General features: G+C 39.0%; 2 protein-coding genes and 1 pseudogene across 5 annotated transcripts; 1 reads left to right on the top strand and 2 right to left on the bottom strand.

The window, feature by feature from the left end:
• Positions 1-1,536: 1,536 nt before the first annotated feature.
• LOC127411645 (synaptotagmin-16-like) lies at positions 1,537-39,210 on the bottom strand (annotated as a pseudogene).
• Positions 39,211-40,571: 1,361 nt separating this feature from the next.
• On the bottom strand, positions 40,572-57,572 carry LOC127411660 (snRNA-activating protein complex subunit 1-like). The gene is made up of 10 exons (XM_051647374.1): positions 57,325-57,572; positions 57,035-57,194; positions 47,722-47,862; positions 47,441-47,548; positions 46,544-46,693; positions 46,367-46,411; positions 46,124-46,186; positions 45,765-45,900; positions 44,418-44,492; positions 40,572-43,855 (listed from the first exon to the last, which is right to left on the bottom strand). The coding sequence occupies exons 1-10, from the start codon at positions 57,453-57,455 to the stop codon at positions 43,800-43,802; spliced, it is 1,065 nt and encodes a 354-aa protein (XP_051503334.1). The 5' UTR covers positions 57,456-57,572; the 3' UTR covers positions 40,572-43,799.
• Positions 57,573-77,804: 20,232 nt separating this feature from the next.
• LOC127411630 (PHD finger protein 3-like) lies at positions 77,805-100,747 on the top strand. Of its 4 annotated transcripts, none has more exons than XR_007892324.1 (17): positions 77,805-77,964; positions 78,801-79,066; positions 79,160-79,276; positions 80,085-81,360; positions 81,643-81,886; positions 83,857-83,902; positions 84,011-84,131; positions 84,239-84,395; positions 84,545-84,661; positions 84,854-84,982; positions 85,082-85,220; positions 85,337-85,520; positions 86,471-86,618; positions 86,707-86,796; positions 86,887-87,082; positions 92,019-100,021; positions 100,190-100,747. XR_007892324.1 is itself a non-coding variant. In XM_051647326.1 (17 exons), exons 2-16 carry the CDS (start codon positions 78,826-78,828, stop codon positions 92,150-92,152), a joined length of 3,339 nt encoding a protein of 1,112 aa, XP_051503286.1. In that variant the 5' UTR covers positions 77,805-77,964; positions 78,801-78,825; the 3' UTR covers positions 92,153-92,195; positions 95,637-100,747. The 4 variants fall into 4 exon arrangements, 3 of the variants coding, with proteins under 3 accessions (XP_051503286.1, XP_051503285.1, XP_051503284.1); XM_051647326.1 differs by having other exon boundaries at positions 92,019-92,195; positions 95,637-100,747; XM_051647325.1 differs by having other exon boundaries at positions 92,019-100,747.
• Positions 100,748-121,896: the final 21,149 nt, after the last annotated feature.

Raw genomic sequence — 121,896 nt, 5'->3', positions numbered from 1 at the left:
CAACATGAAAATAACGGTGAGGTACGGTGGAGGGAGCATCATGATTTGGGACAGCTTTGCTGTTTCGGGGCCTGGATCGCTTGCCATTATCAAGGGAAAAATTAATTCCCAAGTTTATCAAGATATTCTACAGGATAATGTCAGAGTCGCTGTGCACCAGCTGAAGCTCAGTAGAAGTTGAATGATGCAGCAGGACAATGACCCTAAACATCTAACTTAATCCTCTACAGAATGGCTTAAAAAAAAAATCTACCTTTTGGAGTGGCCCAGTCAGAACCCAGACAGTAACCCAATAGAGATGCTGTGGAATGACCTCAAGAGAGCCATTCACACCAAACATCTTAAGAATATGGCCGAGCTGAAGCAATTCTGTAAGGAAGAATGATTCAAAATTCCTTCTGAACGTTGTGCAGGTCTAATCTGCAGCTTGGTTGGAAACACTTGGTTGAGGTTATTGCTGACAAAGGAGAATCAACCAGTTATTAAATCCAAGGGTTCACTTACTTTTTCCACAGCACTGTAAATGTTTAATGGGATGTGTTCAATAAAGACATGGATGAGGAATAATGTATTCCTCTTTTGTAAGTCACTTTGGATAAAAGTGTCTGCCAAATGAATAAATGTAAATGGCAGATTATAATTGTGTGCTGTTTGCTTAAGCACATTGTGCTTTGTCTATACTTGTGACTTTGATGAAGATGAGATCACATTTTATAACCAATTAATGCAGAAAGCAGCTAATTCCAAAGGGAGTACATACTTTTTCTTGCCACTATATATATATATATATATATATATATATATATATATATATATATATAAATATATATACAAAAATTAGAATTTCAACAGTGATTTTATATATATAAAATCACTGTTGAAATTCTAATTTTTGTAAGATTTCTTTAATTTTTCATTACTTTTCCAGGCTTGGATATCACCATTTTAAAATTCCCTAATATTTCCAGGTTTTCCATGACCGTAGTGACCATGTTATGATAATTATTTTCACTTCAGAATGGTTTCATAGGTCTCATGCACCTAAAGTACAACTCCTACAATCAGTGCCTCTCTCTGCCAAAACGTTGACATTTGTGGGTAAACCTTGTGTAGTCTTTACTCTCATAACTAAAGTATTTTATAATTATGACAAATATTGAAAATATTTGATGCATTGAAAGCTCTTAAATTTGAGTATCCCTGTCAAATGGTCTTTTAACGTCACATCTCCAAGCTTAACTATCTCCATGGAGCATAAGCGATTCTTCAGCTCTCATAAGCAAATGGTGCAGGGTGGGAAAAATTACACAGACACATGCTGTTCTGGCAAAGTTTTCAGACAACCTGTCACTTTGATCCAAACAGCCTGATCACTAGATGAGATCAAATGGTTGGTTACAGTATACTGTAAATTTTCTCTGCCAGAATATCATTTACCGTATACACATTTTGATTCACTAAGAGCAACGTATAATCTGAGTTACACAAATAATAAATATCAGACATAAAACAAGGCATTGCAACAGCAGTGTCTTAGAGATGTTTTTAATGACAGACAAAAATATATGCATTTATCTTCAAAAACCACTCTGTATTTGAAAGCATGCAGAACAAGCACTATTGATTTTAGAACACTGAGGATGCATCTGTAATGTTGTCCATGCTATAATCTCCAAAACCACTGGCTATAAATAAAAAAACCATATAGATTTGAGTGGGCTCTTTAAATGCATAGAGCATTACAAGCATGCATTAAAAAAAAAGAGTTTGGATTTAATGTCATGTGGACAGTGTTATGATTTTCAGAATAAGTTTTCTGGACTTGGCAATGTCTTAGACATGCATAAGTGTCTGTGTTGTGTGTACAGAAAATCAGTGGTTAGTGTAACTATCTGTGTGATACTCATCAAAGCATAACTGTTGGTAAAAAGGGTACTGACATTTTATAATTTCTAAAAATTAAGCTTTGTTAAGTCATTTGCAGAGTGAGAGTCCTCTTCTAACCAGCAAAACAAAAGTTAAGGGGATGGATCTTATCCAGGGAGAAAATACTTTTATTTACTCACTACTACCCATTATGACTATAAATTACAGCATGTTTTGAACATAGATAAAAATGTTATAAAAAGAAACAGCTTTAGTGCCATTAGTAAGAGAGCATGTACAGAATGAAAGTGCATGTGTTCAACTATCAGTTCTCTGCTCATTAAACGTTTGATCTCTTAGAAACTCACCAATTTTCACATACTATTCCTGATGTGAGTATAAACTTGAGGCTTAAAATCAGCTGAAGAAAGGCATTTAATTATTCCACATCAAACCTCCATTCATGAAATCGCTAGGCGACAATCACTGTGACTCTGTCAATAATTTGTTTTGATTGGCTGCTGCATGGATTGAAGAGAGTAGTCTGCATTACACTGAGGTCATATCCTGGAGATCAGATAAGAGGCTGTATTAAGTTATCTTAGGGGGAAAAAGTGGTGTGTGGGTGTTTTCTTTGTGATTGTAGGTACTTGCAAGATTTTCACAACTGCATGTCTTATCTTCATAACCAGTCTTTGTATGATATTGTTAAAAAGTTGCTTGTTCATTTCCTTTCATTCATGGGTATATTTGACCTTGCTTTCTATTGTCTGGCTCTTTCTCCCAAAAGGAATATCCTGAACACATTTTAGGTAGTGCGATTATATTTCCATAAAATGGAATCATACATTTCTCCCTCTCTCTCTCCTCTAAGCCTCCAGTAGGGTGTGCCAGCGGCAGACCTGTTGGTTTCCGCTCTCCTTCATGTCCTGCCAGTGAAGAAGTTCCTCTTCTCCGCTGCTGTTCTGGCCCAGAGCCACCCAGCCAATCATCTCCTTGCGTTTCATGTTCCGGCGGTTGTACATGGAGACCATTAATGTGACATCAGAGAGTTGGAACAGCGCCACCTGGAAGACGAACGTCTCCTTGAAGACAGGATTTGGCTGACTGCGGCGGATGGATGTCTTACAGCGGGAGATCTCTTGTCCCATGGTGTTCAACAAAGTAAGCTTACCAAATGTATCTGAGAGAGGGAGTGAAAAGTTAGGTGTTTGTGAAACAATCTACAGTATGTTGTTAAACATAACCTCATGAAAATTACACAATGCCAGTATGTGACAAATCAACAAAAGTTGCATTCTTCTGCCCTTATTATCACCTACCAACTCAACACAGCACTGTAACACAACACTATAACACAAAATTATAAAATGGATAATTTCAGTCCTGGATGTTGTGTCATGGTCCTGTCTCTCTGTCAGTCTGGGTTTTGGTCTGACAGGACCGTGGCATTATCTGCCCATGTCTGTCTTTGTGTGAGTGCGCAGTCTCTGTTTTATTCCCTGCAACACACTCTTCTGTCTGTTGTGTTTCATGTCTGGAGTATGGTGTCTGGGTCCTGACTTCCTGTTTGTTCGGTTCCGGTCTGTGTTGGGACCCAGACATTCATACACCTTGTCTGTCTGTTATTGTTGTGGGTGCATCGTGCTTGTGCCATCTTGGCTACATGCACTCGTGTCAATAATCTATGTTGGTCTTTGTGACTGTTTCTCGCAGACGCGCGTTGCATTCGCTTTGCGCCACGCACCCGGGTCGCAAGCTGTCTTCATGTTTGTGCTGAGGTTCGGTCACTTCGGTAAGGTGTCGGGTGTGTGTGTGGCTGAACTCTCACACAAGTGTCTTCTCTCATCTTGTTTGTCGATTGGCATGAGTGTATATGCCTCAATGTCTTGGCGATGTGCGCTTATGCCAGTCGGATGTTTTGCCTTCTTGTGAGAATACGCGGCTTTGTTATTGTTTCTGTATCGCCGCGTGCTTCTTTGTCTTACATCACACCCTGCCACCTTGTTTGCTCATTATTGTTTCATTAGTAACACCTGCCCTTTATTAACCCGCTTGATTTCTCTCCCTATTTTAGTCTCCTCGTGTGTGCTGTCCAGTGCCAGTCTTGTTCTCCAGTCAGTCCTGTATGTTTTTCCTAATGCTCCTTTTGTTCCTGATCCCTGTTCCCGTTCTCGGTCCAGTCGGTCCTAATTCCTTGTTCCCTTCTGCCCCAGCCTGAATTACCCTTTTGTCCCCTTCGGGGTTGTTTATGTTTGACCCTCGTGGGAGTTTGTTTGGTATATAAAGTATTTTGGTTTTTATCTCTGCATTTGGGTCCTCATCTCTGCAACACACGTGACATGTTGATTGGTCGATACAGCATTCCAACTGTGATAAAACACATAGCACAGTAACAGCTATGATGTGAAATACATGTTAACTTAGCTATTGTGTTCCATTCTGTTATTGTTTACAACACATTCTTCTACTGTTTACATGCTAACTATACTGTATCCTCTACTGGAAAGATGTCACTTAAAGGGGAAGTTAACCAAAAAGGAAAATATTTGCATCATTTACTCATCTTCATGCCATCATAGATGTGTTTGACTTTCTTCCTTCCACTGAACACAAACGAAGATTTTTAGAGGAATATCTCAGCTCTGTAGGTCCATACAATGCAAGTCAATGGGTACCAAAATTATGAAGCTCCAAAATGCACATAAAGGCAGCATAAAAGTAATCCATACGACTCCAGTGGTTAAATCCATATCTTCAGAAGCAATATGATAGGTGTAGGTGAAAAAAATATAAATATTTAAGTCTTTTTGTACTATTAATTCTCCTCCCTGCCTAATATGTGGATATATGCACTAACAATGTGAATCACCGAAAACAAAAGAAGACTGATAGTAAAAAAGGACTTAAATATTGGTCTGTTTCTCAACCACACTTATCATATTGCTTCTGAAGACATGGATTTAACCACTGGAATCATATGGATTACTTTTATGCTGCCTTTATGTCCTTTTGGAGCTTAAAAAATTTGGTACCCATACATTTGCATTGTATGGACCTACAGAGGTGAAATATTCTTTTAAAAAATAGTTTGTGTTCAGCAAAAGAAAAGAGTAAATGATGAGAGCATTTTCATTTTTGGGTGAACTATCCCTTTAACCCTCTATTGCACCCATTATGAAATCACTGTTTTAAACAATGGTTGATTCACTTTTCTCACATAAAATGAACCTCATTCCTAAAATAAAAAGCAAAATTAGAAAAATAATAATTGAATTTAATAATTTTAGGTATGTTGCTTGGAGGCAACTTTGTACGAATAAAAAAAATATATAATCAAAGACTAAATTAATCAATATTTATTTAAATATTTGAAGTGAAAATGAGTGACTATACATTTTGTGGCTGTCAGAATTCTAAAAATGTAAAAAAAATAAAGCAATAAACAATGCTGTTAAACAATTTTATAAGACTAAATGTTAGCATTAAAGACTATGTGCTGTCTCCTAGGCAAACTTTAATTTAACTTAAATGTAAAGTAAATATTTTAAAAAGCAGATAGTTTAATAATAGATAATACAAGAAAAATCTAAATTAAAAACAGAACATATAACAACCTCAATATTTGCTATAGTGGCTGCATGTGTGTAATCACCACACAGGTGAGCTATATCCATTCAACTGTCCCACAATGTTGCTTCTAAGCAACGAACACATTTAAGCAAGTCCTCATTACATACAAATAATAAATATTCAATAAATATGATGTAAATGTTTATATAAAATGAAAGTTTACTCACTAACAACTTTTAATTATATTTAATTAAATATTTTTTGATTGAAAAATTGCTTTTCTAAGGGCAGTTCTCCAGAGCAAAAATGTGCAACCACCACACAGTATACCAGAAAAAGATAAAAGAATTAGGAATGGGGATTTCTAGTCATTTTTGTCGTTGAGTACTCTAACACACAAAAACGAGTAATCGAGTCTTGAATTTAGGCTAGTAATAAAGAGTATGACACTCGTGAAATGTATTGAGATATTCAAGTAGTGTTTTTACTAGTCAAATGTTTAAAGCATTATTCGCCTTTATTCACAATGGTGATTCTCAGTAGAATCTCTTTAATGTAATATAGTATTTTTTTGTGAGACTATGGCACAGCACTGTAATTCAAAACTGTAACACAGCAACACAGCATGTGCCCTTTCTTCTCCACCATTTAACACACTCCTTGTTAGTATTGATCTGTATGTTTGTGTGTGTGTGTGTGTGTGTGTGTGTGTGTGTGTGGTTTTGCTCCAGTAGTGACTCATCGACTTGAGGTGAGAGGAGTGTGAAAGACAATCTGGGTCTCTGTGATCGATTAAGTGCCCTGTAAATGCCAGTTACTGTCAGAATTATTGTGAGATGTGACTCTGTGACAGATTAAGACTCCTACAGACAGCATGAACTCTAATAGACAGACGCTTGATCCACAATGTGTGAGGATGAGACACTCAGAAAGACTATTAAAAGTGTATGGGTGTGTGTGTCCATGCACTTCATTCTTGTAGAAGAGATTTATTGCAGCATATTCACTCTGAATCAATATCAAAGAGTTCTACAAATGGTTATTTGCTCAAGAGTCATTCCTGATGGTCTAATGATGCCTACAAAAGTGTTTCTGAGCCCAATGTCCAATTGGTGTGTGTGACTGGATGCATGCATGTGAGTTTGTTTACCTGGAGGTCTGTTGAGTGCAAAGTTACGGAAGTGACTGCCTTTAATGATCTCCACTGACAATCGTCCTGTGGTGGCATTATATGATAAACCCAGCAGCAGTTCTGGATTTCCACCGTGAGACACAGACTGACTAGAGGAAGCACTGTCACTCTGTGCACTGAAAGACAACTGAGAGTCTACTGTCTGCAAAGAGGCCGGAAGATAGAGAATAGACAGTAATGTACATTTTTTGTACTTTTTGTCTCACTTCTGATGCAAACATAATCAAATGCCAATGTGATCTAATTAGTTATCAGTATTTTATTTTTTTTTACATTTGGATGGACACTGATGAGTACAATATCAAAGTGACAACTTCAAAATATCCCTACTGTACTGTATGTACAACTTTAGAGACCATTATTTACAAATATCCTTTGTACTGTAAGTTCATAGAATACTGAATTTATAGATTGTATATATATATATAGTATTATTAGTATATTTAGTATTTTTTAATAAATGAGTAGTCAAATATGTTTAAAAGAATATTTCAGGTTCAATACAAGTTAAAGGGATAGTTCACCCAAAAATGAAAATTCTCTCATCATTTACTCACTTTCATGCCATCCCACATGTGTGACTTTCTATCTTCTGCTGAACACAAACGAAGATTTTAAGAAAATATCTCAGCTCTGTAGGTCCATAAAATGCAAGTGAATGAAGGCCAGAAATCAAATAAAGGCATCATAAAATGAATCCATATGGCACCAGTGGTTAAATCCATGTCTTCAGAAGTTATATGATAGGTGTGGGTGAGAAACAGATCAATATTTAAGTCCTTTTTTACTATAAATCTCCACTTTCACATTCTTCTTATTTTGTTTTTGGCAATTTGCATACTTTGTGTATATCGCCACTTACTGGGCAGGGTGCAGAATTTATAGTAAAAAAGGACTTAAATATTGATCTGTTTCTCACCCACACCAATCATATCACTTCTGAAGACATGGATTTAACCACTGAAGATGTGTGGATTACTTTTATGCTGCCTTTATGTGCTTTTTAAACCTTAAAAGTTCTGGCCACCATTCACTTGCATTGTATGGACCTACAAAGCTGAGATATTCTTATAAAAATCTTTGTGTGTTCAGCAGAAGAAAGAAAGTCATATACATCTGGGATGGCATTTAGGTGAGTATGTAAGACAATTTTCATTTTGGGGTGAACTATTCCTTTAAGCTCAATCAATAGTATTTGTGGCATAATGTTGATAACCACAAAACTTTACTTCAAATTGTCCCTCCTTTTCTTTAAAAAAACACATTAAATTTAGGTTATTGTGAGGCAGTTAAAATAGAAGTGATACACACACCTTGAGGTTACTGCGTGGCTCGAGCACCAGTGTGATCTCGAGTTGTTCCATGTGTCTGAGTCTGTTAAGCCTGTACATGGCCTCTCCCATCCTCCTCTCTCTGTTCATCTTCCCCAGTGCGTACAGGCGGAACCGCAGTGCCGAGGAACCCAGATCCCCTGGTTCTAGATGTGAGAACCGGAAGGTCTCCTCAAACCGCGGCATGGAACCTTTCTGTACTGCCGTCTTGTGCCGCTGACGTTTCCCTGGTAACAGCACCACGTGAACCTGCCAGGAGTCCATGCCACTCCGTGCCTTGTCTGGAATGCCTTGGGCCATCACCACGGTGACCAGGAGCCTGTGGGTTTCAGCCCGGTAGTCAAGGGCAATTATGAGGTCACCACATTTTGATATGTGCCCGCGAGAGGAAGAGCTCAGAGAGTGGGATGGAGGTTGCTCAAGCTGTTGGAGAGAGACACATATGGGTATGCATAGCCTTACTGTCACATAGATGAAAAAAATACATACACGCAAATATGAAAAATGTTTAAAGTGGGGTCCATAAGTCTGAAACCACTTTGAGAGTCTGTGATTCCAAATCTAATTTAAATGTGGAAATCAACAAAGTTTTAGGATTTTGAAAATTTGAAAACAAAGTAACATTTGGACATAAAATGAATAAGAAATATTTAAGATTCTACACTATTTATAGGTCACTAGTAATCAAATAAGCAAATTTGTGACATTAACCATGTTAACTCCCCTTGTACAAAAGGTCAGATTTACTTGCGTTCACTAAAACACACAAGATGCTCTTTGGAACATTTTCAAATCATGTTGGGATAACATGGATTATCAGGTTTTGCACAAATTTGTCCATGTCAGCTCGAGTGCATGTTTTCATTAAAGTAAAAGGCAAAAAGACATGCCAAATACTAATAAATTCAAAAATTCATGTTCATTTTTCAATTCAGCTTTTTTAACCCAAATTTTTAAACTGATAATAAAAGTTGTAATTTAATAAATTGTATTAAATTAGAAAAATGCAAAACAGAATTTTCCCTAGTGGTCTCAGGATTTTGGACCCCACTATATGTAAACACAAAGATCACGCACACACTTCCCACTCTCTCACACCTCTCCAACTGGATGAAGATTTTACTGTGGCAAACTAATACAGATAGAGCGCAAGCAATCCTTGAATATTCATTATAATTTAGTTGTCACAGTAGAATGAAGAGTTTCAGAAGAGAACGAGAGATAAGGAGAGAGAAAGAGACTTAGAGAGAGCCAGAGGATCTAATTACGAATGGAAAAGTTTAAATATACAGCAAAAAAAAAAAAAAAAAAAAAAATACCAGTGTATAACAATAACAAATATTATTGCTTGCAAGGCAGCAAAAAATTCTGTTAAATTTTAGATAGGTTTATAATTGGCCTTTAGCTCAATGTATATTAAATGCATCATCAAAGTCACTTTGCAGGTGTCAAAGGCAGCTATAAATGGTTTAATATATGCAAGCAAGACATGACCAATCGCAATTTAGTGCAAGAAACGTTATCACTGACAATCAGTGCTGTGTAGTAATGGTTTACATGTAATCAGATTACAAAAATCAAGTATTGTAATTGGATTCAATTTCATTTTAAAATACTCATAATCGGACTACGGTTACTTTATTATAGATTACATGATTACATATTAACAAGGCAATGGCAGTAAATTGTTAATAATTTATTGATCATTTTCATATAAATATCATCATATTCTTACCCGGAAGCGCAATAGTCTCACAGATGAACATTTTGAGCATGTGCTCCTTTTATGTTACAACAGTAAGATTCTATTCTTTTAGATTATTCTTGCTGTACAAAAGATAATATCAGCTTTGGAATAGGCGATGGACTATCAGTAAGCAATAAGGATTAAAAGTGTTTCCGTGTTTTTAGATGAAAGCTCTGACCTAGGCAACATCATTGCTGTTGATTTCATAGTCATTAATTTTCGTTCATTTTATGATTGTTTTATGTTGACTTTATGGTTATTAATGTTCGTAATGCTGCTTTTGTTTTATGCACTTAAAATTAACTTAATGTCTCAGTGTTTTAAATTATAAACTTTGGCCATGCACAGTCATTGCTTTTAGATTTAATGTTTATTTAATTTATGTATTGTTTCATGCACTTTTTAAAAATGTCATAAGGAGCTCTTTTTTTGAGGCTCTTTTTTTTTAGTAATAAAGAATGGAAAACATTTTCTTCCTCTTTGTACTTTTATGTTAAAATGATTATCCTACTCAAATGCATGTGACATAAAATAAAACAGAATTAGGTTGAAAGTAATCCAAAAGTAATCGGATTAGATTACCCCAAAAATGTAATCTACGAAATTACGTTACAGATTGCATTTTTTGTCATGCAATTTGTAACCAGTACCTGATTACAATTCACAAGTAATCTGCCCAGCACTGCTGACAGTGATATTTTGCATGCTGTTGATTCTATCAATGTAAATCAATGGGAGATTATAAGAGACAGACTTTATTCTTTTATTTCTGTAGCATATATTATGAAGTTTAAAGTTCTCGAAATCTCTAAAAAGTTTGAATGGAGTCAGTCCAGGCTGAATTAATAAATAGCAGAAGTTTTATGTTTAGGGTTAGGGGTTTATAACACAATCCTAACCAAAATTTTAGGATTTTTGCAAAGAAAAAAAAAAAGAAAATAACTTTGTAAGAGATTGTAAGAAATTATTAGCTTCCTGAGACAAGAGTGTGACTGCTGCATTATTGTTTTTTTTTTTCTACAGCAAATAGTTTTCCTAAAAATTCATGTTCACATATGTGGACAGCGAGACTACATTGTAAAACTTTAAATAACACTAAGCTATAGAAAGTCTGATTTTTTTTATATGTTTCCAGGAGTGTTGGTTATTCATGTTTTTGAGGCATTACAGACATTACAGCTGATTTTCTGTGAAGCTGAATAAATAATTCTTATTTAAAGTAATGAATCATATTGCACAGAGATAACAAAATTAAACATAACAAGATGTATATTAAAATGAAGCTAAATGACCCACAGATGTGTTAGAGTTGAAAGTTATTCAAAATAACTAACATGTTTTTTCTTCTTTTGAGGAAATGCGGTGCCAGTGTCCACATACACTATATTGCCAAAAGTATTCGCTCACCCATCCAAATAATTGAATTCAGGTGTTCCAATCACTTCCATGGCCACAGGTGTATAAAATGAAGCACCTAGGCATGCAGACTGCTTCTACAAACATCTGTTGAGCTCTCAGGAGCTCAGTGAATTCCAGCGTGGTACTGTGATAGGATGCTACCTGTGCAACGAGTCCAGTTGTGAAATTTCCTCGCTACTAAATATTCCACAGTCAACTGTCAGTGGTATTATAACAAAGTGGAAGCGATTGGGAATGACAGCAACTCAGCCACGAAGTGGTAGGCCATGCAAAATGACAGAGCGGGGTCAGCGGATGCTGAGGCGCATAGTGCGCAGAGGTCGCCAACTTTCTGCAGAGTCAATCGCTACAGACCTCCAAAGTTCATGTGGCCTTCAGATTAGCTCAAGAACAGTGCGTAGAGAGCTTCATGGAATGGGTTTCCATGGCCGAGCAGCTGCATCCAAGCCATACATCACCAAGTGCAATGCAAAGCGTCAGATGCAGTGGTGTAAAGCACGCCGCCACTGGACTCTAGAGCAGTGGAGACGCGTTCTCTGGAGTGACGAATCACACTTCTCCATCTGGCAATCTGATGGACTAGTCTGGGTTTGACGGTTGCCAGGAGAACGGTACTTGTCTGACTGCATTGTGCCAACTGTGAAGTTTGGTGGAGGGGGGATTATGGTGTGGGCTTGTTTTTCAGGAGCTGGGCTTGGCCCCTTAGTTCCAGTGAAAGGAAATCTGAATGCTTCAGCATACCAAGAGATTTTGGACAATTCCATGCTCTCAACTTTGTGGGAACAGTTTGGGGATGGCCCCTTCCAGTTCCAACATGACTGCGCACCAGTGCACAAAGCAAGGTCCATAAAGACATGGATGAGCGAGTTTGGTGTGGAAGAACTTGACTGGCCTGCACAGAGTCCTGACCTCAACCCGATAGAGCACCTTTGGGATGAATTAGAGCAAGGACTGTGAGCCAGGCCTTCTCGTCCAACATCAGTGTCTGACCTCACAAATGCGCTTCTGGAAGAATGGTCAAAAATTCCCATAAACACACTCCTAAACCTTGTGGAAAGCCTTCCCAGAAGAGTTGAAGCTGTTATAGCTGCAAAGGGTGGGCCGACGTCATATTAAACCCCATGGATTAAGAATGGGATGTCACTTAAGTTCATATGCGTCTAAAGGCAGATGAGCGAATACTTTTGGCAATATAGTGTATGTAGACATTATGATTATCAGCGTGCTGACGCGCAAAACATTTTCAGATTTTTTAAAGCACATCAAACGAAACTAGAGACACTACTCTATACAACAAAACAGGTTTCAATGAAAAAACTTCTTACCAGAGGCACTTTTGTTGCCACAAAAAAAAAAAAAAATCGACGGCATGCTGTTGTGTCACCTGACTTGTTGTGCGGCAGAAGTTGACCCTTTACATGACAGTCTAGAGTCTTGTAAACAGTATTCAGTCAGTTTTTATTAATTTAAATTATGCGTTGTGTATAGCGAAGCAAAAAAATACAACATCCATGTGGACATGGGGTCGCATGAGGTTACGCTCTGACTAACAGAAATGCACAAACGTGCACTCACACACACCTCAGGGCTCCATGTGGAGTAATCTGTAGCCTCGCTGTTGTCATAACCGTGATTGTCCACTGCCAGACTCCTTTGTGGTGTTGGTGCCCCACGCAGCCCAGCCGACTGCCCTCCCTGGGTAGGGCCTGCAGAATGTCCCCTGTGTCCTGGGACCCCACAGAAATCTGCTCCACCATCATAGAGAGGGGGTCTGTAAAGGTTCGGCCCTCAGGAAGAGGACCCTCTGATAGGGTGTCTCTCAGCTCTGAACCTTTACGTCGCCTGGACGAGAGGGGATCTTGGAAACCCTGTAGACTGATTCTCTCAGTTTCTAAACAGAAAGAGAGAGAGAGAGAGAGAGAGGAGAACAGGACAGAATAAAAATGTGTTCGAGTGAATGAAGGGCATGCAGCACTGAGGAAAAAATGTATTGCTCAAAAGTTGGTCGGAAGCAGGGGCGGACTGCCCATAGGGTGAACCGGGACTTTTCCCCATGTGATGGCTGCGAAACAGGGCCGAACGGGTGGCAATAAGCTGAAACGGGAAGCCGCGTTATTCCGAACGGGCTGCGACTGGCTGAAGAGGGCCGCAAAATGGCGCTGCGATATATCGAAGGAGGCCACGATATGCAGAAAAGGACAGCGACAACCTTATCCCCCGCACTCCCCCTCAACAACTTTAGGGCCAGGTTCTATGTAAAATACAGGGCCAATTTCTCTTCCTAGTCCACCCCTGCTCGGACTTAATGGACCCTCATCATGTAGAGGTTTGTAACCCGACCAGGGCCTGATGGGACCTGAGAACTCGACGGGCTTCGGGCTGGGTTCGGTCAGTTTTTCAAGTAGGACTTCGGGTTCAGGTCGGGTTTGTATGAATGAAAAAATAAACAGGCTTACCGAACTTGTTTCGCGCACACGCTCTCACTCACAGACACGAGCGAACAGACGAGTTAGGGGCCGTTCACACTGAACTTGTTTTTGCATGCATCTGTTCTGTTTTCCCATCGTTTTCCTATGTAAACACATGCTGGACGAATGTCTTTGACATTTACACCGCGTCCTTCTTTTTCTTGCGTCTCGTGTAGGACCGGCACATTTTAAACACCATGACAATTTAAAAAGAACTTCAAACTGTCAAAAACGCATGTTGAGACACATGCACCTTTCATTCTTTGCGCTGCGTACAGATTGTTTTCAGAGAAGCTGTCACAAAAGTCAACAATCTGAACAAGTTCAGGCTGCATAGAAGGGACTATAGGCAGTGTTTCATATTATTCCAGATTGTTCTGCACCAAGAGGGTACTGTTGCAATGTTTCTTTTATTCTACATTGTTCTGCATGTTTCAGCGCATAAACTGTAAGGCAATGCTTTTTTCCCCTTCTGCTCTAGTGTACTAAGGGGCTCCTGTGCCTGGTTAAAACTGTGTATGTTCACTGTTTCAGCACTGTTACGAATGTTGCCTATATGCTTACATAAAATACAGCCTATTGCAACAGTACTTGCTGGGAGAAGAAATTAGATAGTAAGTGATTTCAGGTTCGGACTTAAAATCTGACGGTATCATTTGGGCTGGGTAGGGTCGGTCCACTCGGTCTCGGGTATGGGTCGGGTTTCATTTTAAGGCCCGTGCAGACCTCTATTTCCATGTAGAATAAAACAGCTTTTATAAGATTACTGATATGACTGGAGTCTTCATTTTAATGTAAGTTGTCATGATTTCCAACATATATTGCAAAATTACAATTCATGTCTTTAGGAGTTAAACTTTTTGAATGAGGAAAAAATTACTGAGTTCAACTTTAAAAGAAATAAAACTAAAACTAAATGAGACCATTTTTGACATAAAGTAGGAGTGTATAGTGATAATATGTGGATTGCATAGCCCAGATAATTTGATGAGAAATATTTGAGTTAATATTGAAATCTTTTGACTTATGATTAAATGAACGAATAGACACATAGACACACACATACAGAAAGGTCTTGCTTAAAAGACACACTTTCCCTGACACACACTGTGGTGAAAATAAACACACTGAACATTTAGCAAGTGCAATTTTATTGACATCTCTGAAGGATATCATAATTGTAGGACAATCTCCTTTGGCTAATCAGACTTCCCGAAGCTGATATTCCACAGATGATAATGATAGTAATTTAAGGCCTTAAGTGCTTGTCTTGTGTGACTCCATGAATTTCATTGAATGGAATCTCATTCAAGGAACAAACTGTTCTAATCCTCAGCAGCAGCCAATTACCTGCAGACAGGTCCAGTCACTCTATAATCAAGGCAACCAGAGAGATGCTTTTGCACAACAACTGATGTTGTGATTTACATTCTGAAAAATGTAGCTCCATAGAACAAGAATTGAATGGATGTAGTTGAAAAATGGCTTTGTCGTCACTTCACAGTACAGCTTACAGTCAGTAAGAGATCAGGGTTGTTGACTTATTGTTAGGGGAATAAAGCGTTACATGGCATGCATTGTAATTTGCAAATATTTATAAAAGGCGTCTGGGTTTGTATTACACCTTCTGAAATATAGGTCTTTGGTGAGGTGATACATCAGCACTCAAATATTCAAATAGTAAGAAATAATTTTTTACAGATTTACAGTAAGTGTAGTTCACACACAAATTGTAGTTTACAGTATCATGCGATATCAGTTTAAAATCTTGGCCTTGAGACCTCTCATGAACATATAAATGTGGCCTTAGCCTAAGTCTGGATCTCAAAACTTCATCTTAATTTGAACGTTGGCTTATGGTCTCAGACAAGACCACAGTCAATTTTCAATTGTACTAAAGGTGTTAATTATCTCCTTAACCCTTTAACCTTGGATCAGCCCCCGCTGGTGGGCCCGTGAGAAAAACGTTATTATCAAAATATTAATAACTACAGTCTTGACCAACACAAAATAGGTACAGTTTGAAAGCTTAGAAGCTGTTCTTTACAATGCATGTAGGCATTATGACAAAAACTGAACAAGTGCTTTGAAATTTGCAGACAAATAATTTTGCACTGTACAAATGATTGTAATCAGTAAAAACATCAAACTGATCAGACAGCCAAGTGTCATATGTCGTTGGACAAAATATAGTGAGTAATAGATAAGTACAAGTCTTTGACATACATGTTACATGTAAACAGGTGTTGCTTATAAGCCGCGTTTTAACAACAATAAACAGAACAACAAAATATCACATACCATTACTTAGAGGAGGGGATTCCTGTTAAAACAAGCCCCACACAACGTAATTGGATGCACAGACCATTAGATAATCCACACAAAGCACAATGTGCACACAGCGCATAATGTGATATCTGGCTGAAAACACGATAGCTTTCCTGGATCAGATGACTTCATCGGAAATGATGTAGAACGTTATCCAGCGCCATGGAACACTAAAGCAATATTATCAGAATTCAGAATGCTGCAACAAGAGGTGGAAGTCATCCAAATATGGGCAGAGAGGATCGTTCACTCTAATTACATATGCCCACCAGGAGATGGCGCCAAGTGCATGACAAAAACACAATGATGGCTCAAATGACACAGAAAAGAACTGAATGAGATCTCGTTACTCATGTCTGCATGCTTTGGAGAGAGCATACCTTTAGTCATTGTTTTGTAATTAGTTATGTAAAATATGACGTTTTATTTGTTTGGAGAGGCTTTTGGACACTTGGAGACATTTTTGCACACTAGGATAAATTATATTTGTAATGCTATAACTTTTGATTGCTTTGTCGTATCAACACAAACTTTTACTTAGTTACAGTTGACATGATTGGGAACAAAACAAAATCAGTTTTTGGAGCTACCGTACCTTTGTCACACCCAGTGTGTGATCATGTCAAATTAGAAAAATAAGAAAAAAAAATTTTGGCTCAAGTTTTTATGTGATTTTTCAGCAGTTTCTTAGGCTGAAAGCCTCATAATTTATCATAATCCATATTATTAAAATTTTTTGAAAAGTTTTGGCAGAGGCTGTTTGCACTAAGTTCAAATAGCGATAGATGCTATTTGCACTCTAGTGCAAATAGTGGCAGATACTCTTACACCCTTGTTTAACTACTAACATACAGTACAGTGGCATCACTGCAGCATATTTTATTGTGTTTATTTGGAGTCCCACATACACCCTACACCAACCCCTACCCCTAACCCTACAAAAATTAACCATGGTTTTACTACAGTAACCACAGTATCACCATTGTATTTTTTCTAGTAAAATAATAGTAACCACAACATTAAACTTGGCTACTATTAACTACTATTAACAACATACATAGTTAGTACATCAGAACTATATAGTTTCCACCAAAATACATGGTTACTACAATATTACTACAGTAAAACCATCCGGAACAAATCCTTCTCTCAACCAAATCTATGACCAAATCACTGCGAGGAACTTCTTTTATATATTACTATAAGTAGTATTATAGAAAATATATAGAGTAGAGACATGGGAAAAAGTATGTCAAGGATTTGAATCTTGGATCTCCAGCATGAAAACACATACACATACCGTCGTTACACCCAGAGCTACTACAGCTGCACATAGGGGCGCAGTTTGTCGTAAAATCCTGTATTTCCACCAGACTACTGAAGCGCAAATAGTCACTTAGTAATCTAATCTCTTAATCCACTAAATGTCTAACCCGTTAACCAGTTTAATGTCTCTGCCCCACTGCAAAAAATTCAAATATGCCCGCCTTCATTTGATCAGCAGTTGACCCCAAATAAACCTGTTGTGGCTGTCTTGAGTTTGGTCTGAGTGGTGGGTGGAGTTAGTGTAAATAGCCTCTGCCAACATGATGGGCTATTTGCACTTAGTGTAAAGAGACACTCCGAAAAGTTTTCTTTAAAATTATACCAAACAAATGAGCCTCTTTGTTTTTTGGTAGTGTTATAAGCCTTTAATTTTGGGCATGCCACTGAAACAGGAAATCTTTACATATAAATATTTGAGCAAAGAGGACGATGTGGAAACAGTCTCTGTGAGTGTGTGTGTGTGTGTGTGTGTACCTTCACAGTCAGATGGCTCTGTGCTTCCCTCCTCCTGGTCAGAAAGCAAACGTTCAAATTTGTGCTGATGTCCCGGTGGACTCTGTGTGTTGAGATCAATGACCCCTGAACGGAAGCTTTGCGAGCGGGACACAGAGATCTCAAACTGCTTTGCTAACTCATCCTCGCTGTCTGAAGAGCTGGAAATCTCCTCGTCATCGCCGTAACTATTCACTGGACACACACAGATAGGAACAGAAAACAACAGGTTATACAAAACATGCCACCAAAATGCTAGGGTGCTGTGGATTGTTGCCAGTGAGTTGCTAAGGTGTTCTGAGTGGTTTGTAGAGTGTTGCTATGCTATGCAGTTCCAAAGACCCTTTCAAGAAAAGTCAGTCCACTCTAACGAAATCATAAATAAGATCAACAGTTCATTTTGAAACTGAATGACAGCAGTCCAGTTTTTGTGTTTAAATATTATTACATTCAGAATATATGGGACATAGGAGGCATTTTGACAGATAAAAAAATGGGGGTTCAGGGGTGTCCCCTGAATTTTATTTTTAATAAAAATGTAAAAGTCTTAAAGGACCATTTTTATATTTTCCTTAAAGAGCACCTATTATGGTTTTTCCAAATATTACCTTTCATGTAATGTTATATAGCTGTTTGTGAATGTAAAAAAAGTCTCAAAAATCAAAGTGCACGACAAATGGAGTTACTGACTCCCAAAAGAAAGAACCGATTCTGAACACCTGAAATGAGTCGTAAGTAATTCCAGACTTACTTCCTGTAATAACCTATGTAATTTGGTCACAAAAAACCTGCCTCTGGTCTTCATTGGCTGCTCGCGAACAGCTTTGACCTGCCCACAAACACTACACTAAGCGGTAGACCAATCACAACAGACTGGGACATCTGACCAATCAGAGCAGAGTAGGCTCTCTGAAAGGAGTTTAGAATGAATCCTTTAGAACGGATCATTGAACGAGTCGTTTTTGACACTGGGAAAAAAAAGGTAATGCTGCAATTTAAATTATGAGCAAATTAAAGTGTTTTTTGACCTTGGATGCATGTAAAACCAAATTTGGCATGTTTAAAAACCATAATAGGTGCTATTTAAAGTGAGAATCTACTAACAAACAAACAAACAATTTACATAACAACAGTGAAACATTAAAATACTGTTTGCTTAATTTAAAGGTGCAATATGTAACAATTTTCATTCACTTTTTTTTTTAGCCAATGTGTGAATGGCTTGTAAAGCAACTTAAAAAATGAGCCCTTCCTAGACTTCCTAGATTGCCTATTAAGGCCTGTAGACTGATTTTCATGCGAAGGGAGCGGGTCGCTTTTGCCAGAAAAATCCAAAGGATGTGACGTTTATGCACGCTCCCGAGAGCCTTGCCTCAGTAATCGCTTCTCTTCCGCTATTCAACAGCCACAACAAACTGCGACACTACGTAACGTTATCTTAGTGATGGAATCCAGCAAACGTCCGGCTCCCAGCACAACACCGACTCCTACGCAAACTCAGAGTAAGACAAAAAAAAAAAAAAAAAAAAAATGTATCTACTGAATCCTGTCTGGATAAGCGGGAACGTGATCGTAGTCGAGCGAAAACTAGAGTGAACATCGGCATTCGTTCGGTTTTGGGGATCAAAACCGACCCTGAATTGGCGTTCTTCTTATTGGACAGGTAAGCTTACATAACTGCAAAGCATGTGAAATATAGTGCCATAAGGATTGATCTGTGTAATTTTAGCTAACTTGATCTTGCCTGCTAACGCTGACGAATTGCAAGCTACCTTGCTTCGTAACTTTCAAATAATTTCAACGATCTTCTCTTTATACTAAAAGTCAGGTATACAGGATAAATTTAAGCAAATATGCTGGTTTCTTGATCGTTGTACAACTTATGACATACAAAACATACAATAGTGCAACATAACTGCAGTGCAACAGTAAACTTTCTGGTATAGTTCGGTAGTATGTAGCTGTATGTGTGTATCAGTATGCTATGTTAGCTGATAAGTAGTTTCAGTTTGGTTTCAAAGTTTGTAGTAAAACAATCATAACTGTGTAATTTTAATTATGCTACCTCATCTGTCAGCATGATGCCGGTGAATCACGTTCAGCCTCTTTGTACGTTACGTCATTGTTTTGGTCGATGCTCGCTGGCTCGGGTCCCTATGGAGTGTATGCACGAGCACGAGCAACAGGTAGCTGGCTGCAGTTCACTTAACAGCCACAGGTGTCATTAATATCAGGGTTTCTGAATCTTACATACTGCACCTTTAAGTGTAAATAGGCATTCCTTGCCACCCGTGCCATGATGACATCTGATTAATTTTCACAAAATTAGAACAAAAGTCTATTTATTATGAAAGACTCTTAACATGCTGATTAATAAAGCTAAATTTAGACGTTATTGTCTAAAGGCGCCATGTTAACTTGTCCTGACACAGACCTGGCTTAGCTGAACCATCTGAATCACATATCAGATAGATGAAGATAGTTTCACTTTGCTTCATTTTGGTTTTCTGCAGTGTGTTTAAGTGAAATATGCCAGTATCTGTAGTGTTGTCTCCGATAATGTTGTTAAAATAACCACGCCTGCAACTATGTACAGTAAATTAGGCTTTATGCTGCACCTCTTCAGCGGGGAAAGAGGCAACGTATAGAGAGCAGGAATAAAAGTGCGTTCAGCACTAGGGAATTATTGCGTAGCGCTGGCCACGCTATTTTCCTGCTCTAGAGAGAAATAGAGAGAAGCTGAGCACGCTTCATTCCCATGCAAGAATACACGTATGCTTACACAGTCACTTGGCCAGGTGTCAGATAACTAACACAAAGATTTAGATCTCGGTCCGGATTGAAATGTCCTTCGGTCCGGATACAGAGACTCCACAATCAAAACTACACTTACTAACACAAACTACACACTCAGTCATATTGTGAATTTGCACACACAATAGACACTGTAAGCTACACACTTATGGCACTTTTCCACTGCATGTTATAGTTCGACTCGACTCGAATCTGCTCGCTTTACTTTTCTGAGCTTGCTTTTCCACTGCAGCCTCAACGTGGGTGGGAATATAGGCTGATCGTCATAGTTGCGCTGCCTCTACTGCCGTGACATCATCTTAAACGTGACACAAACACACAACAAAGGAGCAATGGGGGATATCAAACTAATGGTGTTCTTGATTCTCGGTATGTGGCTGTTTTTCACAGCAAGACGACAAACTTTGTTTCAAAAGAGGCTGACGGCAGCAAGACAAAAATACCGCTAAAAAAAACAGGAGAGTTTGGGAAATCATACACCAAAGCGCAGACGAGTACATCACTGTGTTAGCTCGACGACGCACGTAGGTAAGATAACCTGCCATCTAGCTTATAGATTCTCTCTGACCAATCAGTGATCTTCAGGGATTTGACGTCACATTTAGTATTGGCTCGGCTCGCTTGGAACCTCGACCGAGGTGGTACTAAAAAAAAGTACCAGATACCAGGTACTATCCACAGTGGATAACCCCCAAAAAGCGAGCAGAGTCGAGTCGAGTTGAGCTCTACCGTGCAGTGGAAAAGCCCCATTAGACCCCGACATGGCTGCTTCTTATTCTGTATACACTGTTACCCAAAGGAATTCTTATTTGTGCTTCTATAAAACAACTGTATATCAGTGTAACTCATTATGGACACTCTTTATAAAGCCATCAACCATGAGACCAATTCATGGTAAAAGTGGCATGAACAAGTTTAAACGTGTATGCAGAATAAGTAATTAAATAGAGTTCTGTCTGTCAAGGTGTGTGTGTGTGTGTGTGTGCCAGAGAACATCAGATGATCTAGGTGTAAGACAGTGTGTATAGCAGACAATGTATATTTGCTGCGTGTGTACATGGAGTGAAAAAAGGTGTGTGTATTTTAAATGTGTGTTTGCGTACAGTGTATTTGTGTGTACATTTAATGACTGTCGTGTTTGCTTTGGGAGGGTGTGTTCTCAGTTTACTGATTATATTAAATATCCAAAAAGACAAACACACACACACACACACACACACACACACACACACACACACACGTGAGTCAGCAAAGCTCAACACGATTAAAAGTCATTAAACAGAAATTCACTGATTCGGTCAGTCACAATCCAGATGAAGAATGTAAAGCTTCAAAGAATAATTACCTATTTTCCTTAAAAACTTAAAGCTAAATTGTGTAACTTTTTTGGAGTTAAAAATCTTTTTCTTATCCCAGAATAATATTCAGTCAACTATCAGTAAACCATTTGTTGGTTAATTTTCTCTAAAACTGTAAACACTGTGTCTCTGTGGCACTATAAAAATTGCTATGTTGGTTTGAGCGACCTGTCCAGCCCGACATAACAACACTGACTTAACCAATGGTGTGAGTGGGGGGCGGGACTATCTATTTACTTGGACCAATAACAGATGGGGGCGTATTCATAAAGCTGTTTGAAAACAATGTTCGGTAGCCCTAGTGTCGCAGAAATTACACACTTCAGCTTTAATAAATATACAGTATTATATGCATTACACGCTATATATTCCAAATCTCATATTTTAATTTATTAAGTCAACATTAAATGTTGCTCACAACCTACTTTACTTCCATAATGTGATGTATTTCTGAGAGAAACAGGTTATTTGATTACAATTTTTTATTAAAATATTAATCTACAAATTTTATAAACTAGTATTCAGGTAACCAGTTTGTGACAAGAACAAAAACACCAAAAATGTCTAAACTGTGGCCACATCCACATCCATTTTCAAACAAAAATAGATTACTAAATGAACGGACAGCAGTCAGTAACTCAAATACCGATCTTAACAAACATGGACTAAGAATACGGACTAAAAACTGCCAACCGACATCTTACCAGTGCTAGAGTAGCGTGAAGCCAGCCGACTCCTCCTGCTTTCCAGCTCATCTGTCTCTTCACTGATGGGAGTGAGACGTGTGGCAGAGGGGACGGAATCGAACCTGCTGCCCAGATTGCGCATTGTCAGCTGGGCTTGAAGGGCTTCCAGCCTCTCTTGTGGATCCATGGAGGATACATCCACTCCAGCACCAATCAAGTTCTGTTTCAAATCCACATCGGAGTCCTGAGGGTTAAAGGAGTCGGACTTCGACTCAACAGCTCCATTTTGGCCAAGGCCCCGGAAGCTACTGGAGATGGCGTCTGACACCTGAGCGAGCCATGAAGAGAAAGCTGGGATACCTGACTTGGGGACGTCTGCCATTCCATAAGATTTCAAAACTTTTTTCTTCGGTAAAGATTCTTTGCAAAATGTTCTGAACACTTTTGGTGACAACAAAAAACAGATCTGTTTTCAGATGGTCAGAAGACCCAGTGAAGTCCCACATATTGTTATTGTGGTAGAAACAAAAACAATCTCTTAAAAAAAAAAAAACTCTTTGTATTCACTTCATTAGTGCAACTAACAACCATTTGTCCACAAACAGAATTTGTATTAAGGTTAACTGGCTTTGGCTACCTGACAAAAACTGCACGTCCAAACACTTACCAGCAGTGGAAAGAACAATCAATTACTCCTCCATTTAGAGCTCCTGCAGAATCTTACCAATAATCTACATACAATAAACCTTCAGTCACACCAGTTCAGCAGCACCTGAATGCAAAACATTTGTCTCGAGGACCTCTCATAGCACAGACTGACTGAATGTTTGCTCAGGGAGCTGCTTTTTAAATGCCACAGCAAAACATTTCCTCCAACACCCAGCTTACATATGGATTGTTAATATGTACAATGTGTGTGTCTGTGTTTGAGTCACACATTGTGTAGTCTAACCGAAAAGTGCAGAGTTTATTCATATGTAAGTGTGTGATTTAAATGTGATTTCCAAGAATGAACAGATCAAGGTATAACCCATTGAGCACATTGAGTATGTGTGTGTGTGGTTCAGTGCATGTAATACCAATGCTAGAGGACTATTTGTTGTTACACAGCTCTCTGGAACACTTGATTCTGATTGGTCAATCACAGCATTCTTTGTGCTTGTCACTGATTATGTGAGCGCACTAAGTTCCTGGTTTTAATGCAGAATCCGAACTCGGGACTGCTGATTCAATGCGCTTCCAGTCGCACCACAAGGGAAGGTAAACACACTTGAGCTGAACCAAAAATGCCCTTGTTGTCTCCTTAAGAATCACTTACTCTATGTTGTATCCTTCCTCATGTTGTAAGTCACTTTGGATAAAAGCACCTGCCAAATGAATAAATGTAAATGTCTGATGGGAGATGCTGCTAGTCAGTGAGTCAGCATATGTCTGATCCTATAGGGTACTGGAACTCTCAGAAACAACATGCCAACTTCACGTGTGATCATGTTGCTGTCGTATCATACTGTGGTCTCTTTCTTCTCACATAATAAAAAAAAATCTCAAATACTGAGTAATATATATGCTGTATATATAAAATATATTTTCTTTATTACATGGCTCTCTGGAATACTCAATCCAGAATGATCAATTGTGCTATCCAGTGGTCTGCTATTTCTAAATAATGACCACACATGACAGGGTCATCTTTCCTATTTTTCGTATCAGTCTGCGATGTCTACAAATAAGCTAATACAATTATTTCAACTCAAACCAATATTTTTTGTCCATTTACTTATTTGGCAATTAGTTGTGTAATAAGCTGGATAATGAGCAGTCAGTCTGTCATTTTCGCAATATAAACATAAACAGAACTCTGACGCACCCTGAAGCATACGTCGAAAGTGCTGTTTGTGCAAGAACAATTGTTTTTACATGGATACAGGAATCACACACAAAATCATTGTAAGGAGCAAAGGTCACCCGGTCCCTGGAAATAAATACCTGATTGGTTGATTTGAGTAGCACAAAGAAAATACTCATTATTAATTGCTGTTAAAGGTAACAAAAAATGATTGTAGATCACAGCCAAAAGACTCATTTTAAGACCACCTGAATTGTTTACCTTTATATTTGATTTTATATTTGAAGGTACATTTATAAGTCAGAAAGTCCTGCCAAAACAGCAAATGGATCCGACTTCACATAAGTAAGAAGCTTTGACAACAAATTACTGCATTTACAGAAGGGAGCAAAGGAGTCAGGAAAGAATAATTGTTCCACCCCACAACCACAGACACTTACCCAGTCCTTGGTGTATCCCAGCACGGTCTCTTCGTTTGCGGCGGCTATACTGTTCGAAGCAGGGAAGCCCTCCCACACGAGCGAAACAAAGCTTCTTATTGATAAAGAGGAAGAGTATGGCCAGCAACACGACAAAGATGCCCACAGCTGACAGGAAGCCAACCGCCTCGGGAGTGACTGGTGAGGGAGTAGAAACATACAGAAACACTTATCAGTCCAAGCAAACACAACCCGAACACCTGTATAACATAAACGCATACAAAGGTGATGTCAGCCACCATAATTAAAGAGTATTTAACCTGTGTACATGTTTGTTTGTTTCTTTCTTTCATTTTGTACGCCATGCCAGCTTCTATGGCTACATTCATGGCGGGAACCAGGTTTAGTTATTTAAAATAGTTAAATAAGTTAAATGAGGTGTTTAAGATTCATTTTTCCTAAAAACCTTAAAACTAAATTTGGATTCACTTGATTAAAAACCTTTTCAAATGAATCAACTGAATAATACAGGTTCCTCAGATATGTAGAGGTATGACAGTCCAGTAAAATATGTTTAATGGATATTGGGTTCTGACAAGATGAGCACTTTGGTGAATTTTCTCCTGATAGTAAAAATTAGTGTGTGAGTCTTGTATGTCCTATCCAGCATCGTGTATAAATGACTTGATCCCAGCGATTATAAAAAGGGAACACATATCTTGTTCCAACAACAAGATTTATTTCTCATAATTTGTTGTTTAAACATTGATCCCACTCCGACTGCCACCTGTTTTTGATATATACATTCAGAGTTGGTTTCAGATCTGTGGAAGGTATAGGGCATTTTACTGGTTCAGTAGATAGTGCTTCTCTGCAGCTCTGTCCGCTTGTTCATTACTGGAGATTCCTGAGTGTCCAGGTACCCAGCAGAAAATAATATTAAAACTCTTTGCTTCAAGTGATGACAGTTTGAATAAAATCTTCACGATTGTTGGGTGTTCAGTTTTAGTAGCTTCAAGACATGATTTTGAATCAGTTATTATAAAAAAAAAAAATGTTGTGGCGCAGTCTCAATAAACTTCAGTGCCAGTATTAGAGCATTTGCCTCTGCAGTGAAAACTGAACTTTGGTCAGGGATGCGGATACCCTGACACAGTTGGTTTGTTGCAAAAGCTGCTGCCACTTTATTTCCAGATTTAGATCCATCTGTGTATATTGGGATATGTTGTGTGTATACTGCTCTTATGTCCAGAAACTGTTGATGGAAATCATTCGGATGCGTTTTGGATTTTTGGCTCCTTGTTAAATCCAAATGGATTTTAGGCTTTTTGCGATCCCATGGAGGAATTTTGTAGAAATGTGTCTGTTCCACACTGTTTAGATCCACTTTCAGATTCTGCAGATAGGTTTCTATATGTAGGCCAAATGGATGAATGAAACTTGTTTTTATATATATATAATGTTGAATGCTGAAGTGGGGAAAACCTGTGTACATATTCTGGAATAAAACAGCTAATCACACCAATGACCCAGAGGGACTTGCAATTTCACAATTCCCAGAATAAACAGAGGTTAACAATGTCAAAAAAGCTTTGGACATACATCAAACAAAGCCCATAATGTCAGCTATTAGTTTTTTCCATCTTTCACTGTGCTCATCCATAGAAACATGATCCACATTTTTCCTTGATTACTTATATACCTTAAGGATATGTATATTATATCAATTTATTGCCATTGTGTATTACTGTATAGATATACTGTACATATAGTCGGGTCCAACAGTCTGAGATCACATTGAAAATATTTTTTCATTTAAACCTGGAAATTTAATTGTATAAAAGGCGACAAAACAAAGAACAAAAATTTAAGATACTGAACTTTGTTGATCACTAATACTTTATTTTACATTGGCCTTGTTAAGTCCTTTGTACAAAAGGTCAGATTTTCATGCAACCACTGAAGCACACAAGATGCTCTTTGGAACATTCGCAAATTATGCTTGGATAACATGGACAGATTTTCAGGAAGAACTTATTTGTGTGACAATTTATAAATCTACACATTAAATCCATCTTAGGCTCACAGTTTTTACAGATTTGTCATTTCAGAGAAGGTTTCATTTGTACAAGACTGATTTTTACCCCCGCCAGTTCACTGCACAATCTCTGCTTGGAGAGACCAGACCTACGCAAACACATTCTATGCTCATAAAAGAAGCCTTGGACCCATTTTTCTCAAAGGAGCTTTGAAGTAGTGAACACTTCAAGTGTAAAATGGCCCATTAAGTTGCATAAGAGTGAATATTTCACCTAGTCTGAGAAGCCTGGCTCTCCTCAATGTGTGTTTGAGAGTGTTTACATGTGTGTTTTTGAATAAAAGGCTGGAGCTGCACACTATTATAATGAACCATCTAATCTGCAGCAAAAGTAGGTTGCACACACAAAAACACTCTCAGCTCCCAGCTCAGCCTGTATGCCTTTCTTTCTTCCACAGAACACAAAAAAGAGATGTTAAGATGTATGACAGCCTCAGTCACCATTCACTTTGGTAAAAAGATGCAATTAAAGTGAATGGTGACTCAGGCTGTCAGTCCCTTAAATTCTGCCTAACTTCTCCTTTTGTGTTCCACGGAAGAAAAAAAGTCATACGGGTTTGGAACAACATAAGAGTGAGTAAATTATGACAGTTTTATTTTTGGATGACGTATCATTTTAAATTTCAGAAAATATTGCATACACTGATGCATACAAATGTAATTTCCAAACACTTACTTGCTAGCTATGCTCTCTGCACTATTTGGAACACACTGACCTTGTAAATACAGAAACACTCACCCACAAGGACCTCTATGATGTATGAGATGGAGTTTCCTTGGAAACAGCTCAAGCATTCTGTAAGGCCTGATTTGAGTATGGCTTTGTTCACATAGACGCATACACAAGGATTCATGTTGCCATGGATTTGCTGTTCTTGAGTGCACAGGGGGCTCTGAGTTCATATGTGCTCTAAATATGATGGTTATTAAGAATATTAACTATATATACAATTGCAATTTAAACTTTATGAGGAATGAATCAAAATGAGCTGGTGTCGGTAATAAGGACAGGGAGAAAAAGAGAAGCGCAGACAAACACTTACAAGGAGAGAATAAATGTTAATTGTTTTTAAATAGTTTGGATTGAATGATACTAAATTCTGAGTATACATTTTATTTTATTTTTTACAGAAATAAATATATAGGCAATAATAGTGCTCTGGAAAGTCTCATGAGAAGATAATCTGACCGCTGAGACCTCGCAACCAACCATGAATTTCTTGTCATGTTTAAAAAAAATAGAAAAGCATCTCTACCTACTGGTCATTTGTCTAAATTGCACTCTGCTGTTTGACTACACTAATTAACCACGCTACACAATTACTGGTAAATTCATATATTTAAGCTTTTTTTATGCTATTTTTTTATATATTTATATTTTATATAAATAATGGATTTCTTGCTTCCACACTGTAAGTTTATTATAAAGTCCATAATGATAAAATGAGATAGACAGACAGATGATAGATAGACAGACAGACAAGACAGATAGATAGTTGATACACAGATGATAGAAAGACAGACAAACAGATAGATAGATAGTTGATAGCCAGACAGACAGATGATAGATACTGTAGATAGATAGACAGACAGATTGTTGATAGACAGATGATAGACAGACAGACATATGATATGGATGGATGGATGGATGGATTGATTTCTAGCACTGGCAACATGAATTTTCTTAAATTTTCCAAACCCTTTCCCTTAGCGCAAGAAAAAAAAATCCCTACTCTGTTCTAGGATCTCTACAGCCATCTCACAATTATCACTAAGGGTAGGATAGGGGATTAGAGTCCATCATCAAAACCCGCCCCATCTAACAATATCTCCACCAATCTCCAAAGGATCCCTTTTAGACTCTTGTTTATGATTAGTGTGATAGGGTTATTGTCAAATATGTATATCTAAATTATTGTTAAAACAACTCCAACTCACTACTTCCCCCAATTTCTAACACCCCCCTCAGAAAATTTAGTTCGAAGGTGTTCTATCCACCACCTCTCAACAGACTTATGTTGTAACGCCATCCACCTAAAACTAGAATGAAGACTTGCAACGTATAGGTCCTGATTCCCATGTTCAATAAAATATCATGGAATGGCTTTTCTTTCTTATATTATAGATATGTTTGATCCTAACTTGAAGTTGCTTCCCTGTTTCACCCACATACAGCATACCACATTTCCCTACAATTAAGAACATTCACTATATGCCTGTCCTCAACTGTAAAATATTGTCTATTCGGATAACCTATTTTAGAATATCGATTAAAAATATAATCGAACGTCCTAAAATATTTCTCAATAGGAGAAATAGTACTCTTAAACGTCGAATAGACCAGAAAATCTTTGAGATTTCTATTTCTCCTAAAAGCTGATATTACTCTAAATTCTTTAGAATTTTCATTTTTCTGTTGTAACTTCTCAAAGTTGTCTTTTATATATTTTTTTGTAATCTATATAAGTTTTGAAAATAAGTAGACACAAATGGAACTCAATTCTTAATAGTTTCCTTTTTCCTATTCAGATCTAAGGGAGCAATATGCATCACCTCTGATTTTATTGTTCTCAAAAACCTCTTACTATAACCTCTCGGTTGAAGTGCCCTAAAAAAAATTCCAATTGCTTCTAACATATGTTACTCCTTCGAGCATATTCTTTTAAATCTAATTAATTGTGATTTAATTATACCTCTAAAAGTGTGCCTTTCTCCAGTAAAGCATGAGCATCAGTTGATTTAAAAAATACTTTAGTAGCCAAAGTTTTATTCCCCTCATCCTCGATTATATATATATATATATATATAAATAAAACAAAAACGCTGTATCCAAAAACTGCAATCTCTCCTCTTGTAACTCATATTTAATTTTAATTGAAGGATGATGACTATTCAAAATAGATATAAATGTATGGAATTCTTCTATGGGGTGATGCCATATACCAAAAATATCATAAAGATATCTAAGGTATATTAATGGTAAATACTGGCACTTCTGAAAAGCTTTTTCATTCCACCTCCACATATAAATATTCACATACGCCAGGGCAAGTTTTTTCCCCATCGCTCTACTGCATATTTGTAAATAATATTTCCCATTAAATTCGAAATCATTACGAGTAAGACTAAGATATAGTAGGGTCAAAAGGGCCTCCCCCGGACATTTATAATCTGGATATATTGCAAAAGCCTCCCTAACTGCATTTAATCCTAGTGTAGTATGTCGATATTTGTGTATAGACTATCTATATCAACAGAGAAAAGGAGAGAGTTCTTAGGTACTTCAATGGTTTTTAACTTGTTTACAAACTCATAAGTATCTTAGATGTAGCTACAATGTTTTTGAGACAAAGGGTTAATAAATGTATCTATAAATTCTGCCAATCACTTAAAATCAGTCGTGCACATGGGATCATATAAGGAACTGTCTACGACTCCGGTGGCTTATGCATTTAGGGAAGAAGATATAGAATTTACGTGACCTTGGCTGTTCATGGCCAGAGAGGTACAGAAACTGTTTATATGTAATATATTTTTGTTTTTATAAATCAAACATTATTTCATAAATCATTCTAGCAATTTCTAATTGTATAGAATATGTAAGTGGTAAGTAATGCTTGGTGTTTTTTAATTGCCTGCTGGCCTCCTGTAAATATTGTGCCTTATCCATTATTACTATTTTTGATCCTTTCTCTGACGGTTTTATAATTATTTCTGTATTTCCTCTTAAATCATGTAATGCTTTATACTGTTCTTTGGTTAAATTTGATCTGACTCTTTGATTTACTTTATATTTCCTAAAAAAGACTCTGTATTTCCCTGAATCAATTCTCAAATCTCTGAAGGAACATGTCCCAATTCTGGTTCCCACTGACTTCCCTCCGTAAACTGTAAAATTTCTGTATTTAATTGAAAATAAAAATAACCTACAATTTTGAGTCTCCTATGATACAGATGAAGATCTCGCCTACATGACATGCAATTAACCTCATTTGGTGTAGGAACACCACAGACAGACAGACAGACAGATAGACAGTTAGTTAATTAGTTAATTAGTTGATAGATAGATAGATAGAGATAGATGATAGACAGACAGAAGATAGATAGATCAGATAGATGACAGACAGACGATAGATACTGTAGATAGACAGAATTTATGTTTTGTGCATAAATTGTTAGAGTTCTAATAACTCTGTGTCCAGCCATTAGTAATACTCTTTTCACCGTCTCTCTCTTTTTCTGTTTAACTTTCTCAGTCATTAGTTAAATGGCACAGGATGTTGGCTCTCTCCATTTCTCAGGAAATTTCCTGTTGGGCTCTAACACCCTTCCTGACTGTGCAGCTCCCAAACAAAGAGCAGAAAATGTAAGGTTTTTCTCTCAAAATTCACTGCACTCTGGGCACCAGAGCAATTTGTCTTTTTTTTCGACCTTGTGAGATTTTAGGGGGGAAAAAAAGTGTCTACCTCTTATTTTTCCCCCTCAACACACATGAAAGCACTGAAATGTCTTTCAGTTTCTCTTACAAAATGTTTTAGATGGTTTATAGTGCTTATCTGTCTCCTCCTCCAAACTAAACACCACCTGGGATCATAAAATCAATCTCTCTCTTTCATAGATGGATTGGTCATGCCCTAAGAAAGGCAGAGGTGAGGAACTGAAATGCAGGTAAAGATGAATGGGGTAATTTGTAAATAAAGGAGGTTTGGACTGACACACCAGCACATTCTTTCTGCTCTGCTGGGCAAATTAAAAACAGAGGATTGTCATTGAACATTTTCCTTTAGAAAACTATTCCTGTGACTGACCAAATACAATAAAGATATCCTGAATTGTTTAAAGCAAGCACATCCCAAACATAGAACAGATGCTGTATGAATTTAGGGAATTCCTGCTGAAAAATCTTTTTGGAAGTGATATGAGGACTTGCATTAAAACCTGCCTATAGACTAGAAATTCTCTGCACTCATGATCAAAGTTGTTTTAATGTACATTCTGTGGCTGACTGTAGATTCAAGATTAGACTGTGGCTGGGTTTCAAATAACATTGCAACTTCAGCTTTAACGATCATCTTAACTTACGTCACTCATTATTTTATGATGGAGTAACGCCTGTTTCCCAAACCAGCACGTAGATCGCTCGTTATAAAGTAGAACTTAAGTGCTTCGTTACGGGAGCTGTCCAGTCCAAAGGTGCTGATCACTTTGGCCAGTATGTCCAGGTCTTTGTCTTCTCAAAATGAAAATAATGTGGGAAATGCTAACAAACATGGAAGTTGTTTGTAATCTTGTCGAGGAGACGAAATGTATTACCTAACTATTAACGATTTTAATTAAAGAAATAATGATGGCTTTAGTAAGATGGTGTTTCAGAAGCATTGATGCTCAATCATAGAGATTAATAAAAGTGATGCAATAAATGCATGTAACGTAAATGTATGCAATGTGAATAATAAGTGGCTCTCACGTAGCCTTACGTTATTTGGCTGGAAACTGAACAAATGCACACAAAACAGCGTTAAAATGATGGGCATCAGTACTGAACTACACATAGACCTGTCTAAATATTAATAAATCATCTGGTTAGAGTTCAAGGTTCGGTGTACTTGTAGCCTTACTGCCATTATGCATCATGCAATTTGTTACTCCCTTGTAAAAAGACTATAGGCGAGCTGATCTGAACCAGCCGTTGGAGGAAGAAAGAAGAGGAGGAGGATGAAGAGAGAGAGAGAGAATCTCTCATTGCACACTCTCGCTCTAATCTCCTCTGTTAACCATATTTAAATTATTTATTAAGGCATATTTATTTAAGATTTAAACTGCATGGTCACATTACATTACTCATGTCTTCTTAAATAATCTGTTTAAAAGGAACATATCGCCTTTCTATTGCCATTACAATTATGCTTATCAAAGAAGGCTAATATAAGGTTATACCAGGGGCGAGGCCAGAAATATCCAACTGAGAAGACCTTGGTGAAACAGGGTGGACCTCTATTCTGTGCCTTATTTCATCGTGAATATAACAAAGTGTGGACCTTTCCTCAGCTGTTATGAGTGAATATTTGCTCATTTACAGTTAGCTTAATACTTAGAGTTGCATAATTACAGGTACAATAACAATAATTATGCCTATTTGTTTCTGAACAATTATTAAGTTAATTATTAGTAATTTACCTTAATAGGTCATATTGATGCAATGAAAAATGAAATGGCCATAGAAATAAATATAATAAATTAAAATAAGAGATTTGATGCAATAAACATTATTATTAGACACTTTTCAGTCATCCTGCTTTGCACAGGTGTTAGCTCTTTCCCCAAAGATCGAGTCTTTAAAATCTGACAGCTCTCTGGGCTTCATGGAGCTGCTGCAATGTTGCAAAATATATATCTTAGTTAGTAGTCTATGTAAAATAAGAGGTCTGGTGAAAAACACGAGTGAATCAGATGTTCTATTTAACAGCTGTCCTATAGAGTTGGGAAATGTTACATTCAAATGGAGGCTTAAGAGCAGACAAGCACATAAGAGAAACTTCTTGTTCAAGAACCATTTCTGAGGTTGTAGATACTGAATTATGACCAGGGTTGGGGAGTAATGTAATACATGTAACGGGATTACGTATTTAAAATACAAAATATAAGTAACTGTATTCCACTACAGTTACAATTTAAATAATTAGTAATTAGAATACAGTTACATTCAAAAAGTATTTTGATTACTGAAGAGATTACTTTGCATTTTATTGTCATTTGTTTCATTTAATATTAATTCCTTTCAGATGGAAAACATTTATAAATATAAATGATGCGACCCAAAGTGCATTTGAACAGCGGTGAAACACTTATGATGTGTTACATTCATACGAGCAGACAGAGAATAAGTTTGAAGTAAGTTTGGAGCAGAAGAAATAGAAATAAACCTTGTGTAAATTGTCAGCTTTACGCTAAGCTAAAATGCTATTTCTAGCCATTTTACGTTACCAGGCACGTTCATATTTTTTATCAAGAAAATTCAGGTTAGATCATAATTTCTTTTCTAGTAAGACCTTTGATATTAGGGCAAAAATCGTATTCTTGATCATTTTTGTATTGTTTCCCTGTAAAAATATCAAAAAATCCTTAAAACAAGATCAATTTGATTTATCTTGTTTTAAAATCAACATTGCATAAGATATTTAGGTTTTTCAGAGAATGTATTTTTAACGTGTATTCTAGCAGAGTTTTTATAGTCAAAACAAGTGAAAAAAATCTACCAGTGCTGAAGTAGTAATCCAAAGTATTTAGAATATGTTTGTGACCTTGAGTAATCTAACAGAATACATTACAAATTACATTTTACAGCATGTATTCTGTAATCTGTATTGGAATGTGTCTCAAAAGTAACCCTCCCAACCCTGATTATGACACATATGACAATTCACCTGTCGTCCCAATGTCATTGCATCCTAAGATGGTCTGAGACAGGGGTGGAATGGCCATGGAGAGAACCAGGACTTTTCCCGGTGGGCCGGCTGCAAAACGGGGCCGAACGGGCTGCAATAAACTGAAACGGGCTGCCGCATTATGCTGAACATGCCATGACTGGCTGAAGAGGGCCGCAAAACGGCACCGTGATATGCAGAAAAGGACAGCGACCTGGCCCTTATGTAGCCTCGCACCTGTGTTATACTGTATGACGTGTCTTGTAATTTAGACCTATCACGTCGCATGTGCAGACTGCCTGTTGATTTCAATGTGATTGTAACGAGGAGGAGGGCATGGCCGGGCCGCGAGGACGCACGCCTAGCGCTGAATCGTCCTAATCAGCCAGGAGGGGTATGAGGAGGAGCCGAGGACGCCAGTGAGAGAGAGAGAAATGCACGAAGTTGTGTGTGCGCATCTTTGTCTGTTTTGCAGTTTATGTTTTGTTTGAGTTCAGTTTGTTATTAAAGTTTTACATTGACTGTTCAGCTGGTTCCGGCCTCCTCCTTGTCCATCTTAAAAACCTCGTTACACTGGTGCCGAAACCCAGGAAGGAGGAGGGATGCGCTGTCATGGAGTCCTCACCGCTGCTGTCCGCCAGGGGACAGAGGACTTGCTGCTTTTCGCCAGGGGAGTACGGGGAAGACCTGCCGGCAGAAGGACCGCCAGAAGGGCAACACCTCACCTCCAGGAAGGCAGGGGAGGGGAGTACGTCAAGCCGGATGTTTCCCCAGCCTGAATCGAGTGGTGGAGTGTGATGAGGAGGGCATGGCCGGGCCGTAAGGACGCATGCCTGGCACTAAATCATCCTAATCAGCCGGGAACCGGGGACACCAGTGAGAGAGAGAGACACGCATGAAGCTGTGTGCGCGCGTCTTTGTTTGTTTTGCAGTTTGTTATGTTTGAGTTCAGTTTGTTACTAAAGTTTTACATTGACTGTTCAGCTGGTTCCCGCCGCCTCCTTGCCCATCTAAAAGGACCTCGTTACAGCGTAAACAATAAAATTTTTTTATCCTCTGAAATAGTTTACAATGGCTTTCCAATGATCAAAATATGTCAGAAAGATATGTTTAAGTTACACTTAACGGACTTGAGAGTGGTTCAAAGCTCCCGTTAATTTATGAATGTTTTTACAAACTAGTTAGGTAACGATGCATTTGGGAAATGCGCCTTAGAGATTAAGCACTACTTAAGTGCTGCTAACGTTCTACTTGGTGCTTCGGGAAACCCAGCCTGTAACTATCTGTCATTGGAGGGACAGAGAGCCAGAGATTATCGGACAGAATATGTGACAGATGAGATCCTCAATTAAGGCCTGCTACTATATTGAAAAAAATAAAAATAAAAAATACTGCGAATCACATATTCAGAGAGGAGATGACACTTGTAGAAAACAGAGACACCATTGTAAATGGTTCACTTCGCCAGGAACCTAGTATCTCACCCAAGTGCACAATGGCAATAAAGCAGAATTCTGCTCCCAGTGTCTCTCCTGGGTCCTGGGACTCCCTCACCTGGGATTGTCCCTGCAACCTTTGCATAAGCGCCCATCCGCTTTAGCCAGGCCACCAACAACTCATTAACTGGTGCTGACTTTCAACTTTTCATCTGAGGCATCTAGAGAACACTACACTTGCGTAGCACATAGCTGAATAGACTATTAGCTATAACAACAAACTAGTGCAAAAATCTTTAAAATAAAAAAATAATTATAAAATTAATAATATGTAACGAGTTTCACAGCATGGGCAAGGAGGCGGCGGGAACCGGCTGAACAGCAACGTATACTTAAATGACAGAACATAACTCAAACATAACATAAAAGTGCTTTGCAGCAAACAAAACAAGGACGCACACACACAACACGTGCATCTCTCTCTCTCTCTCTCTCTCTCTCTCTCTGTCGAACTGGTGTCCCGGCCCCTCCTTATCTCTCTCCTGCTGATTAGACAAATCAGCGGCAGGTGTGCGTCATCATGGCCCGGCCACGCCCTCCTCCTCATCACACTCCTCCACCTCCAGATTCAGGCCAGGGAAACCTATGGCCTGACCTACTCCCCCCCTCCCTTCCTGGAGAGGTGTTGCCCTTTTGGCCGTCCTTCCTCCGGCCGGCCTTCCCCGCCTCCTGGGAAACTAAGAGAGACAAGGGGAGGGAGAGGTGAGAGAGAAAGAGCGAGCGGGAGAGACAGAATGAGAAAGAGAGAGAGAGAGAGAGAGAGAGAGAGAGAGAGAAAAAAAAGTAGCTCGCCGGTCCCCGGACACACTGTCGCCTGGTCCTCGGCCAGCTGGGCAGCAGTCCTTCAAGACGCCGGGCGAAGGCACTGGACATCGCCTCCTGGCTGACGGCAGCAGGCTCCTCCGCCTCCCGGCAGACGTCAGCGGCTCCTCCGCCTCCTGGCGACTGGCAGCGAGCTCCTCCGCCTCCTGGCGACTGGCAGCGAGCTCCTCCACCCCCTGGCGGACGGCAGCAGCTTTTCCATCTCCTGGTGATCGGCAGTGGGCCCCTTCGCCTCCTGGCGAACTGCTCCAGTACTGCCGTACCATATCTCCACGCCGTTGCGACCCTCCAACAGCGGCGAGGGCTCTCCGACAGCACATCCCTCCTCCCTCCCGGGTTTCGGCACCAGTGTAACGAGTTTCACAGCATGGGCAAGGAGGAGGTGTGAATCGGCTGAACAGCAACGCAAACTTTAATGACAGAACATAAATCAAACATAACATAAAAGTGCTTTGCAGCAAACAAAACAAGGGCGCACATACAACACGTGCATCTCTCTCTCGAACTGGCATCTTGGCCCCTCCTTATCTCTCTCTCCCGCTGATTAGACAACTCAGCGCCAAGCGGGCGTCATCACACACCCCGGCCACGCCCTCCTCCTCACCACATAATCAAAATAATAATAATTAATCATTATAATAAATCCTTGAAATAAAAAAAAGTGTTAACAGTAGGGTTAATAATTATATTTATTATACCTTCCACTGAGGAGAACTGAACTACTTAAAATATTGTAATAAATCAATAGGTGAACCAATTTATCAAAAGCTCTTTCAGTAAATCAGGGAAAATTATGTATTTCCAAGCTTGGAAATACATCATTCATATAACTGTCACTGCAAAAATGAAGCTTATATTTATAATAAACACATTTAAAGAAAATCACATTTAATATATATATATATATATATATATATATATATATATATATATATATTTTTTTTTTTTTTAAATGCTGTTTTAGTTTTGCTAGAGTGGATATAATGAGAGGTTTAAAGGAATAGTTCACCCAAAATTGAAAATTCTCTCATCATTTACTCACCCTCATGTCATCCCAGATGTGTATGACTTTCTTCCTTCAGCAGAACTTTTAGATATTCTTCAAAGATTTTTATAAGAATATTTCAGCTCTGTTGGTCCATATAATGCAAGTGAATGGTGATCAGACCTTTGTAGCTCCAAAAAGTTATCCATTAGACTCCAGTGGTTAAATCCATATCTTCTGAAGCAATATAATAGGTGTGGGTGAGAAACAGATCAGTATTTAAGTCCTTTTTTACTCTAAATCTCCACTTTCAGTTTAACATCTGAGAGTAAAAAAAGGACTTAAATATTGATCTGTTTCTCACCCACACCTATTATATTGCTTCTGAAGATATGGCTTTGACCACTGAAGTCTAATTGATAACTTTTATGTTTCCTTTATGTGATTTTTGGAGCTACAAAGGTCTGATCACCATTCACTTGCATTGTGTGGACCTACAGAGCTTAAATATTCTTCTAAAAATCTCTGTTCTGCAGAAGAAAGGAAGTCACACACATCTGGAATGACATGAGGGTGAATAAATGAGAGAATTTTCATTTTTGGGTGAACGATCCCTTTTAAACAATAATTCTGGTGGTTTTATGGATTAGGAGAGACCAAAGGTATTAATATCAAACAATGTTTTGGCCAAAAGAAACTGCAATAATGAATTGTGTAAAATGTATAAAACACACGCCTCAGCGCTTAAAACTAAGCTCATGACCCGGTCTCCCCTACTACAAAATACATAGGAAGAATTAATTATTGGTGCTTTTAATGATTTATTGATTGAAAAGGCTAATTTCATTTTAAGTAGTTAGGTCCTTCATGTCCCATTGAAGATCTAGTGTAGCATTTTTACTCATGTGAAAAGCAATGAAAACCAGCAGGAGATGAAATAAACAGCCACACACGTCCGTGGATGGATGCGAAAAGTAGTTATTATACAAAACACTGCATGATTTTCAGATGCCATGTTTCCAATTGTCTGGCTGAAATGTCAGTTCTAATAATTTCATGTACAGCAGAAGAGATGAACCCTGAATGATGTGATATAAATGATAATGCTGGCAATGGCGTCACATCATCTCTCAGCCCTGCGCAAAACCAGCCACCGAGCTTTAATACAGAAGCTGATACTGTCCATAATTATATTTGCTCGGAAATCAATACAAGCCTTTCTAACGGGTATGAATATCGCTTTCTAATGTCGTTTAAACACAAGCGATACTTACTATCTGATGCCATGATCGCGTGGCGTCAATCACACACACCCGATTGACCAGTATCAATCGATGTCTTCATACGTCTCTAAAGCACCTGGGAATGAACACAGATCTGGCGAAGATAAACGGTCCGACTGCACTTCTCACCCTGTCCCTCTCAAACCGGCAGGTGACGATGGAAAAGCCCACGGTGGGACTCTGTTCTGCTGCTGGCGAGAACACACACGAGAACGCGCTGCGCTCTCTCGAGCTCGTTTTGCCAGCTGCGCCAGTGAACTCAAGAGCCCTCAAATGATCACCTTGTAATTTGGGTCAATTAAGTGACGCTTAATGTTTTTATGTACGGATTTACGCAGAAATACATTAATAATGCAAAATCGTAAACAATTACAATTAGTTTTACATTTTTGCTGGGGCTAATAAGTCGAAAATGGTGGTTTACCGCCCAGAGACAGTCAAAAAATTATAAGCATACGCAGTTCGGAATAATTTATATTTTTTCTGTAAATATATATATATATATATATATATATATATATATATATATATATATATATATATATATATATATTAGCAGTGACAATTTTGTTTTAAAAATTCTTCATATTTGAGAAATGTTGTCCACCAAAGTCAGGTGGTGTTACCAACATACTCATTCTGCAGTCACATTATAAAAACATGAGAACATTAGACTCTCGTGACTGTGTAAAGTTTTAGAAAAAGGCCTATTCTTCTAGAAAAATCTATTTTAAAATTTTTATGAAATGGCAAATAAGGTCACGTGGAGTAACCCTAAAAAAACCTCTAGATATTGGTGAATCGTGAGTCAATTAATATGTAAAAAAAATATATATATATATTTTGTGCTTTCAAAAATACATTTGAATTTGTTCCTAGTGTACAATCACGGGTATTCAAGGAGCAAGTATTTTAAATACCTTTCACATGGACTCAAAGATTACATTTCTACAAACTTGACACGTTTTAAACTATTTTTATCACCTGACCTCCACAAACTTATTTGTCAATAACCCAACTGCACTGTCATCATTTTCCACAAATCTAAAAATATATATATATGATGAGAAAATTAAATGGCACACATCCAGCAAACTAAAAATTAGCATGGAGACACTACTCTCCACCGCATCTTTTGCCCTCAGCTCTGCACATAAATCTCATTTTTGTGTGTAATCAACCCACTTTGATTTATATCCATTCAGCTCTGCTTAAAAGCTACAGTCTATTAGGTGTGAACTATACCAATCCAGACTGATTTGCAGCTCTAAATTATCAGACGACCCCACATTTCTGTTCATGGCACCAATGAGCGAGAGAGAAAGAGAGATGTTGAGAGTGGAAGCAATAAAGGATATTGATTAAATCAGGCAGCCGAATGAGTGCATCATTAAAACCTTTAGGTTACAACAAACTGGACCACAGGCATATAAAACACCATCTCTCTCTTTCTGTATGTTGCATTAGCTGGCACAAATGCAACAAAGTGGATTGCACTGTTGGAGAAAAAAAAAAAAAAAAGAAGACAGGCCAAAGAGACATTTTCAATTATCATATAATCATAACAATTTTCAACAATTTGGAACATTTTACAAAAAGTAATCTTTAAACAAGCTATTAAAAAAAAAAAAAAAAAAAAAATACATCAAGATATAAAAAAAAAACAAAAAAAAAAAAAAAAAAACTGTACAATAAAAAAACAAAAAAGAAAATTGGCCAGGAAAACCCTTACACAGGGATGCTGTGTGTGTGTAAATACATATACACATACACACACACACACCTGTACATCTACTTATTCATGTGATGTAATGTATAAAATAATGCATATATGGGTCAGGAGCTTCAGTTAATGTTCAACCATCAAAATACGGAGGTAAAAAAAAATAAAAAAAATAAATAAAATACAAAATCTCAGTGATTTAGACCGTGACATGATTTTTGGTTCCAGACAGGCTGGCTTGAGTATTTCTGTAACTGCTGATCTCCTGGGAGTGTTTGTTTAATGGTGCGGAAAACAAAAAACAACCAGTGAGCAGCAGTTCTGTGGACAAAAACACCTTGTTAATGAGAGAGATCAACGGAGAATGGCCAGATTGGTTCGAGCTGACAAAGGCTACAGTAATTCAGATAACCGCTCTGTACAATTGTAGTGAGCAGAATATCATCTCAGAAATGCACAACATGTCGGACCTTGAAGCAGATGGACTACAACAGCAGAAGACCACATTGGGTTCCACTTCTGTCAGCCAAGAACATCAAAACTGAGGCTGCAGTGGGCCTACCATTTGTGTACCTCAACAGAAATCCAGATTTGTCAGACCAGGTGACGCATTTCCAATCGTCTACTGTCCAGTTTTGGTGAGCCTGTGCCCACTGTAGCCTCAGTTTCCTGCTCTAAGCTGACAGTAGCCGGAAGGGATCTTCGGCTGCTGTAGCCTATCCACCTCAATGTACGACGTGTTGTACGTTCAGAAATGCTTTTCTGCATAGCACTGTTATAACTCGTGTTTATTTGGGTTTTTGTTTTTCGCACCATTCTTTTTACACTCTAGAGACTGTTGTGCGTGAAAATCTCAAGAGATCAGCAATTACAGAAATACACAAAACAAGTCTGTCTAGAACCAACAATCATACCACAGAGATCACATTTTTCCCCCATTTTGAAAAGCTCCTGACCCATATCTGCTTGATTTTATACATTACACTGCTACCACATGATTGGCTGATTAGATAATCGCATGAATAAGCAGATATACAGGTGTACCTAATAAAGTGGCCGGTGATTGTATGTGTGTAATAGATATTACAGTTATTACACTTAAATTCACAATTGTAAAATTTGCTGATATTTCCAGGTTTTCCATAACTGTGGGAATCCAATATTACCATTTTATGTATTATGCAGCTTACAAAGACTGCAATTTTTTTTATTGGTTACAAATGTGAAAAATCTAAAATTAAAAAAGTTAAATAGCATTAACTATCTTGCAGATGTACAGCTGAAGTCAGAAGTTATACACCTTTGCCAAATACATTTAAACTAAATTCCTGGCATTTAATCGTAGAAAACATTCCCCGTCTTAGGTCAGTTAGGATCACTACTTCATTTTAAGAATGTGAAATGTCAGAATAATGAGAGAATTATTATTTCAGCTTTTATTCCTTTCATCACATTCCCTGTTGGTCAGAAGTTTACATACACTTTATTAGTATTTGGTAGCATTGCCTTTAAATTGTTTAACTTGGGTCAAACGTTTTGGGTAGCCTTCCACAAGCTTCTCACAATAAGTTGCTGGAATGTTGGCCCATTCCTCCAGACAGAACTAGTGTAATTGAGTCAGGTTTATAGGCCTCCTTGCTTGCACACTTTTTCAGTTCTGCCTACAAATTTTCTATCGGACTGAGGTCAGGGCTTTGTGATGGCCACTCCAATACCTTGACTTTGTTGTCCTTAATCCATTTTGCCACAAATTTGGAGGTATGCTTGGGGTCATTGTCCATTTTGGAAGATCCATTTGCGATCGAGCTTTAACTTCCTGGCTAATGTCTTGAGATTTTGCTTCAATATATCCACATCATTTTCCTTCCTCATGATGCCTTCTATTTTGTGAATTGCACCAGTCCCTCCTGCAGCAAAGCACCTCCACAACATGATGCTGCCACCCTCATGCTTGCAAGCCACACCCTTTTTCCTCCAAACATAATGATGGTAATTATGACTAAACGATTCACTATTTGTTTTGTTAGACCAGAGGACATTTCTCCAAAAATAAGATCTTTGTCCCCATTTTTTATAGCGGTTTTGGAGTAGTGGCTTCCTTGCTGAACACCCTCTCAGGTTATGTTGATTTAGGACTTGTTTTACTGTGGATATAGATACTTGTCTACCTGTTTCCTCCAGCATCTTCACAAGGTCCTTTGCTGTTGTTCTGGGATTGATTTGCACTTTTCACACCAAACTATGTTCATCTCTAGGAGACAGAATGTGTCTCCTTCCTGAGCAGTATGATGGCCGCGTGGTCCCATGGTGTTTATACTTGTGTACTATTGTTTGTACAGATGAACGTGGTACCTTCAGGCATTTGGAAATTGCTCCAAAGGATGAACCAGACTTGTGGAAGTCCACAATTTTTTTTTTCCTGAGGTCTTGGCTGATTTCTTTTGATTTTCCCATGATGTCAAGCAAAGAGGCACTGAGTTGAAGGTTGGCGTTAAAATACATCCACAGGTACACCCCCAATTCAGCACACCTCCTATCAGAAACTAATTTGCTAATTGTCTAAAGGCTTGACATCATTTTCTGGAATTTTCCCAAGCTGCTTAAAGGCACAGTTAACTTAGTGTATGTAAACTTCTGACCCACTGGAATTGTGATATAGTCAATTAATAGTGAAACAATCTGTCTTTAAACAATTGTTGGAAACATTACTCATTTCATGCACAAAGTAGATGTCCTAAATGACTTGCCAAAATTATAGTTTGCTAATATTAAATCTGTGGAGTGGTTAAAAAGTTAATAACTTCAACCCAAGTCTATTTAAACTTCTGACTTCAACTGTATAATGTTTTAATGCAAAATATTCATTAAAATATTAGAAACAGCAACCTTAATAACATGTAAAAATGTGCAGTAACAGCTTAATGAACTGATAACAAGTACTCACATTCACTCAAGAGTAGCAAACCTGAGGTTATGCATTCAATTACAAAAAACAAATTAAATAAATGCCTGAAACTGTAGATCCAGGCAAAAATCACACCAACATCTCAGAAGTGATTGGCAGCCCACCAGTCATGGCCTGCCCAGTGTGTGATGTTTTATGCTACGTGGCGTCACTCTCTTTCTTAGCGTTCCAGTTGAATTTTTTCTTCTTTCTCCCTGAGAAATTCAAATGGAGAGTCATTTCAACTTTGTAGAGCACTAACTAGGGATATTTAGAGTACACTGACACCAAGTCAATACCCTTTAATACAAAGTTAAAATGCCTTACCTTGGCGAGATATTAAAGCAATATTTCAGTCAAAATCTTAGATAAGTAAATTAGGACAAAACACAACTATAATGCCATTAATATTAATGCTGTCAATATTATTTGATCTACTGCCTGCAATCTATTTTATTACTGACTGTTTAGTTGCATAATTACTTGAGAAACTTGAAAATATGTTTACTTGTTTGAGAAATACTTTTTTTTAAATGTTAATTTGTAATGTTAATATTAATATTGATATTTAACTTTTTTTAAATAACGGAGTATGTTCAATAGCACATTTGTTTTTGCTGTGTTATTGTGAATCGTGACATTTACCTAGTATTGGTTTCCACTTCTAAAATGTTGGTACTGTGACAACCCAGGTTCTTCCCTCACTCTGATTGGTTAGCATGATCTAATGATCCACTCCGATTTGTCAGAATGACCTAGTCGCATCTTTTTGCTTACCTGCGGCACTCTCTTCTTTCACTGCACTCAAACACCACAGCCGTGTCGCATTCGTCAACCCCACACTCTTGTTTTCTACCAAACAGAAAAGGTGGCAATCAATGGTAACAAACTCTAAAGGCCTTTGCACCCCAAACGCGAATGTTCAGCGCGATTTCTCACCACAATCCACATTGTACCAGCAGTGAAAAAAAACAAACTCAAATGGGTTCTCTTAACATGTAAATTATATTGCTGCATCACTGCCTTGCATCCCCTTTAAAAATGATCTGATCTTAATTTATTCCATATTGCTGCACAGTTTGGCCTTTGCTTTTAATCTTGTGAGTTTTCTTATATCTCTAAAACACACATATACACATACATATAACATCTTTCCCTTTGTATACATTTTTTTTAATAAACAACTTTACGGACCTGAAGTGTTTTTCTTCGACAAATATTAATAATATTAATAACTATTGCTGTGACTCACAGTGCGTTCTGTGTGCCTTTGACTACCAAAAACGAAATCATTTTTGCTGTGCTATTTTCAATAGTCGTTAGCAATATTAAAGTATCTAATAATGGGTCGGACTGAAGATGGGTTTTGTTGGGTGAGATCGGTGTTTTACAGCTTACACTCTTTGAGTGTTTAAATTTCATCAGTTTTAATTAGTAACACGCAAGGTTTTTAGCAAATATAAGACAAGCAGATGTACATGGCGATAAGATAGTCAAACATTTGTTTTAAACATTTGTTTGAACAGTCATTATGAGTGTGCATTACGCAGTGATTTTAAACAAATGCACAAGTATATACAGTATATGTGACAGTAGCTTATAATATTATTCAAGATAACATGTTTTAACCATTAGTATTATTTTATACACTTGATTTTTCTTATCACCTCTCAGACTGTGTATACATGATAATACTGTCAGTAAACTTGTCCAGCAGGTGAACTGAAATAGTTTGTGAAGTGTCTCGAAAGTTTCTCGTTGAGCAAATTAACACACTCGTCATTGCTGCTTCAGCTCATAAAGAAATGTTTTATTTTTCCGATCTGCTCACTAGAGAATCGTCTGCTTTTTACTTGTTTTGCAAACTTGTCAAATGGTTATTTCTTCTCACCCAGTGATGGGTGGAGGGCGGAGCAGCTCAAAGGCGAGTTGATCCACCTACCGTACCAGGGTAAAGTTGCTTGTCGATTAGCGTCACCAATTGTAAAGGCGTGAATGCGCTCGGACATTCGCTTCGCTTTCTATGGGAAAGGGCCATTCGTCTGTGATTTGCCTCATAATCGTGTTTGGTGTGAAAAGGCCTCAACTCAATTTAACTAATTTATTTGGGTGGGCGGGACTTACCTTGAATCTTCAAGCGTATTTGGGTACGCTTTTTAAGTGATTGGATTTTACTATTTTTTGGTGATGTTTTTTGTGTATGGTCTGCATCAGCTGCTGTGACCAACTGTGCTTGTCTGTGACGTCGGGACTTGGAGGCCTAAACAGAAATGGAAAATAATATCAGAGCAACTGAAATTAAAGCAGTCAAAAACTGAGATAATAGGTCTGCATATCTAGATGTGTTTGTTTGTTTTATCTTTGAATAAAAGGTGTCGGGTAAATTTTCTTTTTATTACTAAGGTCTTGCTTTCTTAATTTAATGCAAATATAAAAAAATAAAAAATAAAAAAATTACTTGTGTATTTACAAGCTTTATTTACCTCCATAACCTGTCCATATGATTTGGATTTGATTGACGCTAACAGCTGGGCTCTGCGGGAACTCTTCGGGAGGGGGAAAAAAAAAAATAGAGTTAGCGAGCAACACACCCCTCTGGTAAAACAAGGGTACTGCAGCAACAAAAGACTACTGCACTGCTGCAGTAGAGAAAGAAAACAGATATAAATGTGTATTAAAAAAAACAAGTAAAAAAAATAAAATAATAAATAAATAAAAAAACACACTTCTTGATTTGAAGGTCCCTCTCCAGCATCCTCCTGCTCAAATTCCTAAAAAAATAAAAAATAAAATGCAGCATCATAAACACATATTCTAGAAATATGCACAAAACTTGAGCACAGTCATTAACATAGTTTTATAGCATACACAAACATCATAAACACAAACATAAATACACTTACTGCATGATTCTTCTGCCAGTTGGATTGGGTGAGAAGGGCACATTTTAGTTTGGGAACCAGGTTTTGTTGGACAAGGTTGAGATTTGGGTCTGGTTCTGTGAAAACAGCTTTCTTCAGATTTTCATAATGGTCGTGGACATTGGCAAGTTCCTGAGAATCACAAAAACATGCCTGTCAATAAAAAAAAAATTCTTCTCATTTACGAGTAATAAAACACCGATATATCGTCCAGGCTGATTAAGCAGGGAATATTTGGCCATTTTGAGAGTTTCGGCACTGGCCAATAATCATGTTCCCTTGGCCATTTAACAGAAGTGTTACCTCTCCCTTATGTCAGATCCTAAAATCTACTGACACCTTTGACAATAGATAATAAAAACAGTAAAAAAAATAAAAATAAAAATAAACAAATTGTGAATTGAGAAAATATTGTTTAAAATAGGTTTACTTTCGCAAAATTGCGTACATCTTGTTAGTGATCATGCAATGGTTTATACATGTGTAATAAAGCCACCCTACTCTTTAGACATTAGTATCGTCCACTGAAAACTCCAAATCAGTTAACCACTATTTACAAGCAACTCTTGGTTGATGGTTTTATTCATGGTCAGAAAACCTGCAAATCTGCATTTTAAAACACTCTCAATCACAAAATAGATGTTGTTTCTGTGACTGATCCATTAATAACAATTATGTTTATGTTCTTGGCAAAACTCAATAAGATAAATATGTCAATCATGTCTCTGACTGTTTAGCATCTCAGTTATAGAAGAGTTAGCAAAAGCTTTCAAAACATCTGAACAAAAATACTGGGGAAGATGCATTTGGGAGTAACTTGCCTGAGGAGAGCAAAAAACATGTAGCTTTCGACTCTGTTATGCTACCATGGTGACTCACCTCTATCACGTCTGTGGTGACGAGATCCTGAGTTCGTGATGGTGGATCAAAAAACTCTTCACAGAATTTCCTTCCCCTTCCATCTTCCTTCTTCATCCTAAAAAAGAGCTGTGAACACACAGAATTATGAGTAATGTGGGCCAGAGTTTGGAGTGCAGTAGCTTATGAAACCATAGTTAACCTGTCTAGTCTGGTTGGCTGTACTGGATTTGATTGTCTTAGTTGGCTCATTGTGGCATGCTGGCAGTTTAAATTAATAAATATCTGGCTGATTGACCTACCGGTGTTGGCATGGCCGTGAAGTGGAAAGCTTTATCTGACAGGAGGTTTTTGAGGATATAAACCACATCATAATGTTGAGCATTCACTGCATCCTGCTGGAGCTGCATAACATCCTGCCAATCCTTTAGAGCAATGCGGATCTACACAACACACAGACAAAAATTACTCTCAACCAGCCTCACCAATTTACATTACATTACAAACAGAAACTAAAGTTGTTATTCACTGATAATCTTCACTTCCACCAAAGTTCTGAAATCTTTTGGTTCTCATATGTCTTGCTACCAGCACGGGTGTGCCCATTTGAATATGCTGAATAGAGAATTTCATCTACTGGGAAGATTTTCAGTGTATAATGATTACAATTTCGCTCTGTTCCTGTACAAAGCAATTATAAGGCTTCAAAAGATTTGGAATCTCTCGCATGAGTAATTTTTTTTCTTCTGACATAGTTTTGCGTTCCCTCACAATAGTTTGCATTCCCTCGCAATAAGTTTTGCGTTCCTTTGCAATAAATTTACCATGGTTTAACTATAGGAACCATATTTTAACCTTGACATTAATAGTAAAATCATAGTAATAATACAAGAAAATGAAAACTATGGTAATAAAAAAACAATTTTGTTATTATGGTCTTACTAAAAATATTTGTAAAACCATATAGTAACCACAAGAATTACCATGGTTAATCTAGAGTAAACTAGTACTATATGAATACAGCATACTGTATTAAAACCATTGTTTCTGCCCCCCAAAAAAACCATGGTTACTTAACTTTTCATAGTTACTCAAATATTACTATAGTAAAGCCATGGTTTTCGCAAAAAACAAAACATGGTTAGCCTACAACAGTCATGATTACTACAATATTGCTATAGAAAAATGATTTTCCAAAAACTATGGTTACTACAGACTACAATACTATAGTAAAACCATAGTTACGGTTACCTTACCTTATAAGCAAGGTAAGCAATGCTTACCTAACAGAAGGGTGAAAAGAAAAATGACCCTATGAAATATTTAAATATAATTGTTAATATAAACTACTGTTTGTTCAAATTTGTCATCTTTCATTTCAGTTGAGCAGCACAGACAGTTATTCATTTATTCGCTTTAGCGCCACCCTAGATACTAGGTCATTGTTTCTGGTTAGTCTGAGGCTATGAAGTGGTGGTCTGGCAATTACGTCCTTTTTGTGTTATGCCCTGTCTGTTTTATAGTTCTAACTCTAACGTTAGGGTGCAGTGTCTGTTTAAAAAATTAAGGGATGTAGACTGCCGTGTCTACGTTACATCTGCCTTGTGCATTCAGGTTAAGATTGTTGTCTTTGGTTGTTAGATTAGTTAACTGCAGCTGCCCATTCCAGTGCTTCTGAACTGTGGGAAGAGTGGCATGTGAGGCCTATGATGTTGAAACATATTCTGCGAGTAACTTGCAATGTTTTCTTTTTGTTGTATGTCAAAACAAGCTCTTCTGGCACTATGGTTCATTGTATGAGTTAAATGGACATAAACATGCTCTGCTCAATATATGACAATCTTTAATTTGTGTGATACGAGCAATATTACCATCCTGAATTTGAAACAATTTGGTCATGAAGTTCACCACTGTGATATTTGTTTCCATTGACTGGTGGGCAACAATTTACGTCAATAAAGTTTTTCGCAACATTACATTCACCTGTATAATGTGTTTTGGGTACAGCATTTAATAATGTGTATTAAAAATCTTTGACGCTTGCCCAGTCTCGAAAGCTATTTCAAAAGGTATTTATATAGTAAAACCATAACCACAAAATTATGTTTTTTTATAACAAGAGTTTTCGTTTTCCTGTATTACCACTATGGTTTCACTTAACCATATCATGGTATGGTTAATGCAGTAAAACCATGGTAAATTCATTGCGAGGGAACACAATTGCGAGGGAATGCAAAACGTCTCGGTTACGTATGTAACCTCGGTTCCCTGTGACTGTGACAATTGTCACAGAAGCGAACGTCATGACCAAATTGTTTCAAATTCAGGACAGTAATATTGCTCATATCACACAAATTAAAGATTGTCATATATTGAGCAGAGCATGTTTATGTCCATTAACTCATACAATGAACGCATGTGGGGAGTTGTCCTTCCACACAACCTAGCTGAAACAATAACGGCAATATTCTAAAATTGGCTATGGTGTTTGAGCCCCGCCCTTTTAGACGCAAAGCTGTCCGCTATAAAAGCGGGTGCACAAACACCATTCCTTAGAATTTTCTGACTGAGGGACAAAGAGTTCTTCTGAGGTGCGAGCGATGCACTCCGAGTCTTGTAGTGCGGCCAGCGTAACCGAGACGTTCCCTTATGACTCGGTATACTTGACATTGCTTGCTAAGGCATATGGGGAACAGAATCCAATCACGCCGCCCTACATGACGTAACCTTCCAGAGAGGAAACATGATGCCACAGTCCTGCGGGATGACGACCGACATGAGTATGCCGCAAGTGAGTGATCCTCATGTTGGGCCAGGAGGGGAGCACTCAGAATGAATATATGAACTATAGTCATACAGTATGAATGAACCCCTTCATGAACCCAGTCGGGAAGGGAGCCATTTATAATGAAAGTGCTTGTGACTGGTAAATTACAATGGCCTGATGCAGGTGGTTGTGTAAAATGATGGGGAGCCCATACTTAAGGGGAGGGGCATAAGTATATGTTTGGCAAACGAACAGCAAGTGCTCTAAACAGAGAGTGGACTTGTGAAAAGAGAGACGTTACATCTAGGGTGTTAAACCTTGCAAATGTGTTTTAAGACCAACCTGCTGCAAAACATATGTCTTGTAAAGACACATCATTCATCCATGCCCATGAGGAGGCCATGCCTCTAGCTGAGTGTGCTTTAACACCAATTCAGACCTTACAGCTGATCAGACATTCTGAACTGGCGGGTTCGCTTAACGTAGGCATGTAGCACCCACACAGGGCATAACAAATGCAAGGACTGTTCCTCATCCGAAATAAATGGAGGAAGGAAGAAAGCTTGAAGGTGAACCACCTGCGCTCTGAAGGGCATGGTTAGAACCTTAGGCACATAGCCTTTTCTGGGTTTGACAGTAGCTTTTGAAAGACAAATTGTCAATTAATAGAGCATGCAAGTTACCAATCCATTTTACTGAGGCCAGAGCCAGCAGTAGTGCGGTCTTAATGGAGAGCATAAACAAATCAAAAGGGGGGCCCTGAAGTTGGGTCCCAAGTCGGGACTGTAGCGGCCAAGATGGATATAATCGTCTTGCTCCTCTAAGGTACTTTGATTAAATCAAGCTTGCCTATAGTGGCGCTGGCTTCAGGTGTGTGATACGAAGATAGTCGCCACATAAACTTTGAGCGTTGACAAAGTGGGTCCTGCGTCTAATTGCTCTTGAAGAAATATGAGAATTTCATGTATGGGGCAGTTTACTGGGTCTTTACCATGTTAAAAGACACCAATCAGTGAACACTCCATTTTAGCGCATAGAGGCGTCTCGTGGACGGCGCCCTGGCCTATAAAATGGTGTTCATGACTGAATGCGTCAGTTCTGACATGTTTTGTGTGCTCCATTCAGGGGCCACACATGCAGGTTCCACAGCTTAAGCTAGGGAACCTTTATTGATGCCTTGTGCCCGAGAGAAGTGATCCTTGCTCAGCCGTATTTCCCATGGCCAGCTGTATAACACCTCTACCATTTCCGGAAACCATGGCTGATTGGGTCATTTCGGTGCAATTAACAGAACAGTTTCCATGTCCACCCAGACTTTGCTGATGACAGAATGAAGGAGGTGTACCGGGGGAAGCGCATACTTGCATATCGGAATAAAAAGCTCTCAAAGCTAGAAAGACAGCCAGTAGCTCTAGGTGGTTGACATGTTACGGCCGTTTTGCACCGGTTTCCAGGTGTCGAAAGTTGGGCGTCTATTGCACACTGCGCCCCAACCTGTGTTGGATGCATTTGCGGTCAGCACTTTCTTTCTGAAAACTTGACCCAGCATAACACCTTGTTGGTAAAAGGCAAAGCAGTAAGTCTCTGTGCTCGCTCAGAAGTTATTACTAGCCAATCACTGAGGTAATTCAAAACACACACACACACACACACACACAGTTAATTTTCAATGGGGCGAGCGCCGCATCGATACATTCCGTGAACATGCAGGGGAGCCAGAGACAGACTGAAATAAAAGGACTTTAAATTGATACGCAGTTCCCTCGAATGCAAATCTAAAAAGCCGCCTGTAACGAGGTGCAATTGGTACAGGAAGTACACGTTCTTCAGATCTATTGACGCAAATCAGTCCCGAGAACGGATGTGTGATAAGATCCGTTTCTGAGTTAACATTATGAATGGGTGCTTCGCGAGTGATTCGAACATCTCAGAACTAGAATGGGCCGAAGCCCACTGTCCTTCTCCAGAATGAGGAATTAACGGCTGTAAATCCCGCTGTGTCGCAGTCTGTGCACACAACACTGGCATATCGTGTGGTCAGACCACAGATTGTGCTTGATTGTTGTAAACACCAGCTCTGACACGTCCGTGAGGACTTGCCATGCTTCAGGGACAGCAGGCTTACTACTTCATCTGAAACGACCTCTATCGCGTTCTTTGAGAGAAGATAGTGTATTTCGGCTCGTAACACCGGCGCGTCTTTGGACGGAACCGTGGAAGACAGAACGCCATTGAAACGGGGCGACCGACGTGCAAATGGATCGTATAACCATGTTCGATCGTTTTTAGCACCAAATCGGAAATGCCCGTAAGGGCTCGCCACGCATCCGCAAACAGGACAGAGGGCGATTTGTTTTAAAAATATTATATAAATGCGGCGCTCGCCATTGGGAAATGGTTGTGCATAATGTGTGAACTTTGAAGTGGAAAAGAGCTCTTTATTGAAAAAGTGTGAGCATCTCGAGCATGTGCAACAAGCGCTGTACTCTTCTTTTTTTTTTTTTTTCCCATTCTTTATTGCATGTGTTTGAATGTGAGAAACAAAAACAACATTTTGAACAATAATATTCCTTTCCCGACAAACAGCAGTGGGGATGAGGGGAACAGCATTGTGTGTCTTCAATCAAGCCTTCTTCAGGATGGGTCCGGAAGGAATGGCGAGCTCTGCATTCCGCTTCATGGAGCTGTGCTAGCGAGGCATGCTTTGCTGTGCCACGGGGGTTTTTCTCCTTGGCCCGGGGCTCACACTGATGCGGCTGCCTTAGTTTGGGCAACGGTTTGCATGGCTTTACCGGCGGCTTGGCAGCGACTTTCTGTGGCTCTGAGGCAACAGGCATGGGGTTTTTAGCCAGGCGCTGGCCCGAGATAGAGCGGGAGCGAGCCAGTTGTGATTAAATATTGCTCTGTTTCGGTATAAAATGTCTCATAGCCTGCGAGTTTTGCCGAGTTGTGACGTAGCACTCAGCAAATTTGTCCACAGAGCCGTTGAATATGTCGGCTGGAGACACCGGAACATCAAAGACAGCAGCTTTTCCCACGTCATTTCCATGAGGGTCAGCCAGATGTGACGATCCACAACCACTAGGTTGCCCATTGACTTGCCAATGGCCTGTGCAGTGACTTTCGTGGCTCGCATTGCTAAGTCTATAGCTGTGCGGAGCTCTTTGGACGTCTCTGGATCGTAACCTTGCTCATCCATTTGCTTGAGGAGCTTAGCTTGGAAAACTTGGAGCACCACCATCGTGTGGATTACTGAACCAGCTTAGCCCGCCGCAGAGTATGCTTTTCCAGCCAGTGCAGATGTCAGTCAACACGGCTAGGAAGGATGAACGGGGCGCGATTTCCACGCCCTGCAACTCGATGGGCAGAGATGTGCCGCTACCGCCTCCTCCACAGGGGGTAGTTGGGCATAGCGTTTCTCTTCCTCATGGTCCACTTTGAGGAAAGTGAAATCCCTGTGCGATCAAGCTGAATAGGGCGCGTGACAGGATTTTGTCCGTTTTTTTTTTTTTTTTTTTTTTAAGAACTTCCGGGAAGAACAGGGGAGATCTGTGGAACGTGGTCGCTTGACGTCCGGACTGCAGGAACCATTCATCAAGGCGAGATTTTTCAGGTTCCTCTGGAGGAGACCACTCGAGACAGAGCTCTTCAACTGTCCTTGAAAGGACGCAAAGCATCTCCTTGTCAGTGGCGCATGCATGCTCCTCGCTGGGGGAAGGGGCGCAACGTCATTCACTGACCACTCGCCAGAGACATATCATCCCCAGCGTCAGAACCGCCGTACGTGACGAGGCCGTGCTCTTCTACAAAGGGGCCGAAGCTAGTCACGTACGTACTGTATCAGCATAGATGCAGTATATGGGGAATGAGGGGCTCGCGGGGTGTGTGCCGGAACATGATCCACCTCAAATTCATCCTGCTTGACCACTGTGCCTCCTTGTGTGATCCCTCGGGAGTCAAAGAAGAGGCAGGTGGGAGGGCGAATCATTGCTCAGAACAAGGTCGATTTGCTAGCGAAGCGTCTTGACACTCATGCCCTCACAGTGAGGGCAGTCTGTCTCCATGTGAGCTGCCTCTGCGTAGGCACGACCCAGACAGCGAACGCAGCTCATGCTGATCTGATGGCGGGATGAGTCACTTACGGAACGACATCTTTAAAAAGACGCGAACATGTAAGCGGCTCATTATATATATTTATCACACACACACACACACACACACACACACAAACCCCCCACCCCCAGAAAAAATAAATTAAGAGGCCACTGCAAAATTATCAGTTTCCCTGGATTTACTATTTATAGGTTTGTGTTTGAATAAAATTAACATTTTTGTTTTATACTATAAAGTACTGACAAAATTTCTCCCAAATTGCAAAATATGTTTTTTTGGATTTTTCCCCCTTTTCACATAATTTGGAATGCCCAATTCCTAATGCGCTTTAAGTCCTCGTGGTCGCGTAGTGATTCGCCTCAATCCGTGTGGACAAGTTCATATTCATTTTTAAACACAAATGTTTTAATTTAAGAGTTCAGAAATTAATATTTGGTGGAATAACCCTGATTTTCAAATCACAGCTTTCATGCGTCTTGGCATGCTCTCTACCAGTCTTTTACATTGCTCTTGGGTGACTTTGTTACTCCTGGTGCAAAAATTCAAGCAGCGATCCTCCACCGAATTTCACAGTGGGTGCGGGACACTGTGGCTTGTAGGCCTCTCCAGGTCTCCGTCTAACCATTAGACGACCAGGTGGAGAATTGGTGAAGACCTGGGGGTGCTTCAGCAAGGCTGGAAATCAGGTAGATTCGTATTTGTGAAGGATGCATGAATCAAGCCACGTACAAGGTTATCCTGGAAGAAAACTTGCTTTCGTCTGCTCTGACAATGTTCCCCAACTCTGAGGATTGGTTTTTCTAGCAGGACAATGCTCCATGCCAAACAAACAGGTCAATCAAGGTGTGGATGGAGGACCACCGGATAAAGAACCTGTCATGGCCGGGGGGTGCTGGCTATCACCCCTGGAGCTCGCTAGTTGGAATCCCAGGGCGTGCTGAGTGACTCCAGCCAGGTCTCCTAAGCAACCAAATTGGCCCAGGTGCTAGGGAGGGTAGAGTCACATGGGGTAACCTCCTCGTGGTCGCAATAATGTGGTTCGTTCACGGTGGGGCGCGTGGCGAGTTGAGCGTGGTTGCCGCGGTGGATGGCATGAAGCCTCCACATGCGCTGTCTCCGTGGCAACGCGCTCAAGCCATGTGATAAAATGCGTGGGTTGACGGTCTCAGACGCGTAGGCAGCTGGGATTCGTCCTCCGCCACCCGGATTGAGGCGAATCACTAGGCAACCACAAGGACTTAAAGCACATTGGGAATTGGGCATTCCAAATTGGGAGAAAAAAAAAAAAGAACCGGTCATGGCCAGCCCAATCTCCAGACCTGAACCCCATTGGAAAACTCTGGAATAAGATCAGGAGCAAGATGTCAAACAAAGCCGAGTTGCTTGAATTTTTGCACCAGGAGTGGCATAAAGTCACCTAACAGCAATGTGAAAGTCTGGTAGAGAGCATGCCAAGACACATGAAAACTGTGATTGAAAATCAGGGTTTTTCCACCAAATATTGATTTCTGAACTCTTCCTAAGTCCTAAGACTTTATAGATATTAAAGCTTCATTTTCTGTTAATGCGTGATTTTCTGTAAAGCTGCTTCGAAACTATGCGTGTTGTGAAAGGTGCTATACAAATAAAAATGACTTGACTAAGTTAAAACATTAGTATTGTGTTGTTTAAAAATGAATATGAACTTGTTACCTTTGCATTATTCGAGGTATGAAAACACGGTATCTTTTTTGTTATTTTGACCAGTTGACATTTTCTGCAAATAAATGCTCTAAATGGCAATATTTTTATGTAGAATTTGGGAGAAATGTTGTCAGTAGTTCATAGAATAAAACAAAAATGTTAAATTTTCCTCAAAACACATACCTATAAATAGTAAATCCAGAGAAACTGATAATTTTTGCAGTGGTCTCTTAATTCTTTCCAGAGCTGTATGTATAAACACAATATCAACAACAGCTTCTAAGGATACAAAACTCCTGCCGAAGCGCTGCGGGGAATTAGGATGCTGAAGTGGCCCATTCACCAGTGAAGCGTCAAGCGGCGAGGCAGATTAATGATTGCCGGAACACTGCACGGGAGTGGAGAATCTTCTCGTTGCCGTGAAAATTCCACCCGCTGACTCGTGAGTCGTGTATGTCGACGGCAAAGTAGAAGAGGGCTTCTAGATGAATCGCTGTCTTGAAGAAAATTCTGAGGAATGATGTTTGTGCGCCCACTTTTATTCTGGTCGGCTTCACGCCTATAAGGGCGGGGCTCAAAAACCATAGCCAATATTAGAATTGCCGTTATTGTAAAAGGGTTTCAACTAGGTTGTTTAGAAGGACACTCCCCATATGCATCAGCAGGACGCAATGTCAAGTGCACTGAATCGTGAGGGAAATGTCATTATACAGAAAAGAGTGCAGTGAAGACTCATCACAATTTTCCCTTTGTTTTCCACAGAAAAATAACAGCATTCAGGTTTGGAATGACATGAAGTTCAGTAAATAATGACAGAACATCATTTTTGGGTGAACTATTCCTTTAAGTGTCATGCTCAGGGAGTATGTAGTATTAGTGACAGTTCATGGGTCAACTCTTGTGGGGTTTAAACCCAAAACCTCTGGGTTACAACGCCAGATCTTTAACAACTAAAATAAACCCAATTACAGAGTCATTAAACAAAATCCCTGATCTGAACAGAAACACTAAAACAAGAGCAGCAGTATGTTGGATGTTGAGTGACAGCACACCTTTTCTTTAGGAGTGCAGAGCTGTGTGTTAAAGAGCCCGTAGAGCAGATAAAGGCCCCCCACTCTGATCTGGAAGGTGTACGGAGGAAAGAGGTATGGAGACACCACAGACAGCACCAAACGTGCGAAGTCCCTTCTCTCTTTCGGTTCTTGGTTGCCGCTGCAGAGACAGAGAAATGATAATGGGTAAAATCCCATTCGGAAAGTGCAATTTAGAAGATTACATTTTTTTTTTTAAATAAATTAACAAAAATCAGCGCTTCAAAAGTTCAAATCCTTCTTAAACTTACTGGAAGATGCTACTGAAATCAATGTCTTTCCAGATCGCTAAAAACTGCTCGAACCGAACAGACTCTGTCGCCTGAAAACGTCCAAGTAGCTCTTCGCAGTCTGTTATTACCGGTTCCTTGTATTTATCCATCCTTAACCTTAAGACCACAGAGAGTTCATTTCATTTAATGTTAATGTTAATCATAAAATCACTTTAAAAGCTAAATAACCACGATGTTGTGACGACAGCGCCCCATGTGGATCTCCTGTTTGTGCTTCTTTTACGGTCTCACTCAGATCCTGGTTGGTGAGAGAATTAAACTACCGCCACCTAGTGGTTGGGCTGTATAAGGACTGTCATGGTGTCCCACTATAAACACACGACTGGAAAATTCTAGTCAAAATGTGTGGTAACCCTGTTTGACACATTAACACTTACGTTAAATTACAAGTTAAAAGCCTAAGTAACGACATCAATATTTGGCCTTTTTCTGATTCTTATGATTTTCGCCCTTTAAGTTGTCTGATGTGTTTTGTTATAAATCGGAGGGCTAGTTGCTGTATCTAGTGGGGTCGAGATAAAATAAGTAGAAAAAAAACAGCACACAGACAGTGTCTTCAATTTTTATATATATATATATATAATTTATTCATTGAGGTTTAAGTTTGAAACAGTTTGATTTGTCGAGGTAAGGTCAAAGTTAGAGATAGTTCACCCAAAAATGAAAAATCTCATCATTTATTCACCCTCAGGCCATCCCAGATGTGTATGACTTTCTTTCTGCCTCTGAACACAAAGATTTTTAGAAGAATATTTTAGCTCTGTAGTTCCTCACAACCAGCATATAAAGGCAGCATAAAAGTAATCCATACAAGCCCAGTGATTTATTCCATATGCACCTGAATATCCATAATTCTCTACTATAAAGTACAGTAAAAACAGTATGCCAATGGAGTAGTATGTCTGAATCCACAGCATTCATGACTCAGTAAGTGTGAAATACCCGGATGACCCACACTTGTCCAGCGAGATTTTGAAGTTCGGATCCCATAATCCCTCAGGAGCTGAGGCGATGTCACGCTCAAAACACTGGATTTAAAGGAATGGGGTGAACAGCGAGGCAGATGCCTCTTCTCAACTGTAAGTGCTATATATGCCAAGATAATTGTTTCTTGTGCTTGAATGGTGCTCGTTTAATAAAGCCAAAGCAGAAGTTTTCGTGGTTATTACGTCAAATATTCGGGTTACAAGACGACGCCAACATCCCCGAATTCTATTCATACTACTGGCATGCCAGTCCATCTGTTTTGCCGGCAGATAAGTGCGTCCTTCATCAAATACAGTACATACTGTGACAGTACGTGGTTTCGGATGCAGCACATGTCTTCAGAAGTGGTATGATAGGTGTGGGTGAGGAACAGATCAATATTTAAAGGTGCACTCAGTAACTTTTGTCTTTGTGTCATCTTGGACTTACACTGACACCTAGTGGCTTGAATGCAGCATCATTTAAAATCTTTAGTTTTCACTTTCAGATGCAACAGTAGAAATGCAGTATTCACATTCAGCCATGATTACTTTAATCCATGAGTGAAAGTGTCATATAACAGGACGGTTACGGAGATGGAGTAGTATTTGGCTGGTCACATGATACTAAAATGGCAACCCCCATGTGCGAACCCTCTCCATGTTGAATAAAACAGCTTCCAGAAAGGTAACTGAAACTTCGAGAGGGAAAAAAAAAACAGAAGGGAGATTTAAAGTTAAAGGACTTTAATATTGGTCTGTTTCTCTTCCACACCACTTCTGAAGACATCGATTTAACCACTGGAGCCTAATGGTTTACTTTTATGCTGCCTTTGTGTGCTTTTTGGAGCTCCAAAATTTGGATACCAATTCACTTGCATTATGAGGACCAACAGAGCCAATATATTCTTCTAAAAATCTGTTTGTGTTCTGTCATACCCATCTGGCATGAGGGTGAGTAAATGATGATATTTTCGTTTTTGGGTGAACTATTCCTTTGTCCTCAAAGTTGCCATGAAAATAATGTTACAATGCAAAAACTCTGAGTCCTTAAAATAGGACACGTTTTTGACAGGGTTTGTGTGACTCACCAGGGAAGTTCAAGCAAGTCACACAGAGTGTTTGCTGAAAGCCTTAAATTAATATAAGTCTTAAACATACAGTATATAGAAATGTAGAACAGTTTGTTTTTTTCAACATAAAATACATAAACAACTATGAGCTGTACTTTAGGTCCCTCCCCTTTTCTTTGTGGCTTCAATGTTCAAATGAACTACAGACAAGCCTTGAGTAAGTTTTAAATCTTCCACATACTTCAGAAAGAGTGAAGCATCGCATCGACTCCGACATCCGAGGCACAGGCTGTGATGAACTCATCCCATTTCATGGCCAGCCTGGTAGTCTTGAGAAGACCTCATCCTCACCCCGATCTGGGGCGCTAGATTTAACGGGCTCGGTCAGATCTGCCCTAAAAAGATCAATAAGGCAGGTCTGATTGTATACCAGACCGAGGATAATGCCAAAAACTCTAAGGCATACCCCCACACGGACTTGTCCTTTTGCCGTACCCCGTGCAACTTCTTCACATACTCTACACACTGGCGAGTAGAAGAACCAGGCTTTACAAAAAAATACATCTCTGCTGGGTCCGTCTGTGGCTCGATTGTTATGTCACAGTAGTTCCAGAGACGGAACAAAAAGGCTTTAAGCAAACTACAAAAAGCAACATAAAACTCTCACAGTGAAGGGGAAAAGGCAAAACAGAACAGGAATATAACTAGAACACAAGTAAAAAAAATAAAACTGACCAAAGACTAGAAGATAACACCGACTGACTAACATTGAAAACAATCAAGCTAAGAACAAAACATTAAGGAAGCTAATATAGGGAGAGGTAATGAGAGACAGGTGACAGGGCTGATAGGAGTAATTGGCGATGTCATGGCAATGGGGCTAGCATACAGCACGTGGCACCATGCAGACAAAAGAAGAAGAGAAACAAACAGGGAAACAAGCAGACATTACAAACTAATAGAGGGAGGAGGCACAGTCACAGTCAAACTGTGACAGCCCTGATATACTTCAGATGAAATTGAAGAACAATGGGTGTGATGTCATTTAGAACAAAATCTGGCCAAAACAGGTGTTTTTGCATTCGTTTCGGTGGTCCGTAATAGCTCTTCTGGGCAAACTTTTAGGAAAACTTCTAACCAGCTGCCCATCGTCTTACTGCCATTGGTCCACGTCATCGGTAGGTGTGACCTGGAGCTCCACCTACCTTGAGGCCGACAGCTATTTGTATTTACGTTGTTCAGTCAGTCAAGATCTGTCAACATTAACACACCAGCATACAGTTACAGTATTAGCAAGCTGTTGCAGATTTACCTACATCTGTACGATCGCTTGCTTAGAGACCTTTTCCAAGACCTTGTTTTTTCTTTTTTTGTTTTTGTTTTGTTTAATTAGTATACAAAAGGAATCAAATCTACTCTAATGCTCTCAAGTGATTTACTTGTGGCATCTGCAACTAAAGCCATTAACACATCTGCCCAAAGTAAGATATGCCTCTCTTATCATCATTCTTTTGTCTGTATTCTGCAAATTAACACTCTTTTATACATCCATCTTTGCAGTAGAATCTTTGTCATCATAAATTACAATAACAGTGTAATCAGTGCATATTATGGCCACATATAGTGCATTAGCATCATGAATTCAGAATGTAAACAAGACAAATTAAAAAATTTCCATTGCATATTTATTACTTTAAATCATTATAGAGTGGTTAAAACAACTTATTTTGCTGATCTAAGGTGAATTCTACTCATAGAATAAGGCATAAAATCATTGATAACACATTTTAATGTCACATTATTTAAGGTTTACATTTAGCGTCCTCATATTTAGATGTACTTCTAAACACCCCCCTACAGTGGTAATAGTACAACGTTGCAAATAGTGTTTAGAACTTTTTACCCCTGAACTAAGTCATTACACCATTAAGAATAATAAAATATTGAAGCTAAACTACAACCATCAGTGTTTGCATACTGGGAGGCTATTCAATTGGTCATTAAGTTAGTTAAGACTGAATCTGACTCCATTAATAATTTAATCTGACCAGTTATATTAGACCTTGAATTTAGTTTGAGATTGCAGTTATTATTGATCCTCAATTGAGATCTTATCTGGATTTGGACACTTGATTATTCTAGTTAATACAATACTTTTACATTGCACTTGTTCATTTGGATTCCTGTTAGTAGAGTCTATGCCCCGGCTGGGTTATACGTGATCATTATACCAACTGGTCAGTTGTGGATCATTATCCAGAGGTAATTGACTAATACTATTCAGACAAGTTGCTCCCTGCGTACTTTTATCTGAATAATAGTTTTGCTTAATCCCCCTATATCTACTTACACTTAATTAAAATAACACTACTCTCAGCCCGAAGGAGTGACTAATACTATCTGGATAGGCCGACCAACGCTACCGTATCCAGATAGTACTTTTAATTAGTCTCCATAGTTTCCTATCAGAATCAGAATCAACTTTATTGCCAAGTATGCTTACACATACAAGGAATTTGTCTTGGTGACAGGAGCTTCCAGTGTACAACAATACAAAAACAGCAGCAAGACATAGATAATAATAAAAAATAAAAAATAAAACTAATTATACACATACGTACAGACACACACATACATACATACATACACATGGGTAGTGCAACTCTAATACAACCTGTTATGTACAGTGCAAATACAAATCTGTTATGTACAGTGCAAATGTTTTTTTTTTGTTTTTTTTTTTTGAATGAAATGGCAGAAGAGGTTGGATGTGTTGGATAAATATAAAAAAGACTAAACTGTGTATTGCACATAGTTATTGCTCAATGGGGCAATTTAACTATTCATGAGATGGATAGCCTGAGGGAAAAAACTGTTTCTGTGCTTCTGAGCTTCGGCCAGAACGCAACAGTTCAGAAAGGTAGTGGGCAGGGTGAGTGGGGTCCAGAGTGATTTCCAGCCTTTTTCCTCAATTTGGAACTGTTTAGTTCTTGAAGGGGGGGGGGGGGGGGGGCAACCAATAATCGTCTCAGCAGTCCAAACTGTCCTTTGTAGTCTTCTGATGTCTGATTTCGTAGCTGAACCAAACCAGACAGTTATTGAAGTGCAGAGGACAGACTCAATGACTGCTGAGTAAAACTGTATCAGCAGCTCCTGTGGCAGGTTGAATTTCCTCAGCTGGCGAAGGAAGTACAACCTCTGCTGGTCCTTTTTCACAATGGAGTCAATGTGGGTCTCCCACTTCAGGTCCTGTGAGATGGTAATGCCCAGGAACCTGAATGACTCCACTGCTGCTACAGTGCTGTTTAGAATGGTGAGGGGGTCAGTGTTGGGGTGTACCTCCTAAAGTTCACAATGATCTCCACCGTTTTGAGTGTGTTCAGCTCAAGGTTGTTTTGACTGCACCAGACAGCCAGCTGTTCAGCCTCCCTTCTGTATGCAGACTCATCATCATCTTGGATGAGGCCGATGACAGTGGTGTCATCTGCAAACTTCAGGAGCTTGACAGATGGGTCCTTGGCGATGCAGTCATTGGTATAGAGGGAGAAGAGTAGTTGGGAGAGCACACATCCCTGGGGGGCACCAGTGCTGATTGTACAGGTCCTAGAAGTGAGTTTCCCGTCTCACAAGCTACTGCCTGTCCGTCAGAAAGCTGGTAATCCACTGACAGATAGACATGGGAACAGAGAGTTGGTGTAATTTATTCTGGAGTATAGCTGGGATGATGGTGTTGAAAGCTGAACTGAAGTCCACAAAAAGGATCCTTGCATATGTCCCTGGTCTGTCCAGATGTTGCAGGATATGATGCAATCCTATGTTGACTGCATCATCCACAGACCTGTTTGCTCGATAAGCAAATTGAAGGGGATCTAGAAAGGGTCCAGTGATGTACTTCAGGTGGGCCAACACCAGTCTCTCAAATGATTTCATGACCACAGACATCAGGGCGTCAGGTCTGTAGTCATTAAGTCCTGTGATTTTTGGTTTCTTTGGGACAGGAATAATGATTGAGCATTTGAAGCAGCATGGGACTTCACACTGCTCCAGTGATCTACTGAAGATCTGTGTGAAGATGGGGGCCAGCTGGTCAGCACAGGATCGAAGACACACTGGTGAGACGCCATCTGGGCCTGAAGCCTTCCTCGTCTTTTGTTTCTGAAAGACGCGGCTCACATCAACTTCACATATCTTAAGTGCAGGTTGAGTAGCAGGAGGGGGAGGAGGGGGGTTGCAGGAGGTGTTGGTGTTTGTGTGAAGTGAAGGTCAGAGTGGGTGTGGGGTGTGAGATTGGGCCTTTCAAATCTGCAGTAGAACACATTCAGATCGTCAGCCAGTTGTTGGTTCCCTACAGGGTTGGGGGTAGGAGTCCTGTAATTTGTGAGTTGTTTCATGCCACTCTACACTGATGCAGGGTTGTTAGCTGAAAACTTGTTTTTCAGCTTCTCAGAGTATCTCCTTTTAGCCACTCTTGATTTCCCTGTTCAGTGTGTTCCTGGCCTGATTGTACAAGACTTTATCCCCACCCCTGTAAGCATCCTCTTTGGCCTGATGAAGCTGCCTGAGCTCTGCTGTAAACCACGGTTTGTCATTATTGAACTTTAAATAAGTCCTAGTAGGAATGCACATATCCTCACAGAAACTGATATATGATGTTACAGTATCTGTGAGCACGTCCAGGTCTGTGGCTGCAGCCTCAAAAACACTCCAATCAGTGCAGTCAAAGCAGGCTTGTAGTTCCAGCTCTGCTTCATTGGTCCATCTCTTTACAGTCCTTACTACTGGCTTGGTTGATTTAAATTTCTGCCTGTAGGTTGGAAGAAGATGAACCAGACAGTGATCAGAGAGTCTCAAAGCTGCTCTAGGGACAGAGCGATATGCATCCTTTATTGTTGTATAACAATGATCCAGTATGTTTCTGTCTCTGGAGGGGCATGTGATGTGCTGTTTGTATTTGGGCAGTTCACGTGTGAGATTTGCGTTGTTAAAATCCCCAAGAAAAATAATAACTGTGTCTGGGTATTGTTGTTCCATGTCTGTGATTTGATCAGCCAGCTGTTGCAGCGCTGTGTTCAAACACGCGTTTGGCGCGATATACACACTCACCAGAATAAACGAGGAAAACTCCCACGGCGAGTAGAAAGGCTTACAGTTAATAAAGAACTCTTCCAAATTAGGACAGCACATCCTCTTTAACATTGTTATATCTGTACACCAACTTTCATTGATATAAAAGCATGTTCCACTGCCTCTCGTTTTCCCCGTTAACTCCATGATGTGATCCGCTCTGAACAGCTGGAAGCCTGGCAGATGTAACGCGCTGTCCGGAATGGCTTCACTCAGCCAGGTTTCTGTGAAGCACAAGGCAGCAGAGGTTGAAAAGTCCTTGTTTGTGCGGGTGAGGAGATGTAGTTCGTCTGTTTTGTTAGGAAGAGAGCGGAGATTCGCTAAGTGTATACTCGGCAGCGCTGTTCGAAATCCGCGCCGACGGAGTTTGACCAGCGCACCACCTGCGTCTCCTGAACAACAAAGTCGCGCCTCCAACTAAAATGTTTAGCAAAACGTCTGAATATTCAAAAACCGGGAAAAGATTGTCTGGTACATGCTGTCGAATGTTCAGCAGTTTCAGTTCAGTCTCTGTTAAAACTGACTGGAAAAAGATTACTAAACACAGGACAAACAAACAAAAACAACAAAAGAACTGAGGAGCTCCACACTGAGGCAGCCATCCGCGGCGCCATCATGATTATGCTATGTACCCTTGGTTGAAATACTGTTAACAGTAATCAAAGGTAATGACTAACATTATTTAGGCGTGTCGACAAACATTTTGTTGTTCTAAATAATGATTATATTTAGTCTCTACAATCTAGATACAATTAGTTGATGCCGAAAAGTTAGCAAGAAAGCTAAGGTCTCAGAAGACATGCGATGCTCTATCAACGCTGTGCTGTTAGTTTGTACTAACACTAATCTTAGATTTGTGTCAACAAGGACTTAACATAATAAAACATATAGAACAGATGTAGAAAGACAACGAGGAAATTCTTGCTCAGTTGTATGTGAGATGGTATCTTTGTGAGAAAGTTTCTATGCTGATTTTTTTAGAGATCATACATTTGCTCTTTGCCTCCCTGTGGAGTTTTGCTCTTAATGTTATCTTACAGATTCTGCAAGGGTAGGTAAACTTATGAGCAGAATTGTATTATGTATCTTCCTCTACCTCAATTTCTACAACTCAGAAGAACGTTCAAAGCACTTACCCCATTATACATTATAAAATCTAAACCACAATGTTGTAAAAATACTGCCATTGAATTCTCTAGTATGGCCAATACTAGAGACAGTACATAGTAATGTCTAACTAAACTGTAAAACTGAACACCTGCTGCTGTTAAATCCCTAAATATATTTATACAGGGGGGACCGGGTCTAGTTGTAAGTCACACTTACTTCTCCAGTGATCCTTCTTGGGGTAGGTTTATTTTTGAAAGTCAATTTATGTGTAGGTATGAACTTTAAATTCTTGGCTGTAAAGAAGCAAATGAACCACCGATTATGCCCAGAAGAAAATAAAAAATTATACGTTCATTAAATTGACCTTTTGTGACAGCAGTGGGGCATGTCATCACTCTATAAGGATGTCACAATAGAATCTGACATTTAACAGCACAAAATTGAAAGTAAAACAATTATGAAAAAAATTACATTCACATACTAATACACTCACTGAACACTTTAGGAACACCTGTGCACCTACTTATTCATGCGATTATCTAATCAGCCAATCGTGTAGCAGCAGTGCAATGCATTAAATCATGCAGATACAGGTCAGGAGCTTCAGTTAATATTCACATCAACCATCAGTATAGGGGGAAAAAAAAATAGATTTTCAGTGATTTCGACCGTGGCATGATTGTTGGTGCCAGATGGGCTGGTTTGAGATTTCTGTAACTGCTAATCACCTGGGATTTTCACACACAACAGTCTCTAGAGTTTACTCAGAATGGTGCCAAAAACAAAAAAACCATCCAAAACCATCCTATTGGAATCTTAACAACTCTCTATTTAAATTTGAAGCTGTTAAGACAGAGATTACTTATTTGATTAATACATTTTTTAAGAAGGCTAACAGAGAAAAATTATATTGCGCTAATTGGGAACTTTTCAAATTTGAAGTTTCAAAGTATTTTAGAAATGTTGGCAGTTGCCTTGCTAGCAGTCAGAAAGAACAAGGAAACAAAGTCATATTTGGAATTACTTCACTTCTTAATAAAGTGTCAAATAACTTTACAGATGAAGATAAATGAAATATGGTTGATTTACAAAACAAGTTAGATGACATCTATAAAAGAAAGGCTGAAGACACCTTTGTGAGATCAAGGAAAAGATGGCTGGAGGAAGGAGAACAGAATTCTTCCTATTTTTTTAAGTTAAAAAAGTTTCAAGCTACATTAAATACCATCCAACAATTAAATATTAATGGGAACATCACAAATTACCCAAAAGAGATTTTGAAATATTGCTCCACTCTTTACAGTAACTTCTATACATCTCATTTAAATAAAATGCATGTATTGATTTTTTTAATTCATTAAGAGAGGTTAGGAAGATAAGAAACTTAGAAAAAGTCATTTGTGATCAACCCATTAATCTAGAAGAAATTACTATTTAAAAAATAAGTCCCCTGGAACTGATGGCCTAACATCTGAATTCTATAAGTTATTTGCTGATCAACTAGCCCTTTCTTCCTTCAAGTTTTTTATGAGAGTATATCGAATACTAGCCTCCCATCATCTATGACTCAAGGATTAATTATCTTGATTCCCAAGCCTAAAAAATATGTACTTTTTATTGATAATTATCGTCCTATAAGTCTTTTGAATAATGATTATAAATTGATTGCTTCTATTTTTTCTAAAATAATTAAAATTGTTCTAGATTCTATTATTGATGAAACCCAATCAGGCTTTATGAAAAATAGACATACGTATTTCCAACAACATAAGATTAGTCTTAGATATATTAAATTACTCTCATTTAATTAACGCAAATAGTTGTATTTTATTCTTAGATTTCCACAAAGCTTTCGACACTATTGAACATGGGTTTCTTTTGTCCTCTCTAAAGGTTCTTGGTTTTGGTGACTTGTTTATACAGCAATTCAATCTTTATATAATAATGCAAACTGCTCAATCAAACTTAAACACAGAACCACTTCTAGATTTGATTTAAAAAGAGGAATTAGACAGGGCTGTCCTATCTCCCCCTATCATTTTCTACTTGCATCTCAATTATTATCTGTTCATATCAAAATGAATAATCTTAAAGATAGTTCAACTGCGGACAAAAAAAAAAACTATTTTCTTAAATGATAGTAATCAAATTCCAGTTGCAATTAATATTATTAAATTTTTTTCTAGTGTATCTGGTCTATATCTTAATATTAATAAATGTGAGCTTAAATGCTGGCTGTCAAAGACTGTGATTTACCTAGTATTCATAATATACCAGTAAAAGACAATGTTACATATTTAGGAATTATTATTGTTAAAGATCAGTTGAAAAGATGCTCTCTTAATTTTAACCCCATAATTGATTAAACAAAAAGGAATCTGAATCTCTGGCTCCAAAGAGATCTTTCGTTAAAAGGTAGAGCTCTGCTTCCAAAGGTAGAGGGTATAGCCAGATTATCATATACTGCGTTATCTTTGTTTCTTGACAAAGAAACTAGCAAAGTGATTGATCAGATGCTCTTTATTTTTTTATGGAAAAATCAAACACATATCAGAAAATCCGTAGTTATGAATACATATGAAAAAGGTGGCCTTAACTTTTTAGACTTTACCACTGTGAATCACACATTAAAAAAAAAAAAAAACATCTATCTGGAACTTCATTCCTCATGTTTAAAACAAGCACTTAATTTTGTTCTATTATGCAACTACAATATAAATAAAATTCCTGCAAAATTATCAGCTTTTCACAAACAAGCACTTTTGTCTTGGTCTTTAATTTACAAGCATAATTTTTCTCCTCACCTTTACTTTATTTGGAATAAAGATATTTTATATAAACACAAATCTCTCTTTTATAAGACCTGGTTTGAAAACTATGTTAAACTTGTTAGTCAATTATATAATGCGGAGTGTTTTCTGTTGTCTTATCAAGAATTTATTTTACATTTTCAAATACCAGTGACTCAGAATACTCAATTGTTATTGGTTCAATCCCCTCTGGTACTCAACTCTTGTTTAAAAGTGTTTGCAAATACCATTTCATAAAAGTGACCTCGTTTGATGTTTTTGAAACCTTAGTTCGTAAAATGTGTTTATCAATGACTTCTAAAAAATAATAACAGGGCAATTCTCATTTTTTGTTCAAAGAGAAATTATCTCTATGCCTTATGTAGTCATATTGGAACTCTTTGTTAAATGGAAAAGTAATATGCCGGAAAAAAAGTATGGTTACTGCCTCAGAAGTATCAGAACAAGGTGAAAGAGTTTCATTTATACCTTTACACAGATTCTATCCAACAAATCATTATTTGCTGAAATAATAATAAATAATAATAAAAAAAAAAGATAAATGCAAACTGTGTGTTTTGCAATGACCACGAAGAAACTGTTTTACATTTATTTTGGCATTGTAAACTCAGCAAAAAAGAAACATCCTCTCACTTTCAACTGCTTTTATTTTCAGCAAACTTAAAATGTGTAAATATTTGTATGAACATAAAAAGATTCAACAACTAAGACATAAACTAAACAAGTTTCACAGACATGTGACTAACAGAAATGGGGGGGCATCAAAATCAAAAGTAACAGTCAGTATCTGGTGTGGCCACCAGCTGCATTGAGTACTGCAGTGCATCTCCTCCACATGGACTGCACCAGATTTGCCAGTTCTTGCTGTGAGATGTTACCCCACTCTTCCACCAAGGCACTTGCAAGTTCCCGGACATTTCTGGGGGGAATGGCCCTAGCCCTCACCCTCCGATCCAACAGGTCCCAGACGTGCTCAATGGGATTGAGATCCGGGCTCTTCGCTGGCCATGGCAGAACACTGACATACCTGTCTTGCAGGAAATCACACACAGAACGAGCAGTATGGCTGGTGGCATTGTTATGCTGGAGGGTCATGTTGGGATGATTAATTGCCTACCATCTGTAAGCTGTTAGTGTCTTAATGACCGTTCCACAGGTGCTTGTTCATTAATTCTTTATGGTTCATTGAACAAGCATGGAAAACATTGTTTAAACCCTTTACAGTAAAGATCTGTAAAGTTATTTGGATTTTTATAAAATTATCTTTAAAATACAGTGTCCTGAAAAAGGGGCGTTTCTTTTTTTGCTGAGTTTTATTACTACGATTACTCTGTGCAAAATGTAAAGAAATGTATTATTGACAATATTCAGAGTCCAAGTCCTTGTTCACTATTGTGGGAAAATGTACATTTTGGCTTCACCAATTATCCAAAAGAAGAACAACACTGCTTTTATCTCCTTAATTTAATTATAATTCTGACAAAAGTTTACATTCATAAATGCCAGTTTACTCATAAATAAAAACGTAGTTTTATTAAGTGAAGAAAGCTATACATTAACAATATTAGAGACTCTCTGAAACAAAAAGCTATAAAGACTCTTAATATTTGTTTTATAAAGTTTTATACGTTTTATAAAAGATTTATTTGAAACAGTATGTTCCTACCTCCCACTGGCACTTTTATTTATTTTCTCTTTTGTCATGCTGTATAAGTGGTTTTGTACACTCCTTGTTGTATGTTTAATGTGTGTAATTATACAAAGTGTATAATGTTGGTTCATAAAAAAAAAAAAATCTCTTCAGGAGATTTCCTTCAGACTCGAGTTATACAAATGCAAGTATCTCCTGACCTCCCCCCACACACATGCATATCTCCTGTTATTTACCGGCAATTATGTCTTCTTCTAGCATTCATTCCCCACTCTCCTATGGACTAAATTAACCCAACTCTCTGGGATGTGTGATCTCCCCACTACTCTTCTCCCTGTATACCAATGACTGCACCACCATAGACCCCTCTGTCAAGGGCCTGAAGTTTGCAGACGACACTACTGTCATCGGCCTCATCTAAGATGCCAATGAGTCTGCATACCGAAGGGAGTTTGAACAGCTGGCTGTCTGGTGCAGTCAAAACAACCTGGAGCTGGACATGCTCAAAACAGTGGAGATGATAGTGGCCATTTTATGAAGAACATCCCAACATTGACCCTGCTCACCATTCTGAACAGCACTGTGGCTGTCATGGTGTCATTCAGGATCCTGGGCACTACCATCTCACAGGACCTGAAGTGGGAGACCCACATAGACTCAATTTTGAAAAAGGCTCAGCAGAGGTTGTACATTTGCCAGTTGAGGAAGTTCAACCTGCCACAGGTGCTGCTGATACAGTTCTACTCAGCAGTCATTGAGTCTGTCCTCTGCACTTCTATAATTGTCTGATTTGGTTCAGCTACTAAGTCAGACATCAAAAGACTTCAAAGGATAGTTCGGACTGCGGAGAGGATTATTGGCGCTCCCCTACCCACCCTGCTAGAACTGTACACATCCAGAGTAATGAAAAGGGCTGGTAAAATCACTCTTGACCCCATTCACCCAGCACACTTCCTTTTTGAAGTGTTGCCTTCTGGCTGGCGCTACAGCGCACCAGAACAGCCAGGCACAGGAACAGTTTTTTCCCTCAGGCCATCCATCTCATGAACAGTTAAAACTGCCCCCAATACTTTCCATTTTGTCAACATAACCATGTGCAATATTTGATCCATCCATTCCCACTTATATTTTTAACATACCCTACCTCTTCAATACATTACATCACCTGCACATACCTGTATATAAAATATTCAAACAACATTGTGACGAGACAGGAGAGGATCTAAATGCAGCCTTTAATAAAACAAAGTAAACCAGGTAACTCAGAACATAATGAAACAAAACACAGGGAACAAAAGCACAGCATAATACAGATGTAAAGACTGACAAAGAAACCAGGGGAAAACAAGCGCTTAAATACACCTGGGCAAACAAAGGAACAAGGAACACCTGGGGAAAACAATCAGGGGAAAACCAATCATAAAATGAAACTACAAAAGGACTACAAACTAACAGGAAACAGGAACTAAACAAGAATTTCAACATAAGTCAATACAAAAACAGGGAATGTGACAGAGCCCCCCTTTTAAGGAGTGGATTCCAGATGCTCCCAAAAACAAAAACAAATTGTCCATGGAGTGTTGGGGAAGACAGGTAGTTCAGGGGGGCACAAGGGGTAAACAGGCAGTTCAAGGGGGCACAAGGGGAGCAAAGGAACAAGGCAAAGTCAGGGAGGCTTGAAACCAAGGCAGAGCCAGAGGGATGGAGAGCCAGAGCGACGCTGCAGGCTTGGAGGACCAAGTAGACCAGAGCAGATCAGGCAGGCGGCCAGGGAGACCAGGCAGATGGCCAGGGAGACCAAGGAGATGAACTCAAGGTGGGGACTGGGTCAGGAGTCCGGGGAGGTGGCTGCAGGACTGTGACAAGGTCAGGAGGCCTGGGAGGCGGCCGCAGGGCCGAGACAGGGTCAGGAGGCCTGGGAGGTGGCCGCAGGGCCGAGAAAGGGTCAGGAGGCTTGGGAGGCACTGTAGGAGGAGTCTCTGGGGGAGTGGGCGGTGCCACTGGAGGAGAAGACTCTGGGGCGGAGCCGTGGAAGGCTCAAGACAAAGAGTCCTGGATGAATGGGAAACGACCTCCGTGGTCGCGAACATGAGAAGAGACTCGGAAATTACCTCTGTGGTCGTGTACATGGGATGAGACTTGGGAACGACCTCTGTAGTCGTGGGCATGGGCGGAGACTCGGGAAGGACCTCCGTGGTTGTATACATGGGCAAAGACTTGGAAACGAAAGCCTTCCTCCTCTTCCTCCTCCTCCTTCGGTAGGCCGAAGTTGGCGAGGCAGGCTCTGGGACGGACGAGGCTGGCAACGCAGGCTCTGGGACAGACAAGGCTTCTAGCTCGTTGGCCGTGGCAGGTGTGGGTGTTGGGTCATTGGCCGTGGCAGGTGTGAGTACTGACAAGCTGTGAGGAAGGGTCTTCGTGACCCTACGCACCGACATATGTGGTGGATAATTTAACTTTGAAACAAGGGCCGTGGGAGGCTGGGCTGTGGTATGGCATGGAGTAGACTTAAACTTGATGGTGACAAGGCATGGAGCAGACTCCGGCATAGCTGTGGCATGGTGTAGAGCAGGCTGAGGTTTGACCGTGACATGGTGTGACATGGCATGGAGCAGGCTGAGGTTTGGCTGTGACATGGCATGGAGCAGGCTGAGGTTTGGCTGTGACATGGCATGGAGCAGGCTGAGGTTTGGCTGTGACATGGTATGGAGCAGGCTGAGGCGTTGCTGTGACATGACATGGTGCAGGCTGAGGCGTTGCTGTGACATGACATGGAGCAGGCTGAGGCGTTGCTGTGACATGACATGGAGCAGGCTGAGGCGTCGAAGACTCGGAAACCGGAACCGGGTTTGAGAGAAGAGGTTCCTCTGAAGCAATGTCTCTAAAATTAACTCCACATATTCCTTCCATGTGTAACAGGAAACAGGAACTAAACAAGAATTTCAACATAAAAGTCAATACAAAAACAGGGAATATGTGACAATTATAGCTCTATTGTATATTTCTCTTTTTATTTATCTGTTATATCTTATTTTTTTATTTTTATGTCACTATGTATGTATTTAAATATATAGTCTACGCTTGTATGTATGTATATATGGATGCACTCTCTTTGCACTGGAAGCTTCTGTCACCATGACAAATTCCTTGTGTAAGCATACTTGGCAATAAAGCTCATTCTGATTCTGATTCTGATTCTTCATGACAGCAACTGCTCAAATAGATTAAATTACTCTGACGTTACACCACAGGACACCCCGCTTCCGGGTTCTTTCCAGCAGCAGATTTCAATGGCGGAAATAGGCAGCGCTGCAGTTTTAATAATCTTTTAAGCTTTATAGAATGTATAATACATTTTAATGTTATTAAAAGTTATTATAAAGGAATATCTATGGTTTACAGTGAAGAAAGTATATGGGTTCTTTCCTGAAATATCAGCAAAACAAGTTTAAACTTGGTTCAATGAGCCTGTATGATTATGTCGAACATATAACAGGTTGATGAATACACATCCTCACACATTTAACACACTTCTAAAAACTAAGAATTTGGGTACTTATAAATGAAAACTACCATCAGACATACGATATGTGTCTTAACTGCTTAAATTATTAACCCATATACAATAAATAATAATATTTTACTTCAATATGATAATATACCATATCAAAACTTAATAACGGCTGTTTTCGATTGAACTATATTATTTACTCCATTCAAAATAAATGCAAATACATAATTTTAGCAAAATGACATTATTTTTATTCACTTATTCTTTCACAAACAGTAGTCCATGCACTGCGGTGGTGCAGATGGGTCCCATTCCTCCTGTTATATCATCTATTGGTGGTTATTGTGAGCCACTCACATCCCGGGCGACCTCGACAGCGCGGCAGACTCACTGTCGTGACAGGTCACGCTCAGGGGAGAGTGGAGACTCAACCCCCAGGTGGTCCAGCTGGTTTGGAGTCGATTCGGTCAAGCACAGGTAAGCCTGTTCGCTTCCCGGGAATCCTCCCACTGCCTGCTCTAGTACACCCTGACCAAGGCTTCCCTCGGCACAGATGCGCTGGCACACAGCTGGCCCCAGGGGCCGCGCTAGTATGCATTCCCCCTAGTGAGCCTACTTGCACAGGTCCTGTGCAAGGTCAGGGAGGACGAGGAGCAGGTCATCCTAGTGGCACCCTACTGGCCCACCAAGACTTGGGTCTCGGACCTCATACTCAGAATTCTCTTAATCATCAATCACAGTGGGTTAGACTAAAGAATGTAGTTCTGATGTGTGGCGAAAGGTTGTTGAGCTTCACAAAATGGGAAGTGGCTATAGGAAAATAGCCAAAGCATTGAAAATACCCATTTCCACCATCAGGGCAATAATTAAGAAGTTCCAATCAACTGGAGATGTTAAGAATTGGCCTGGAAAAGGATGTGTGTCTATATTGTCTCCACGCACAATGAGGAGGATGGTTCAAGTGGCCAGAGAATCTCCAAAAATCACAGCTGGAGAATTGCAGAAATTAGTTGGGTCTTGGGGTCAGAAAGTAAAAAAATATATATATACAGGTGCATCTCAATAAATTAGAATGTCGTGGAAAAGTTCATTTATTTCAGTAATTCAGCTCAAATTGTGAAACTCGTGTATTAAATAAATTCAATGCACACAGACTGAAGTAGTTTAAGTCTTTGGTTCTTTTAATTGTGATGATTTTGGCTCACATTTAACAAAAACCCACCAATTCACTATCTCAAAAAATTAGAATATGGTGACATGCCAATCAGCTAATCAACTCAAAACACCTGCAAAGGTTTCCTGAGCCTTCAAAATGGTCTCTCAGTTTGGTTCACTAGGCTACACAATCATGGGGAAGACTGCTGATCTGACAGTTGTCCAGAAGACAATCATCGACACCCTTCACAAGGAGGGTAAGCCACAAACATTCATTGCCAAAGAAGCTGGCTGTTCACAGAGTGCTGTATCCAAGCATGTTAACAGAAAGTTGAGTGGAAGGAAAAAGTGTGGAAGAAAAAGATGCACAACCAACCGAGAGAACCGCAGCCTTATGAGGATTGTCAAGCAAAATTGATTCAAGAATTTGGGTGAACTTCACAAGGAATGGACTGAGGCTGGGGTCAAGGCATCAAGAGCCACCACACACAGACATGTCAAGGAATTTGGCTACAGTTGTCGTATTCCTCTTGTTAAGCCACTCCTGAACCACAGACAACGTCAGAGGCGTCTTACCTGGGCTAAGGAGAAGAAGAACTGGACTGTTGCCCAGTGGTCCAAAGTCCTCTTTTCAGATGAGAGCAAGTTTTGTATTTCATTTGGAAACCAAGGTCCTAGAGTCTGGAGGAAGGGTGGAGAAGCTCAAAGCCCAAGTTGCTTGAGGTCCAGTGTTAAGTTTCCACAGTCTGTGATGATTTGGGGTGCAATGTCATCTGCTGGTGTTGGTCCATTGTGTTTTTTGAAAAGCAAAGTCACTGCACCCATTTACCAAGAAATTTTGGAGCACTTCATGCTTCCTTCTGCTGACCAGCTTTTTAAAGATGCTGATTTCATTTTCCAGCAGGATTTGGCACCTGCCCACACTGCCAAAAGCACCAAAAGTTGGTTAAATGACCATGGTGTTGGTGTGCTTGACTGGCCAGCAAACTCACCAGACCTGAACCCCATAGAGAATCTATGGGGTATTGTCAAGAGGAAAATGAGAAACAAGAGACCAAAAAATGCAGATGAGCTGAAGGCCACTGTCAAAGAAACCTGGGCTTCCATACCACCTCAGCAGTGCCACAAACTGATCACCTCCATGCCATGCTGAATTGAGGCAGTAATTAAAGCAAAAGGAGCCCCTACCAAGTATTGAGTACATATACAGTAAATGAACATACTTTCCAGAAGGCCAACAATTCACTAAAAATGTTTTTTTTATTGGTCTTATGATGTATTCTAATTTTTTGAGATAGTGAATTGGTGGGTTTTTGTTAAATGTGAGCCAAAATCATCACAATTAAAAGAACCAAAGACTTAAACTACTTCAGTCTGTGTGCACTGAATTTATTTAATACACGAGTTTCACAATTTGAGTTGAATTACTGAAATAAATGAACTTTTCCTCGACATTCTAATTTATTGAGATGCATCTGTATATATAATTGTTTGGGAGGGTTTCAAGAAAAAAAGCCTCTGCTCTCATCCAACAACAAACTCAAGCATCTTCAGTTTGCCAGACACCACTGGAACTTAAAATGCGACCAGGCTCTATGGTCAGATATAACAAAAAAAGAGCTTTTTGGCAGCAAACACCAGAGATGGGTTTGGCTTACACAGAGATGAAGTACCCAATGCCCATGTTTAAATGTGGTGCTGCATCTTGAATGTTGTGGGGCTGTTTTTCTGCCAGAGGTCCTGGACATCTTGTTCGGATACATGGCATCATGGACTCTATCAAATACCAACAGATAAAAAATCAAAACCTGACTGCCTCTGCCAGAAAGATGGGCCCTGGTTGTATCTTCCAGCAGCACAATGATCCAAAACAAACATCAAAATCAACACAAAAATTGTTCACTGACCACAAGATCAAGGTTCTGCCATGGCCATCCCAGTCCCTGACCTGAACCCTATAGAAAATTTGTGGGGTGAACTGAAGAGGAGAGTCCACCAACATAGACCTCTGAATTTTAAGGATCTGTAGAGATTCTGTATGGCTGAATGGTCTCAGATCCCTTGCCAGGTGTTCTCCAACCTCATTAAGCATTATAAGAGAAGACTCTGAACTGTTATATTGGCAAAGGGAGATTGCAAAAAGTATTGAGTAAAAGGGTGCCAATAATTATGGCCAGTGCGTTTTTGGAGAAAAATATTTATTTAATAATGAGATATTTCTCCTGTTTCAATTGTTTTATTTCAGTTAAAGGTTAGATTTTTGTGAATTTTTTGAATGAAAGATCAAAATGTTAAACAATGCAGATTTGTTTTCACAGCCTTCTTTGCGCATATTCACCAAGGGTGCCATTATTTTTGGCCACTACTGTATATATCAGTGGGCTAAGCTTGTAGGCTCAACATTGTAGAAGGGTTCTGGCTAAATGTTCCCTGTGAGACAAACAGAAGGCTTCTCCTAGGGGGCGCTTGGAAGCAAATTGTGTAATATACAATGAATTAATTTAATTAATGGAATTCATTTAATTGTCATTTTGGCAAAACTACATTTTCATAAACACAAATTTACCAACAGAAAAATTCAACTTTCTGGTTTCAGTTGGAACAACCCAACGTACCATTTTTGGTTCACAGAACATTTCCAGAACAGAGGTTTAAGTTTTTTTCTCTCTCTCTTTTCAAAAAAAAAAAAAAAAAAAAAAAAATGGTATAATGGTTCCCCAACCAATCACTTAACATCTAAATTCTGGCAGCTTTTCTAAAATAAAAATTGCACAAAAAAGCATATTTTGTAACACTGCTCGTAAAACACTGAAACTCTGAATTGATCCATGAACTTGTAAGAACTATAAACTTCTAAAGCTTTTCAAATTAATGTAATGTAATGTCATGTCATGCTTATTTAATTTACCATGAATATTTTTTGGTTTAATAAATTATGGCTGTCATGCAAAAGCAAATGAAGTTGGGGGAAAAGAATAAACAACACTGCCCCCTGCTGATTGATGTAGCGCATTACGGATTGTTTGCTGGTTCAGATGGTCAACAGGAAGTACTACTTGTGTGTGTCCCACCGCAGATCCAGAGCGGAAAAGGCTGTGAACTTAACGACGGTACTCCGTATGGCGTCCTACCACCGTAACCGATAATATAACCCGTTCTCCCACTATGTGCAGGCTCTTCGATCACAGTGACACACACGGTGAGTGTTTTATCTTGCAGCTCGGGTGGAGTGGGCGTGCACGATCTCTGTCCGTTGAGCGCGAGGCCTTCCTGCGGTGCACGCGACGCAGGTCCAGACATAAGTTTGAGCAAAAAAAACCTGGGTCGAATGTGCCTGTAACTTTATTTATGCAGAGGGAACGGTTTCGGTGGGAATGCAAACTTCCGTTTTTGATCAGATTAGTTGTATATGCCCCGGTGAGCGCGCAAGATTCACGCAGGCAAATATAGGCCCCCCAGTGCTCGCAGAAGCGTTTGGGTTTGTTTGTGTGGAGCTATCTTAACCCCGCGTGTTGCTTTAGCGACAAATGCATACTTTACAAAAGCTGGAACTGCTTGTAGTCTCAGTCCAGAGTGGGTTAAAGTAGGTGTGTGTTGTCGTTACGAGCTGTACAGGCCCGCACGCGCTATGTGTCTGTGCATCTGTAGTCAAAATAAAAACATTCATTCACAGCAGTCTTCTCTGCATGCATATTAATACGGCTTTATGAATGCTTCATTTAAAACAGTGCATGAATGCAAGATTGTCCTGCGTTACCCTGACAGTAAGTTAAAGTGCTTTTACTCAACAGTGCATTTTGCTTTTAGGGCACCGAGGTAACGGACGTACAGTTTGACATTTAATTCCGATGTCTTAATATGTTGTTAAAATGTTCTAATTCATTTGAAATCCCTATTCTTTTGTTATCAGTTATTTCAGACAATTATTTAGTGTTGCATTGTTTATGACAAGCAGTTGTGTGGTTGATTGCTATTCCTGATATTCTTAGTTAATGCAATGTTAAGGATGTATGTACATTTTACGTGTTCTTTCAGAGCAAACAGTACTGTGCATGCATTCATGGATATAGTTGGTGGTCCATTCAACCATCTGGTTCCCAGTGACCAGTTGGACGATTCCTTGCTGCTCGGACAAAATCTGGAATGTGAAGCAAGTGATGAGTTTGATCCGGGTCGCAATCAACCAGAAGATTCACTGAAGAACATGCTCAGTGATAAAGATCCCATGTTTGGATCTGCCAGCGACCAGTTTCATCTTTTAGAAAATGAAGATGTCAATTTCAAGCTTGGAGACTCAGCAGGTATAGTAGTTAAAATGTACTCATGTTTTGACTCCTTTAAACATAAGCAACAAACAAAGCTTTTAATTAATGATCTTTGCCGATGTTTTACAGATGCCGACCATGACATAACAACAGGTGTTAGTCAGAGTCCATCTGATGAAGAAAACGGTCAGCCCAGTTTCTCACAGGGAAGAAGACATGCAAGTCATCCACAGAGGAGACAAACAGGTGCACATAACATGAAATCAGGGGAAGTGAAGGGGGACGGCTAGGTGAATTCATCTGGATTGCTTTGAATCTGCTGAAGTGGCTTGCAGTCCAAAAAAAAATCTTGTTTGTCAAGTAAATAAAATGTTGGTTATAAAATGAGTTACTTGCCAGTAAATTTAATAGGAACGGCAACATAATGTGTGGATTACATTGCAAGAACTGTAAACTGACCCTCGCTGTTTTTCTTTCTATATGACGGAAGTGACATGAGTGATTCAAATCAAATGCATACAAATATTCAACCAAAGATTTGTGAAAACATGAGTAACAAAATCATGATGGGTCTTCACTTTTTTGTAACAAAGTATATGTAGTGTTTCACAGTTTCAATGTACAAGATGCTGTGAGTGACCTACTCTGTTTGCCCCATTTATACAACAGAAAATAACAACAACTACAAATTCCATTGTCATAGGGACAAAAATATATAATTTTAGTACTAAATAATAAGGCATAAACACAGTTTTATAAAGGGTTAGAAATATTTATGGCTATTAAATTTTATCAGTAAACTTGCTATTTGCAAGCATGGCAAAAAGTTATGGACCTTGCTTATTTTAACCCTTGCACTGTATGAGGCTTAAAATGTTAGATTTGTTTGGATATTAGAATATACATAAGGTTTATTAGTTTAAAGTCTGCCTGCAACCAATATTTTTGACCTTTCGCTGTCAGTTTGACTGCTCATTTATTCTGTTTTGCAGTTATTGGTGTGTGATGCTCATGAGTTGTTTTGAAACCACATTTTTGCACAATTCTCTTTCAGCAAGCCGGGGTAGAGTCAAAGGTGCACCAGGCAGGCGTCCAGGATCTGCACGAAGAACAGCAGGCAGGAATGACCAAGAGGCAACATCTAGTGGAAACTCATATGAAGAAACAAGTTTTAAAAAAAGGGAAGCCCTACTTAGTCGTCGATTTGGAATCCATGAGGTTGATTCATCGATGAACCCAGTAGTTGTGTTACGCCGATTAACTGTCACCGTGGGAGGCTATAAAATTGAACTTCTCCCTGGACCATCTCATTCATTTGGATCATTTAGCACAAGTGCCCTTCAGTCCCTTGGCTTCCAGGATAACTCTATGACTGCTGATGGTATCGGACTAGATTTGGGACAAAACCAGGACAGTAACACACAAGAGATTGATAATTCCACACAAGAAGTTGTGGAGGAAGTAATTGTTGGCCAACCCGGTAGCGATGACATGCCAATTGATTTTGGACCGTATGTGAACCCAAATGATGTGCAAGATGCCAAGAGCACAATGGCGTTCAAGCCCAGCATGGAAAACGCCGCACCAGCAGACACCAAATCGAATGACCAAATCAAGACACGAAAGCCTAGCATGCACAAATCTCAGAATAAAAACGGCACAGCGGTTGAGCCTGTGGTCAAAAAGCTTTTGAAACACAAACAGACTCTTTCTGCAGTAAAAAACAAGCATTCTCAACTTGGCAGGCCAGGTCTCTTACAGAAGGTATCCAAACATAACAGAGACAAGAAAATCCATGTGAACCGACCAGAGAAATTTCAAAGCCACAAAGGGAAACCTGCTAACGTGAGCTTGAAACGCCCAGGAGGGCCTCTATCTCCTGAATCACCCTCAAAAATACAGAAGAGTCAAGATGGACATCTTGTACACCAAAACGTTAGCTCGTCTGTCCCCGCGTCCGCAAATGTTGGTAGAAAGCCATCCTCTGATTCTGGCCCTGGTGTCAAGTCAGTCCTAAATAAATCTCCTCACCATTCGAAAAAGCCACAGAATCCTCCCACCCCAGTAAACAAAACAAACCCACCGGTGACAAACAGCCAAGGAGATGAGGAGCAGGAGAAGATGAAGATCAAGAAGCCAGAAAAGATCCAGCTGAGGCACAAGAGTAGAAATTCTCGGAGTATCTCAATAGAGGAACCACAGCTGTTTATCCCAGATAATGCCCCTGTTGTGAAGAAGGAAGCCGAGGGTGACCCTCCTCCTCCTGAAAGTGAGACTATGTGGGATCCCAACAAGCACTGCGGATTATGCAAGAAACCACACAACAACAGGTATGTGGCTTATTTTTATCCAATGAGAAATGCAGGTAGACTTCATAAAGGGAGAGTTAACCTAAACATGAAAAATAGACAATGTTAGCCTCAGTCACCATTCACTTTCATTGTATGGAAAAAAAAGATGCAATGAAATTGAATGGTGACTAAGTCTAACATTTTACCTGACATCTGCTTTCATGTTCCATGGAAGAAAGTCATACAGGTTTGGAATGACATGAGAGTGAGTGATTTTCATTTTTGGGTGAACTATCCCTTTAAGTGTTTTTTTATTTCTAGGTTCATGGTGGGCTGTGGGCACTGTGATGACTGGTTTCATGGGGACTGTGTGGGCCTGGATCTGGCTAAAGTTCAACAGATGGAAAAGGAGGACCAAGAGTACGTGTGTTTGAAGTGCTGTGCTGAAGAGGATGGGAAACCTGGTGGGCAGGCCACAGAGCAGTCGGATGATAAGTTATCATGTAAACAAAAACAGAGATCCCAGCAGTCACTCACTGCAGGTGGAATACGGCCCTTCAGAAAAGTAAGCAAGTCCTTCAATACTACATCACAAAGCAATATGATAACAGGCAGAGTTAATTAAAATGTGTACATTGGTCATCGTAAATCATAAGAGGTGGAGTACTTACAATGAAGAGGGTTGTCTTTATTATCCTTCTCTTTATTTATCAAAAGAGTGTACCTGACATGCATTAAACAAACTAGACATTATTTACATTACAGAAATGAGTTACATTAAGTCCTTGATGGTATGAAAACTCGGTTCTGAATTTGGTCAAAAACAGACCACAAACAGATAAATTAGCTATATTGTTTTTGTCTGGTAAATCTTAATTTTCATCTGTGTTACAAATAGGCATGTGACAGTATCAAAGTTTCACATCACAATAATTGCTGAAGCTTTTATCATGGTAAACTGTATTGGTATTGAATACATTACCTAAAGCAGTAGAAAGATACACAAACTTTTTTGTTCTCTTAATAAAAAGTTTAATAACTTTTTCAATACCAAACTGGCCTTTTAAATAAATAGATACCAAAGAACGTAGAACATTAAAAAGAACTATTTGAACAACTAATTGGCTGCAACAATAGTATGCATGTTGTTCTTGAAAGCAAGCCAGTTGCTAATATATAGCAAGGCGCTAGCTACAAATGTAACAACCGCAAGTGCACACAACATATGATTGCGTTGCATTCCAACTTGAACTCAATATTGAAATCATCATTGTGCCACATTGCCATTTTTAATTACAGGACTTTAGTAGCTGATTACAACTGTATTTTAGTTATTACTACAAGATGCAAATGTTACTGTGTAGCTAGCGGAGCTTTAGCGAACTAGTCTCGGCCACTTGAAAGCAAGCAACACTTTATCTGTAAATGGCAACAACAGTTCACTTGCTTTGTCGTCTTAGTTGTCACTTAGCTAGTTGTCTCTTAGAGTGTTTTCAAAAACGGTTTGGAAAAAGGAGCAGAATTGTCACAGTGTACCTTTATCTCACCGTATTGCACGGGAGGATTGTCCCGCAGATGAGTGAACATGTTGAAGGTGTTCCCGTTATTTGCTGCCACTTTTCCACCACATGTTTTATCTTCGACCAACAATCCCTCTGCATTTTTATGGAACCCAAAATACTTCCAACTTAACCCTTTTAGAAGGCTGTATAAAGGGTCGGCTGTATTCCTCCTTCAGCCATGCTTCTTGTCCCCATTGGTTTTGTTTACATCAGAGTGCCCATGTGTCATTTATGTCGCATACATGCAGTGTTGTGAATCTTGATTCATTGATGGAAAAAAACTACTGTACGATCAGAAAAAAATAAACAATTTGGCTAAAAGGTTATCTAGAATTATTTACGGTATTTTGAAGTACCCACGGTATCAATATCGTTCATGTTAATTACCGTAATATTCCATTTTACTGAATACCGTCACATGCCTAGTTACAAAAGGGATATTTTTTTCCCCAAACAATGATTCAAGAACTGCATTAGCTTGCCTGTCATTGGTTTATGAATCAGATTATTTAATTCACACTGGAAGCAAAAACAAGATCTGATTTAGTTGATCAATATCAACTCAAATCATCAAATTATAACATTATTAAGCTGAAGTGTGTTTGGAGTATTTCCATATTTGATAATTGCTTGTGGCAGTTTTATAAAGTTGTCATATGTTTTACCTTTGCCCTTTCTGATTTAGCTTATGATTTGTGTGGTAGCCACCAGCTTTCTTTAAAAGGGTTTGTATATTTGTCATTGTTTTTTTTTTGTTTTGTTTTCCACATGGGTGTGAAGGGGTCAGTTAACCTTCACTCTGTGTAGGTGGATGGTTCCTCACAATTGTGTTCACACTGAATGTTTTCCGCACTCACTGACAAATCTGCAGCTTCCACTGATATGACCACTAGAATGATTTTTTTTATTTTGGCTCATGTGCTAGTGTTCACTACTATATTGCAGAGACAAAAAAATTTTTTTTTTTATTTAGGACATAGGAGAAAGACGACCATCAGAAGATTCTGCGCCAAGAAGTGGTATGAATATTTCTATCAGTTGTTTTGTTCACACACATCCAAATAAATAAGGTTTAGCCAATATTGGCATTTAAAACCTGTTTTTTTGTTTGTTTTTGTTTTATGTAGGACCAAATGTGAAGCATGAAACTAAGAAATTGAAAGTTTTTCATGTGAGCTCAAAAAAGCCGTCTACCGGACAAATCAGGCGGAATGTTAGAGATTCGCTGGAAGATATTCTTCTGAAACGGTGTGTGAAATGTTTTTCTTTTTTTTTTTTTTTTTTTGTAAAGTGAGTTTCCTTTGTTGTTAAAATACAGCTAAACCTCTTGTTTTGTTTAACTTCTTAACTTTTAGACTGAAGGAATCCGATTTGAAGATTTCATTGGACAAGCCTGCTGAGTTGGCCAGAAAGATGGAGAAAGAGCTATTTGCTCTCTTTCAGGGTGTTGACAGCAAATACAAAAACAAATACAGAAGTTTGACTTTCAACCTGAGAGATGCAAAAAATAATGTAAGTTTATTAAAAAAAATGTGGAAATATAATCTTGCAAAATAGATTTTATGTACTGCAGAACCTATAAGAATTTATTTCTAGCAACAACAACAAAAAACTTCAAGGCAATACGTAATGCTGTGTTCATGAAAAATTTTCTTTTGCAGGTGTTATACAAGCGTGTGCTCAAGGGGGAAGTTTCCCCTGCTGATTTGGTTCGTATGACTGCAGAAGAGCTGGCCTCAAAGGAACTGGCTGCTTGGAGACAAAGAGAGAATCGACATGTCAGTAAAACCTAGTCAGCATTTCCAAAATGTCACAATCTTTTTTTTTTTTTAAAGACAGCATGAAATTACATTTGCAACAACAAGGTCCATTTTGATTTCCATGTTGTCCTTGAGGATTCTTATCAAATCAGAAGATTGCAATTGCAGTGATGCAACCACTGTTAATCCTAGTGTTATTTATGTCGGCAGACAATTGAAATGATCGAGAAAGGAGAGAGAGAGGCAGAGAGACGCCCCATCACTAAAATCACCCACAAAGGAGAAATTGAAATTGAGAATCAGGAGCCTACCAAAGCTCCAGAGGCCATTGAAGTTGAGGTGAGATATGGAACTTTGCTACATTCTGAGTGTCTCTGCTATATTTTCCAACTAGGAAAAAGTGAAATGGCATTATTAACATTTCCTTTATGTCCTCAGCCAGAGCCTGTGCCGAAAGCAGTGATAGTGCCTGAGGAGAAACTCCCTGAGACTAAAGCAGATAGTCCCAAGAAATCTGTAGATACCACCAGCCTGCACAAGTCTCATCTTTTTGACCTCAACTGCAAAATCTGCACCGGTAAAACCCTTTGTCCAAATTAAAATAAAGCTTGATACTTTTTGGGGCATGTAAACTTCTGTTGTGATTGTGAAGAGTTATTCTTAAAATGACATTTTACATATGTTTCTGTCAAGGTCGTATGGCCCCACCTTCAGAGGAAGCCTCTACAAAGGTAATGAAAGTGGCTACAACAGTCGTGAGGAGGCAGTCAAGTGCTGCTGAGGAACATCCGTCCTCTACAACTACACCAGCACTGATGGATGATCTGTCTTTAAGAGCCATGGAGGAAGGTCTCCTCAATTTTTTGCCTGAATCCAGGTGAGATTCTAATGTGTCCTGCTCACCACAATTTTTGCTGCAGCAGGGTTCCCACAGTCATGGAAAACCTGTAAATATCAGGGATTTTAAAAAGTGGAAATAATAAAAACCTGAACAATCACGGAAATAAAAAAATAAATAAAAAAATCACAAACAAAAAATCCTAAAAAGCCATGGAACTTTCTATAGTGAATATCCAATTTTCTATTTATGCTCAGTTTAGGGCTGCACAATTATAACAAAAATCTAAATTTGCAGATTATTTCCTTTTGATATTGTAATTGCCATTATTCATTTAGATGAATAGAATTTACATTATAATACTTATATTGTGTGGGGCAGTTGCATGCCATATTCTTTATCTTTAGGCTATGCATCAAAACAACTTGAGAAATGTGTTCCTAAATTGTTTTAATGTTTTAATTGCATGAAAAACAAAGTGTTTTTCACATTTTAAATAAATTGTACACAGTGTAATTTAGATAGTGAGCATTACTGCTATGACTTTAGACTAAACGCATCAGATTTGTCTTTTCATGCACACAACAGCCCAAAAAATATTTTGTAAATAGAAAATGTTGGCGCAATGGGAGTACATATAAATGGAATGCTGTGATTGACACTTTTTACAAGAATATAATTGTAATTGTAATCTCAGTAATTTTTTTGATTAATTGTGCAGCTCTAGCTCAGCTCTAAAATATTTAATCCGCAAGAAATTGCTGTTTGCGAGTGCATACATTGCTATTTAAAATATCCTTATCCTGTAATCATGAATGACTGGAAGACATCAAAATGTCAGGAAAATTATTTGGTTGAAAGTTGTGGGAACCTTGGCCTGAAGAAAATGATTTTCCTCATCTGAGGTTCAGAAAACGGGAATTAATTTTACATTTAATTGTTACAATGGGAGAAATACCTTCTGATTTACTTCTAATGTTTTCCCACAGGTCAGATAGTCTGAGTAGCAAGGAAGATACAGCTACTTTCCTCAGCAACTTGGAGAAACTGTGGGGTGGCTTTGTTGATATGCTTGCTGTGGCTAGGTTTTTAACAAAAGCTTATCCTGTCTCTGGAATTCTGGACCACCTAACACAGGTAAATGGCATTATAACAGTTGTAAATGTAACCTAAATGTGTCAGTTGGATATGAGCTTATTAGACGTATCACTAATTGTGTCTGCAGGATTTGCCGGACAACATCCAAGTAGGTGGACGGATTTCCCCTCAAATAGTCTGGGACTATGTCGAGAAAATTCGTGCCTCTGGGACAAAGGTGTGATTATTTATCCCCTGATTTCTCCCTTTCCAAACTTGACCCAATTATATTAGCTTTTTTTATGTAATTTTTGTTTGTCGTTTTCAGGAAATTTGTATAATTCGTTTCACCCCTGACACAGAAGAAGACGAGATCTCATACACTTTGCTCTACGCCTATTTTAGCAGCCGTAGAAGATACGGCGTTGTTGCCAACAACCGTAAACAGGTTAAAGACATGTATCTCATTCCACTTGGCTCCACGGAAAAAATACCCCACCAGATTGTTCCGTTTGATGGCCCAGGTAAAACTTTGAAGTTCTGTGAATGTTAATATGTAGAATATGTAATATGTAGTTAATATGTATTTGATTTTGTCTAAGCCTGTACTATATATACAATGGTCCTCTTGCATTGTAGGACTGGAGACCAACCGTCCAAATCTTCTTCTTGGATTGGTCATTCGCCAGAGACCTAAAAGGGACTTTGGAGTAATCCTGCCTAGTGAAGTTAGTGAAGCTCCAAGTTTCTTGGTAGAAAGCAAACCTCAGGTTAACTACAAGCAGAAGGCTTCTATGGCACAAGATGTGGACCGAAGTTTTATAAGCGTTCTGGGAACCACACACAAAGAAGATACTGAAGATCTGATTAAGACAGTTGTTGATGAACCGATGTTGGATACGGAGACCAATGAAAATGTTTCTTTGCGTTTTCTTCCTGGTGTGCTGAAGCTGCCTGGAAACACCACATCCACCTCAAGCGACAATGCAGAGAGTGTCTCTACCACACCAGTGCCCAAGACTTCAACTGTTGATGGTGGAAGTCAAGCAGGAATCCATCCTAAAAATACAAGCAGTGCTTCTCGACTTGACCGCTTTATTATCAAGAAAAAAGACCACAAAACCATCAAAACAGAAGACACACCATCCAACTCAAGTCTAGAGAAAAGCTCAGAAGTGAACGAAAAAGAAAGCAACCCCCAGACTGGCATTGTGCTTTCTCTTAGTGACAAACCTCCAGATGTTTCAACGGAGAGTTTCCTATCATCTCTCACAACGGCCAAACCCAAAGAGGAGTCTAGCAACACTGATGCAAAGAGTAGCTCAGCTGCACCATCTAGTCAAGAAACAAATGAAACCACTTTGTCAAATGCGTCAAAATATTCTGTTAACGACAGTTCAAACTCTGTCCCCAAAAACGAAATTGTTTTGAGTCCCACCAAGACTATAAAGACACCTCCCCCTGGTATTTTAAAGAAAGGGTCTTTATCATCTGATCCTACTGATTTGAAACCGCCAGTAAGTAATTCAGAAACATCTCAGCAGAAAGTTAATCTGCAACCGCCTTCTCAACTCTCCCAAGAGTGCAAAGCCATCGAGGACATCCAGCCCATCACCACCATCTCATCTACAGGCAAAAATGAAGGTCTCAAGCAGTCCAGGTCCTCTTCTTTCAACCCCAATGTTTACAGTCCACCAAGCCAAGGTCCTCCACCACCTGTTTTTCCATCTTACCTCACTGGTGCACCCGAACACCAATACCACCCTGTGCCGGTACACCATTACCCTCCCCCTGCCAATCCTGCCCCTTTCATACCTCTTCTGTCGCCTCCACCTTTCCCATTTCCTCCTGGCCCTCCTCCACAAGTTTTTTCTCAAACCGATCCTCAAAGTCACATGCTTGCTCCACCTTGGCCTCAAACCTTACCTCCTCCAATGCTACCTGGACCTCCAATGATGTATGAGAACCAAAGGGTGCCTGAGCCCAGCTTGCCGACCCCCTCGCCCTCAAGCAAAGATGAGAAGGGTTCTGACAAGTCTTCCAGACGCTCAGAGGACACCTACAAGAAGGACGACCGAGACCACTATGACAGACACCATCACAAAAGCAAGCACTATGACAGGGATCGAGAAAAACACAGGGACAGAAGTCACAGTCACAAAGACCGCCACTCGAAAGATGACCGGCATGAGAGACCGAGAGAGCGGCATCACAGCAGCAGCAGCAGCAGCAGTCATCACAGGGACAGAGACAAATACAGACGGGACTCTGATTACGAGAAACATCGGAGGGACTCTAGAGACAGGCGTTCGTGATCTTGATACTCAAAACCACATCTGTTTCTTGCTTTTGAACCGGTCCATGTTCTTTAAAACTCTGTAACACAGTAGATGAAAGCTATTTATACAGGTGCAAAATGAGTTTTATATTATGAACAACTGTTAGTACAAGATTTTTAGTTGGTTTGTTGTTTTAAACATAGAGGATATGTGTTGGTTTTAAATGTAATTTTTTCACCACAGTCTTTCAGAGACTAACCATGTCTTCACAAGGAGCTTGTCAAAAGCAATTACAAGATATTGGAAATGATACTACAGTTAAGTGCATAGTGCCATGAGAAAATACATCTCATGGATCATGACAGTGGCTTCTTTTGCTTAACCATTTTGTTCCATTTTAATTTTTCTAAATTGGCTTCTTAAGTATTTTCTATGTTTCAGGTGACAAATATTTCTTTGTACATATTGGCTTGTCACACTAAAGAAATCTGCATATTCAGCACAATGTGTTCATGTACAGTTCATAATAAAATGTTTTTATTGTTAGTGAAGAGGCTGAAATGAAAATCTTTGTTTCTTAAAGAGGCTCATTTTTTATTGAACCAAAGTGTTGTAATTTAAAATAAACAAGTTCAAAGAAGAAAATACTTTTTATTTCAGAATAACAAATAAAAAAGCAATTTAATATTACTTTAGAGGGGGGAAAAGGAAGTCAATTTGTAAGGTCTACTTGTAACAAAGTTGAAAATGGCATTAAACAAAGTTTCCACTGTAAATCGGTAATTTTACGGAAGTGTTCAAATTCATGGAAAAAAATATTAAAGACTGCTACAGCAGAGAAAGCACACTATTTATGTAAATTAAATAAAATGCTCATGCTGTTTAAGCTCATGGTGGATTGAGCATCAGAGGTTTTGTGGCATTATCTCATAAATTAGAACAAACATGTTGGACACTATACACGCTACAAGAGGGACATGTAAAAATCTTGCTATCATGTATTCATCTTTTCACTGTTTCACTTTGAGCTTTTTAATTTTTCAGAAAAGTTTTCTTTTTAGAGGTTTACCAATGGTAAACAAATTTTTAACTCTTGATTGTCCAACTTAAACTTTGGAAAAAACCAAAACATTTAAGGCACATATACCCATTGGTTCTCAAATTGTGTGGTATTGCAGGGGAGGTTCAAATGTAGTTCACTTTGATTATTTCAGATTTGCTGCAGTGACAATGCACGGAAGAACCAATGGAGTTTGTGTGCAATTTCTTGTTTGCTGCCTTCTCAATACAGTGCATCTGGAAAGTATTCACAGCGCTTCACTTTTTCCACATTTTATGTTACAGCCTTATTCCAAAATGGAGTAAATTCATTATTTTCCTCAAAATTCTACAAACAATACCCCATAATGACAACGTGAAAAAAGTTTGTTTGAAATCTTTGCAAATTTATTAAAAAAAAAAAAATGAAAAAAAAAAAAAAAAAATGTACATATGAATTCACAGCCTTTGCCATGACACTCAAAATTGAGCTCAGATGCATCCTGTATCCACTGATCATCCTTGAGATGTTTCTACAACTTGATTGGAGTCCACCTGTGGTAAATTCAGTTGATTGGACATGATTTGGAAAGGCACACACCTGTCTATATAAGGTCCCACTGTTAACGGTGCATGTCAGAGCTCAAACCAAGCCATGAAGTCCAAGGAATTGTCTGTAGACCGCCGAGACAGGATTGTATCAAGGCACAGATCTGGGGAAGGGTACAGAAAAATGTCTGCAGCATTGAAGGTCCCAATGAGCACAGTGGCCTCCATCATCCGTAAATGGAAGAAGTTTGGAACCACCAGGACTCTTCCTAGAGCTGGCCGCCCAGCCAAACTGAGCGATCGGGGGAGAAGGGCCTTAGTCAGGGAGGTGACCAAGAACCCGATGGTCACTCTGACAGAGCTCCAGCGTTTCTCTGTGGAGAGAGGAGAACCTTCCAGAAGAACAACCATCTCTGCAGCACTCCACCAATCAGGCCTGTATGGTAGAGTGGCCAGACGGAAGCCACTCCTCAGTAAAAGGCACATGACAGCCCGCCTGGAGTTTGCCAAAAGGCACCTGAAGGACTCTCAGACCATGAGAAACAAAATTCTCTGGTCTCTTTGGCCTGAATGGCAAGCGTCATATCTGGAGGAGACCAGGCACCGCTCATCACCTTTCCGATACCATCCCTACAGTGAAGCATGGTGGTGGCAGCATCATGGGGATGTTTTTCAGTGGCAGGAACTGGGAGACTAGTCAGGATTGAGGGAAAGATGAATGCAGCAATGTACAGAGACATCCTTGATGAAAACCTGCTCCAGAGCACTCTGGGGCGAAGGGTCGTTGTCCTGTTGGAAGATGAACCTAAGCCAAGATAACAAAGGAGTGGCTACGGGACAACTCTGTGAATGTCCTTGAGTGGCCCAGCCAGAGCCCAGACTTGAACTCGACTGAACATCTCTGGAGAGATCTGAAAATGGCTGTGCACCGACGCTCCCCATCCAATCTGATGGAGCTTGAGAGGTCCTGCAAAGAAGAATGGGAGAAACTGCCCAAAAATAGGTGTGCCAAGCTTGTAGCATCATACTCAAAAAGACTTGAGGCTGTAATTGATGCCAAAGGTGCTTCAACAAAGTATTGAGCAAAGGCTGTGAATACTTATGTACATGTGAGATCTATATATATATATATATATATATATATATATATATATATATATATATATATATATATATATATATATAATACATTTGCAAAGATTTCAAACAAACTTCTTTCACGTTGTCATTATGGGGTATTGTTTGTAGAATTTTGACGAAAATAATGAATTTAATCCATTTTGGAATAAGGCTGTAACATAACAAAATGTGGAAAAAGTGAAGCGCTGTGAATACTTTCCGGATGCACTGTATGGTGTCAGCTGCTCTCACGTAAACAGCCGTTTCCTTACGACTCAGCACACTTGACATTGCATGCTAAGGAGTTGTCCTTCCACACGATCTAGTTGAAACCTCTAAAATAACGGCAATATTCTAATATTGGCTATGGTGTTTGAGCACCGCCTTTTTACGTGCGAAGCTGTCCGCTGTAAAAGCAAGAGCACAAAAATCATTCCATAGATTTTTCTTCAAGACTGATTAATCTCTCGTCTAGAAGCTGTCTACTGCTTTGCTGTCGACTACACGAGTCAGTGGGTGGAATCTTCACGGCAACGAAAAGACTCTCCAGTCTCCACTCCCCTGCAGTGTTCCTGTGAACATCTCTCCGCCTCGCTGCTTGGCTGGTGAACGGGCCGCTTCAGCATCCTGATTCCCCGCAGCGCTTCGGCAGGTGTTGTGTATCCTATAGTATATTTTTATATATCAAACACAGAGAAAGTGCTTATATTGAATAGTTTGAACATTATTTTAATCCAGGAAAATAAGGATGAGACTAAGGTCTTCGTGACCTTGCTGAGAGAAATCTGGGCATTCAGCCATGACAGAAAAGTACTAGGGAGAGAGTACTCTTCAAAGCACTGAATGACACAGCCAATAGTCAAAGTTGCTGTATACTTTAATAATAAATGAATTTAAAAGGTTATTTTTAAAAATAGAATAACTGCCAGAATTCCACCATTAAAAAGAAGTCAGTCTGTGAAATAATGGTGGCAAACAAGGAGAGTGGAGAAGCATGCTTATTGGTTAAGATAACAGGAGGGGTGTGCTTATGAGGTAATGTGTGATAACAGAAGTGTATAAACAATTAAGCTTTGAATGAGAGGATCAGACAATACAGCTGGTGTCTCGGCTTTGTTGTTTTGCTCAATAAAGTCTAACCTTTGACATCTGGAACCCCTGACTTCGAGAATTTTCTTGCTGAGAGAGAAAAAGAGTCTTCAATATTCCACAACAATACTTACAAAGCTATTGTATATTGTGTGTGTGTGTGTATGTATGTATATGCATGTATATATATATGTCTAAAAGAGTTACTTACGTGTTCACGTCTTTTTAAAGATGTTGTTCCTTGTGAGAGAGACACATCCCACCGTCAGACCAGCATGAGAGCTGCATTCTCTGGGCCACGCCCAGTCATGTCTCTCGCTGCATCAGGCAAGTGCTCACTGGATGATGCTACCGCCCCTCCCCCGGCGAGGAGCGTGTACGCACCACTGACAAGGAGATGCTTTGCGTCCTTTCAAGGGTGATTGAAGAGCTCGATATCGAGTGGTCTCCTCCAGAGGAACCTACACAATCTCGCCTTGATGAATGGTTCCTGCAGTCTGGACGCCGTCAAGCGACCGCGTCATAGATTTGCCCCGTTCTTCCCTGAAGTTCATAATGAACTGTCAAAATCCTGGTGTGCGCCCTATTCAGCTCACCTGCGCAGCGATTACATACTCTCCAATGTGGAAGAAAATGGTTATGCCCAACTACCCCCCCTGAAGAGATGGTAGTGGCACACTTCTGCCTGGCGAGTAGCAGGGCGTGGAACACACGCTCTGTTCATCTTTCTAAGTCGTGTTGACTAACGTCCGCACTGGCTGGAAGAGCATACTCAGCAGCGGGCCAAACTGGTTCAGCGTTCCACGCGATGTCGGTGCTCCAAGTTTTCCAAGCTACGCTCCTCAAACAAATGGATGAGCAAGGCTACGATCCAGAGACTTTCAAAGAGCTCCGCACCGCTAGGGACTTAACGCTGCGAGCCACGAAATTCACTGCACAAGCCACTGGCAAGTCAATGAGCAATCTGGTGTTTTTGGATAATCACATCAGACTGACTCTCACGAAAATGCGTGACATGGGAAAAGCCACTCTATTTTATGCTACGGTGTGTCCAGCCTGCCTTTTTGGAGGCTCTGTGAATAGAATTGCTGAGCGCTATGTCACGACTCAGCAACAATCACAGGCTGTGAGACATTTTATGCCAAAACGGAGCAGTACTTCATCACAGCTGGCTTGCTTTCGCTCTGTCTCGGTCCAGTGCCCGGCTAAAAACCCCACACCAGCTGCCTCAGTGCTGCTGAGCCGCTGGTAAAGCCATGCAAGCCGTGGCCCAAACGAAGGCAGCCGCCTCAGAGCAAGCCCCGCACAGCAAAGCGTTCCTGACACACAATACTGTTTCCCTCTTCCCCACTGCTGTTTGTCAGGAAAGGAATGTTGTTCAAAATGTTGTTCAATATGTCGTTTTCTGTGTCTCACATTAATCACATACAATAAAGTTTGCACATTATGCACAACTGCTTCCCAATGGTGAGCGGTGCATTATATAAGTATGAACATACAAAGATTGCAAAAAGAGCACAGCACTCGCACGAGATGCTCACACTTTTTCAATAAAAGCTTTCCAACTCCACAGCCCACATATTATGCACAACCGCTTCCCAATGTGAGCGGTGCATTATATTATGTATGAACATACAAAGATTTTAAAAAGAGCACAACGCTCACACAAGATGCTCACACTATTTCAATAAAGGGCTTTCCCACTTCAAAGCCCACATATTTTGCACAACCGCTTCCAAAGATTGCAAAAAGATTACAGCGCTCGTTGCACATGCATGAGATGCTCACACTTTTTCATTAAAGGGCTTTCTCACTTCAAAGCCTCACATTATGCACAACTGCTTCCCAATGGTGAGCGGCGCATTATATCATGTTATGAACATACCAAATTGCCCTCTGTCCCTTTACGCAGACGTGTGGCGAGATCTTACTGGCATTCCAACTGGGTGCTAAAAAATTATTCGTGACAATAGATCTGAAGGACGTGTACTTCATGTACCAGTTGCACCGCGTTACAGGTGACTTTATAGATTCGCGTTCGAGGGAACTGCATATAAATTTAAAGTCCTTCATTTCAGTCTGTCTCTGGCTCCCCGCACGTTCACAAAATGTATCAATGCGGCGCTCACCCCATTGAAAATGAACGGTGTGTGTGTTTTGAATTACCTCAGTGATTGGTTATTACTAGCCAATCAGAAGCACTACTGAGCGAACACAGAGACTTGCTGCTTTACCATATTGAAAATCTGGTCTAATGTCAACTGGCGAAAAACCCACTTTTTCTCAGCCAGTAAATCTCCTTTTTAGGAGTTCATGCGTGCAGACCTCATGAACGAGCGTGTACAGACCATTCTTCTGTGTCTGTTTCAGTTCAAACTGAAAAAACATTGCCACTGAATTCATTTCATTTTCCTGTGCATCGCGGTAACTCGCCACTGTCTGACTGCTCTAGCACCATAGACAGTGCCAGCCTTCTACCAACAAGGTGTTATGCTGGGTCAAGTTTTCAGAAAGAAAGTGCTGACCGCAAATGCATCCAACACAGGTTGGGGCGTGGTGTGTAATGGATGCCCTACTTTCGACACCTCAAAAACAAGTGCGAAACGGCCATGAAACAGCTTCTCATTCCGATATTGTGAATCACCACATTCTGATTCATTCGAACAACACAAGAGTAGTGGCGATTATATGTTGCCATGACACGCTGGCCCACGTATGGCCGGCGAAACGCAAGTATGCGCTTACCCCAGTGCACCTCCTTCATTCTGTCATCAGCAAAGTCCAAGTGGACATGGAAACAGTTCTATTAATTGCGCTGAAATGGCCCAATCAGCCATGGTTTCCGGATATGATAAAGATGTTCCGGCACCTTCAATAAAAAAAAAAATAAAAAAATGCTTTGTGGCAGCGGGGGTGTGGTCGAGCATCCGTCGAGGGAGAGAGAGAGCGGTAAGGGTGCATACACCTGAGACATATGATGACTAACACCTGTCTCTAATTGTAGTGAGATTGGGGAGAGCGGCATAAAAGGACCATGCCAGCGCCAGATTGAGAGAGAGAGACTGGGTCGAGAAATTTACTGTGAATCTGAGGAGTTATTGTGAAGCTGATGAGTTATTGAGAAGCTGTAAACCAGAGAAGTGGTCCATTAAAAGTTCCCTACCTGTGTTTGAAGAATCCAGTTCCCGGTGTCCTTCCTTGTTACACTGGTGCCGAAACCCAGGATCTGATTTGAAGACTGTACGCCCCATGGAGTCCTTCCCGCTGACCGACATCATCAAGTCCCTCGCCGACCTACACCACACCCACCAACAGGCTCTGATTGAACTCTGCCAAGATCAGGAACGTCGCTTCCATGAGGTCCTTAGAGTTCAGGCAGAGGACCGGCAGGTCATTCGGAGCCTACTCTCCCAGAAGAAAGCCCCGGCAGTGACCCCGGACAACAGCAGCCCCTGCCCCCGCCCACGCTGTTGAAGATGGGGGTGGAAGATGACTCTGAAGCCTTTCTTGACATATTTGAGCAAACCGCTGAAATCTGGGGCCGGCCGCATGCTCAGTGGGCGGCCCGGCTTATCTCTCTGCTGTCCAGGGAAGCCCAGCTTGCAGCACAACAACTGCCAGCAGCTAATCTCCTGGTCTACGGCAATCTGAGGAAGACCATCCTGCAGCGGGTCGGCCGGAGCCCAGAGTAATACCGTCAAGTGTTCCGCTCGATGAAGTTGGAAGGGGCCGGTCACCCGTTTGCCTTTTCTCAGCGGCTCCGTGATGCCTGCCGGAAATGGCTGCGGGCAGGAGGACTGCGACGTTGAGGGAGTGGTCGACCAAATGGTGCTGGAACAGCTGATCTGTTGGCTTCCAGAAGGGATGGCGGAGTATGTCCAGTGCCATGGCCCGGTGTCGCTGGAGGAAGCGGTCCAGCTGGCGGAGGGCCATGTGGTGGCATGCCTAAGAGCGGAGGAGCCCTCCCTCTCTCTCTCTCCCCTCCCCCTGTGTTTTCTCCCATCTCTTCCCACTCTCCTCTCACTCTGTCCTCTCCCCAGGCCCTGTTCCTACACCCCGGAGGCGTGGAGACCCACCGCTGAAGCCGGCCTCACGCTTGCGGCAGTTTATCCCTTTCCCGGCGACTTCAGGGTCTACCTGTTCTCCTCCTCAGGTGGATGTACCCACCCCCACAAGTGCGAGTGTAGCACCTGGGCTGGCCTGCTGGCATTGCGGTGATCCGGAGCACTTCGTGATCAGTGTCCTGTGATGGAGCTGGGAACTGTAGTCCGGATCCCCAACACACCGCAGGCTGCCCCTGATCAGGCTGAAGGGTACAGGATACCGGTAAGAATACAGAGTACTGGCAGTTTTTCTTGCATACCACCACTTCCCAGAGTCTCCCGGTATGATGTAATGTCTTTATTTAATGTAAGTCAGTGATTCGATGAGGCCAGCCAATCACTATTATCTGACCTTCCAAATGATTTTGATAAAATCGTAGCGGTAAACATCCGAGCCCTCTCTGCGCAAAACTCAGCGGTGAGTTTAACAACACTCAACACTGTTTAACAACAGCATCGGCGGTCATCAAGCGATCTGTGGTCCAGTTCTGGAGGAGCGCACGTGTTTAAGCTTGTCTGGCCATAGTTCATTTACACTCTTCTCTTACCAGATGGGTTCAAAAGTCTCCAAATATCTGTAAGACCATGATTTTTACACATCTAGGGGGTTTGCACACTTTTTCTTCACTTTGATCAAGGACTAAATCCATCAAAAGATTAAAATCTCCTCCCAATATTATATCATTTGGGGTGCCAGCGGCTTGCAACATCCCTTCAAGATCTATAAAAAAGCCCTGATCAACAACGTTAGGAGCATAAATATTCGCCAAAATAAGACTTTGTCCTTGAATTTCAGCTACAACAATAATGACTCTTCCTAATTTATCTTTACTCTGTTTGAGACATTTGAATTGTTGATGTTTACTTATCAGTGTAATGACTCCCCTGCTCTTACTCGAGCCAGCACTATAAAAAAAATTCCTACCTCATTTCTGTCCAAATTTTTCAGCTTCCTGTGGGGAAAGGTGCGTTTCTTGAAGAAACACTATATCATATTTTTTATGCCTAAGAAGAGAAATAACCTTCCTTCTTTTTATGGGGTGCCCCATACCATTCACATTCCACATGGAGAGAGACAACCCACTCATATTAACATTTGACATTTTGACAAAGAAAAAATAGATTTTGTGTCAAAAACAGGATTATAAATACCACATTCCAACATTATGCAACAGTCAAACCCCAAACATTCCCCAGAACCAAACAAACAGAAAAAAGATGCATTAACCCCGTGCACGACAGCGCCATCTGGCGTCCATCCCTCCAAACTCAAACAGTCCATGCACACCTACGAGAACCTCCTCGACAACTTTGCCATTGGATTGCTAAAGTTCGGGGATTCTATACAAATTTTGTGAGACAGAATTACGCAGCAAAAGATAATCTATAAAACAAACTCCAGCCAATAGGCAGAATAAACACAAAGAGTGTGTAGCTTCATCGATAAAACTGTCCTAAAGGTGTATTATTCCACAAAATAAACTCCAGCCGCTAGGCGGAACCAGCACAAAAATAGCTCGCAGATTCTTCAGATAGTCAAACGAATGTTCAGTGAGCCGGTACACTCGGCTGCAACATAAGTGTAAGCAAATAACTTACTCCAATGACTTTGCCAGAAATACTCCACAAAATAAACTCCAGCCGATAGGCAGAATAAACACAAAGAGCATGTAGATTCATCCACAAAACCGTCCCAAAGGTGTGTTGCTCTACAAAATAAACTCTAGCCGCTAGGTGGAGCCAGCACAAAAAGAGCACGCAGAATCTTCAAGCAGTCAAGCGAATGTTCAGTGAGCCGGTCCACCTGGCCACAACATGAGCACCACAACACGACCCACTCACTCCACTGACTTTATGAAGGTCATCGCTTGCTGTGGGTATGTACATTTTGTCCGGCCATCCTTAGCATCTATTCTCAATTTGGCCAGGAAAATCAGTGCAAAAGCAACCTTCCGATGATGTAAAAGTTTCTTGCATTCCTTGAATCGATCACGTTTCTCTCTTGTCGAGTTCGCAAATTCTGGGAAAAAGAAAATGCTGTGGTTCTTCCAAGAAGGCCTTCCTTTACTCCTCGCCTCACGTAACACAAGATCTTTATCGGATGATCTCAGAAATTTGGCCAGAATTGATCGGGGCCTGTCTCCTTCAGCGGATCGCTGAGCCGGAACCCTGTGAGCTCGCTCGATTTCCAGCTTTTGGCCTGCTATTTCGAACAGACTCGGAAAGAGCCCGTCCAGGAATTCCACCATATTCTGTCCCTCCACTCCTTCCATGTCCTCCAACTTCTCCCAGACATGCTCCAAATCCACCTTGGTCGCTAGTGGATTAGCAGATAATTCCCTCTCCGATGACTCCAGATAATCGATCCGTTTCTTGACATCCCCCATTCTTGTGACCACATCAGTAAATTTAGCCTCCATGGCAGTGATCGATTGACGTATCACAGCAAGATCCTCCAAGTCAGCAACGACCTTCATCAGCAATGCCGACATGTTCAACATCTCTCGCCGCATTTCCCACAACTCTCCGACCAAATCGACTCCCTGGCCTTCTCAGGGATGTCAGCCTGAGCACGTAAGTGTCTTTTAATGTCTCCAGAGCCTGAGGATTTTTAATTCTTTGACATATTGTCCTCCTAGAACAGTTATGAAACAAAGTGTATCGTTTCTCACTGGTTTATGTCATTAAAAGTAATTAAAACTAGCAAAGTGCACAGAGCTTGCCATTCACATATCCGATCCTCACATGGTGTCACCTCTGTCGAAATAGTAATTATTTTAATGTTTACGGATTGGCCCCATTCACTTCCATTGCCTCACTGGAACCCAGATTTTTGCCTTTTTTTTTTTTTAAAGGAAGGGCAAGTCAAAATAAATTTGTGTGGTAATATTATGCCACAAATGCTGTCGATAGAGCTTAACTTATATTGAACCCAGAATATTCCTTTAACCCTTGTGCGCTGTTCATTTGTGAGTGACACTTGTGGTGTTCGCGGGTCAAAAATTACCCGGACATACATGTTTATAATTTAAATACATTTTGCAGAGGTGGGTTTACCCGTCTCTTCTTCCTATTGATAAGTTGAATACATTCACTAACAATTGTTTTAATCAAAAAACAATTGAAGCGTTTTTAATCATGTGCTTTTATTCAGGTTATGTTTTAATTTGGTACAGGTCATTCATGTATTTCTCTTCTGAGGTGTGACTGAGGGTCTGATTTATATAAGGAATGCAGGAAACAGTGCTTACTCATTTAGCCCGGCTCCCAGAGAACTGATATACATGTGAGTTGTAATTCATTCAATTAATCATTGATCAAAATTAAGCAAGAGTTTTATTGTATTTAAGTTTTTGGTAAAGAATAAACCTTCTGTACCCTTTCACCTAGAAATATTCAGGCCCTAAAAGTGTGTACGTGAGAGCTGTGTGAGTTATTTCAATGTTTGTTCTAGAAGAGAAGAATAACATTCAGTCTGGGTCTCGATGACATTCAGCATTAAGAAGATACAGTCTCTTCTTTCTCTTAAGATGCAGTATTTTCTTATTATTTCTTTGTATTTCTCAATCTCTCCTATAGTCTATTCTCTCCTATAGTCTTTATCTAAATTGTTTACAGGAATTGTTGGAGTGATGGGAACCAGGTGATTTGGTGAGATGGTCAGTCACCCTCTGGCCCCAGGTCTAAAAGAAGAAAAGTCTTGTCGGATTTACGATTACCTTTAACTCATATTTACAGACCAACTGAGACTTCGTGGTTCCAGCTAATCAGTGTTATGTTTCTAAATAACATCTTCTGCATAGATTAACAGTTCACCATATTTGGATGGTTCCCATAAATATCTGTATGGTTAACCTATCAGACTCGTAAGACTGCACTCGTAAGAGATGATGTCAATTCATTTGCATATGCCTATATTTATGGTTGTTTCTGTAATCTAAGTTAGTTCGAGGTTTGATCGTCAACTCATCTGTTTCTGTCTTTGCCTTTGGAAATGTAGAGAACTTTGTCATCAGTAAACTCTCTCTATTGATTGAAACTTAAACTTTGACTCCTGGTCTTCATTGTTCAAACTGGTCTCATTACTGGGTATAACTGTATTCCCCTACATTTTTAAGTTCATACATAAAATATCATATGTGTCATGCGTTGCTGCCCTCTGATGGGGGAAAATGGAAAATCACACATCTGACTGCAGAGACCCACTCTTTGGTGCCTGGTTTTAGAGAAGAGGATTTCTAGACATTATCACAAGTTCTACATTTGGATATGTTTAGACATTATCAAAGATTTTATTTTTTGAGAAAGTTTAGCATTTATTTGTTTGAAGTATTGTTCTGAAGTGTCAGTTTTTGCAATGATGCCACATTATGATTATTGTCAAACCTGACTATGGTGTTACAAAGGAAAGACTTAGAGTAAGCATTTTTCTTGCCTATCATTTATTTCAAACATCATTTCAATAATTCAATAACTCAAAGTAAATCAAGAAAAATATATCAAGAAAACAAACATCAATAATCATTAATGAACAGGAACGGACAGTGATAAATCATTTTGTGTACAAACAGAAGATATAGAATAAATCCCAATGGATTGGACCGACTCGAGGGTAAGCAATGATGGCTGTATTTTTATTTGTGGGTGAGCTATTCCTTTAACATTGCCCCTGCAAAGCAGTATCACTTATTTATTTTATTTTGGGATATTTTAAAAAGTATATAATTAAAATGCAAAAGATTTTTTCATTTCAAAAGGGGGTGTTTTACCTCTACATCCTTGAAATCAATGGATTTGCTCTATTGTGCAGGTGCCCTTATTTTATTCTTAAAGGGAACATGAGACTTCATGATTGAGATGGCAATTATAATATATGCACAATAATTTATTTTTTTTACCTTTCTCCTTTATAGACACCAAAACCTTCACTGGTTTGTAGAAACTGCAGCTGTCTAGTGTCCTGAAACAAGAAGGCATCCTTAATGCTTCCAACAAACCTTCTAGTAAATAGACCAGATGTAATTGATGCTATATCTCGATTTAATTCAAAACCTCCAAAATAAATCCCACCTCCATAATTTATGGCAACATACAGTTCAAAGGGGTCAATGTCTTCAAAAATGACTCTTTCCTCAATAACATAAACCTCAATGATTGATCGGTTGTGAATAATTGACAGGTAATTCCAGTGATCACAGCAGAAAGTTGTGTTTTGGTAGACCAGACGAAGACCAGTTCTCTCTCCGAGATTGACTGAAACCTTGAGATAACCATCATGGAGACCAACAGTTAGATGATCATCATCTTCAGTCTCTGCTTTGCCCAACCATAAAATCAAACCGTCCCTGTTGATGTGGAGAAATTAATAGACACCTCAGTGTACATCAGATTTCTTGAGTTATACTTAAGTTCCTTATATTTCAAATAAGAATTTCCATTAAATTTCATCATCCTCAATGCAACTCCTTGGTCACAGTAAGTTCCATTCCACCCAAAAGTACACATGCACGAATATGGATACATTACGCTATGAACGCTAAGAAAACCATGTTGACAACGGTTGTTGACGCAATAAATAGACTGTTGGCACCGTGGACCAGTCCACAGTGGGGAGCAAATACACATGAATGAAGAAAGACCCACTGGATGACAGAATCCACCATTCAGACATACTTTATACCCACATGCTGCCCCGTCCCAGTCACCTACATTAGCTCCGTCAAGTGCACCAGTATCTGTAAGGTCAAGGTCATGCCTGTTGACTATGACTTCCCGAATGCCACCCCTGAATCCCACCAGGTCCTTCTCCATCGCATTCAGGGATATTGCATTCAGGGAAGGCATGCTGCCAATTAAAATGTTTGTACTGACATCCAGAGTGGTCGTGCCCTCTGAAGAGTTCCGAGTTACTGCCTCATTGTCTAAAATGAGGAAGCCGCAGTTGCCTTCTCTCCCAGCCTTCAACGTGTGCCATCTCATGCCAGTAACATCGACCTTATTTGGAGACTGTAATACTATGGTTTTGTTCCCAAGATTTTAGCGAAGCTGCACAAATCCAGCTGATAGGGACACACTAAGGAAATTCCCTTGAGAAAAGGCAGAAAATACACGTTATTTTTTATAAATGTTATATTTGTTATAAAACTACACTTGAATGATTTAATTTTGCTTAATGTAGGCTTTGAGTTTTCAGTACAAATACTCTCTCACCAGACCGAACGCTTAGGTAGTGTGCTGTGTAGAACAGGAAACCCTCTGTTGACAGTGTTTGAAACTGCAATTGCAGATGTGTTCTGTGTCTTATGTTGGCTGGAGGAAATGACATCCAGGATGACTGATTTCCACTGAAGAAAGGATCACTGATAAATACAGCTGCAAAATAAATAAAGATAAAAATTAAAGCAATGAGTCAAAATGTTCCTATCCCTTGATGGTTGGGGAATTGGTTGGAATATGAAGAGCATTCGTGGAATACAGTATGAAGAGCATTATTGATGTTTTGATATTTGGGAACTGTTTGAATTTTGATGAGTTAATTTAGGCCATAAACATTAAAATACTCACTGTTTCAAAAGTATAGCCACAAGACATAAACAATATGCATGTTAACATGATTTTAATGTGATAAAACCACTAAATAACCTTTTCTGTGTAAAGTTATAGCCAATAAAAAAAAAAAAAAGATTTTTTTTGTTTTTTTTTTTTAAATGAGGATTTAAACAACTTTACAGCTCATATAATACAGGAGTTTTAACAGAGGAATTTATGTTAGTGGTATTATAAAATTATAAGCTTCACATTTCTGCCTTAACACCCTCCAAAAATTGTCCCCATTCACTTCCATAGTAAGTGTCGCACTGTAAGCTCGATTTTTGCTTTTTTGTAAAGAAAGGGTTGCTCAAGCCAAAATTATTTATTGTGGTAATCAACATTATACCACAGATGCTGTCAATTGAGCTTAACTTGAATTGAACCTAGATAATTCCTTTAACATGTTTTTGTATTAAAATGTTTTAAATATTAAAGCTGAAGTATATAATTTCTGCAACACTAGCGCCACTGAATGGAATTGCAAAAATAAACAATGTTTTCTAAACAGCTTTCTGAATATGCCCTGGACAAATATCCCTGCCCCTAACTAATGCTATTGGTTGAGTAATGTTGTTGAAGCGTGTCTAAATTTGTTGCTCAAAACAAACACAGAAATTTGTATAACACCACAGTGACAGTATTTACAGTTTTTGAGAAAATTAACCTATGAATGGCTTACTTATTGTTTTCTCTGCATATTAAGCTGGGAGAGGAGAAAATATTTTAACTGAAAAAGTTATATACTTCAGCTTTAAGTAGAGAGGAAAATAGCCTGTTAAATCCTTTGTATTTTTAATATTCTAACTCACACCATGTCCTAACCAGGTGGACACAATAAAGCAACAAGCAATAGAAGCTGTCTATTCCATGAGTTTTGTCCTAACCAGCCCTGACGAGCAACAACTGATGAGCTAAAGTATATGTTGTCGGTTGCTTGGTTTCTATTTCTGCGGCATTACGCTGCATAGTGAAATCTCAGTTTCAAAGATTCCACTTCACTCACATCAAATAAGTTTTGACTGACTGTAATTGTGCTGCGTCTGGTAGCATTTTTACTTTTATTGTGGACTGAAAAATTACTTGTCACTGGAAACTTGTCGTGCTTGGTCAGGACACAGTGTAATTTACCTGAATGTACTCTTAACAGTTGGTCAGATTGTTTCTGGTCTAACCTTGCTGGCAGAAGTGTCCAGCAGTGCCTAGGGGACACTGGCATGTGTATCCTTCGGGAAGGGTACAGGAGGGCGGTGGGATGTGGGATGTGGGATGTGTTCAACATGTGTTTGGGTGTTTTGCTACTGAAACACTATACAGAATGGACATGAATGATAACGTGTTCAATATGTAAAACCTGAACAAAGACAGGTTGATCAATATTTCTTCATATTTGTACATTTGAGGACTAAAATCTCTATTGGATTTTATTCATTGGACTCTTGCAATGAAAAGCATACCGAAGTTTGGAGGATTGTGCTCATCTGTGTTTGGCTGGAAGACAAAAATCAAAACTTCCGGTTTCATTTTCCATGCTTTGATTTTCACTCAACATGTTTAATAAAATCTTATTGTTGTAACTTTGCGATCATCAAAAATCTCTTTAAAAAAAAATCTCTTTAAAATATCAAATCTTGAGACCAAGATCTTTCAAATGATATATTGGATGTCAATATTAGTTTAAAATTTCACAGTTTATACATGCATTAAACATAAAAATACATTTTTGACCCACCCGTCGTTAAGAGGTTAAACTCAGTTTTTCACAATTCCTGACATTTATTCATAGAAAACATTCCCTGTCTTAGGTCAGTTAGGATCACTACTTTATTTTAAGAATGTGAAATGTTAGAATAATAGTAGAGAATGATTTATTTCAGCTTTTATTTTTTTCATCACATTCTCAGTGGGTCAGACATTTACATACACTTTGTTAGTATTTGGTAGCATTACCTTTAAATTGTTTAACTTGGGTCAAACTTTTTGGGTAACCTTCCACAAGCTTCTCACAATAAGTTGCTGGAATTTTGGCCAATTCCTCCAGACAGAACTGGTGTAACTGAGTCAGGTTTTTAGGCTTCCTTGCTCGCACACGCTTTTTCAGTTCTGCCCACAAATTTTCAGATTGAGGTCAGGGCTTTGTGATGGCCACTCCAATACCTTGACTTTGTTGTCCTTAAGCCATTTTGTCACAATGTTAGAGGTATGCTTGGGGTCATTGTCCATTTGGAAGACCCATTTGCAACCGAGCTTTAACTTCCTGGCTGATGTCTGGAGATGTTGCTTCAATATATCCACATAAGTTTCCTTCCTCGTGATGCCATCTATTTTGTGAAGTGCACCAGTCCCTCTTGCAGCAAAGCACCCCACAACATGATGCTGCTACCCCCATGCTTCACGGTTGGGATGGTGTTCTTCGGCTTGCAAGCCTCACCTTTTTTCCTCCAAACATAACGATGGTCATTATGGCCAAACAGTTACATTTTTGTTTCATCAGACCAGAGGACATTTCTCCAAAAAGCAAGATCGATGTCCTCATGTGCACTTGCAAACTGTAGTCTGGCTTTTTTATGGTTGTTTTGAAGCAGTAGTTTCTTCCTTGCTGAGCAGCCTTTCAGGTTATTTCGATATAGGACTCGTTTTACTGTGGATATAGATACTTGTCTAACTGTTTCCTCAAAATACATCCACAGGTACATCTCCAATTGACTCCAATTAGCCTATCAGAAGCTAATTGGCTAATTGTCTAAAGGCTTGACATCATTTTCTGGAATTTTCCAAGCTGCTTAAAACTTAGTGTTAACTAAGTCCCACTGGAATTGTGATACAGTCAATTAAAAGTGAAACAATCTGTCTGTAAACAATTGTTGGAAAAATTACTTGCGTCATGCACAAAGTAGATGTCCTATACTTCAACTATATATATATATATATATATATATATATATATACATACACACTACCGGTCAAAAGTTTTGAAACACTTGACTGAAATGTTTCTCATGATCAAAAAAAGTTTTTGAAATTGATGACTTGGACCAGTAATAAAGAAAATCTGCCAATAAGTGCCCAACATAGATGGGAACTCCTTCAATACTGTTTAAAAAGCATCCCAGGGTGATACCTCAAGAAGTTGGTTGAGAAAATGTCAAGAGTACATGTCTGCAAATTCTAGGCAAAGGGTTTTTTGGATTTTGTTTAGTCACAATATAATTCCCATAGTTCCATTTATGTTATTCCATAGTTTTGATGACTTTACTATTATTCTAAAATGTAAAAAAAAAAAAAAAAAAAAAAAAAATTATAATAAAGAATAAGTGTTTCAAAACTTTTGACCAGTAGTGTATATAACAAGTAGGTGTACATAAAAAGTGTTCCATGAGTGTGTATATATATATATATATATATATATATATATATATATATATATATATATATATATATATATACCACCTTATTAGCTACACCTGTACACCTATTTATTCATGCAATTATCTAATCAGCCAATCGTGTTAATTTTGTTTCTATTAAAAGTTGTTAAGTGATTGATCATGTTCCGTAATTGTTGACGTTTAGGCCTATTTAATGTTGATAATGATGGATTTCAAATATTATGTTAAATGGCTGTAATAACTTATTTTATAAATAATTCACATTCTATTTAATAGAGGTATTGGTCTTGGTATCAGTATAGGTGACACTGGCCTTAATAGTTGCAACTGGATAAAAAATATAAGTGGTATTGTACATCCCCAGTTTGTTTGAGCATCCCATCCAGTCCAACATAGCAACAATGGTTCAACTAATGGCATGAGTTTGAGGTGGGATGATCCATTTGTCTGACCAATGGCAAACAGTCATTATTTTGCACAGAAATTCACAATACACATTTAACATGGTTACTGTAAAAAGATGTGATTCTGCAGGGTACCACTTTTATATTCTTGCAAATATAAACACACCTTCAGCCAGTTTTTCATATATCTTCCAAAGTGCACAGTGTGAATGTTGATCCTCGGACTCAGATGCTCGCTGATAATTGATGCCACACCAGAGCCGAGATTATACTTAAGAACAATTCTGCTGTTCCGCACCCCCAACGCTAAGAAGTCATCTCCACTGATACATAAAAAAATAAAAAATAAAAAAATAACACACAGAATCCAATTAGCTCATATTTATACATGAGGTTTACCACAGGCCAGCAATCTATAAAACGTAACATTGTTTTGGAGCTGATGGATTTAACGCTCCAATTTATCTGCCCAATTATCAGGTGAATAGTTGCTTTCTCATCCTCTCTGATCCCTTCTTTTTGATTTTGTCCTCCACTGTGCTGCACAGCTCCCTTGACAATTGTTTCATTATTCACAGCGCTGTCCGTTCCTCTCTTTCCCTCGATGAATCACCCTAAACTGTAATCTCGAGAGACACTCACTGAACTGAGGAAGATTCATACCCCCCTTATGCGTTTATTCAGCCTTCTGTCTTTTGATTAAACATGTTCATAGCAGTGACGTGTCAGTTAGCAGCAACTCAAACTAACCTTAAAATAAATTACCAATGGTGAAGCACACGCTGAAGACATAAGAAAGGTAGACAGTGATGCTGTGCCTCACAAAATCATAACTTTCTTTTTTAAATGGAATTTTGGACTGTACATTTAATTTAGTTAAGGATAAGGATTTCCAAGAATATGGAATGAAGGCTTATATCTGAAAAGAGACTTTCCTTTTTAATTTGTACAACCTTTTCTGTCTTTATATATATTGTATATTTAGTGGAGGATGGGGCTAATTGTCACTTTGAGTAAACAAGTGAACACAATAAAACCACACTGGTATACATACAGGCAATTTTCAGTTATATAATGACGGTAGATTTTTACAGAAAAGTTGAACTGTGTTTTCATGACAAAGTGCTTTGAATATTATAAATATGTTAATTACAATATTTAATGGCCAAAACAATGGTATATAACCATTTTGTATGTTACCTTCTATATTTTTGCCATTTCATTAATAATGGTATGTTTCAAAATTGTTTCACTGTTAAAATTTAGTTGAAAAGACTATAATAGGCTAATTAATGGCAGGTTCCATTGTGACAGCTTACCTCTTATAATGTGACAACATGTCCCGCTATTGTTACACAAGTTTAATGTGTGTTAATGATCTGTATTTTACTCCCTGGGCAATAACGGTGGAGTTATTGTAGCCAAGACTTTATGGTATGTGTCTACAGAAATAGATTTTGACAACTAGTCCTGGTTTCACCTACTTTTAATTCTACAGCTAAGATTTCCCTTTTATCATGTGAAATTCTTAAGGGACCATGGATATTATAGATTTTTCCCTAATGCCATATAATAAAAATCATCTCCCTAGTTGTGTGCATGGATAAATAGTCTGCTGGTTCTGGTCTTATGATTACAGCATAGTGAACAGGAGCTGAACCATTAACATCTCCTTGTTGAGTGATATCACTTTCAAACCTCACTTCCTCTAACACAACCTCTTGTACCCTACTGCTGGTGCTGGGAGAATGTTTACAGACACATCTATGAATCCAGCTTTTGTTTTCACACACACTGCTGGTATTTACAGCATACTATTCTAATTGCTAAGGGACATAATACACAAGTCTTAAGAAGTAACTAGAATTGCAATTCATTGACAAATTTTCAACGACTGTATTTTTATTAACTAACATTAACAAAGATTAATAAATACTGTGAAAGAATATTGTTCATTGTTGGTTCATGATAACTAATGCAGTTTATAATGTCAATGAATAGAGCCTTATTGTAAAGTGTTACCTTAATTTCAAACATTTAGATGTTAATAGTGTTCCCTTGCACAAGTTTTCCTTCATTGTTTTCAAACAACACATAAAAACTTTAGTTTCACACACACACAATGGGTATATGCAGCATTCTATTCTAAGTGCTAAGGGACACACTGCAATCAAAGTGAATAGGCCGAGATAAATGAACAAATATAAGAAGATATTTGTTCCCATTCCATGACAACTGCAGAGAAAAATCTGATACAATACATAAATGGGAAGTTGAAGCATAACATGCCCTGAGTTTTCTTATCTTTATCAACATTCCAACCTAACAAGATTTTAGGTTAAAATGTATATGTATGTATAAAGGAAACTGCATATTTTACCTGATCATCATTTATTTGAAGTTTTTCAATATTTGAATGTGTAATATTTTTTGTTGTTGTTGCATTTAATAGCTTATTTTAAATTGTCCTGTGGTATGACAAATGCATTTTTAAAAGCACAAATATTCCATGTCTCTTAATGAATGTGAGCTCATAAAAGCTACATACTTAATAAATATAAAGACGTACAATTGCTGTTTAAAATAGTTGGAGTATAGCATGTCACACTGCAGGACATGCCAACTTGCCAAAAGTATTTAATGTCAACTCAACATATAAATAAATATACTCACTGAGCACTTTATTAGGAACACCTGTACACCTACTTATTCATGCGATTATCTAATCAGCCAATCGTGTAGCAGCAGTGTAATGCATGAAATCATTCAGATATGGGTCAGGAGCTTCAGTTAATGTTCACATCAACCATCAGAATGGGGAAAAAATGTGATCTCAGTGATTTCGACTGTGGCATGATTGTTGGTGCCAGACGGGCTGGTTTGAGTATTTCTGTAACTGCTGATCTACTGTGATTTTTACCCACAACAGTCTCTAGAGTTTACTCAGAATAGTGCCAAAAAAAAAAAAAAAAAATCAAGCTGACAGAAAGGCTACGGTAACTCGCACAACTCCTCTTTACAACTGTAGTGGATAGAATAGCATCTCAGAATGCACAAAACGTTGAACCTTGAGGTGGATGGGCTACAACAGCAGAAGACCATGTCAGGAACTTTATTAGGACCATTATTATTTAGGTTCCTAGTAAAGTGCTCAGTGAGTGTGTGCACATAAAAATAGTATCAAATGATCAAAAAAGGCAAAAATATCCTCATTGTAACCCCTCTAGATTTCTCTTCATTATGTTATATAGAATAATACAAAACAAGAATAAGGATTTGATGGTTTATCTCAAAGGTGGTTCAATCCCAGGTATTGTTGCAGTACCATAATTACGCCTGAACAATGGTTTCAATCCAATATCCTGTCCTTGTTGTTAGTGCACTTTAAGTCACTTTAGATTAAAAAAAAAAAGCGTCTGCAAAATGTTAAGTAACTTTACAAACAAGTTACCAGCAGCTGTGTGAGAAAGGGCCACAAGATGGTGATATTGCATCATACATTAAATTGCATTTTTATTTCATGCAAGAGAAAATGCTACAGCTAACGATTATTATTGTAATTTTGTGGCATCACCTGTTTTACTCTCCAAATGGACAAAGTTCTACTGATATTTGCTAAATCTAAGCGCAATCATTCATAATGTGTGAAATGGCTGTTGCTTTGAACATGAAAGGTATTTCAGAGGCAGAAAATCGTCCTAATTTTCAACATTTAATTGCCTGGCCCATCAACCATCACTCTGAGATTCTACAGCTTAAGTCATTAAAATTCTACAGTTGCAAAAATGTGCTAGCCAAAGTTTTTTCTCCACCTTTCATTTTGTCTTTATGAACTGTGCAGTCTGCAAACTCTCCCCGGAGGATTCTCTGAGAATGGCGTTTAAAGTTCTTCCCTCTGCTCTCCCCTTGAATTACTGATGCCTTATAAAACTGCACATACAGCTCTGGAAAAAAATTAAGAGACCACTGCAAAATCATCAGTTTTTCTCGATTTTCTATTTATAGGTATGTGTTTGAGTAAAATTCATTTTTTTATTTTTTATTCTATAAAGTACTGACAACATTTCTCCCAAATTCCAAATAAAAACATTGTCATTTACATCATTTATTTGCAGAAAATGATAACTGGTCAAAAAAGCACCCCCAGATCATCACCGGTATTCCACCTGGTCATCTAATGGTTAGACAGAGACCTGGAGAGGTGTTCAAGCCACAGTGTCTCACACCCACTGTGAAATTTGGTGGAGGATCGGTGATGATCTGGAGGTGGAATTCCAAGACTGGAATTGGGGAGATTCGTCTTTGTGAAGGATGCATGAATCAAGCCATGTACAAGGTTATCCTGGAAGAAAACTTGCTTCCTTCTGCTCTGACCATGTTCCATGCCACAAATCCAGGTCAATCAAGGTGTGGATGGAGGACCACCAGATCAAGACCCTGTCGTGGCCAGCGCAATCTCTAGACCTGAACCCCATTGAAAACCTCTGGAATGTGATCAAAAGGAAGATGGATGGCCACAAGCCATCAAACAAAGCAGAACTGCTTGAATTTTTGCACCAGGAGTGGCATAAAGTCACCCAACAGCAATGTGAAAGACTGGTAGAGAGCATGGCAAGATGCATGAAAGCTGTGATTGAAAATCAGGGTTATTCCACCAAATATTGATTTCTGAACTCTTCCTAAGTTAAAACATTAGTATTGTGTTGTTTATAAATGAATATGAACTTGTTTTCTTTGCATTATTCAAGGTCTGAAAACATGGCATCTTTTTTGTTATTTTGACCAGTTGTCATTTTCTGCAAATAAATGCTCTTAATGACAATATTTTTATTTGGCATTTGGGAGAAATCTTGTCAGTAGTTTATATAATAATAATAATAAAAAAAAAAATCATTTTACTCAAACACATACATATAAATAGTTAATACAGAAAAACTGATAATTTTGCAATTTTTTCTATCCATCTATATACATCCACAACAATTTTTTTATTTATTTATTTATTTATTTTTTTTTGCGGTAGTTCTGTTAAAAAAAATAAACTCTACCTCCACACAGTATGTAACACTACAAGTTCCCATTTTCTTGGTGGACATCCTGTCGCTCTTGCTGGTCTGGCCAGAGATTTAGCAGACATCACAAACATTCCATGTCATAGATATTTATGGAATATACATGTATGTCTGACAGATTTTGATAATTGAATGGATAATTTTGCATGTGATGGCTCACGCAATGAAATAATTTGTAGAAGTTTTGAAGAGAATGACAATTTCACTGAGAATCAACTCATCAGTTTTGAACAGCAAGCCATGTGCATTTAGTTATTGTGCAAATTGTAGACAAATGTACTTACTCTTTTGAACACATGTGCCAAAACACGTGCAGTTTGCTTAAATGAATAAGAAATTCAAATCTGATGTGAACAAGAAACGAATTGTTCAGAGATTTGAACTTACTGTTTTGAAAAAAAAATTATCATTCGAGAATTGAGCCAAAGCGATTGAGAAAAACTGTAAGCATTTATTAATCTTGGTTAATGTTAATTTGAACATATAGTAACATGAAGTAAATTTTTTAAATCAAAAGTTGTATTTGTTAACATTGTTAGTTTACACATGTAAGTTCATAGTGCATTAAATAATGAACAATAGGCCTAGTATTTTTATTAACTAACATCAACAAAGATTTATAAATTATTTAAAAAATATATTTTTAATTGTTTGATCATGATACCTAATGTATTAATTAATGTTAACGAATGGAACCTTATTGTAAAGTGTTACCAACTTTTCATCAAAAAGCATTGCAGCACACAGGATGTTTCTCTCTGTTTCAGGTCTTCTGTATTATTATGCTGCTTTTGTTGGAGGTGACTAAAAGAATGAGTAAACACATAACCTCCAACTCACTGGCAATTTTTACAAGTGACATATCACCTATTTATTTCCATTCATTCTAGTCACAAACTGTTTGTGTGTAAGGATTTGCTCTTGTGAAATTCAATAGTCCTCTCTCAGCTTTCTTTGCTGGACTGGGAGATACTGGGCCTTTCTTGCTCACACATTAACCGAAAAGAAACAAATAAACAAATAATTTAAAACTTAAAAATATGCACATGTGAGCAGCTCCTCACAAAATCTGTTTGATTCCAAACACTTCCCAAATGCCCCACAGATGATTCTTTAATCATCTGATGAAATATAAACAACAGGAAATAAGTCACATTTTGTGTTTTTTAAAGGCAGTAAGAGTGGTTTAGAAACACCCGATTACAGATGTGCTCTAATCTTATAGACCTTTTTAAGTGTGTGAGTGATAATAACAATGCGTCACAGAACACAGGTGGTTCTCTAAACTCAAATGCTGCCTTGAGCTGATTCAGACAAGACAAGCTCCCATTTGTTCCAATCTACTGATCCATCCATCCATCCATCCATCCACAGGGTTGGGGAGTAACGGAATACATGTAACGGGAATACGTATTTAAAATACAAAATATAAGTAATTGTATTCCACTACAGTTACAATTTAAATCATTGTTAATTAGAATACAGTTACATTCAAATAGTATTTTGATTACTGAAGAGATTACTTTACATTTTATTGTCATTTGTTTCATTTAATATTTAGTCCTTTCAGATAGAAAACATTTATACATATAAATAATGTGATCCAAAGTGCATTTGAACAGCGGTGAAACACTTTCTTATGATGTGTTACATTCATACGAGCAGACAGAGAAGTAAGTTTGAAGTAAGTTTGGAGCAGAAGAAATAGAAATAAACCTTGTGTAAACTGTCAGCTTTATGCTAAGCTACAATGCTATTTCTAGCCAGTTTACATGCACAATCATATTTTTTTTTTATCAAGAAAATTCACGTTGGATCATAATTGATTTTTTTCTAGTAAGACCTTTGATATTAGGGCAAAAATCATATTCTTGATAATAATTTTTGTATTGTTTTCCTGTAAAAATATCTAAAAATCCTTAAAACAAGATCAATTTGATTTATCTTGTTTTAGAAACAACACTATTTCTATATATTATCTATAAATGATATTTAGGTTTTCCAGAGAAAGTATTTTTAACATGTGTATTTTGTCTTACTGTACTGGCAGAGTTTTTATAGTCAAAACAAGTGAAAAAATCTGCCAGTGCTGAAGAAGTAATCCAAAGTATTTAGAATACGTTACTGATCTTGAGTAATCTAACAAAATACATTACAAATTACATTTTACAGCATGTACTCTGTAATCTGTAGTGGAATACATTTCAAAAGTAACCCTCCCAACCCTGTCCGTCCATCCATCCATCCATTCATCCATCCATATTTCAATCAGCAATAATAATGGGCCTGGGTAGCTCAGTGGTAAATTATGCTGGCTACCACCCCTGGAGTTTGCTAGTTCGTGAGTTCAAATCCCAGGGCATGCTGAGTGACTCCAGCCAGGTCTCCTAAGCAACCAAATTGGCCCAGTTGCTAGGGAGGGTAGAGTCACATGGGGTAACCTCCTCGTGGTCACTATAATGTGGTTTGTTCTCGGTGGGGTGCATGGTGAATTGAGTGTGGTTGCCGTGGTGGATGGCGTGAAGCCTCCACACGCGCTATGTCTCTGTGGCAATGTGCTCAACAAGCCACGTGATAAGATGCGCGGGTTGACTGTCTCAGACGCGGAGGCAACTGGGATTTGTCCTCTGCCACCCGGACTGAGGCAAATCACTATGCGACCACGAGGACTTAGAGCATTCCAAATTGGGAGAAAAAGGGGAAAAACCCCCCCCCCCAAAAAAATCAGCAATAATAATGAGTTTTTAACCTAGATTTTCTCAGAAACAAAAACTAAATAACAACTCTAGGTCAACTTTTAAAATATGATCATGTTCTATGAATGTAAGCACTATTTTTGAACAATGGATGCAATCTAAATGTAATGGTAAATCAATACATTAAAAATAAAATAAAAATAAATATCAGAGTATTCCATTTTAGTCTGGGCTCATTTGAAGAAGTCCAGCACATTCAAAGCTGAGTGACTACCGAGAACCACAGAGGCCTTGGCTACTAATCAATGCTGATTGATGTTATCTGCTGTTATCAGCCTATAAATTCAAATGTCAGTCCCACTCGGTGTCACACTATTGAATTAGAACACTCTGTTTGGCATCAGGCTCTTTGCTGTCTGATATAGAATACTTAGAAATGGTATCTGTTTGAAACAAATACAGAATCATGGATTTATTCAAAAGCATTTTTATTTAAGAATACAAACATCTGCCTGATGGACAAAAAATGAGTGAAAAATCCCATAGACTTCCATTGAAAAGGTCCCCACACAAATCTAGGATATCACTGATCTAGTTATAATTTTATGCGCAAACAAGCCTCCTTTTTATGTCAGTTATGCTTAATATAGATTGCGCTTTATTCACAAAATTCAGTGCTCAAATACTTACATGGGTCTTTACGCCAGTACAATGTATTTCTTGGTCAAAATGCTCATCTTAGCAAAATATCAACAATACCAATGCAACATTGTTTTATAAATGTAAACAGACAGTACAATAAGTCTGATCTGTGTCATAATATAAGATGCTTGCATTAGACCTGGCAGTATAATTGCAGCCTAATAGACCTGCCGCTGTCTATTATGTTGCTAATATTAATAAAACAAAATATTTACAATAATTTTTTTTTTACTTCATTGAGAAATAATTGAAGGCCATTTGTTGATTACCATTGTTTTAATGACATTTAATAACATTTATTTAACTGCGAGAAAAAAAATAGCGTTTGAAGCTCTACTTTAAAATGCATGTAGGCATTATGACCAAAACTGAACAAGTGCTTTGAAATTTACAGACAAATCAGAAGTGTTCCATTCTGATAATTTATGAACATTTTTGCACTGTACATATTATTGTAATCAGTAAAAACATCAAACTCATCAAATAGCCATGTGTCATATGTTGTTGGAAAGCTCTCAAAGAGTAGAATACAACCAGCCTATTTGTTTTACTCACAGACATAAAATTTGCGAGTAATAGCCTTTAATAAAAGTAAATGTCTTCATGTTTCATGTGAACAGGTGTTGCTTATCTGCTGCGTTTTTGTATATATCTTCAGGAAAAATAAACAGAACATAAAATATTACATACCATTACTTAGAAGAGGCGATTATCTTTCAAACGATAACGTACTGTGACAACCCTAGTGGGCCCAATTCATCCTTGTAAATTGCCTCCTCAGATTTGAAAGCCTCAGAGCACAGTTACAGTTTAGTGAGTTTTTAAATAGTGTAGAGCAGTTAGCTGCCCTAATTGGAAAGAATTTCACCTGCTTGCATCAGGCATCAGTTAAACAAAACAACTGGGAATACGTCTCAATCTACCACCTATGGGTCTAATCTCAAAGACAGGAGATGAGGAAAGCAAACGTCAGATGTAACTATTGGCAAACATCAAATGAAAGCCCCTTGGCTTCTGTTTCTTACATAACATCTCCATGGATACTGTTGTACACCACCATCTACACAAACCTGGATGAAAGACCTACCCTCATCACAAAGGAGACCTTGCCTTTCATAGGGGCACAGGCACGCCGCTTCAAGCGGCGTCTGGGGAACGCAGGTGGCACTGCGTGCACACGGGTTTCACTCGCAGGCAGTGGATTGGCACAGCTTACCGGAGTAGAACAAGGGACACACACAAAACCAGTTCTCTGCATCGCTAAACACAAGAACACCAAAAAAAGGAGAAAAAAACAAGAGATCATTAGAATACCAATGAAAATGTATCCGTACAGCATCATTAACTTCAGTGGAGTTTGCATGGAAAGCATAAATAGGGAAGTGGCATGTGTGGGGCGAGGGGTGGGGGAAGGGTACATCAAAATAGCAGAGCAGAATACAAATGAGTATTTAAAGCAGAATGGATGGTATAGTTCTGTTGCTGAATTCATAGATCACCATCATGAATTGTAGACAAGTGGTTCTCAACTAGTTTTTGCTTCAGGACCCAGATTTCACATTGGACATCAAGTAAAAACCCAACACAGTAATGCAATTATTTATTGTACAAAAGTAAACAAAAATGTCCTTAAAAAACATAAACATTGACATTTATTAATAATTTATAAATGCCATTTATGAAGGCCATCTGCAAATCTAGAGTTACATTCTGCTCATGTTGATGTACCTTTTCTGAAACCAAATTATTAGAAACGTTCAAACTAATGCCTGACTTCTGAGGTGCGATTCCGCGAATGGAACTTTCATAATTCCAGGCTTTATCCCCAAGCGAGAGGGAGAGGGTGGGCCAGCATGATAAGCAATATTCAGACAAGAACTTCATAAGCTGCAGGAAGATGTAGACAGTTTTCAAAGGTATAATATCAGATACAGGAAGCATTGGAGAAGTTTCAGACCTATAAATTAATAATGTGTTTTGAGCTGCAGCACAGCGGTAGAAATTAAATATTTACATTCTGTCACTGGGATTTAGAACCACTGCAAGTGCCTGAAACAAATACACATACACACACAAACACAAACACACATATGTGAAACTGCAGGGTGCTCTTATGATATACCGACATTAAAAGACCAAAATAAGGAATTTCTGTGCAAGGAGGATGCGAATCAACTCATTTTTTACATTTAGGAATTTTACATTTATACATCAAAAAGAGATGTTAGGAAAAATGTTAGATACTGACAACTTTCATTTAATTTCACTTTCATTGTATGGAAAAAAGATGCAATGGAAGTGAATGGTGCCTGATGCAAACATTCTGCCTAGCATTTACTTTTGTGTTCCACGAAAGAAAGAAAGTTATACGGGTTTAAAACAACATGAAGGTGAGATAATTATGAAAGATTTTTCAGTTCTAGGTAAACTATCCCTTTAAGATACAGAAACCACTTTACATTTTCATATAAAATCACTGCCATGCATATAAATGTCACAAAAATGATTGCATTTATGTAAACAACATTGAAAAGAATGGTCTGTAACCTTGCCACTCTGTAATAAACTAATCAACTGACCTGGTTTGTAGTGTATGCACCTATCCCAGGGAAAGACAGCGGGCGGTTTGTCACTGCCTTTCAGGACAGCAGGGGGTGATGCCACAGCAGGCGGTGAGATTATTGCCCTGCATTATGTAGAACATGCAAACACATCTGTTTCTGTGACTGATTGCCCTTCACCAGAAAAACGAACTCAGACTGACGCAGAGAACAGTCAGGAGAAACACTCAGGTGGCTGCTGCATATGGCGAGCTGTACACAACGAACAGGGTAAGCTAACAGGGGATGTGTTTATCACTCTCGAAAAAGATTTTTTTCCACATACTGTATTTCACATAGAATATTAAAGAAACTGAATTTGTCAGATTTTGTATTTTAAACTGCTAGATCATGACACTTTCATTAAATGTATAAACAAGCCTTAAAAAAATAAAAAAATAAATAAATACAAATTTGAGTTTTGTGGCTATTAGTTTTGAGGCCATCAATATGCTAGTGTACTCCTACACTACACTAAATCCTAGTGTAACAAAATTCCCTTTTTAAGCAAAATTAGGCATTTAATATTTACAATCTACGGGAAAATACGGGAAAAATATGGGGAAAATCAGCCAACCAGTTTAAAGCTGGTTTTAGCTGTTTTTTTATTTTATTTTTTATGTCAGCAAAGGAAAGAAAATTGCATTTGCCAAACTCTTACATGGATCTTTAAAGCCGTTTTTATATGTGTAAGTTCTGCACCACTAGCGTCAGGAAACCAAAGTGCCAAATGAATGTTAAATAATAATCATAAATAATTATGAAAAAATAATGTTTTTAAATAAATTCCCCCCCACACTCCCCCATATGCCATTGGTCGATCAAACAGCCCCAAACTCACACCATTAGCTGAGCCAGTTGCTGTGTTTGGCTGTTCGGAATGCTCAGACAAACCGAGAAATGTTTTGATAGCGCCACACAGTTGAAACTTTTCGGGGAAATAACCTAGCTGGGATAGGAGAAAGTATTTTAATAGCAAAATATTACACACTTCAGCTTTGAAGATTAAACTAACAGTAATGGCAAATGCTTAAAAGATGACATGGGTATTGACCTAGCTTTTTGAAAAATATTGTTGTCAATATGGTTCACAGCTTTCAACCTTCATTCATTTGTATAAATACGCTGATTCAAATGAACTTGATGACCACAGAGTATTATGTAAGACAGTCAAGAGACCAAAACCAAGAGCACTCATCTGTGTTTGGGCAGAATTGAGGCGAATCAGAGGTCACAGCAGCAAACCAATAGACTTTGAAAAAATCTACAGAAACTTTTCTTTCTATTCCATGTGACAGTCTGAAAGACCTGCTGACAGAAGTCTCCACTAAACTGGGTCAAATGCCTTCCTGACGCACATCTCTCCCAGCAGATATAATGAGCTGCCATCACTACTGACCATTTCTGCTGCAAGGAAAGTAAGCTTCTAAAAACAAACGCGTATGAATAAGGAAAGTGTTTGGTATGTCTATTTAAATAAGGGCACACTGAGCGAAGGTAAGCTGATAAAAAGAGACAGATTTCTCTGAATGCAATTCTCTAAGACAAGTTTAGTTTCATAAAACAAGCACAGGCTTCTTTGAAAGCAGTATTCATGATGTATACACAAGTCTTTGTTAATTTACAATAAACTCATTGTTTTTGCAATTCTGACAATAGTAGCGCAGAAATGACATACTTCAGCTTTAGTTTTTTCTTCTTCATGTTTTGGTCATTTTTAGAGAGATTGCAAGGTGGTACTGTATTGATATTCCTTAAAAATTCTGGTTTATTTTAAACCTTTTACTAAGTATAAAAGGAATATTCTGCTTTGAAGCTTATAAGCTTAATTTCTTCCTTTAAACCCTCCAAAGATTGGCCCCATTCACATCCAAGGTAAGTGCCTTTTTGCTTTTTTAAAAGAAAAGGAGGGACAAGTCAAAATAAATTTTTGTGGTTATCAACATTATACCACAAATGCTGTCAATTGAGCTTAACCCATATTGAACTGGAATATTCCTTTAAACTTATACAGTTAATTCAGTTCGAGTGTAAGCCTTACCATACGTGTCCACTGGCGCATTTTGAGCGGAGCTGAGTGGATGTTTTCAATTCATTTATTAATGTTTTAGATTCAATGCTTTAATTACAGCATTATGTTTAATTCAGACTTCAAATGATGACTGCATGCATTCATTGTGGCAATATTGTGGCTGGATAAGCAAAAGTATAACAAATCAACACTGTTTGTATACTTTGGGCATTCGGAAAAGAAGCTGGCATCTTTCCAGCTGTAATCGCACATACTGTATATAAGACGCTATTATTGCTTGTGTACTGAAAGCAATGATAGACAATACACTCACTTTACATAATACAAACACGCCCCAAAGAGGCAGCTCTTGAGCCTAGTCAGCCTTGTTAGCCACTTATGGCTAAGGCTGCATGGTTTTTCAATTGTTTTTCTATGTAAACATGTGCTAGACCATTGTTTAAGCATCTTGCACAAGAGCATCGCATTTTTGACACTGTGTCAAGTTAAAAAGAACTTCAACTTTTAAAAACGTTTCTTGAGATACTGTTCTATTCATCTAAACATTTTTTACCGCAAGAGCATGTTCAATTTAAACCGATCCTCAGGAGTGCTATATATTTTTGTTTTTTGTAAAATCTGTGAAACTACATTACATAAAACAAGAGACATACAAGAGGAACTGATGCAGCAGAATCAAAGTCCAAAACCTTCCCTAAAACTATATTCTTTTCCTGCAAGCACTGGTATTTCATTCAGGAAATGCAAATCTAGTTTTAATATGTCATAAATGTAATAGGCTACTAGTAACACAGTGTAAACAAAGACATTTAACAGTGCTAACCAAAGACGGCATTTTAAATTCAAAGACCTCAGCTGTAAATGTCACATGAGTTCCAGGGCTGACAGAAGGCCCAAAATGGAGAGGCTGGTACTCCAAATGTGCTGGATTGCCTGTTTAGTGGGCCAAGCACTCGATTATACACTTGGGCGGGCGTGACACACTCAGTAAAAGAGTTTAGTGCTCAGCTAGACAGCGGGTGAATGATGTCGCTTTACAGGAATGAAATGAACGGCTGATGTACAGCTGTTCACTCCTGCCCTCCGCATGCTTGAGCTGTTACCTGGCAGAGGTGGGCAGAATCTGTCTCAAAGTCGCAGGATTACAATCGTTAAAGCCATGAACCACTGTCAGACCTGAACACTACTGAGGGGACTTAAAGCAGGAAGCCAGGTACTTTAATAACAACGTCATGTCCAAGTCCACATCTACGTATATATGATCTCGGAAAAGTTTTAGTGTGCCTGAGAGAAAACGGATGAGGAGATTTGAGGTAAAATATCACTTCGGGAGATGGAATTATAGAGTACAAGAAATCTGAATAAAAAAGTGCTGCTTGCCCGAGCATGGGCAGTTTTGGGTGGTTTTTAGCATGTTGCTATGCGGTTTCTAGGAAGTTCTGGTGGTTACTAGGGGTTGCTTTGTGGTTGCTTACTGGCCAGAGTCATAAAAGCCCACCGCCAAGTCTCTGTGATATTCTGGTTCCCTCCTTCAATGTGAATCTATTTTATTGATGGTTTGGAACAACATGAGGGTAAGTAAATAATGACAGAATTTAAATTTTTGAGTGCACTATCCCTTTAATATTTAGGGTAAGAGGTTTGTTCAAATCCCTAAACCTAAGTATGAGCAATAGTA

Source organism: Myxocyprinus asiaticus, chromosome 21 (genome assembly GCF_019703515.2).
Source record: "Myxocyprinus asiaticus isolate MX2 ecotype Aquarium Trade chromosome 21, UBuf_Myxa_2, whole genome shotgun sequence".
In the NCBI taxonomy this organism is placed as follows: domain Eukaryota; kingdom Metazoa; phylum Chordata; class Actinopteri; order Cypriniformes; family Catostomidae; genus Myxocyprinus; species Myxocyprinus asiaticus.
Note: the sequence above shows the minus strand (reverse complement) of the source record. Positions and strands in the feature narration are given on the sequence as shown.

Coding starts and splice junctions, on each gene's coding strand:
- LOC127411660 (XM_051647374.1), bottom strand. CDS start 57,455: ATGGATAAATACAAGGAACCGGTAATAACAGACTGCGAAGAGCTACTT. Junction 46,187..46,366: donor AGGGACCTTCAAATCAAGAA/GTGTGTTTTTTT, acceptor CCCCTCCCGAAG/AGTTCCCGCAGAGCCCAGCT. Junction 45,901..46,123: donor CATATGGACAGGTTATGGAG/GTAAATAAAGCT, acceptor ATTTCTGTTTAG/GCCTCCAAGTCCCGACGTCA.
- LOC127411630 (XM_051647324.1), top strand. CDS start 78,826: ATGGATATAGTTGGTGGTCCATTCAACCATCTGGTTCCCAGTGACCAG. Junction 81,361..81,642: donor AAGAAACCACACAACAACAG/GTATGTGGCTTA, acceptor TTTTATTTCTAG/GTTCATGGTGGGCTGTGGGC. Junction 85,221..85,336: donor CAACTGCAAAATCTGCACCG/GTAAAACCCTTT, acceptor GTTTCTGTCAAG/GTCGTATGGCCCCACCTTCA.